Raw genomic sequence first — 121,896 nt, forward strand, 5'->3', positions numbered from 1 at the left:
CAGGGGGACATAGAGAAGAGGTGTGGGACAGGGAGCCAGAAAACGGGATGCTGCAAACAAGAGAGGGACGGGGAGCCGGACAACTGTGTAGACAAAGGAGAGTGGAGAGACTGCTCAAAAAAACAGAGAGAGAGAGGGAGGAATAAATGAGAGAGACAGGGAGCAGGAGAGGGAGGCAGAAAAGACCAGCAGGACAACAGGACAGAGAAAGATAAGGGACAGGGAAAAATTCTACAGTGATAGGGGAAAAGAAACATAGGCAAGAAATAAAAGATAGAAAGAGGGAGCCAGATAGAGGTAGACGTGGAAAGAAAATTTCAAAAAGCGACAGGGTACAAGAAACATAGACAAGAACTAACAAATAGGGACAGGGAGATAGAAGAAGGGAGATAGAGAAAGAAAGTGTAAAAAGTGACAGGGTACAGGACAGAGAGGCAAGAATTAAGAATTAGAGACAGGGAGATGGACAGAGGGAGATGTAGAAGGAAACTTGTGAAAGTGACAGGATACAAGAATCATAGACAAGAATTAAAAAATAGGTACACGGAGCTGCATAGAGGGAGACGTAGGAAGAAAATTTGAAAAGCCACGAGGTACAAGAAATACAAGCAAGAAATTAAAATTAGGTCAGGGACACCGAGAGGGAAAGGTAGCAAGAAAATTTAAAAAGCGACTGCGTTCAAGAAACATATTGTCTTGGTTTCAGCTGGGATAGAGTTAATTTTCTTCTTAGTAGCTGGTACAGTGCTAAGTAGTGCTTATCTTAAGGATTTTCAGTTTCCCGTGCTCTGCCAGCAAGCAGGTGCACAAGAAGCTGGGAGGGAGCATGGCCAGGACAGCTGACCTGAACTAGCCAAAGGGCTATTCCATACCATAGAATGTCATGCCCAGTATAGAAATGGGGGGGAGTTGGCCAGGAGGGGCGGATCGCTGCTTGGGCATCAGTCAGCAGGTGGTGAGCATTATGCATCACTTGTCTTTTCTTTTTTTGTTGTTGTTATATTCCTTTTCATTACAATTATTATTATTAGTTAGTATTATATTTTATTTTACTTTAGTTATTAAACTGTTTTTATCTTAACCCATGAGTTTTACCTTTTTTTCTGGTCCTCCTCTCTATCCCACAGGAAGGGGGAAGCAGCTGCGTGATGCTTAGTTGCTGGCTGGGGTTAAACCACGACACAGATGCAAAAATTTAAAAAATAGGGATGGAGAGGTAGAAGAAAAGTTTCAAAAGCGATGGGGTACAAGAAACATAGGCACGAATTAAAAAATAGTGACAGGGAGCCTGACAGAAGGAAACTGTGGTGAGTTGACCTTGGCTGGCTGCTGGGTACCCACCAAAGCCGCTCTATCACTCCCCCTCCTCAACAAGATGGGGGGAGAAAATACAAAGACAAAGCTTGTGGGTCGAGATAAGGACAAAGACAACACTCACCAATTACTGTCATAGGCAAAACAGACTTCACTTGGGAAAATTAATTTAATGTATTGTCAATCAAAATCAGAGTAGGATAATGAGAAATAAGAACAAATCTGAAAAACACCTTCCCCTGCCCCTCTCTGTTTTCCTGGGCTCATCTTCACTCCTGACTTCTCCACCTCCTCCCCTGAGCAGCGCAGGGGGACAGGGAGCAGGGATTGCAGTCAGTTCATCACATGTTGTCTCTGCCACTCCTCCTCCTCACACTCTTCTTCTGCTCCAGTGTGGGGTCCCTCCCATGGGGCCACAGGTCCTGCCAGCAAGCCTGCTCCAGCATGGGCTCCTCTCCGTGGGGCCACAGCTGCTGCCAGGAGTGTGCACAAGCACAGGCTCTCCATGGGGTCACAGCTTCCTTCAGGCACATCCCCCTGCTCCAGCATGGGGTCCTCCACAGGCTGCAGGTGGATCTCTGCTCCACCATGGACCTCCATGGGCTGCAGGGGGACAGCCTGCCTCACCATGGTCTTCCCCACAGGCTGCAGGGGAATCTCTGCCTTGGTGCCTGGAGCACCCCCTCCTCCTCCTTCACTGACCTTGGTGTCTGCAGGGCTGTTTCACACTCACATTTTCTCTGTCACAGCTTCTGCGCAGCATTTTTTAGCCCTTCTTAAATATGTCATCACAGAGGTGCTACCAGCATTGCTGATGGGCTCAGCTTTGACCAGCAGCGGATCTGTCTTGGAGCTGGCTGGGACTGGCTGTGCCCAACATGGGGGCAACTCCTGGTGTCTTCTCACAGAAGCCACCCCTGCAGCCCCTGCCTCCACCCCCAGCTAACAAAACTTTGCCACTTAATACAACAGCGATCGGCTGCAGGGCAGAGAGGGGGGGTTTGAAAAATAGGGAAAGGGAGCCACAGAGAGAGAGGCAGAGGGAAAAAAATATAGCAATGGGCTACAGGACAGAGAACCAGACAGCCTGCTTGCAGCCAGAGAGAGAAGTATGTGAAACAACTCTGCAGACACCAAGGTCAGTGAAGAAGGAGGGGGAGGAGGTGCTCCAGGCACTGGAGCAGAGCCCCCAGCACAGCCCCACCTGCCGTAGTGCGGCTCTGGGCAGCCCCCGCCACGTCCCCGCCGCCTGCCTCTGGCTCCAGGCAGCCCCTCCGCCCAGCACCAGGCAGCCCTCGCTGCTGGCTCCGACACGGCATGGCACCCCCATGCCTCCGACACAGACCCCACCGGCACCACCACCCTACTCAGGGCTTTCCCCGACACCCACCGGTCAATCGTGCAGCCCTGCTCACCTTCTCCGTCAGTGCAGCCGCAGCCACAGCCCGGCAACACTCAGCAACCGCTCCGCTCTTCCCTTGGCTCGCACCAGCCCCTCCACCAGCAGCCACCCCTTTACAGGGAGGGGCCGTCACCATCAGCCTCACTGCCTGCACCGGGGACTCCAGCCCCGGCCCACAGCTGGAGCCCAGCACAAACAGGGGGCCATCACCCAACGCCCACAGCGCATCACCTCCTCCCCTGGGCTCCATCGCAGCCCGGTGCAAAGGAAGAGCAAACGCAGCCAGAAGAGCAAAGGAGACAGCGAGCGTTTATTCAGTCATGCATGTACCAAGTCCTGGGAGCGAGTCTGCTCCAGGGCTCAGGGCCCCCAGCGCTCCCCCTGCCCCTGGGACACCTCAGCAGTCGTTTCCGGAGCTGCGCTTGTCAGTCCAGTGGGCAACGGATAGTCGGTCGGTCGGCTCCTGGAGCGATGGGCTGCTGGGCAGAGGCGGAGGCTGCCAAAAATGAGAAGCAGGGCGCAGGACACTAGAAGAGAGGAGAAAAGTGGCAGCCAGCTGGACAGCGGGGGTGTAGCGAGAAAGCATGAGGCAGGGAACGCGACACAGATGGAGAAAGGAGCAGCAGGGAGAGAGGAAGAGAGGCAGCAGAAAGAGGGAGAGGGAGCAGGACAGAGACCAACAAAGAAGGACGGGGAGCGGGATGGAGATGCAGAAAAAAACTAGGATGGACAGCACAACAGAAAGGGAGGAAAAAAGAACAGGGGCAGGGAGCCGGCCCGAGAGAGATGGAGAAAGACAAAAAAAGCAACAAAGAACAGGGCAGAGAGGGAAGAATGAAACAACAGGGACAGTGAGCCGGGACAGCAAAGGATGGAGAGAAGGGGTGGCGGGGGGAACAACACAAAACAAACCACATAATTCTTCCTTCTGCCTTGTAGTTAAGAAATAGGGACAGGGAGCCAGAAAAAAAAAAGAGAGCTGGAGAGCAAAAAGAATAGCAATGCATACAGAAAGAAGAGGGGCAGAATTCTAAAATAGGGTAATCGGGGAGCCAGAGACAGTGAGATGGAGAAAGGACAAAAGCAACGGGCTACAGGGCGGAGAGGGAAGAATTAATGAATAGGGACAGAGAGCCGGCGAGAGAGACGGAGAAAGGCAAAAGATCACACAGGCTATGGGGCAGAGAGGGAGGAATTAAAAAACCAGGGACAGGGAGCCAGACAGAGACATGGAGAAAGAAAGGAAAAAAAGCAGCGATGGGCTCCAAGATGGATGGGGAGGAAATAAAAAAATAGCAGCAGGGAGCCAGACAAAGAGAGATGGAAAAAGACAAACAAATAGCCTGGGGCTACACGACAGAGAATGTGGAATTAAAACATAGAGAGAGGGAGCCGGACAGAGAGACAGACCAGGGGAAAAATCCAGAGAGGCTATGGGGGGCAGAGGGAGGAATTAAAAACTGAGGACAGGGAGGTGAACAGAGAGAGACGAAGATCGCAGGGAGTAGCGGTGGGTGCAGGAAGAAGAGGTAGGAATTAATAAATGGGGGCAGTGAGATGAACAGAGAGGGACGGAGAAAGGCACAAATAGCAGCAGGGTACAGGGCAGAGACGAAGAATTAAAAAATGGGGGCAGTGAGACGGACATAGAGAGATGGAAAAGAAAAAAGCCATGGGCTACGTGGCGGAGAGGGAGGAATTAAAAAACAGGGATGGGAAGCAAGAAGGAGCAAGATGGAGAACGGGGGGAGGGGACACCCGAGGGGCAACGGGACAGGGAGGGAGGAATTAAAAGTGAGGGATGGGGAGCTGGGAAAGGAGAGGCAGAGAAAGAAACAGAATCGCAACGTGCTACAGGGCCAAGAAGGGAGAAACTGAGGGACAGGGAGCTGGACAGGGAGAGCCAGAGAAAGAAAAAATACCAACAGGCTACAGAACAGAGAGGGAGGAATGAAAAAATAAGGATCTGGAGCTGGGCAGAGAGAGAAGGAGACATGAGAAATAGCCAGGGGCAACAGGGTAGAGAGAGGGGAGGAAGGAAAAAACGGGGATCCAGAGCCGGACAGAGAGACAGCAAAAGAAAATTATAGCGATGGGCTACAGGGAGGAGAGGGAGGAATGAAAAGATAGGGACGAGAAGCCAGACACCGAGCGATGCATATAGAAAGTATGGCAACAGCTAGAGAGCAGAGAGGGAGGAATTAAAACATAGGGACAGGGAGCCAGAGAGGGGGAGGGAGACAGATAAAGACGGGGGAAAACCAGAAAGCCAGGCTACAGGGAAGAGAAGGAGGAATTAAAAAATTGGGATCCAGAGCTGGACAGAGAGACGGAGAAAAAAGTAAAATCGCCATGGACTAAAGGGCCCAGAAGGAAGAAGATGAAAAAACTGGGAGCGGGAGATGGCCAGAGAGAGACAGAGAAAGCAAAAACCGTGATGGGCTCCAAGACAGAGAGGGAGGAATTTCAAAAAGGAAGGGGCCGGGAGCTGTACAGAGAGAGACGGAGAAAGGGAAGAGAGCGACGGGCCGCAGGGCAGTGAGGGAAGAATTAAAAAGTAGGGACAGGGAGCTGGGCTGAGAGCGATGGACAAAGGAAAAAAAAAACCTGTGACAGGCTACAGGGCAGAGAGGGAGCGATTAAAGACTCGGGACAGGAAGCAGGACAGAGAATGGAAAAATAGCAACAGGCCGCAGGGCAGAGAGGGAGGAATTAAAAAATGGGGACAGGGAGCCGGACAGCGAGAGATGAAGAAAGACAAATAATAGCATTGGGCTACAGGGCCGAGAGGGAGAAACTGAAAAATAGGGACAAAGAGCCAGAAAAAGGAGAGACAAAGAAAGAACAAATTGCAATAGGCCACAGGACAAAGAAGGAGGAATTAAAAAAACTGGGACTGGGAGCAATCCACAGAGGGACACTGGGGAAAAAAAATTTAACGCATACAGGGCAGAGAGGAAGGAATTAAAAAAAATAAGTAAAGACAGGGAGAGGGAGCCAGGCAGAGAGCGACGGAGAAAGGGGGGGAGGGGGAAACTGCGATAGGCTAGAGAACAGAGAGGGAGCAACTAAAGGCTCAGGACAGGGAACGGGACAGAGAACAGAAAAATAGCAACGGGCAGCAGGGCAGAGATGGAGGAATTAAAAAAAAAATAGGTAAAGACACAGACAGGGAGCCAGACGGAGAGAGACAGAAAGAAAAAACAGCGATGGGCTACAAGACAGGTAGGGAGGAATTAAAAATTCCTGGCAAGGAGCCAGACAGGGAGAGACAGCGAAAGAAATGAAATCGCAACGTGGCACAGGACCGAGAAGGACGAAATTGAAAAACAAGGCCTGGGAACTGGAAAGAGAGAGCCAGAGAAAGAAAAAACTACCAATGGGCTCTAGGGCAGAGAGGAAGGAATGAAAAAACAGGGCTGGGAAGCCAGAGAGAGAGAAAGAGAGAAATAAGAGGGGCAAAGCAACAGGCCACAGGGTACAGAGGGAGGAAGTAAAAGCAAGGGGCCGCGAACTGGACAAAGAGAGGCGGAGAAAGAGACCTTCAGAAGTGACGGGATACAGGGCAGAGAGAGAGGAATTTAAAAAAATCCGGCTCTTGAGCTGGACCAAGAGAGATGGAGAAAATAAAAAATGGTGACGGGTAACAGGGCAGAGAGGGAGGAATTAAAAACCAACGACAGGGAGCTGGACAGAGAGACTGAGAAGGGAAAATGTCCCGACAGGCTTCCAGAGAGAGGGGGAGGAATTAAAAATTAGAGACAGGGAGTCGGACAGAGAGAGATGGAGAAAGGGAAAAAAACTGCAGGAGGCTACCAGGTAAAGAAGGAGAGTTTAAAAATCGGGACAGTGAGACGGACAGAGAGGGAGGGACATAGGAAAGAAGCGATGGGCGACGTGGCAGAGAGGGTGGAATGAAGAAAGAGGGACAGGGAGCTAGACAAACCGAGACGGGGAAAGAAAAATATAGCGATGGTCTAGGGGCAGAGAGGGAAGACTTAGAAAAAACAGGGACAGGGAGCAAGACAGTGAGATGGAGAAAGGAAAAAATAGCAACAGGCAACAGGACAGAGAGGGAGTTCAAAATGAGGGGCAGGGAGCAGGATAAAGGGAGACGGAGAAAGAAAGAGACTCGTGATGTGCTACAGAGCCGAGAAGGAAGACCTTGAACAGGGACAGGGAGCTGGGCAGAGAGAGCCAGAGACAGCAAAAATACCAATGGGCTACAGGACAAAGAGGGAGGAATGTGAAAATAGTGGCCAGGAGCCGGACAGAGAGAGACGGAGAAGGATAAAATAGCCACAGGCTACAGGGCTGAGACAGGGAGGACCTAAAAGATGGGGACAGGGAGCTGCTCAGAGCGACATGGAGAAAGGAGGTACAGGGGAGCAAAAAAAAAAAATTGCAGCAGCGTGGGGAAGAGAGGGGTACAGGGGAGGGGCAGGGAGGGACCAGGATGCAGAAGAGGGGAGACAGGGCCCCGAGGGCCCGGGACTCACCGCAGCTCTCACTGCTCTTGGCGCTGCTGGGAGAATTTGCCAGTTCAGACGCTTCTTTCTCCTTCTCTCCTCCCCTCCTCTTCTGTAACTCCGGTCGCTTGGCTGTCCTCCACCTAAGAGAATACGCGGGCGTCTTACGAAATGAGGCTTCCTGGACATGTAGCCTCACTCACTCACGCACTACGCGGCCGTACCGCGCCGTTGGTGATACATACAGACCCTGTGGTGCACGCTGGCGGTCTGACCTGCCGAGAACTACAAAGGGGGATCCTTCCTCACCCGGAGAGACAGGCTCTCTCTTGCCTGTAGCGGGAGGCAGCTCCTGGCCAGATGGCCTTTGATTTCTTCTTCTTTACCTTTAATCTGGCCTCTCCAGCTTCAGCTGCGGCAGCACCCGTCCACAGGCAGTAAGTGCTCCAGCCATCCCTTTTTGCCCCCATGCTGCGAGGAGAGTGAGGCCAGGCAGAGACAACCCACTCAAGCCTGAGGTGGGTGCAGTAAACGGTATCCCCAGGGGAGAAACAGACAACTGCATCCTCAGCACGGCCTCTGGGAGAGGGAAAGAAGAAGCAGTGACCATTATTACCATAGCACGCCCCTGGCCGGAGCCCCTCTTTCTGCAGGGGCTTCTGGAGATGCATCGAGGGGCAGCTTGCTGCCTTCACGACAGGGCTTGGGGGCAGCCTGGGGCTACGGGACAGGCTTCAGGGGAGGCGCTGGAGCTGGGGGCAGCTGCGTGGGGCGAGCGGGGCCGGGGGAGGCTCAGGGGGAGCTCTGGAGAGTTGGGGAGGTGCCCGGTGTCTGTGCCTGGGGGTGCCCGCCTCCTTCCCCTCTTCCCTCCTGTCAGCTCCCGGGTAACTCCCTGGGGCTGCCCTGTCCCGGCTCGCCTCCAGCACACCGGGAGCCTGCCGCAGCGGGCAGTTTGAAGCTTCCCCTCCCGCCGCCAGCGGGCAGAAGACACCCCTGCACCCACCACAGCGGCTCGCTCACCTCACCGGCGGCCCTGTCCCTCACCCGACGCCGGGACCGAAGCCCAGCGCGCCGCCATGCTGCTCCCGGGAACCGCGCATGCGCCGGCTGCCGACGGCGCGCCGGAGGGGCCAGACCCGGCGCGCGAACGCCGGGCTGCAGTACCGCGCTGCGGCCACCGGGCGGCAGCAGCAGCGAGCGCCCAGCGGGCGGCGCTCGCCCCGGGGCGGCACCGGCGCTGCAGTGCCGCGCTTTGCGCGCTGAGCGCCCGCAGAAACCGCGGACGTGGGGCGGAAGCGGCGTTTCCTTACCGGGAGGCAGCAACGAGCGCGGCGGCATCACCTCGCAGGCACTGCAGCATCGCATTGCCGTTACCGGCAGATGTTAGTGTGGAGCACGGGGCCGCCACCGCGCATGCGCGGCTCCCGAGCTGCAGTACTCAATTTTGGTCACCAGGAGGCAGCAGCGAGGGCGGCAATGTGCGCCACTGCGCATGCGCGGCTCCAGAGCTGCAGTACCCAATTTTGGTCGCCCGGCGGCAGCAGCGAGCGCTGCAAAGCGTGCCAACGCGCATGTGCGGCTCCCCAGCTGCAGTACCCAATTTTAATCACCGGGCGGCAGCAGCGAGTACGGCAGAGCGCGCCATTGCGCATGCGCGGGTCCCCAGCTGCAGTACCCCCTTTTGGTCGCCGGGAGGCGGCAGCGAGCGCTGGAAAGCGCGCCATTGCGCATGTGCTGCTCCCGAGCTGCAGTACCAAAATTTGGTCGCCTGGTGGCAGCAGCGAGCGCTGCAAAGCGCGCCACCGCGCATGCGCGGCTCCCGGGCTGCAGTACCGCCCGTCGCCGCCGGGCGGCAGCACGCGCTCACCTTTCCCGTCCCCAGCATCGGCCGGGTGAGACACGAGCGGTGCCTCAGCCCAGCGTGCGCCGTCCGGAGACCACAACTGCTCACTGGGGCTGCAGGGCTTACATTTCTCTGCCCTTTTCCCCCTCGCAGCCCAGGCTGTAACATTCATTGCCTCTTGTACCAAAAAGCGTCCCAGGGGCTCAAGCATTTCGGTCCTTGGCGTCCGACTGCTTTAAAAGTCGGGTGGTTGTTTCCGTTCGTGCCTCCCACCCCATTACCCCAGAGTCAGCCCCAGGGATTGCTGTATCGGTCTGCGTGTGGCATCAGGGGTGTGGGAGCGACAGCAGCGAGCCAACAGATGCTGGTGAGAGAGTTAAAAAAAATAAGGCAACACAGATGACATCCTGAAGGCAGGAGAGAAGAGACTGAAAGCTGCTCTGTGTGACAGGGGCAGCTATGTTCAGCAGGAAACAGCGCATTGGAGCAGCAAGTGGCTGATATGCACAAGTGATACGCTGGTGATCCTTGGGCTTTGTTGTGTTGTTCGCACCTTTCCTCACCTCTGTGCTATCAGTACTCTGCTCTCCTAATCCTGCATACACACAAGGCTTCCTGCGCAGGCCTTGTCACTTAGATAAGAGACACTGCACAATGTTACTTGTCACCCTGCCCTCCACCATGCAAAGTAATTAGACATGAAGCAGGGAAAGCAAAGAGGCATATTGGTATATTAGGTGTCCTTAGCAGATGACCGTAGAGCTCTGGAGGTTCCATCTTTGCTCTGTACAGGAGCGTAGCTCTGCACTCCTTGCTGCTCCTGCCCGCAAGCATCACAGTTGCACTTTGCTGCCTGCAATGCACAATACTTGGCAGGCTGGATGGGCTGTTCTGCCAATGCATCAGGTGAGCAGCTCAGCTCTTTTGGCTGCCTAATTCACCTCCTTAAAACAAACACTTCAACACTCGCTTTCTTTAATTCAGACCCCTCTAAATATCTCCTGGCCTGCAAGCCATTTTCAGCTAGCAACACACCTGAAATACAGTGCAGGCAAAAACTGAGCTGTCATCTTGCTTTGATGTCAAATGTCTTTTGTAACTTGAACTCCTGATTGATTTGGCATCAAGAGTGCAAGGCAAGAAATATGCCTCTACTGGAACAAGCAAGACACTTGCCAAATAGCTGTACACAGCAATACATGGCTGCCTGTGACCGACACCTTTTCTATTAAAACCAGAGCACGGTTCCCTTGTGAAGAGCCATTGGCAGTGCAAAACGTACCTCAGCTTTCCCTGCACTGGGTCCCCAAAGAACAGCGTCTTAGTCTGACTGCAGCGTGCAGCAGCCTGTTGTCATCTCAGCCCCTTGCCCTTGAGAAAGCGGCTGCCTGTAGCAGCGGCAGAACCACTGCTGCCCAAGGGGAAAGGAATGATTTCGTGTAAAGCTCTCCAGGCTGCCTGCGCTCTGTGCAGAGTCAATGACCTCAACACAGGGCCAAGCTAACAACCCGAGAAGGAATCAGAGGATTTAGCAGTTTCTGCAACAACCATACTTCCCAGCCTAGCTAGACAGAGTAAGAGGTGAGAGAAAGGGGCCTGCTGGGTCCCTCGAGAGGCAGAATTGCTTTAGATTGTGCCATGGCGGTTTCGCTCATTGTCTTTGGCAGAGTTACTTCCCAGAGGCTGGGAGACAGGTATGCTTGCACAGCCTGAGTACTGCTGCTTACAGAGCAAAAGGCACTATAAAGCAGCAGTGAACAAGAAGGATGGCCTATCAAGATGGTAGGAATAACATGGAGAGCCTAAAGCATTAGCCAGGCAGGGCTTGCAACTAACCTTGTGTCATGGCTTAATCCCAGCAGGCAACGAAGCACCGCACAACCTCTCCACTCACTCCCCCGCCAGTGGGATGGGGGACAGCATCAGAACGGCAAAAGTGAGAAATAAAAACATAAAAACAGTTTAATAATTTAAAAGAAATAATAACAACAACAATAATAAATTCTAAGGAAAAGAAGAAAAAAAAAGAGAAAAAGAAAACCCAAGAAAGAAAAGTGATACAAATGAAAACAATTGCTCACCACCACCTGACCAATGCCCAGCCAGTCCTCGAGCAGCACCCCCCCACCAACGTCCCCCCCACTTCTATTGCTGAGCATGACATCACACGGTCTGGAATATCCCTTTGGGCAGCTGGGGTCAGCTGTCCCAGCTGTGTCCCCTCCCAGCTCCTTGTGCCCCCCAGCCTGCTCGCTGTCGGGGCAGGGCGAGGAGCTGCACAGCCCCTGACGCCGTGCAAGTGCTGCTCAGCAATAGCTAACACATCCCTGTGTTACCAACACTGTTTTCAGCACAAATGAAAAACATAGGAGGAGGGAGAGTGGGGTGGGAGTGGGGTGCAGGGAAGGGGGGGGGTGTTGGAGTTTGGGTGGGAGGCAATGGGCAGGTTGGGGGTGCAGGCAGAACCCCAGGGGTCCGGAGGCAGACGGGTTGTGGGGCAGCAGTGCAGAATATGGGGTGATGGGGGGGAGCGGTGGCACAAGATGGGAGGGCAAGGGATCCCTGTTGCATGTCATAGCGAAAACTCGCAGGGGGGCAAACCCTTGCAGGAGGGGAACAGACACCGGGGGGGCAGGGGGGAGATGGACACGGGGCGGGGGGAGGGAGGGGAAGAGACAGCCACCAGGGCGGGGGGGTGTACGTGTGGGTAGAAAGGTGCATGGGGGAACATGCATGGGGATGACCTACACCAGGGGGTCCACCTGGGATAATCCACAGCAGATAACTCACCTGGGATGACCCGCAACAGATAATCCACACCAGGATGACGCCCAGCAATGCTCCTCAAACTGCTGGTGTTTCACCCCAAATTTTCCCCAAATTGGGGGGTTTTTTGCTTTTCCATAATATAAAAGTAGGGCTTTTTTGCTTTTCCAAAATATTCAATTTAGGCTGTTTTTTGGCACTTTTCCACAACATAGAAATTGGTGATTTTTGCTTTTGGTTTTGTGCCTGAAAATGGGGGGTGGTTTTTTTTTGCTTTCTGGCTGCACAAATCCAGGCAGATTTGGCTTTCTTGGGAGTCCCAAATTGTTTTTTTTTATCCTGCAGACCTAGAATGAGGGCTTTGGGGGTGTTTTTGTGCTGTGGCAGCAGCTCCCGCTCCGTGTGTGCAGCCCACAGGGGAAAGTCCCCATTTGGGTGAATCGGCCCCAGATCTGGATGGGAAAAGGGGGAAAAAGAGAAGGGGGGAGGGCCAACTTTTGAAAGTGCTTTTATATCATCAATAGAGAGATATTTAGAGGGGGGAGTCAAGTTGTTAAATCCTTCCTATAAATAAAATTCAGGAAGATTTTTAAAATTTTAAAAACCTTATATATTATGGACATTTACACTGATGTATATATTATACATATATACATATTTAGGGAATATATATGTTTTATATATATTATTGTCGTGGTTTAACCCCAGTCAGCAGCTAAGCACCGTGCAGCCGCTCCCTCACTCCCCCCCTACTCCCAGTGGGATGGGGAGGAGAATCGGGAAAGAAGGTAAAACTCATGCGTTGAGATAAGAACGGTTTAATAACTAAAGTAAAATATAATCTAACAATAGTAATAATGAAACATAATAATAATAGTAATGAAAAGGAATATAACAAAAAAAAGAATGAGGGGGGAAGGAAAAAAAACCCAGTGATGCACAATGCAATTGCTCACCACCTGCTGACCGATGCCAGAGCCGCGATCCGCGTCTCCCGGCCAACTCCCCCCAGTTTATATACTGGGCATGATGTTCCATGGTATGGAATATCCCTTGGGCTAGTTCAGGTCAGCTGTCCTGGCTGTGCTCCCTCCCAGCTTCTTGCACACCTGCTTGCTGGCAGAGCATGGGAAACTGAAAAGTCCTTGGCTTAAGATAAGCGCTACTCAGCAACAACTAAAACATCAGAGTGTTATCAACATCATTCTCACACTAAATCCAAAACACAGCACTGTACCAGCTACTAAGAAGAAAATTAACTCTATCCCAGCCGAAACCAGGACACTTATTATTTCCACTTACATCTATTTAGACATATACATATTTAAAGTTTCATTTATGATAGAAAAACTAGTGAGATAAAAGATCCCTCATATGGCTTTACTTTTGGGGGGCGGGGAGCAAATCCCCAGTGCTGCAATACATAAGGCTACCAAAAAGGACTGGCAGATTTGCTAATGCTTTTGGCTGTACTGAAGCACGCAGAGGAACATGTTTTTATGATATCTCAACTGTTACAACTGAGAACCCAAAGACCAGCGATGCCATCAACTCTAGGAAGATGTGCTGTGCTTGGGTCTTTGGAAGGAAGTAGACTTTTTTCTTTTTTTTTTTTTTTTTTTTTAAGAGAGTGAAATGTCTTGTGGCTAACAACTTCTACTGCCAAGTACATCATCTTGGATGATCCACTCTGATAGGAAGTCCATAAAATGAAACTTCTTTGAATGAGAAAGATTTCCATTTTGGAAAATCTCTTTCCAACTGAAGTCAAAATTACACACTGTAGGTTAAAGAAAAAGGACATTATCAAAGCAATAACTCACCAAAACCACCTCAGGACTCACTGTCACTAGTTACAAGGCTGCTAATGCTTCTTGGGAAAGCCTGGAAAACATGTGGAAGCGATGCCGATTTGTCCATTGTCTCTTCTTTGACCTTGATTGCTTTTAGTACAGATGCTAGTATCTCAGTAAGGTTTTCGAGTACTACTATAAAATATCTTAAAAACTTATTTACTGAAAAAGCATAAAGCTTTTATGAAAACAAAGTCTGTTTCTTCTGAACATCTTAACTCTTATGAACAGTTTCTTTCCTCTTTTATTACAAAATTATTTTCACAGTATCATTTAATAGTAAGCGCATAGAAACAGAAGATTATGCTTTCAGGAACAGAGAATAAATGGAGGGAAGTAAGCTTTGCATAGGCGTAACATGCTCCAGAACAGACCTTATTTTTAGTATTTGTGTTAAAATATTCCATATTAAAAAATATAGAAGGACAGCTGCCACATTCTTAATGTTAACTTTAAAGTCCATACTACAAGTACCTTAGCAAAAATGCAGACACACACCATAGACGTACCTTGTACTTGCAGACCACTATGGATTCTTTCCATCTGTCTTGTACTTTCACAGCAGAAGAAAGGGCGACTACAGTGAAGTGGTGGGAGTTGACATCCAGCTGAGAGGGGAAAAAACCTTTAGCATAAAGCTGGGTAGGAATCTAAAGCTTCATTTTTTTGCGAAGGTTTGTGAAGACAGTACAACTGAGCGGAGGAAAACATATTCTGCATCATCTTTGGTACAGTTGTTGATACAGGCCACTGGAGCTTTTGCATTTTTTGGACAATCGTGCCTTTTTTTTTACTCATTGGCAGCTTTAGTTTCTCTAGAACTCACTTTCCCAGATATATGCAGATGACAGAGACAGATATCTACATGCAGTTTCTCAAGCCTAAGTATAGTCAAGATTTCTTCACCCTATGTGTCCCAAGTTGAACATTTTTATTAAAGAGCACAGCAACACATCTGTCCTTGTAAACTGCCTCGTTGCAAAAAAGGAATGATTTTTTTCCAGGCCGTTTCTCCAAACAGTCAAGATCTTTTAAAACTGCAGTTGTGCCACCAAACCTGCTTAGGGTCCCTCCCAGCTTTTGACTGTCCTTAGGTTTAAGGGGCACACGCTCTAGTCCACCTTCCAACAGCAAAAATACATAACAGTCTCAGACCCAGAGCACAACCCTACAGATGTCCACACACACCTTGCTGTTCTGATGAGGAGCCACTGCGCCTCCCTGCTAGCACAGCTGCACAGCAAGATTAGTTTCACCTACACCGTGAGTTACTGAAATCAGTGAATATAGCTTCTGAAGCTTTAAACTGAAAATTGTATCTTGACACTTCGCCAGAGTAGAAATGATCCGTAACTAGAACTCTACAAAAATGCAGTAATACAAATTGCAAATCCACTGCAGCAACAGCTTCAGAAACATTTAGACCAGGAACAAGGAAGAAAAATAAGCCAGCTTCATCTCATGCACAGGAAAGCAGCAGACAGAGAAAAAGGTCAGCATTCAGAGCCCTTAGAAAAAACAGGCATTCTCCTTCCACTCCTAAACCCATGTTAGGTTTAAATATTGCAGCGCTACTATGGCAATACTGAGAGTAGGGAACAACAGCCCTGCCACTGGAGATGCTATTAACTGATGCTATTTACATAGCAGGACACATAGACAGAGGGACATGTTTTTCCACACACAACCCCAAATTTCCTGCAAATTTATGTTTACCAAAAACAGCCATTTGGAACATACTGCCAAACAACATTTGGCAATAAAATTTTGATGTGTTTGACACACAAATTTTTGTTAATTTGCTATTTGCTTCCTGTTGTTGCTCCTTCAGAAATTCTACTTGTAGCCAAGTTCTTCACTACTGGTTCAAGCACCTACCTTCCTTGTATTACCAGCACATTTACACAGGCAAGTAACTTAATTGCTCTTCTAAAACTATCCCAATGAAAATTACAGCTGTGAAAGAGAAGTAAAGGAGAGGTCAGGCAGCAAAAGAGCTCTGCACGCTGGCACCAGTCAACACTGCACTCTTTAAAAACCAACCAAACAAACAACAACAAAACCAAACCACGACCTTGTATCTTTTTTTCTTTTGGAGCTTATCCCTGTCTCAGCATATTGTCTTGTCAGAGCATGAAGTGCAGATGATCTGTATCCTGATGACATTTGCATGTGATGAATACATGTTCAGAAGTAGTCCAGATCTGCGAGACTGGTGTCATTTTTATGGTTTTAATAATCATAACTCAATTTTATTGACTTACGCATTTGTGAGGAAACTAATTAACTTTTAAACATAGCCTCTGCTTGGGGAAAAAAATGTGTTAGAGAGTGAAAAAAAATTATGACTCAGAGCTCCCAACCATGAGGGAGTGGTGGGGCAAGTAATGAAAGTGAAGACCAACAGCAGCAACATTAAGTGAAATTTGGCTTTAATTCTGATCATGTACTTAAGCGACTCTCCAAGTCTATATGTCGATCCTATGAATGACTAGTCCTTTTTTGGAAGGACAAACTTTTTTACTTAAAAGTCCTAGATTGAAGACTCCACTGAACAGAATGGGGATTGAGCCACAGGACAACACGCCATCAACACTCTAATGACAAAAAAAAAAAAAATCAAATAAGAAACAAGTTTAAATATCAGTTTCCATCATGTTTCATTCATTACATTTCTACTGGCATCTAGGTGCTCAAAAATTAACTATAATGACACCACATATTACTAAAAATTTATACATAAAAAAATAAAAGGCTATTTCCAACTTGCCCATAAAATCAGTATGAACAAACAGAAGAGAAACACTGGACCCTAAAGAAGGTAACAAGCAACTCTTAATTTATTGTAGATGAAAGTTCATTCTTTTATCTGAAACAAAAACATTCCTAACTACCAACGGACCAATTCAGGAACAGGGCATGTTTTCATGCTTGTTTTCAACAAGCAATTTTTCATCAGCTTTTCTGCACTGGCAGCAAATTTGCCTTTTCTGTGGGTTTAATGTGGAATATCTGTAGTGCTCTTGAACTAGCAAATGTTTCTCCCTGCTCCCCCAGCCCCATACATGCTAATATTCCAACAAGTGGAATAAACCATGCAGGATTTTCTTCACATGATGCAGAAAGTGACACTGGGAAAAGAGGAGGCAAAAACCAAACCTGTTTATCCCACCCAGCCCATGGTGAAAAGACAGGGGAGCGTTCTGCCAGGGGGCTGTGTGGGGCCAGGCCGTGCACCCCAGGAGCTCCGACCAGCCGGTTTCTCTCCCCTTTGCCAGGTACCAAGGACACGACGATGTCTCGTGCTGCCACCTGGCCCGTACCCCCCAGGAGAGCCAGGGGACCCCCACCTCACTTCTACCCTCGGGAGAGACCCTCCGCGCAGAGAGGCGTGTGGCATGGATTTAGTCCCCGAGGGAAGAGGCCGGGCTCCCCGCCGGCAGAAGGACGACTCGCCTCCCTGCTGCCCGGAGCTCCTTGCTGGGGACAGCCCTGCCGGCGCCCGGCCGCTCTTCAGCCGTGCTGGGAGCGCAGCCCAGCCGATGGATGCTCCAGGGAACAGACACTCCAGCTAACTGCAGCTCCTGCTCATTACAGCTGCAGGTAATTTTGGCTCTGGCTAATGCATGCTCCAGACAGTGGACACCCCGTCTTGTTCCAGCTCCTGCTTGCTACAGCTCTGGCTAACTGAAGGTTCAGCTCTGCACTGAAGTTCCCATTGATTTCAGCTCTTTCTCCTTCCAAGCACCAGCTATTCGCAACAGTCTGGGCTTTTGATAAGGTCGCAAATCAATCGCTGTCAAAACTTGAGTATTAGGATTAAACATCATAGCTGTACATTGTATAAATATTAATTAGTTTGTATTATTAAATAGTTAATAACTATTTTAAGCAGCGTACAAAGAAGAGCTGGACTCGAAGAGGGCATGTGGAGCCTGAAAAGCACCTTTCCTCCCAGAGACCATCTCAGACATTGAGTTTGGCCTGGTGCATGCCAGCCTCCCAAACTTCGGGGTCCAACGCGACCAGACCCCCACCTCCGGGGAGGGTCCATGCAGCCTGCCCATCCCCTGCTTTCCCCCACAGCCCCCAGTGCCCTCCCACCCACCTGCAAAACCAGCCAAACTGGCTTCTGCTTTTGGCCCCCAAACCAGCTCACTTAGTGCCCATTTCTGAGCCCCAAAACCCAGCTGCTGAGCCTGTTCTCAAGTCCCAAAAATGCAGGACTGGACCTCTGTTTCTGAGCCCAAAGCCACACAACTCAGTCTGTTTCTGAGCCCCGAAATCAGGCACATGAGCCTGTTTTCAAGCCCCAGGAACAGAACACTTGGTCTCTGTTTCTGGCCCCTAAAACAGCTGACCCTGTCTGCTCTCTGACCCCCTTTGCAGTCCCCATGTGAGATGCTAAGGGGTGGGGGGAGCGTAGCCAGCCCACAGCCCTGCACCCCCAGGGCCCCACGTGCCATTTTGGGGAGTGCCTGGGGACTGCAGAGGGCCCGGCCCCACATCTCTGGGGCAGCACCAGCACAGGCAGGGCGTCGCTTTATTATTGCCATTTCAGGCTTTATTTTGCCGGCATCATCAGCACCGCAACCCAACCCCCCCAGGCCACAGGACCCCCGCGGGGAGCCGTGCTCAGCCACCCTCCCTCCAAGCCAAGTGCAGCCCGGTCCCCCTCCAAGAACCCCCAGCAGCAGCAGCCAGGGCCCTTCCCCACCCATGCGGGTACCGGGGACCCCCCTGCCACCGCAGGAGCCCCCCAGGCGCTGCTGTGTGACCCACGCTGAGAGTGGCAGAGGCTGCCCGGCCCCCGCGAGGAGCAGCTGGGGCCGGGATGAGGCTGCCCCTGCTCCCCCCGGCCGGACACGGGCTCGGCCCCAAAACCCCCCAACGACCCCGGGGCAGCGTTCGTCCCAGGGCCGCTTCCGCACCCACCAGCCTCGGGAGGGCAGAGCCCGGACCCGCCCGGGAAGGCTCCGGCCAGGGGATCCCACATCCGTGACCTGCCGTGCCTCACCTGCCCCAGCACGGCTCCCGCTACCGCACAGCCCAGAGCGGAACGAAATGCAGCAGCCGGACCAGCCGCCGCCACTGCCGCTCTTCTGGGCCCCCACAGGCGCCCTGCCCCACCCTGCCCGGTCCTGGCCCCGCCCCACCCATATTTCATACAGTGATGGGGAGCAGGATGGAGGACTAGAAAGACAAAAGTAAGATAAGGGAGAAGACTGAGGAGCAGAGAAAGAAAAATAGAAAGAAAAGGTCAGAAAGGTAGAAGAATCAAGAAAAAAAGGGACGAGAAGCCCTGTAGAGAGATGGAGCAAGAAAACGTTGGGTTGGTGAGCAGGACAGAGGGATAGAGCGATGGGGTGAAAAAGGAAAGGAAGAAGAAAGGCGGGACAAGGATGGGGACAGGACACACAGACAGAGAGAAAAAAAGGACAGGGAATGGGACAAAGGGATTGAGAAATGAAGAAAGAGTCAGACCCGTACAAAGAGACCAAGAAGGAAAAATAAAAAAAAACAGCAATGGGCTAGAGGACAGAGACAGAGGAAGAGAAAAGCTCCTGTGCACAGCCAGTAAGTGCTCTGCCTGTCCCTTTTCGCCCCCACACTACGAGGAGAGCAAGGCCAGGCACAGTTAATCCACGCAAGCCTGAGATGGGTGCAGTCAACGGCATCCCCAGGGGAGAAACAGACAACTGCATCCTCAGCACAGCCCCTGGGAGAGAGAAAGAAGCAGCAGCAACCGTTATTACCGTAGCTCGCCCCTGGCCGAATCCCCTCCTTCCACAGGGGCTTCTAGAGACGCCGCTCTTTTCCCGCATCGCTGCGAGTAGCACCCGCGTTAAGAGAGAATCGAGGGCATTCGAGGGGCAGCTTGCCGCCTTCACGACAGGGCTTGGGGGCAGCCTGGGGATACGGGACAGGCTTCAGGGGAGGCGCTGGAGCTGGGGGCAGCTGCGTAGGGCGAGCGGGGCTGAGGGAGGCTCGGGGGAGCTCTGGTGAGTTGGGGAGGCGCCCGGCGCCTGCGCCTCGGGGGTGTCCGTATCAGCTCTCGGGTAACTCCCTGGGGCTGCTCTCACCCAACTGCCCTCCAGCACACCGGGAGCCTGCCGCAGCGGGCAGCTTGAAGCTTCCCGTCCCGCCACCCCCGGGCGGGCAGGAGACACCCCCGCACCCGCCGAAGGGGCTCACTCACCTCACCGGTGGCCCCGGCCCTCACCCGCTGCCGGGTCCCTCTCCCGGCGCGCCGCCATGCTGCTCCACGGCACCGCGCATGCGCCGGCTGCCGACGGCGCGCCGGAGGGGCCAGACCCGGCGCGCGAACGCCGGGCTGCAGTACCGCGCTGCGGCCACGAGCGCCCGGCGGGCGGCGCTTGCCCGGGGGCGGCACCGGCGCTGCGGCGCCGCGCTTTGCGCGCCGAGCGCCCGTCGACACCGCGCACGTGGGGCGGCGGCGGCGGCGGCGTTTCCTTACCGGGAGGCAGCAACGAGCGCGGCGGCATCACCTCGCAGGCACTGCAGCATCGCATTGCCGTTACCGACGGACGGCAACGTGGAGCACGGGGGCGCCTCCACGCATCCGCGCCGCCCACCTGCAGTACCGCATTTCGTTCGGCAGCAGCGAGCGCGGCGGCGCGCGCCACCGCGCATGGGCGGTGTGCCAGCTGTAGTACCACGATTCGGACGCCGGGCGGCGCGCCACCGCGCATGCGCTCGCGAGGCGCGGCCGCAGCGGTCTGTGGGGAACGAGCGCACCGGGAAGCCCGCAGAAAAACACACGAAACCGGCAACGCAAACGCACCTCGTGCCGCGCCGCGGGGGCCGCGGCGGTAGCGAGGACTGCGCCACGCCGGAGGCGCCCGAGAGCAACGCGGCTGCCCGGCAGCCAAGTCCGCAAAAACTACACCTCCCGGCATGCCCCGGGGAACCAACATGGCCGACCGGGAGTCTCGTGTCCCAGGACTACAGCTCCAGGCCCGCCGCGAGCGGCAGCCTTCCCTGCTCTCTGACCCTGCGGGGACGCCGTTGCCCACCGCTGCCCACGCACCCGGAAGCCCCGCCGGCCCCCCAGGGCAGCGCCGCGCTCGGGGCCCCTACGCTCCCCCCGGGACACCTCGGCAGTCTTTCCTGGAGCCGCGCTCGTCGGTCGGGCAGGGAGTGGTCAGTCGGTCGGTCGGCTCCTGGAGCGATGGGCTGCAGGCCCCCTTTCTGGGGCACAGAAAGGCAAAGGAGGGCCCTGGGGCAAACCGAAAGGAAAAAAGCTGATGGTGAGACCACCAAAAAGCACCCAGAAAACGGTGGGAGGGGAGAACGCTAAACGGAGAACCTTGTTGCCCACTGCAGGATAAACACAGGGCCCTGAGGCTCACCGGAAGGCACATGGAGGGCTCGGGGGCAACCCAAAATGTGAATTGAGGGTTCTGGGGCACACTAGAATGCAAACAGGGGCCACAGGGTGCCTCAAAGTGTCCTCAAAATCTGAGGACATCAGAAAGCAAACCGGGGGATCCGATGGTGCACCTAGATGAAAAAGATGGTTTCTGCAGGGCAAGTGCAAGGCCTTGGGGTGTACGGAAGGGCAAGTGGAAGACCGTAAGGCATGCATCTGTACGGCTTTATGACCAGTCTGCTTGGGAATAAGTCACCGTGTAAGACTCTGTGTGTGCGTCTGTCTTTCCCTTCCACCTTGTTGGGATTGTTCCCACCACTATCCTCACCTTCATTATTGAACTTCTCTTGCAAGGATGGCATGTAAGCTGAGACTTTTTAGTAACCGACTTTAATTTACTTGCCTTGCCAGATGTGCAGTGGCTGCTGGGGGAGGGGGGGGGGGGGGAGTCTGAAAAAGTCCTGGGCATTACCAGGAGGGATATGGACGACAGGACAAGAAGCTCCAGAAAACCTTGGTGAATCCACATCCTCAGTACTGTATGCTGTCACATTCTCTGCACCTTATGAAGGACAAAGTTTTGAGTTGGAAAGGTACAAAGCTATGATCTTGTATAAGGTGAGCCTAAATAGGCTGCAGTTTCTAACATCCCTAACACTGGAGGATACGAGAGGCTTGGACAAGACTTACGTGCTCCTCCTAAACAGCATCTCCTGTTGCTGCTGTTAGGGATGGAATACTGGTATAGACTACAACGATCGCTCCAGCCCAGTAGGACGCTTTGTATGTTCTCAGGACGTGGTACAGAGAAGAATGCAATGGAAAAGTGATTATGTTTTAATTACTTTGACAGGCTCTGTCGTGTAGACCATTCTGCTGAATCAGTTTCTTTGTATCGTAGTTAGACCTCTTTCTCCACTGAAACAGTAAATGCCAATCCCAGTAGCTGAAACCCTGAAATGATTAGGAATGCCATAATTAGATTGCAGAGGAAAACATATCTGTAAATTTTTGAGTCTCTAAACACAGTATAGCTCAGAAATAAAGATCAAAATTTTATTTCCATGTTGGTAATAAAAATAATTCCATGACTTCTGTAAACCATTGCATAAACGCTATAGTGTAGAAAAGTTTTAACAAGTGTTAACAATTTTAAACAGTTCACTACAAGTAAATGAGTATGCATTATAAATAATATGTTTTGTATTAAGAACAATTTCATTCACAAAATCATTTCTGTCTGTACACTCAAAACATTAACGGCTTCCATAAATTAAATGAGTAAAAATTCTGTATTTATTTAGGGTCTGATGATGACCACAGTTACACAAGCATAGTGTGACAGTAATAATATTACTACCTATATTTAATACTAGGATACTCTGAATGGCAATATAGAACAAAACAAGTATGTCTTTAATAATCTGCTATTCCAAGAAGACTAATAATAAGCCTATAACATGCAGCTTGGGATCTATCTGTAATTAGCATACTTCCGGTTAAATTACAGCTCCTAACTGTAAAAACCCTGAGAAATCACAATTTTAATCTATTATTCCCCAGGCTAAAATAATCGTGACAACATAATGGCATTCACATTAAAAGTTATATTCTTACATAAATTAACACAAAACTTTGTCAAATACCAAAATGAATCTTGAAAATCTATTTAGTTTGCTTTTATGTGTTTTGTGAATTCAGCAAATTACTGTACTGCAGTCTCACTAAAATATTTTAATGTATCCAGTTTCTAGATAGCGTATATAGTACAAGGACAAATACTTAAAAAGGTCAGGTTTCAGTTCTGACTTCTTCCAAATAGTCATCTCTAGTCAACTGCATATATTTTATTATCCTCCATTTTAAAGTACTGGTGTAAAAGTACATATTTATTTGTATTTGCAGTTGACTTGCTTTAATAAGATACAGAAAACTTTGCTTGTAACTCTTCACAAAAAGAATTTTGTGAAGAACAACTGTATTATTTTCATATGACTGCTATGTATGATGATATATGGTTCAAGTGATTACCTAAGGATTCATCTATAATTATAGCAAGCTGCCTAGTCTGAAAAGTTCACACATAGGTATGCTTCTTTTGTATGTGTTTTTTCCTTCTCCACAAAATGGTTTGTTGATAGTTTTTAAATGTGTCTGTAATTCAGCACCAAAGAAACTTACAGGGAACACCTGCAAAATTTTCAGTACTGATACTACTATAGGATACACATTATTATTTTCAAGATTCATCATTGTAAAACACAAAACATACAACTTTAAAAAGCAACAGACTAAACATTAGTTCATTTCCTCTGAAAATACAGCACATATAAACTATGAATGTCAATGTGATGATTCACACTGCAAGTGCTGTTTACATTCCTTTTTTGTTGGTGTCGCGAGATTAGGAAAATCGCCTGTTACTACCAAAAAAAAAGGGACCAAAAAATAGCCCTAGGACATAGGCAAATGCACTAAAATACACATGAAGAACTATAAACTTTGACAAGACAGCACAAAACCACGCTTCCGTATCTTGTGGGTAACAAATGCCACATAGCCGCATATGGGCAACGCAATGTGGCCTAAGCTGGTTTCTTCTAAAATACCAAAGCAAAAATTTTCCCTAAGATATTTCTAAATGTTTTTGTGAGCACAATGGTTGCAGAATGCTGTTCCACACTAGATAATATAGTAAACTAGTGTCCAAAATAACTGCTTGTTTGAAAAATATATAACATAATTTCAAACTATAACTACACATTATTCTTGGATTTGCTCACTGTTTAAAAAAAAAAAAACAAACCCTTACATAACTAAGTTTGCTTTAGTCCAAAATGCTGTTAAGGTTCAAAAATCAGTCTTTGTCATAGACTGCACAGATGCAAAAAATACATTAATACCTACAGCGAAACTTGGTGATCCAAGTTCCTTTTTTTAAAAGTCCAAAGCTGGCTACACCTTTTAAAACAGCAATATCTTATTTTAGGACAGAAGAGTGTGTTTGAAAATGCAAATACAGTCCAATTTTATACTTTTCTCAGCACAAACATTTTAGAGAAACTTTGTTAAAGTCAACAAAATCACATTATTAAACCCAACTTTGGTCTTTAAAGTGATCTTCAGACAAAATTTTGAAACAGAAGCAAGAAGAAATGTATTTAATATTTTATCCTACTTCTCCCTTCCCAAAAGGTCTCCAACGTTCCTGCAGATCGACGTGTCTTAGGAACGCAGTGACAAATCTGTACGTTTAGTTCTCACAGAAAATGTGTAATGATTTTTTGCTAACTCAAGCCTTTGTACAAAGAACGCTAAAACCCAAAGGAGATAGTGATTTCAGTACTATTGGCTTGGGCCCTTTATTTAATGCTGACACAGTTCTAAAAGCTCTATTTTGACAATAAAAATTTTAGTATACATCTTGTTTTAGCATGACTGAACTTTAAGTAGATTAACTCTTTGCTGCCTGTGTGAACTCACTTTCTGTACTGAATACAGTAAGACAGAGATAATGAATCATGTAACAGTAATAGGTCATGTCAATCTAAGTTGTACTAGTGTCACACCTGAATTTAACAGAAAAAGGAGTAATGCAGGCAATTATTCCATGTAAGAAAAGTAAAAATATACAGTGTTAACATGCAGTAATTAATTAACTTCTCCTGAACTGCATGTTCCCAACTACCAGGATGAAGTAAGGATATTACCACCTTTTAAAAGAATCCCTGTGTCAAAGTGCCACTGCCTGATTATATACTTAAATAATTTTGTATTTCCTTTCAAACATGCATTACTTCATTACTGAAAAAAGTGTATTTTTAAATATTTATAAAAGCAAGAGATGTATTGTAGTTATTGTCAAATTGTTCAATACAAAATTAAGCAATAGAAATTATTTGCAAAATTCTTTTTTTATGTCTTCTGCCATTTTATAGGATATTAGGCATAGGCACTTGGTAATATTATATATATCGTATCTGCTCCTGATGAGTACCACACAGGTTAGGAGATGTACAAAAACTTTAAGACTACAAACATCCAAACTGAGGGAAATATGCAAATGCACAGTTGTTTACTAAAACTGATCTGTTTCACAAAATTGAAAACATGTCTTGGAATATGAAAGCGTATGTGCCTCACTGTTTTTGTCTCCGCTGGTACATTTATAAATACTACAGTATGCAGTTAACTTATAAATTGTAAAAAAACTAGATAAGTTGTCATTTCTATGTAATCATACTGTGATTTAACAGTAAAACCATGTGAAATATTTTAAATTCACAGTACACATATAAGACGTCATATTATTGCATATTAAAAAATAAACATAAGACCTAGAAAGCAGCTTGAAGCAATTTACAACATATCTTCTAACAAAACACAATAATTAAAAAGTGCTTTTACATTAATCAGAGTTTTTGAAACATCCAAGTAAACATAGTGTTAGACCGATTCCAAAATACTGGCTCTGGCATTCCACACACAACAGACATGGCGAGGGGACCATTTGTACTGTTGAGTGTGTAGTTACTGTATCTATGTATCCATCTTCTGTTAATGAAAATAACAGGTATAAACAATTCATTCAGGCATTATGGTAAGATTTATACAAAGTGATTACAGTGCAAATGAACCTAAGTAGCTTGTGCACTAGGAATGTAAGTGGAAGTCAGAACAGGCTGCAGTGGGATTGGGGGGGAATGAAAGAACCTCAAGACTATAGAATCTCATCAAATGACTGAAGTTGATATGTAAAGGTGAGCAAGCCTTATTCTCTATCTTAAAGCAACTAAGTTTCTCACATCAAAATGGAAATCAGTCTAGCACTATTAAATGGATTAATTATGAGTGATACAATTCTTATACAAAATACAAAAACATAAAATTATTTAATTCATGAACATGATACGAGTACTATGCCTGTATGTTACCACAGATTTTTTTTTTGCTTGCAGCAGGGACATTCTTCTTGTGCAGCTGCACAGTGATCACAAAGTACATAATGTTGACATGGATTCAGGATAATGCTACGATCACCTTCCTGACATACGACACACTTCTTTGACTGAAGCTGAAAAATCACCTACAAAAAGATTATTGCACTCAGTAAAAACGATTCCAAAATATACAGTTGTGTTCTAGCAGCTTTACACTTAGCTGTCCCGAATAAGCTTCTAATGTAACAACACACAGGACAATGTTTTTGTATGACAGATAGCTGAATTGAGAGTCATAAGATCAGAGCACGCGCAACCTTTAAAGTAGCAGCTGGAGGAGTATAGGTGATTCTAGAAAGGAAATTATCTAGGATTGATCCTCTGGACTGAAATTTTCCTGCATAATTGGGATGAGTGATGCAAACAAGCAAAAACAAAAAAAAGAGGAAATAAGCCTTTTTCATTGTCATATACTCCCTCATTTTGCCATTTCAAACCACTGTTACATTTTCTCATGCCATGGGAGATGTTTGCATTAGGACAAAATGGAAGCATCCCAAATGTGCGATACTTTGAATAAAGCTACTGATACAGACTTAAGGGAGGATGTTACAACTGCAAATAAATGTCTCCATGAGATAAGGCATATCAACCCTATTAAGGAAGAAGAAGAACTGAAAACCATCTAAAAGCCATGTTAATTTTTGAAGAGCAAGACATGGTTTGGACTAAGAGAAGAAACCAGAACGCTGTGTGTGGCACTGCCTAAGACAGCAACTTTCTCCTGGAAGGAAGAGCTAGGTGAGAAGAGGCCACAGTGGTAAAGGAAACCTGAGAAACTGAGGAGCTGGAAAGGGTGATAATGGTTCTGATCACTCCAGCCTGGCCGAGATGACTTCCATTCCAGGATGTAACGACTTTTTTGGTAAGAAATCCCAAGACTCTTTTGCTCCTCTTTAAAATCCCTTAGGAGAAAAACAATAGTGCTCCCTGATCCAATCCAGAATCCTGTAAATGTACTTGATAACAGGAGCCTGGTAACTAGCAAGTCTCGTCCTCATCCACCTACTTTATTGACAAAGACTTAAATTATGTTTTAAACTCTTCTAAAGAGAGCCTGGCTTTTTTTTCAAGGCTGTAGTTCATACTAATACAGATGGCACTGGACAGGAGGTGCACTGAGACAGAGAAGACACTGCTGAACTCAAACGGGTACTAGAGTATGGCAGGCTGTCCCAGTAGTGAAAGGAAACATTTTTTTTTGTCTGGACAGTCCCATCACAGTCAAAACAAAACAGCAAGAATTGGTGTCATATGTGGCATCACTGCCCTTTGAGATTGCAGGGGAGAAAGCAATGTGAAACCAAGTTGTGCCCAGCAAGGTTTGAAGTATGGTGCCTGGAGCAGTGCATGGTCATTATTATCTTCCTTGATATGCTCAGAGAAGTGGCACCTGATATTCCCAGCTTTGAGAGCCCTGAGAAATGCCCTCAATTTGGCAGCGAAAGAGCATCCTAAATTTTGGCAGAAACTGAGTCTGGATTTGAGAGAAGGTGAATTACAGCAATATGCCACTAAGGTGATTAAGGGACTGAAGCATCTGACATACAAGGAGAGGCTAAAAGAGCTGGGATTGTTTAGCCTTGAGACGAGATGGCATCTTACTGATGTGTATAAATACCTGATGGGAGGGAGTAAAACAGATAGGGACAGACTCTTCTCAGTGGTATCCAGTGAAAGAAGAGGCAACGGGCACAAATTAAAATACAGAAAATTCCACATAGACATAAGAAAAAACTTTTCTTACTGTGAGGATGGTCAAACATTGGAAAAGGTTGCCCACAGAGGTGGTGGACTCTCCATCCTTGGAGATACTCAAAACACTACCAGGCAAGGCCCTGAGCAACCTGCTTGAGTTGACCCAGCTTTGAGCAGGGGGTTGGACTGGATGATCTCCAGAGGTCCCTTCTAATGTCAATGATTCTATGCTCCAAGTCTGTACTGCCCTCTCTGACTACACAAACTCCTAGCAGGGAACCTCACCACCTACCTTCTAAACAAGTGAAAAGCATGTAATAATTTTCATTTATTTAGGGCAACTATTTTTATTTATTTAGGTAGTGCCAAAAATGTTAGGGGTAAAAGCTGGCTTTAAATCTTTCTTTTAATCACACCAAGAATTCTTGTGAATCACTTGTAATTTGTTCTGATAGCTAATCAAAAACTTAGAAGAATCCCTTAGGTTGAGAAATCTGAACCATCCTCTATTCCAGAAAAGAAAGACTTAACGCTGAGAGCAATGTTGCTCTTTGAAATGAAACCTGGCATAAATGTCATTGAAGGTTATTGAGCTGCCAGTTTCAGTTAATCAAAAATAGTTATGCAGATGAAGAAACTCACCTCATCTATTGTTTCTAAATCTAAGTGCAGCCGATTTTGTAAGGAACGAAGCTTTGGCAAGGATATCTTTTCTATATCTCCATAGTTTTTCATATAAGGTAATGTAGTAGATAGACAAGCAGCTAATTGCGCCTTCAGCTTTTTTAATTTATTTTCCACTTCCTCCTTCTTCTGAAGAGCGAGTTGTTTGTCCGCATCTGCGATGTTAGCACGTTCTTTTGCTTCTTGAGCCTCTTTCTGCCATGCATCACATGCCTGGGAGAAAGAGATTTCCAGAATATAAAAAATAATTTTTTAAAATTAACAACAGAAGAGCAAATTCAAAAGCCTTCAAAGATGCAGGTAATCTCTGATTTTAGACATAACAATACATTTACTGTCAATTTAACACTTCTCCCTACTTATCCTACCTTCTAATTAACAACTCTTCTTGTTTTGTCTTAATGTAATTTTTAGGTATGTCACTGTTACTTGTCTGTAAACAGCCAGAAGACTTTTTGGAGCTCTATAAATGGAACACATTTTAAATGTTAAATTCATAATTTAATGTCAAAAGACTTCAAAAACTATCAAAATTTAGTACAGCTACTTAGCTACTGCTTGTCACAGAGAGAACAACATGAGGGGAAGAAAAGGACTACAGAAAATGCACTAGACTGGCAGTTATCAACAACCTCAGTTTGACTGCTGAGATGGCTGGATACTGTCCAGGTACACTATACAACCGCAGCTGCTGGCAAGCCTCTACTTTTTTTGCGTGCTTACCATCTGAAAGAGGTATGGGAGGGAATGTATGTCTTTAGTTACTTAAACATCAAGATACATTGCTGTTCAGCCCTATCCTGAATATGTGTAAGTGTCCCTGTCTAGAAAGGCAGATCAACGTTCAGAAAATGAATTGCTCTTTAAAAAGCTCAGTTTCCTTTATGCCGCTAGCTCATTTTGAGGATAGAAAAAACATTCCTTTGACAGATTGTAATAAAACTCTGGGTCCAAGGATAAGAAGATATGTAAAAAGGAAAAGTAGGAGCTGCTTGTTTGTTAAAAAATATACATATCATTTAATATTCCCATAAATGAGCGTACCTGTTTTACTGGTTGCCAAGATTCTTCCCATTGTTTTAGTTTTCTCTTGGCATCATCAAGTTCCTGTCTAACTCGAGTTAGTTCGTTCCCACTGGTGTTTGAACTTATTGAGGGGGTAGTGCCACTGCTTAGTACTGGGGATGGACTAGGAGAGAAACTCCCAGTTACAAAGTCCCAAATGCTCCCTGTAACACCATTTAAACCTATTAAAAAAAGGCAGAAAAAATAATCATTCTGCACACACTGCTGCAAAATGTTTCACATGCAGAACAAAATAGATGTGCCAGATACGCAAAATTCATACTTCTATCTGCAAGACTCATAACATTATTTCACTACCTTCAGAAATGTGACAGTCTGGAAAATGTTTACAGTATTTAGAGCAATTCAGGAGACTTACCACATGGTTTTTTTCTTGCTGCTTTTAATAAAAGACAGTACAGTCCACAAAAGGAGAAGGAAGGGTGGGAATTCATTTATATACAAAAAGCTTTGCTCCTAGCAGCTCATACATCATTTTAAGTCTTCCTCTTTCTCTGTTTCATATTTTCCTTTAGCAAAATGCTGCAGCTAAAATGCATTCCTGCTGCCTGTATGCCAACTGCTGTATTTTCCCCCTTTCAAACGCCTCTGTAAATATCCCCTCTTCCAAGAATTCTTTTTTTCCCTTCACTAGGAACGGAACTTCACTCCTTGAACTTTCTCCCATATACCACATATAACTCCATTATCAGTAGTGTTACCAATTACAACAGCTAGGCTTTATTGTCCAGATTAAGTCATAAGAAACGTGCAAAGCCTTGAACTGAACATTTCTTACCTGCCATTGAGTTCCCTCTTACAATACACAAAGTGCAGCCTTCAACTTACCTAAAGAGTTGTGAGAAGAGGCTGAGGTGCCTAACATACTATGTTCTGTCTTCAAAGGCTGAGGCTGCTGGTGGTGAGGAGCCGTAGTAGATGAAACAAAAGACTGAGACAGCGATTGTGAAAGAGAACTGAGTGGAGAGGTTGAAAGGGATGATGATGAATGTAAAGATGAGGAACGAACAAGAGAACCTGGAATACTGACAGGTGCTGAACTCCCCAGTAATCTTTGACCTATGTATGCGGGGGGGGGGGGGGGGGGGGGGGGGGGGGAGAAAAAGAAAAAAAAAAGATTTGTTCCAAAGCAGTACACAGCGCTCTGTATTTTTCTGAAAAATTTATCAAATGTAAATGAAATTCTATATTCAAATACCTTCCATTAAAAAAGAAAACTTTATTTATCTCCTATTGCAAAAATATTTTTTAAATTGAACACTTGAAAGTAGTTTTCCAAGTGCCTGAAAACACAATTTGTAGCTTTACACAGCAGTGGCCTCATCTGCAGCTACAAAGAAAGAGAAAACACTTCAGATCAAGTTATTTGACTTACTCATTTTTACAGCCAACAACTAATGCAAGTGGAGAAACTGACTGAAACTTAAAGGATTAATAAAAATTCGTGGTTTATTTTATATATAAACTAAAGTTAAGCAAGTGAGACTACATACCTTGAAAATCATACACAGCAGCACAATCAGACATAGCTCAATTTCTTTCCTCTACATACTTTTGCTTTTGTTCAGTAGATTTTAAATGTCAAATGTACTTAACTCTCTATGAAAACTGAGTTTGAAACAATGTAAAAATTAATAATAATTTAGTCAAACAAATGCGTTGTTCATAATTTCCCAAAATGATGATAATAATAAAAAATAGGTATTAAAAAAAATGATGTTCAGTCATGTAATTACTTAAAAAAACATGCACAGATACAGTGCATTTTCCTGGTCAGGAAACAATTCAATAGTTACTGTGAAGATTTTATTCATCAATATGTTTGAATAGCAACTAAAAATGACATCACCTTTTCTTTAAAAAAAATATAGCAGTCAAATGATTATACTTAAAGTAAGGGTCATGATTCTAGTTTTCTGCTTTTGCTTAAAACAGGTGAATTCGTGTCATCAGAGAAAACACATCATTCCTGTTAGAAGTATTTAAAAACAAAAAGACAGGGATGCTCATTATAAGCCACATTGCCACAATGTCTTTAAAAAAAAAAAAATCTTGAAATAGTCAGCAAACGTTACCACAGTCAGCCTCATGACCAACTATATGAGGAAGATCCACGACAGACATATAACCACAGACGTACATAATATACCAGACAATAAACGTACACTGCTCTTCCTTTGCAAGAGGAGCAAGGAAGCAACAGTATAAAGGGAGTTTAGTTAAAAAATCTGGCCAAGTAAGAATTCCCTTAAAAATCAAGAGCCAAAGTAAAGCCCCCAAAGAAACACTGTATGAAATGGTAGCAGAAGAACCACCTCTTTTCTGGTTCTTAACGTAGTCTTCAAATCCAGTTGAATTTTGGCAAATACAATCTGCCTGCATGTCTTGAGTTTATGGGGCGAGGTCTTGGCGGCAGGGGGGTCGGGCTGCAGGGGTGGCCAGGAGAGGCCAGGGGCTGCCCCGTGCCGGACACAGCTGGTTCCAGCGGACCCGCTGCAGGACACAGCTGCGCCCTTCAGCCACACTGGTGGTGTCTCTGGGAGAACATATTTAAGAAAGGGCAAAAAAATGCCACACAGGCAGAGGAGGAGGGAACAAAAGGTGTGACAAACAGCCCTGCGAACACCAAGGTCAGGAAAGAAGGAAGGGGAGGAGGTGCTGCAGTCACCAGAGCAGAGGTTTCCCTGGAGCAGAGATTCCCCTGCAGCCCATGGAAGGTTTGGAAGAGACAATGGTGGAGCAGGTATTTCCCTGCACCCTGTGGAAGAGACTACGGTACAAGCAGGAATTTCCCTGCAGCCTGTGGAAAGGACCAGCTCGGAGCAGGTGGATATTGCCTGAAGGAACCACAGCCTGTAGAGAGCCCATCCTGGTGCAGGTTCTCCTGACAGGAACAGCAGCCCGTGGAGAGGACCCACACTGGAGCAGGGACAAGTGTGAGGAGGAAGGAGCAGCAGAGAGGAACAGTTATGAACTGACCGCTACTCCCCATTCCCCATCCCCCTACGTCGCTCGGGATGGGATGGGAGAGGTAGAAGAGCTGGGAATGAAGTCGAGCATGGGAAAAAGTTGGTGGGGCTTCTTTTAGTTTTTCTCTTTGTTTCTCACCATCCAACTCAATTGGCAATAAATTAATTTTCCCCAAATCAAGTCTGTTTTGCCTGTGACAGCAACTGGTAAGTGATCTCCCTGTCTTTATCTTGACCCACGAGCTTTTTCATCTTATTTTCTCCCCCTGTCCTGTTGAGGAGAGGGAATGAGAGAGCAGCTGGATGGGTGTCTGGCTACCACCCAAGGTCAACCTATTACACCGCATGAACTATCCTCCACATACAAATAAAATTGGTTACAGTATTTCCTTCCTGTTCCATACTTCATGGTACTTCCAATGAAGCATAATCATTCCTGCAGCATAGAACAAGGCAGTAAATGAAATACCAGTCAAACAAACTATAGCATCAGGAGAACTGTTGAGCCTGACATCACTAGCAGAGAAATAAATTTGAAATTGCACACATTATCAGTTTCTTTCCAGGTCGGTATGAAGGGGAATATCATGAACAATAATGGAAAACATTAATAGATAACATAAAAACTGTTCTGGTGAAGGAACAACCTGTTAGCATCATCACTGGACAGAAAATTGAAGTCAATCGACCAAAATAAATATAAAGCCCTAAAACCTCTGAAGATACTCTCACTAATTGATGAGAATCTACGTAAAACTAGATGACTAGCTATTGAGACTGTAACATTTGGGGTCATTCTGTATGGATCCCCTAATAACCTGAAGTATACAGGTACCACAAATACAGCCTCTAGTAACAAAGAACTGCCTTGGGAGAAAACACAGTCAAGGTGGGAGGGGCACCAGAGCTTGTAGCACTGTTGTCAAGATCTCAGAAATTAATATTTGGTAATAATAAGAAACCTCCTAATCACTGCGATCCAGCACTGGTTTCTTCTAGCTTTTGCTATCAGTAATGAAGCCACTGCTACAATCTGCCTAGATCTACGTGATGCCAAAACATCAACACCACCAAATGTGAATTGTAAACTGCCTCCCCACATGCTCTGCTCAGATCTGAAGACAGAAGCATCTCACCAGTCACTTTATGTGAGGCATCTTCTGCCCACCTTCAAATAAGCAAGCTGATGAAGTGAAAAAGTCCATTTCAAACCAAGTGACTTTCCTGAATTCTCTGTTTGCTCTGAAGCTTCATGTATCCACACACTACTGGGGTGATAAAATTAGTGATCTTGCCTACAACTGTCCCCTTTCACTGCAAAGGAAGCACTTGGAGGAGGAAAAGTTTGAAGCAGAATCTCTCTGGACATCTGTGTTATTTCTGAAAAGAAGCAACTTGTAAGATATGCTTTCCTGAGGGCACCTGACGTTCACTTGGGTCAAAATGATTTCCATGCCTTACGACAAAGTCTTGAATCTGTAATACTTGGGTACTGTCCTACCCACTGCAGTCCCAGTGACAGCTTACATGTTCCAACAACATCAAATATATCTGTATATTTGTTCAAGCCAGTGGGCTAAAGATATAATTATCTTAAAGGAAGAAAAATTTGCATAATGTATAGAGACACTAAGTGCAAGCTTTTCTTCTTGGAGCAACAGTCAACAATAATAAACTAGGGTGTAGCTATAGTTGGTTTACCCTTTGCGTCTAGAGCCACAGGGCAAGAAGGATGTGGGAGGAACACGTTTGCCATCCAAGAACACAGTTTTGTTTGCGCAAGTGGAAGCTTAACACAGATGCACAACCAACGTAATAATCACCGTAGACCTCCTTCAAAGAATGCTAGCAAAACAGATATCAGAAAATAAATGGAAGTATTATAAAAACATGTCTGTTCTCTTGCTCTATGACTCTCAAAGGAATATGATAACAAAATTATAGTTCCTCAGTTTTCACTTCCTATTTTTCTATTTTTTTCTCTTGATTATTTTCCCTTTTCTACTTTCACAAAGAAAAGGCGGCATTTTAATTTCTTGATGTTCCCCCGCTTCATCCTTCCTCCCTGCTGTCTCTTCCCTGCACTGCTCTCCTTTGCTGTGTCTTCCTCTCCTCTCCTTTCCCAGAAGAGGCCAAATGGCTGAATACTTCCCAACAGACCTTCAACTAAATTGCTCCTTCCAGGTTAGATTCATAGAAAGATTAAGTCCCTAACTTGCAAGTATTAAAGTCCTAAAGGTTGCTAGCTCCTTCTCCTCAAGAATTGTCCCCACTCCCCCTCTCAGCCACCACCTAACCATGGAAGTACTTGATGGTCCCCACAGCACATACTGCCTGCTGTCAGACATTTGCAGCACTCAACATGCAGGCAGTCAAGCTCAAGCATAATGCCTTCCTGTAAATGCAAGTAAGTCCCTCCATCAACTATTATGCCCATGGGCCCAAGTCATTAAGTATGTTAAAAAAAACCCCAAAACGTTTAATAGACTGATCCCTTGCAAAATACAGACAGGATGATAGCAGTGCAATCCCTTTACACCACGAAGTTAAACAGCTGGAACAAAACTGAGGACTTTTTTCTTCAAAGTCTTTGCTGTCTGTAACTATTTTGATGAGTAAAAGTTTAGAAAGGTAAGAAAGAAAGATATTTTAAATGAGTATAATTTTACAAATTGGACCTCTTACTTGCTAATCCAAGGTCACTGCCTTCTTGATCTTCTAATTCTCTATCTATGGATGCGACGTTCACATCACTAAAATGCAAATCTAAAGCAGAACCTGTTAAACAAAACATTGTATCAATGAATTATCCTTGAATTATCCATAAAACTACCATGATGACTGAAATGAGGAAACTTTATTTGGCTATTTTTGTTAGTGCTTCCATCATAGAACCTTTCGCATCTAGGTCATGATCTTAAGCATACTACAGACACACAGTGAAGGATATCCTCTGTATTTTCTAAAAGGGAAAACTTTCATATATAAGCTATTACAGCTCTTTAAGCCGGTGAGATGAACAGAGGACAATGGAGAGGTGGCTATCTATCTGGGTTTTCAATAAATCTGTGTCACCTGTTATGCTTAGATGTACACCAACAGAAAAAGAGGAAAAATAAAATTTGAACACCTAGGTAAATATATTTTTTATTATTATTGAATAAAACCAGGTATTATATCTGAGGAAAGGCACTGTAAATGCTCCTTACAACAGCTAGCCCTTGGGGTAACTGAGTTACATATCAGAGCATACAGATGTAAGGAATGTCAGAATATTCAAATGAAAATGTGCAATATTTAAAAATAAAAAATCAATATTTCATTTAGACTCAACAGTTAGACTGCCTTTCACTTTAAGGCTTATGTCGGTCTAAAATTTCTCTGGCCAATGTAATGAAAAAGTTCTTATCAGTATACTTCTTATTAGGTCCGCTGCTTCTAAAGTGTTAGAAGATGGATTTTTTTTTTTCCCTTCTTCCTCTTAACTTCTTTTCTGCACAGAAAGGGGTGTAATTAAGGAATTTATCCCTTTGTACCTATACTTTAACTAATGTTGAACAACTGCACAGTCAGGAAGACAGGAGAGAAGTCTGCATAAATACTGATTTTACAGGTAGGAAAGTGACTATCCCAGTCACTGTGGTCAGTGATAGTGATCACCTTTGTAAAGAATTTCTAGATTTTATGCTGAAAATCGTTATTAAAAACTGGCACAAAGCCTAAATGAGTTGAAAAGGAACAAACAGAAATAAAAGACACACTGGCTTGTGTAAAAGTTTCCAGAAGATCCAAAAGGGGTCTCTTGATCCCTTTGGAATTAGACTGATTCCTCTCATAGCCTAGTCCGAAACATTAGGCACTGTAAACTGCAGACAATCTTTGGCAGAAGTACAAGACAGTTGTAAAAGTACTAAAAGTCAGAAATTGAAAGGACCATTTGGATCATTAACACACAATCAGTGCAGCGTTATTATGTATAGGCATTTTCTAATGTTGACTAGGCTATATAACAGACTCCATAGTCTCGGAGCTCCAGATAATACATAAAGAGAGTTACTGACCTAGAAGCAGGATCCATAGAACAGTGCTCAGCAGGAAGGTGCCTAAGCTGTCCAGAACAAAATACCAGCCAAGAGATAAAGTTCACATACTACACAATGACGCTCACGACAAAGATACCTGAGAGTTCACATGGCTCTTTGTGAAGAGTTACTAGCCTGGGTCTCAAAAGCAACACAACTTTATTAGTATGGAGTTGTGCCCAAACAATAATCCTTATCTTTCAGCAGTACTGATAAAGCAGCTTGGTGTCCAACAGTCAGAGGGAGGAAGCTCCCTCTGCATCATCATTTTGGCCTGAAAGGATATGCCCTAGCTTTTCAAAGTTTTCCAGCAATAACCTTCTCTTGGAGACAGGTGCCTAAGCCAGTCCTTCTATACAATACAGTAAGGAGGGGAGAGATGGCCTCCTTTTATTTGATGACTCAAGGCTTACAGTGGCCACAAGTGCTGTGTGAAACCCAGATTAAAAGTCCCTCTTCCATACGAGGTTTTGGATCCCCATTGCTGCACTGTGCCTTCCCTACCTTAGTCTTTTATATAGGTAAGGACCTTTCATCTGCAACACTGCAGCATGCCTTTCACCCAACTGCTCTGGTAGTGCCTTCCAGAGTCTCTGGGGCAGTATGTTTCCTTTCTTGTTCTCATGCTCACCATCTTGTTACGCTCACCATCTGGCACCCGCCAACCCTCAGAGCATTGCTATGGTAGGTTCTCATGGGAAGTGACTGCCACTTGTGTGAGAATCGCATTTCCTTTCTCCTCTTCTCCTACTCCTGATTGTAGCTTTTGATTTACATTAGAGGGACTCCATATCATCTTCGGACACAGTTCAACAACCAATTAGCATGCAACACCATCCACTGACCAAAGCGTGCTCCAATTAACACTAATAACATCATAAGCAGGAAGAGCCCATAAGGAGTTTGGGACGGTGTCCTGGTTTCGGCTGGGACAGAGTTAACTCTCTTCTTAGTAGCTGGTACAGTGCTGTGTTTTGGATTTAGTGTGAGAATGATGTTGATAACACCCTGATGTTTTAGTTGTTGCTAAGTAGCGCTTATCTTAAGCCAAGGACTTTTCAGTTTCCCATGCTCTGCCAGCAAGCAGGTGTGCAAGAAGCTGGGAGGGAGCATAGCCAGGACAGCTGACCCGAACTAGCCAAAGGGGTATTCCATACCATGGAACGTCATGCCCAGTATATAAACAGGGGGAGTTGGCCGGGAGGCGCGGATTGCGGCTCGGGAACTAACTGGGCATTGGTCAGCGGGTGGTGAGCAACTGCATTGTGCATCACCGGGTTTTTCCTTCCCCCCCCCCCTTCCTTTTTTTGTTGCATTCCTTTCCATTACTATTATTATTATATTTCATTATTACCATTGTTAGTATTATATTTTACTTTAGTTATTAAACTGTTCTTATCTCAACCCACGAGTTTTACTTTTTTTTTCCTTTGCTTTCCTCCTCCTCACCCCACTGGGAGGGGGAGGGGGAAGCGGCTGCGTGGTGCTTAGTTGCTGACTGGGGTTAAACCACAACAGACGGTCTGGATGAAAAACTATAGTTAATACAGTTAATATGGGAAAAGTATTATGTGGGAGAGAACCAGCCACTGCACTGGAGAGGATGCCCAAGAGAGGATGCTCATCTGCCCTGCCTGTCACTTCTTTTCCCACCCAACCGCTGGGACAGTTTTCTCTTTCCCTTTTTTCTCTCTCTCTTTTCTTATGTTTCTATATTTATATGGAAATAATTTTCACCATTATGTGCCATCAGCTATGCAACCCACTAATAAATCTTCACACATGTGAACCTGTCTCAACATCCTTTGTGCAAAAACGCCATACACCAGTGAGAGCAAACCTCTCATCACTATGCTGCAGGATATTCTGGGAGAGATCCCTCTCACTTTCACCAAGTGAAGCTGTTCCACTTTCAAAAAATTCAAAATTCTCTCAATCATGAAAAGAGACGCTTTAAAATCCCATCATTAGCACCGTCATTATCTTTAAAAGGGAAACAAACTTTTTTTTTCAAGCTCTTGCAATTCCCCACATCACCCAGATGTTATTAATATTTGAAGTTATTTGCAGCATCTGGCTCAGTATGTTGCTACACAAGTACAACAAGCAGGAACAAAATGCAATGAGGCTGGCAAATCACACTGCTCAAATAGTAGATCAAATCTAAGCCTGCACCCTTACTAAATCACTAACCTCTCATGTTCTCCTCATGTGAGGCCTTAACTCATTCTGCCACACTTGTCCTCCCCTACCACAAAAAGCACTGACATGTCTCCTTACTGTTTATTATCTAGATTTTCGAAGCTTAATTTCTTATACCTTCCAGCTCTCTCAGGTTCCACCTCACATGGCGGAAAGTCAGGGGAGTGCAGGGAGAGAACACAGCATCTTAAGATCACAACGTATATGGGAAACAAGGAGAGACAGCAATTTTCCTTGAATGGCAAGTCTCCCAGACAGGCAAAATCCCCATGTTTGAGTATCCAAGAGAAGGCAAGGAAGCAACCAAAACATTCCCGGGGGAGGTCCACTCAGACCCACCACAGACAACAGGGTGGAGTATCAGGCTGGCAGATGTCCCCTAATGTTAAGGTCCCACCTTCTCCCTACCACCACGTGAGTCATTTCCCGTCACTGCTGCCCATTCCCTATTTATTCCTCTCCAAATCTGTCTCCTTTGACACTTTGCTTATGTAGTTTCTCTATTCTCTCAATTTTTTTTTTTTTTTTAATTTTTCAGGAAGACTTCAAACACCCTGCAGCTTTTATGTTCTCAGATTATGCTTCTTTCTTTTTTTTACCAGAACAAAACCAGACAACTCAACCAACCTCCCTTGACTCTGACAGGAGTAGACTGCAACAATATACCTTCTTCCACTCCATCATTCCTCAGTTTTCAACATATTGTCCAAGCCTCAATGCTAAATACTACTTCTATCTGATCGGTATGCTTGTTCCCAACTCCCCTGCACCCTTCTTCTCCCCAGCTCTTGGAGACTGTTACTCAGGGAACAGACACTGAGGGCTTGGAGCTCACCGTGAGATCAAGATAAAGGGCCACAGAAAGAGCTACAGACCCCACTGTCTGACAAAGCTTCCTCAGTCTTTGCTAATGTGACTCTCCTGCATTTCCCCTAATTCTTTATCCAAACCCATTCATCCCCTTTTCCCATAATCACCTAGCCCCTTCCCTTGCTGCAACTCTTTTTCTATCCCTTTTTTTAATGATTCTTCAATCCACCACTTCCTACAAGAACACTAGGTATTTATTTTCTGTTCTACGATAACGTCTTAATTTTCTGCTCTATTCAGATTATGTGCAGCACTTTATTTTCAATGCCATCCTGTATATCTATGAAGCAGAACTCTGGAAAAAGAATTTATATATATATGAAATTCTTTTAAGGAAAAAAACCAAAATCTACGCAGTTACCATAAAGTATACTAACTTATACATACATGAGACATGTATTTTATGATTCATATTCTGTTAACAAACATAGCATACTGAAAACTGGTTTAGAAAAACATCCATAGGCAGCAGAGGCATATGCTCAATAATATAACCACACTGGGACATGGGAAACATAGCATATCACTGTTTAAACAACTTTGCACCAGTTGTTCAGTATATCACGATTTAAAAATTATACTGAATTAGCACCACATCTAGTATACTGAAATTAGACTATGGTTTTTATTGTTATATGAGTTGTTACAGCCAACTAGCCCCTACTTACTCCAGAAGCAATGTTTATCTTGACAAAAATGTGATTTAATTCCATAGTATATCTTAAAATATTAACCGTAAGCCAATGAAATTATATTACTTGCTGTCCTGGTTTCAGGACACTTGCATAGAATAAAAACTAAAATTCTGCTCATTCTAATTCTGAAATTTACAAATAATTTAAAATTTATTTTTTGTTCTAACACACAGATCATCAAACAAACCTTTAAGGAAAGCAAGCTATACACTTGTGAGACTGCAGAAAAAGATCCATCATTTAATATTCTGCATAGATTTCTTTCCTAAAAAAATTTAAAGAGTGAATGCCTAACTTACCATGCTGAAGTGCTGACTCACTGTCTGCAGTCTCCTGGTCGCTGCTACACATCGATTTAAACACAGAAAGCTTCAAGTACACCAGCTAATCACAGCAACTCCCTGATCATGTGACTTACACCACTGAATGTGAAATACAGCATCTTTCAAATCACAACATTCCCTGCCACAGCCTCCTGAATAAACCCCATTTAGTGTAAAAGTGCCACAAATTTCAACGAGTTTGTGGATAACACTAAATTAAGGGGAGCAGCTGATACAGTCAATGGCAGGACTGCCATTTAGAGGGATCTCAAAAGGCTGGAGAACTGGACTGATGGAAACCTCATGAAGTTCAACAAAGGCAAATACAATAATGCTGCACCTGGGACAGAATAATCCCTTGCAACAGTACAGGCTGGGGGCCAAATGATCAGAAAGCAGCATTGCAGAAAAAAATCTAGGAATTCTGATGAACGACACATTCAGCAGGTTCTGTGGCAATAAAAGCTAACAGCATATTGGCCTGCATTAGCAAAAGTGTAGCCAGCAGGTTGGGGGAAGTGATTATTCCTCTCTATCCAGCACCTGTGAGACCACAGCAGGACTACCATGACCAGTTTTGAAGTTCCCAGTGTCTAATTATTATTGAAATATTTATCTCCTTTTATCATTTTCCACATAAACAGCCTAGCTGATTGGAAGCATGGGAAAGCCTCTGGGCTAAAGACAAAAATTTTGGAAGTGGGTATTTCCCAGAATCTGTCTTGTGCACCTAGAAAGCAAGGGCTGCTCCTCTTTGGGCCTTTCAGATCTGGTCCACATAGCGTGAACAAAAAATTTTGTCCTTGAACATACAAATAACCAGACTGGAGAATATGCAGTAAGCCAAAGAAAAATCTCCCATTTTCATGTGAATATGGTAAGATCTGTAATTGCACCTGCTATGGTAACATTAAAAAAAAAAAAAAAAATCAAATCTCATCAGCCCACCAACAAAAGTTGAGGAGACAGTAATTCTACCTCTAGCAACACAGTGAGTTGCATTACAAAGACTTTACACATTTTTTTAAATCACTGGCCAATACCAATGCCAAAATTCAAGTTTAAATGTTCCATTCACTCATTCCTACACTCACATTGGAGACCTTGTGAAAAATAATGATTTTGGGCAAAAACATTTAAATTAAATTTCAGATATTGCTTTTAATTACATATAATAAAGCAGGTGTGTACAACATTACTGTCTTTACCAATAAGCTCTTTGAACCTACGCTGAAACAAGAACTTGAATAATGCAACAAAACACGTACAATCGGAGATCAAAACATGTACAATCGGAGATTAAATGTTAAGACTTACCTATTACTGATTCAACTGTGTTACTGCCAGAATAGAATGGGAGAGCTTTGGCACTGATAGCAGAGACAGTTGTAGGAGATGAACTATCTGATCCAACACTGGAGGCCAGACTAGAAGTTATACTTGAAGCAAGTGGGTTAACCGCTGAAAAAACACTGAGATGGTTCTGTTAAAAAAACGCAAACAACATATGTATACACACACAAACACACTTACACAGATGTATGTACAAACATATAAAATAAAGAGAATGTATTTTTAAAAGTAGTTATTTTAATTCAAACAGAAAGAAATCCAGAAGAACAGAATTCCAGAAGACTAGATTAGGATAATTTTCCTTATCATTTACCAGCAAGTGCATTTCTCCAATGTGGCTGGACATCACTACCACACGAGGGAATTCTGCTTTCAGAAAAAAGGTATTTAAATACTTGCAAATAAGCTCTACAAACATAATTAGTTAGCTGAAGTCTGATGCTCCTTTTCAAAAGGAAAATATCTATTGAGGAATTGTACCATTTCGTTATGCATTTGTACACAAATTATATTCTGGTTTGGGTTTTTTTTTGATCTGCAAATTTTCTCATTTAATCTAAATGCAATTGGTGCATAAACTGCTCTTTGGTTTAGCTAGTTGAGAAACATGACTGCACTGCACACACGTATCACATTATACAATGACCTGTACGTGTGCTACTTCTTTCTAGCTGAACATTTTTTTCATACAAGTCACGTATTTAAATTATAAAATGTAAGAAATGCAAACAATATGTAACCATGTAACATTCTAAACTGGAAAATAACTTCACAAAGTCTACAGGGACTTGGTGCAGAGTTTCCAGTATATTAATTCCTTTTATTGTTTATTGTTTATTTATTCCCTCCAATCTTTTCGTTAATAAACACAACATTTAACTGTGACTGAATCAATCCACACATCCTCTCATTGCCTTCTGTGTGACAAGCAGTGACAGTGCAGTATCTACTCTCCTGACTTCTACCAATACCACAGAAAATTTCTATTTCAAAGCTAGATATAGTGCAAGATTGAGGCCAATAATGACCATGAGAATGAATAATTTTTTCTTTAAAAATGGGCACAAACTGAAATACAGAAAGTTTCACCTAGACACAAAAAATTTTTTACTGCGATGGTGGCCAAACACTGGAACACGTTGCCCAAAGAGGCTGTGGAGTCTTCATTTTTGGAGATATTCAAAACACTACTAGACAAGGCACTGAGCAACCTGCTCTAGCTGACCTCACTTTGACAAGGGGACATATCGACTATGGACCTCCAGAGAATCATAGAATGGTTTGGGTTGGAAGGGACCTTTAAAGATCATCTAGTCCAACCCCCCTGCCGTGGGCAGGGACACCTTCCACTAGATCAGATTGCTTGAAATGATGCTCAAAGCCCCACCCAACTCGACCTTGAACATTTCCAGGGATGGGGCATCCACAACTTCTCTGGGCAACCTGTTCCAGTGTCACACCACCCTCATAGTAAAGAATTTCATCGTTATATCCAATCTAAATCTACCCTCTTTCAGTTTAAAAACATTGCCCCGTGCCCTGTCACTACGGGCCCTGGTAAAAAGTCTTCCTCCGTCTTTCTTATAAGCCCCTTTTAAGTATTGGAAGGCCGCAATAACATGTCCCCGGAGCCTTCTCTTCTCCAGGCTGAACAACCCCAACTCTCTCACCCTTTCTCCATAGCAGAGGTGTTCCAGCCCTCAGACCATTTTTGTGTCCCTCCTCTGGACCCACTCTAACAGGTCCATGTCCTTCCAGCACTGGGAACCCCAGAGCTGGACGCAGTGCTCCAGGTGGGGTCTCACAAGAGCGGAGTAGAGGGGGAGAATCACCTCCCTCAGCCTGCTGGCCACGCTTCTTTGGATGCAGCCCCGGATAATTGGCTTTCTGGGCTGCAAGTGTACGTTGCTGGCTCATATCCAGTTATTCACCCACCAGTATCCCCAAGTCCTTCTCTGCAGCGCTGCTCTCAATCCATTCATCACCCAGTCTGTACTGATACTGGGGACTGTCCCGACCCTGGTGCAGGACCTTGTGCTCAGACTTGTTGAACTTCAAGAGGTCCCTTTCAAGCTCAACTATTCTATGATTCTGTGATATGCTTTTCCAAACTTTGTTCCAATATTGTAATTTACACTGAATTCACAACACATTCTCTAATATCCCAATGCAACATGTTAAATGGAACATTTCTTTGCTGCTTTCTGTTTTCATAAATGTTTGAGCCGAAAAAAAAAGTAATCTCTGAACTGGCAATACATATTAAACCATAAAGAACAGCTGTATAATTTAAAAAGTAAAATGAAGAAATGACAAGGCATGGGATTCTTAGGTTATAAGCTTGATCATGATCCCTGTCATTGGAGAAATACAGTATCAAAGTCAACACAAGTAGGAGAGGCAATACAGGATTTTTGTATTACTGAAAAATTATCAGACTCAAAATATATCCCCTTTTGGCCTGCCCCATCTTAAGTTGAGGCCTCTTGGTGAGAGGGAAATGAAGAAATTTCACACACCCACACAAAGCTGATGGATTTCTTCAGTTAGTTCTCTTTCTCCCCAACATAAACACCTACATCTACTAGACTATTTAGTCTCTTTTTCCTCCCTAACATATTTACAAACAGCAAGCTTCTTGTCCCACCCTATACCTACAGACAGATGCACTCGTGCAGCTCAAAGATTCCTTTCCTTCTTCTGTTTTGACAGACCAAGACTGACCCTATCTGTGACTTCAAAACTCCATTCTGGGGGATATCTAAACAGAACGGAGACAAAATAAACAGAAACGAGACAGGATAGAAAGGTTATTAAAAAAAGATGTCAACAGCTTTATAATTACATAGCAGAATTTCATACATTCTGCACTATTTAAATGGAGATTAAATAACACTTTTTTTAAAAAGAAGAGAATTAAAATAACTTGCTAAGTATTCTTAAGATCACTGGATAATAGGAAAATTCAGGTTGGAAGGAACTTCAGGAGGTCATCTAGTCCAACCTCCTGAGCTAGGTCAGCTATGAAGTCAGATCAGGTTACTCAGTATTTTAGCCAGTCTGGTCTTGAGAACCTCCAAGGATGGAGACTGCACAACCACACTCAGCAACCACTGCTTGACTCTCCCCATAGTGAAAAAATTTTTCTTATACTCAGTCTTAGCTTCTTGTTTCAACTTATGCCTGTTGCCTCTTGTCCACCCACTGTACACCACTGTGAACAGGCTGGCTCCATCTTCTTGACGACCTCCTCACAGGTATTGGAAGGCTGCTACTAGGTCCTCCTGAAGCCTTCTTTTCTCCAGGCTACACAAGCTCTGCTTCCTCAGCCTCTCCTCGCAGGGCAAGTGCTCCAGTCCCCTGACCATCCTGGTAGCCATGTGCTAAACTTGCACTAGTTTACTGATGTAATCCCAGTACTGTGAGCCCGAAACTGGATGCTGTATTCTAGATGTGGTCTAACAAGTGCTAAGGAGAAGGGTAACCCCTTCCGTTGATCTGCTTCATGCTCCTGTTAATACAACGTGGGATAATGTCAGGCCTTCTTTGCTGCCAGAGCACACTGTTGGCTCACATCCAGCTTGCTGTCTACAAAGACCCTCAGGTCCTTTTCTGCAGCGCTGCTTCCCAGACAGTTAGTTCTTGTTCTCAGCCTATACTGTTGCAAGAAGTTCTTGCTTCTCAGGTGCAGGACTTGCACTTGTTCTTAATGAATTTCATAAAGATCATGTTGGCCTGTTCCTCTAGTCTGTCTATGTCTCTCTGAATGGCAGCCCAGCCCTATTGACTGGTCCCACCAATTTCATGTCATCTGCAAACTCAATTCCCCCATCAGGTTGTTAATAAAGATGTTAAACTGGGTATATCCTATTTACTCTGTTACAAACATTAATAGTGGTAGAAAGTCATGTAAAAACTACTTTTTAGGGCAAATCACAAAAAATTAAAAGAGTTTCCAAGGCTGCCACACTCACTAATTATAAACGTGTAGGGGAAAAAACCCAATGTATACTTTTAAGCTGGTTCATGTGCTATCACTCTCCTATACAGAACTCAGAGGATCCACCTCTATCTTGTGTTTTCTCTCCTTATTTATTCTGCACCACTCCTCCTGCTTTTTAAATGTAAGATACATTTTAATCCTCCGCTTTAGATTATACACTCCTGTGTGGCTGCATGAATGGCAAATGGTAAAACTTCTGTTCTCATTTATCTTGATCATTGTCACTAATAAAGCATCAGGGTTCTTGTTCTAGCAGTGCAAAGCTGGCAGTTTTAAGCTCCTTTGCATATATAGAATGACCCCTAACACCTGATGGACTTAGCTTCATGACAGGTCAAAGCTATGCCCTCTTCCCTGTCACTTTAACTATTTTTCTAGTTTTGAGCATCTGATGCTCGAACAATTGTATCATCATCTTCCTTCTGGCCTTCCTTAAATTTTATCAATCCATCCCCAAATCAAGTTAATCCAAAATTTCACTGTGAAAACTCTGCCATGGAATCACTATAATCAAAAGCATCCCCAAATTGCCTCATATTCTTCTCATCCCTGGTACTCCCTGCAGCACACATCTACTGTACATTTTCACAGAATCTAGAGCCGGCTGTCCAGGACCACGTCCAGATGGCTTCTGCATAACTTCAAGGAGAGAGACTCCACAACCTCTCTGGGCAACCTGTTCCAATGCTCAGTCTCACACACACAGTAAAAAAAGTATTTCCATATGTTTAGACGGAACCTCCTATGTTTCAGTTTGTGCCCATTGCCTCTTGTCCTGTCACTGGGCACAAAGTTTCCTTAGACTATGTTGTAAAGCACCACAGAACTTTGATACTGCATTAATAAATTATCAAAAAGGGCAAAATATTTACAGCGTTTAGCTTTTGTCAATACCTGCTTGTTGTCCTGTTCATTTATTTTCTGCTGTTTCTCAGCTGTGAAGCTTCGATGTTTTGCCTGAAAGAAGAAAAATCTCTGTAATACATGAACTTAATGAGTCATTGCTGTAAAATATATTATTAGTTTATGAAGGGTCAGTGGCATCTCTGTAATGATATATCTTCAACAGGCTGACTTCATTTCCCTTGCTGCAGTCCCATATGGAGAATTAATTTTTAATGATCACAGAGTAGATCTACATGGAAAAGGAACAGCAGTTGCAATTGTTCCACTTATATGCATAACTGAGCACATGCAAGTTATTTCTGGTCCAAAAATCGAGTAGCCATGTTAGCATGATGCTGTGACAGAAATAACATGTCCCAAATGCTCACTAGCTGGGGAATACTTCTCCAAGAGGCTGGTGAGATAGAAGCCTGAAGTAGCCAAAAGTTTGAGTGGAACTGCCTAGATTTTCCCTTAAAGTGATCATACTACAAATAACAACAACAAAAAAACCCACAAAACCAAAACCAAATTCAAATATAAGGGCAGATTTTCTTTGAACACCATTTTATAATACGGTAACTTTTGAAACAAGTTAAACAAACTTAAATAAAACAGAATTCTAAGCAATTTCTCTTTGCCCACTGTGTTCTTGCAGAGCAGGATCAAAGGATCTCTGTTCTTTTCAGGCCAGTAATTTTCAGTGACTTCCTGAATTGCAGTCAACTCTGCAAGATGCCCTCTGTCTCCTTAGGAAAAAATGGTTCTTTCTGCTGCCTTTGAGGAGTCTTGTTGTGTCTGTTCCTTGTTTCCTTTGGGAGATTCCTAATCTGTCTTGTAGTGAAAGCTCCCTAGAGGTAACAACTCTCCTCCTCTTTATATGCCTCCCACCACTCTAGACACTTTATCAATTGCAAAGTCCATCACTGCTTTCTCTCTAGACAGGTTCAATGTGGCCACTAAAAGGCAAGTACATGATGTTTTTGCTGCTGAGACACATTCTTTGTAGCAGTACATTACTCACTAATTATGACCAAAACAGCAAAATAGATCTTCACCAATGGTTACATCATTTCTCAATTATTGCTGCCTCATGCCCAGAGAGCAGCCATTTGATACTGTAACTGCCTTGTTTCCATGACATTTGATCAATGATCACTTGATCCCTATATTGGGAGATGGAAATCTTCACTGTCACAATGACCAGCTCTCTAACCTACAGTTTGTCTGAACATCTATATGTAAGAAAGCAATCCTGCCTGGAGAACTTTACTCTAGAGTAATGATCTTGCCATCACCTACAAGAAGTTATCATTTACAAAAACGACTTTCCTTCCTTTCATTCTGTTTCCGTCTTTTACTTCTGCACTTCTCTGTGCATCTCAGGTTATAGAACTCAATTCTGACAAGTCAGAGGTTTGCAAGAAGGCTGATCAGCTTGGCTGCAGCTTATTTAAATGTGCCATTGGAGCTCCTTTTTTTAAACAGTTCCTTTCTGACAATTTAAAAGTGTAACCAGTATTATAATAGAGCAAGAAAAAGTTTGGGCTTTCAGCTTTTTTCTCGCAGGCCAACAGAGCTGTTTCATATCCCTGAAAAATATCAGTCTTCCCTTCTCCCAACTGTCTCTAGCATTGCCTGTTTTCTCCCCAGCTCCCGACTAAAGGATTCTAACTCCTCACCAACTTCAATTTCAACCGCTCTCTCATTGCTAATGCTACAGATCTTTCTCTCTTCAAGAGGCCTGTTATATTTTATCATCTATGTCTGTCTCAGCAATAAACATGTCCCAGGAGAGAGGCAGCTGCAGGTGGGAGAAGAAAGAGACTGAAATTAATCAAAGACTGGAACTCATAAATAGTACCAACGGCCAGAAATTAATGCATCTTTTCACTATCAATTTTCAACAGTAATTAAAACTGAATCCTACCAAGTCTAGCTATGATTTTTTTCCCATTGTTATCTTGCTCTGTTCTTGGCAACATGGGCTCAAAATGACAATCACAACGTTTCTGCAAAGTTAGAATTCATTGCATGTCACCTGAGCTGCAGTGACTGTTTGGATGAGTGTTCTTGGCCCGTGACAACTGTAAAGTAATTTGATGCAGTTTAGCTCACTAAAGAAGAGGGTTCCAAATTCTGTGTCCTAAATTACCAAAAATCAGTGCTGATACACGAGGCAGACAACATTTTCTGCTGAATCTAATTTAACTTAAGGTTGCATTTGTACTTCTAGACCCCTATTATTCACATACCTGATCTTCTCGTTCAAAGCCTGGTGCTTTCGGATAGCTAGATGTTGGTGATGTGCTAGACTCAGAACACAAAACGCCATTTGCTAATGATCTCTGTCTGCAAAGAGGTCCAAGGGGTGATAAAGAACTACTGCTACCAGAACTTGATGTTACAGTTGGACTTGAAGAACAGGAAATCTGTAGAAGACAGAAAACAGTGTCTAATATACTCAATATTTTTTTATGTTTACAGCTACAGTCTCCCTCTGTAACACAATCAGTTGAAATTATAAATTAATTTCAGTCTTATGTAAATACAACACTAACTTTGGTTTATTTGTATGTATTTTTGGTATTAGCTTAAAAAAGTAGCAGATGACAAAAGTAACATAGAGCTATTGTAAATACACAGACTTCAAAAGGAGATGCATTTTTACACACCAGAGTATAGCCTTGTTTGGTCCCTACGCACAAAATGAATCACAGGTGGAGATTACTTAATGGATATTAATTTACAATAAAGGAATACTTGCTTTCTGACAACCCTGATTTCCATTCATTCATATATTTTTTAATTTACAGTTTAATGCAAGCATTATACAACATTTCACTCTTTTAAATGAACTCATGCGGATAAAGGCAAGCAGTTCAAAAAGAAAGAGACATGTAGAATCTTGGCAAAAAGTATCTCAATGCTTGTTTGTAAATCCCAAAAGGTTGTTTTCTGAAATTCTTAAATATTAAAATGTTTATTGATTAATAAATTAACATTTTAGTATATAAAAAAATTACTGATGTCCTGGTTTCGGCTGGGATAGAGTTAATTTTCCTCTTAGTAGCTGGTACAGTGCTGTGTTTTGGATTTAGTGTGAGAATGATGTTGATAACACTCTGATGTTTTAGTTGTTGCTAAGTAGCGCTTATCTTAAGCCAAGGACTTTTCAGTTTCCCATGCTCTGCCAGCAAGCAGGTGTGCAAGAAGCTGGGAGGGAGCATGGCCAGGGCAGCTGACCCGAACTAGCCAAAGGGATATTCCATACCATGGAACGTCATGCCCCGTATATAAACAGGGAGGGTTGGCCAGGAGGCGTGGATCGCTGCTGGGGCATCGGTCAGCGGGTGGTGAGCAATTGCATTGTGCATCACTTGTCTTTTCTTGGGTGTTATTTCTTTTTTTGTTATATTCCTTTTCATTACAATTATTATTATTATTCTTAGTTAGTAGTGTATTATATTTTACTTTAGTTATTAAACTGTTCTTATCTGAACCCATGAGTTTTACTTTTTTTTCCTCCTCCTCCCCACCCCCCTAGGAGGGGAGAAGGGGAAGCAGCTGCATGGTGCTGAGTTGCTGGCTGGGGTTAAACCACGACAACTGAATTTACAATTTTTAGTTCTGCTGTACATTTTCCAGAGAGTTTTAAACTTCTAAAGTAAAAGGCTTAAGCTGAAGGTACAATCTGTAAGTAGGTCTGGACAATTTTTTTGCTAAAAGTACAATTCTGATCAACCTGAAATTTATGAACTCAGGTGCCAGCATCCTACAATAATATGTTTGAGTGGAATTGTGGGCATTGCTTGTTTCTACATTTTTTAAGTAAACTGTTCCATTTTCTTAAACTAGATTTATAGCTAGACTCACAAAGGCAGTATGGGAATAGTTGCATCCTATATCTATACCTAACAGCCCAGTGGTGAGAACACTCAGTGATGATACACATTTCAATCCCTTCTGTGCTTGTTTCGGAACAGAATCTGCCAGCCCTCAAGGGAACTAAACTAGTCAATACAATAATGGAGTGAAATTCTGCCAAAGTTGTTTTGGTTTGTTTAAATACAAAATACACACTGAACCAGACAGAGTAAACAAGAATAACTATATAGTTTACTGTTAAACTCTCAATTTAGTGTTAACCCTAACCCTTAATTTTACTCTACGCTCCAAAGAATGTGAAAGTATTTTAAGCAAATCAGGATTTTAACAGGAGACACCTCTCTCCCCAGAATAGTATAACCTCAGAATGTCCCTCTTGAGCAGCAGGAACTTCAGATTCAAATTCCTGTAAATCAGGTAGAGGACAGACATGAACCTAGATGATGTCTTAACCCTGGACAGAAAAAAACCACCTCCAACAAATGTAAGGCCTATACTCACTGAAGATTATTACCTATGCATTCACTCACTCCTATCCCTACAGAAAATCTCCTGTCACAAACCTTATCTGTGTGGAGTTCTGTAATTAGATTGCTTCTGAAATCCAAAGACAGCTTCTCTACCCAACAGTCTGAAATGTACATACATCCTGAGAGCTGACAGAAGTAGAAGAGTGGGCACCACAGCAAAAATAATTAAATTGATAGCCAAGGTTTACTCAGACAAAATTCCTTCTGAAGTCAAAGGCTGAAGAATTCAAGTTTTGACCACAAGCTTGTTATAACATGCAATGTTTCTCTTTCTGTTACCATTTACTCTAAATCCAAAACTGAGGGTTGCCCCTGTGCATGGCGATGCTAAGTTTGCACAGTTTTTCAGCTCTAAAATACTGAAATCCTTTCTTTATGCTAGAGAGAAAAAGAAAATAAAAGGATGCTGCCAGGAAAAAAACCATTGCTCTTAAGTGAAATTAAAAAAATAATTTTTTTTGGTCAATAAAAACATGCTAAGGTATTCAGTTCCATATCAAAAGATTTTGAAAACTTTTCATGAATAACATAGTTACATCTTGTAAGTACACTTAAAAACATACTTCTGGTAGCACAAGGCTGCTTAATGCAGCAGACAAATACGTAAGATAAAATGACTAGACAGCGAAGGCAGACTAACACCCGAAGTAAGATACTAATTCAGATAGGATACTGACTCAATTTAAGGATGAGTTCCCTAATCTGCACAGAATGTTTCTCAGAAGCATATTTCATGTCCACTCTTTCAGCTAGGCAGGCAACAGAGATTACTTTACCGACACAGGAAGATGTACATTATGGTTGCTCCTCTACAATGTGACCTAATGAAGATCAGGGGAAGAGGCACGAAGGAAGATAGCCACTATGGATTACTTGTCCTGGAGGGCTACCTGCAGACAACAGAGCCGTAAGTGGGGAATGATGCCCTTGTTCACCCAGAAGTACTGGGCTTGAGGTACAGAGTTACTGGTCAAGATCGGATGACACCAGGTATGTAGACCATTAGATAAGACCAAAAAGTGCCACTCATGATCCTTCTGGTTACAATAGGTATCAATGGTGGCATTAACATATATATATAGCTATAAGCATTAAGAGCTTACAATACAATTTTGTGTAGTTTTGCTCTGAAAAACTAAACTAAACTAAAACAATCACTCAACTCCCTAAGATGCAGGCAGCATTATCTGATTACATTAATGTTTAGGCTTTTGGTCTTAATCTCTGAAGAGTCCACCAGGATGACAATAGACAGAGATAGCCTCTACTCTGTCTTTTGTATTTTTCAGAAAAGAAAAGTTAGTTAAGTTTTAATAACTGGATTAAACAGTACCATAAATTTTGTGTGACTCAACTTGCAAAGAAAACACAAAGAACTCATGCAAATAAAGCAGGAAAAGAAAATGGGTCATGTAATATCCACAGTCAGTTAAATACACAAGCAAGAAACAAAAATTTCAAACCTAGTCTGAATTTACAAGGCAACAACATAGAAAAATCACTCTTTTTGGTCTGAAGTTATTATTTAGAATTTATTCCTCCTGGCAGAAAAGGACCTGGGGGTGTTGGTTGACAGCCAGCTGAATATAGCCAGCAGGGTGCCCAGGTGGCCAAGAAGGCCAATGGCATCCTGGCTTGTATCAGAAATAGTGTGGCCAGCAGGACAAGGGCAGTGATCGTCCTCCTGTACTCAGCACTGGTAAGGCCGCACCTCGAATACTGTGTTCAGTTTTGGGCCCCTCACTACAAGACAGACACTGAGGTGCTGGAGCGCATCCAAAGAAGAGCAACGAAGCTGGTGAAGGGTCTAGAGAACAAGTTCTATGAGGAGTGGCTGAGGGAACTGGAGTTGTTTAGTCTGGAGAAAAGAAGGCTGAGGGGAGATCTTATCACTCTCTACAACTACCTGAAAGGAGGTTGTAGTGGGGTGGGTGTCGGTCTCTTTTCTCAAGTAACAAGTGATAGGATGAGAGAAAATGGCCTCAAGTTGCGCCAGGGGAGGTTTAGATTGGATATTAGGAAAAATTTCTTCACTGAAAGTGTTATCAAGCATTGGAACAGGCTGCCCAGGGAGGTGGTTGAGTCACCATCCCTGGAGGTATTCAAAAGATGTGTGGATATGGCACTTAGGGACATAGTTTAGTGGTGGACTTGGCAGTGTTAGGTTTATGGTTGGACTCGACGATCTTAAAGGTCCTTTCCAACCTAAACGATTCTATGATTCTATCTCCTGTCTGCCCCTATACTGTATGTTTATCCCCCTAATAAGAACATAAGAAATGCCCTGTTGGGTTAGACCCAGACTAATATCCTGTTACCAAAAGAGGCAAGAGGAGATGATATTTAGGGAGAATACCTGATCCTGGTCGTTATCTATAGTCATCAAAGATAATTCTTAAGCAGAGAAAGTAAATGGGAGGATTTTTCAGACCACCTCCCTTCCCTCTGTGAGAAACTCCTCCAGGTCTGGTGAAGATGATCTGGCCCAAAATGTCAGCACTGATCAGGACCCTCTTCCTTTTTGCCCAGGCTTGTAAGAAGCATCTCCTCTATGACTCAAGGCTAGGTGGACTCCACAGAGAAACCACGATAGGTTACACTGCCACTCACGTGACAAGAAATAATTTATTCTCAAATATTTATTTATCCTTTATGGCCTGCTACAGTATACCCGCAAGACCACTGCTCCTGTTATCTCTCATCTCTCATGCTCTTTGCACAGAGTAAGATACAAAGAAGGTCTGAGAAATGTCAAGAAACCTATCACTAGAAACAGACATACAACTTAGTGCAGTATTGACACCAAGGTGGTGAGCTAACATGTATTTTGTATCAAGAGGGACTTGTGATTCACAGTTAACATGAAGTCAAATGTCAGTACTAACATAAAATGAGTTTGATATTAGTATTAGAGACAAAAAGAGTGCAAGAGGGGGAAGGAAAACTACCAATGCTTACTTTTTGTTCCTTTATGCTGCAGAAGTTACATTTTGGTATCAGTGTTGGCATGAACAGCAATGTCCTCAGCACTACTGACACTAGGAAAATCTCTTGCCAATTTTTAGTATTAATTGGGGTTCTTTTTAGGCTTTTTCTTCTGTGTTAAGACAGAAGCACAAACAACAGAAGCTAGAAGTCATACAGTTGCCTCAACTCTGGAGGAAGCCTTCAACATGATCTTTGGAAACTGCTCTAAAAATGTAACTTAAGATTTGCAGCATTTGATTTTCTGAGCGTGGGATAAAGAGGCCCAACAGATTTAAGTACTCTTCAGGAATGCGTCCCTCCTAAAAATGGAAATCTGCTGTGCTGTGTAGTCAAAGACATAAGCACAGGAAGGACACAGTTCAACCCCTAAGGATTTAGAGTCTACTTTAATTAAAGACCAGTACTTGGTGACATTCCTTACTTCACAGAGGCTCAGCTGTAAATCTTCAGAGATTCATTTTTAAGCTTAACTAAACACTGCAGTTGGATATATTTCAGATTACCTCTCCCTTTCACAGAGGTTACAAAAGAACAACTTTTTCAATTTTGCATGTTTGCTCAAGGCAATAAGACACCTGAATATTTCTGACACACCACAAGTCAAAAGATGCCAAGCTTGCCTTAACAAGGGTCACATCCTCATAATGTTGTAACCACACAGACTCTGGCCTCTTAGATTCTTACAAAGAAATCATTTGCCACTATTCTTCACTGCAGCTGAATTGCTTAGAACAGGAGCGTGTAGAACAAGTGATACATTCTTTCCCTTGGTTCTTACCTATTCTAGGCCTTTGCTTACAGATGAACTTCTACAAAGAAAATGAGGAAACATATACCTATAAAACTAGTTATATATATTTCCTACAAAAGTAGCAGCTTCTTGAGTTTCTTGATTTGCATTATATTTTGTGGCTTTAAATGTACTGTTATATTGCCTACATTTGTGGGGGGTGGAGGGGAAGATGACAGGAAGAGGAAACATGTAGGTATTTTTAATTAAGCTGTAAAACCAATTTTGCTCTCAAGTAACTTATTTCCTTCCTACGTCCCTCACTGTCTCAGAACACTAATTCCACAGTAAAGGAAGCATGATTCATCACCTCTGTTCAGACTGAGATTATACACACGTAATCAAACTCAGTTGCATTATCACAGCTTAATAAACTATTATTTACCAAATGAGTGTGGTAACTGATTATGTGCACACGCTCAAGCCATCTTAGTTATGAAGTAAAACAGACAACTTGAGGCTTAATGAAGGCAGTAGAATGTTAGCACTGAGTCTGCAATCAGGATGAGCTATGAAGGCACCCAATCTTTACCGCAACTGAGCTGACAAGCACTGACTTCTTAACTGTCCTAACTCAAACATGTGATCAAGTACTTTTACACATCTTTGATAAACTTGATAAAACAAAGATGGTGCTGGTTATACTGTCTTCATCCATTGTGATCAACATATATCCTATGTATTTGATAAATGCAATTAATCTTTGATGTATCTCCTATTTCACCTCCTGAATAAACAGCAAGTGCCACAAACTTGAACAATATTTACAGACAAATTTTATCATACAGCTAGGCCTTTGCTCTGTATCATCACCTAACTTAGGTACATTGCAGTTGGGTGTCAGTAACAAAGAGACCTGATGTATGGAGAAGATCAGCAGTATAATCCTAAAGCGTGAGCTGAGCGTGTTTTAAGGAGAGGTGATAAGATTCTTGACATTTTTTGGCTGAAAAGCTGCTCAAAAGAATATGCATTTTGTATTGATATAATAACACTAATCAACCAGCTAGAGAAAGCATATAAAACAGCAACTATGACTATGGTTGCACGCACTGAGACAGCCTAGTTAATCAAACTCTCGTGAAACTATGAGAAAAACAAACATAGGAGAAGACCATTTGGGTATGTTAAATTGCAATCAATTTGCAGGATATAAATGAGAACAGTTGAAATGAAGGGATGAAATTCAGGTGAGGCAGAAGCTTATGACTGAGAATGATGCATATGTATGGGATGCAGAGGACTGCATGCCAGAGAGATTATTTTGGCAAAGGTGACTGAGGAAAGGGGTAGATAGCAAAAGTGACTGAGGAAAAGGGTGCATAGCATATTGGATGATGAAACATTACATAGCTGAAGATTCATGGAAGGACATGCAAGGAGTAATGGAAATATGAGTAAACGTGAAGAAGTGGTAACATAACCAACTTCATTACCCAAGTAGGGCATCAAAGTTTAAATGGTGCAAGCAATGTATGTGAAACATGGATCAAGCTATTTCAAGACTTGTACGCACAGAAATATTCAAGAAACCTAGTCTACTATCATTTCCCACAACCAAGGAGTTCAGATACATGAATTTTACCAGTGCAACAGAAGAAACGATATGGAAGACCCTCTTAAAGTTAAATAAAGAGTGAAAGAAAAGAAATTTATATCATAAAAAACCAGAGCAGTAGGAGAATGAGTAAAAAGGAGTGTTCCTTCTGGCAATTAGATGACACTGAACAGAGCACAAAAGAGTAGTAATGGTTAAGAACAAGCATAAGAGCTGAAAGTAAAAGTTGCTGGTGTAAATGCAGCTTCTAAAGAAGACACATAGGACTGGGAAAAGGATGAGTGAATTTGTTGCTACAATGCATACAACGACTCCGAATCTTACTTAAGGCACTTCACAGCTCTGATGCAATATGAGAAAAAAATGGGTATGCTAAGAAAGCCAATCTAGGACTTGCTAGAGCAATACAACAAAAAGAAAGAGGTGATGGCAAGTGTGGAGAAACAAGTAGTACTAACTGAAATGAAAAATTACAATCAAGGGAAACACTGTGCCACACTGGGTAAACTGCATTGTGGAGGTTAAGTACATTTAGATGATACAACTCGTGGAGTATAAAGCAAAGGGAACTGCAAAGACAGACTGGAGAAAAATAGTACTATCATAGATCAGGTGAAGGGACTGACAAAAGTATAATGTTAGAGGCTTCAAACCAGAAGGCAGAACATGGAGGTAAAGAAAGATAGATGTAGAAGGTCTCCATGGAAACTGAACTCACACTTACCAAAAAAGGCTGAAGAGTAGATTATTTCCTGACTGAAATGTTAAGGAAAGATACAGCAGAGGAATGACTGATGACAGTCCAACTGTCAAGGCAACTTAGATGAAGACATAAGAATGCAGTATAGGTGAGATAAGAAGGTATATATTTAAAAGTTATACAGCCTCCCTCACTATCAACCTGGATCATACAGAATCTTAATGGACTCATTCTTCCAATAACATTTATAGATAGGGCAATAGTATTACCACATTCTAGAAATGGGGACCTAAGCAACTTGCTCACAGTCAAAGAGGAATTTTACGATCGAGCAGAGAACTGAGTTTAGGTCTCTCAAGTACTACATCATCCTTTTCCTCTAGAAGCAAATAAAACAGTAGTATACTCTCCCAGCATACTATAACGGGATATGTGAAAGAAGTTTTGGAAGATGAATAGGGAGATTTTGTTTTGAAGACACAAAGGAAGAGAGGCATAGAAAGTCTAATTTCATCATGATAAAAACCACTAAAATTAAGTTTACTCAGGGCCAGTGTCTGACAGTGATAAGAACGAAGATGAAGGTGGGGACAGAAAGACAGCGTATTGGAACAGAGAGAAAAAACACAAACCACAAATGTAAATAAGTTGCTGGGATACGGAAAATGGGGGGAGGGAGGAAAACAGACTGACTAAATACTGAAATTAAGCAGTTTACAGCAGATGGAGAAGGTGAAAACAAGCAAGCAACGAAACTCAAGAATTAAACATGGAAAAACAGAAGACCAACCTGCTAATGAAAAATCAGGAACTGAATATTCAAAAAACCAGACAATGGAAGTGCATCAAACAATGCTGCAGGTAAGTAGTCAAGTGAAAGAAAGACAGAACACTTTGCCAGACATCAGAAAAAAGGTGGCCACTTGCAATAAAACTTCAAGTAGGAAGTACAGGGAAGGGAGTAGGGTTAACTTTTCCATTTTTACACTTAAACAGTAGTACAGGCAGAGACTCACTGAGCACAGAATGGAAAATGTAAACAATGTTCATCAGATTCCTAATGACCAACAGAAAAATGCATGTATATGGAAGAAGATTCCCCATAGCTGGAAGGCATGTTAGAATAGTTAGTGTTTTCAGCTGTAGCTAAATCATTCATGAAAGGCTCAGAAGCTTCTGGGAGAAGAGATGCTTTTATGAGTCTCTCCTGAAAGCTTCAGAACCTTAGCAACAACAAAATTAGCTTCCTAAATAAAAAGGCAGACCCTCTCGCAGAACCTTTCATATACGGAAGCAGACTTCTGCACTGGGAACCTAAGATAAAATGTAGGCATATTGGTATCTTTATTCTCAATCTACAGGACAGCAATATGAAGCTACATGAAAGAAACCCAGGAGTTTTAACAACTGCACTATTTATTGGCAATTCCTTTTAAGCATTATTTAAAATATGTCCTTTTATCTGGTTTCTAACCAAACAGTATAAATCAACAGTGCTGGAAAGCTAGAAGTGAAAATTCTGGGAATAAATGTGTAAGTAGTTATGACTCTGCACTGCAAACGAGTTAAGAAAAACAGAAGTCAGGAGAGAACAAGAGAGATACCACTATTTTCATATATTATTTTGCAACAAACATAAAACTTAACAAAAGGATCTATTCCAACTGATACCAAAAGGAAGATAATAAAAGCTCTGCAATATATCTTTCTCCTTCCTCTCCTTCATCCTTAAGTGATAAAACTTGCTAATATAAACTACATTTATCACCTTCTAATCAAACACCTCTCTACTACCAAACATACTGCATGTACTGCACCACTGTAAGAAGCTTTAAATATAAAGCATGTTCAGGCAGGACATCAATTCATGTCCTGCCTCTCCTCCATCCTTAACTGATAAAATTTGCTAACAGAAACTACATTTATCACCTTCTAATCAAACACCTCTCTACTACCAAACATACTGCATGTACTGCACCACTGTGAGAAGCTTTAAATATAAAGCATGTTCAGGCAGGACATCAATTCATTCCTAATGTTAACAAATTAGGGCAGAGAAGAGGGCTGGGATCAGGCAAGATCTTCCATGAATGAAACCTTTCCTATAGAAAAAAGAGACATATGTAAATTAAGCTGTCCTGTAGCTGTATATTTAATTAACAATGATGTTCCTCACTGTAGCATTCAAAATATTGCATCTAAAGACAAAAAACAAGAACAGAAAACACAAATAATACATAGTTAAATCTGGTGCCAAGGGCAGACATTTCATTTAGGCTTACAGTACCAGTTAAATATTACTGCCTGACATTTACTATAGCTGTGGTTTTTTTCTCTTTTGCTGAAGTACAAAGAAATAAAAAACAGATGTTTAAGAGGTAAAATAAACATTGTATATTGGCACAGTGATTATTATTAGTAACTTTTCCAGAATTATTTACACTTACATTTCCAGACTGCCCACTGCTATTTGTAATGCTGTCTGTGGAGTTAAGACTGCTGCTCCATTCATTTGCAATTCCTATGCTGTCTGTTGAAAACAGGTGAGCGCCTGGCTTTGATTGACAACCAGTTTGCAGTATGACTACATTCATGGTGTCCTCTGTTGAAGGAATCCCCAACAAATTACACACAGATTTGATACTTAGCTGTGTGAATTTAACAATTACATACCTAGTACCAAACACAGCACCTGTCACATGGAAACATCAATCACACACAAGAAATCTCTCTCTTTTTCTTTAAATATAAGCATAAAGGCAAGGTAAGAATAATATAATTCACCATTATGTATTTGTGGCTACTAACAAATGTGATACTCTTATTTACTTGCTCCATCTAAAACTGGTGGGAGGTAGGTCAAAATTCATATATTTAAAGTATTCTAGATTTTGCTTTATTTTCCAGAATCTCTATCATACCAGGGTTTAAAGACAACATTTTTAGAACTCCTGACTGGAAAGGTAACAATGGCATCATAATTATAGGGTTCTTTGTTTTCTTTTTCCAGTCTAGAACCAACTGACTTAATCATAAAACAATTTGAAGAGAATATGGGACTTGTACTATTCAACTTAAAAAGGAACAATAACCTTTGAGAAAGTTCATTATTAACTTATACGTAAATTGTGACCAATGACTGTTAATTTTCATACCAGAAAATTCAACTCAAGGTGACTGAACAATTACTTCGCAATTCCCCAAAGGCTACTTTGTTAAACTGTTAAACATCTTAGATATTTGATTCTTTAAATGTGCAGTATATTAAGGAGATTCAGACTTCTAGTTTTACAGGCAAATAATGAGTTAACAAAAAATGTTTACTTTAGTAAGCAATTACAGTTAATAACATTCCTCACCTCATAATCCATGCACACAAGACATCAAAGTAAGGAAGTCAGGACTGAAAACAAAATCTCGTAATAAATTCTACAGGTATGGTAAGATTTTTTTCATCTCTAGCCACTAGTGCATTTCTGAAGGGGTAATAATAAACTGCAGTTAAAAATCAAATTTAAACATTTCTCCCTACTAGAAACAATAAGTAGCTCTGATAGAGTGTACGAAAGTACAAGCCATAGTAGGAAACAAAATAAGTATGACATATGTAGACACCTCTCTTCAGTGGAGACAGCATAGCTGAGGATTATTTCTAATGATGTGGGGGGTTTCTATCTAGCATTTGATTTATCACAACTCCGCGGCCTTCTTACTATACGGTCCAATGCTTTACCACATATTTCCACTATTGTATAAATTACAAAAATAGGGACATGGCTCACAAAAGAGAAAGGAAAAAGCTACTAGTAAGTACCACTATACACGCAAGTCCAGTCCAGCCACACCCAAAAAAAAAGAAAAGGAAAAAGAAACCATAGGGATTGCAAAGATTATGTTACTAGACCCCTGCTGTTCCTCCTACAGAGTGAGAGTGCAAAGAACAGTTGGGAAGATAGGAACAGATGCGCTGACTTTTTGTCATTTACTCTCACTTTCACTACATATCATCTCACTGTATAGCTGCTTGCCCACAGCAAGTCCAGTCAGCCATCTTTTGTCCAGTCAACCCTCACATGTCCAGTCAACCCTCACACTGTCACAGGAAAAGCACTATCTGATTCATGCTCTCTTAAATCTTCATTAGCTTTTTTTCCCTGACACAACCATATACTCGTCCAATGTTCTATAAATGAGTGTAAGTAGTCATACCACCCTAGAAGGGCAGTATAAGACTGCTTTCCAAACATTTCAAAGAGAAATGATCTCTCCTTTCTCTTTCCAGGGTATTTAGGGAGAATAGCGTGATTAGTTCTTGCTATTCTGCTTATTGATAGTAAGTCAAACAGACACATTAAATTCAGAATGTGTGCTTCTACATCATTCCAATTTCTTCGCAGAGTGAACATCATAGTTTGTGGCTAGCTGCACAAAAGTTACAAAATTCTACAGTGTAAGCCTCCCCCTAGTCTAACCATATTTTCTCAAAGACCTTTAGCAGTTGTAGGAGGTTGCAACTGACAGAAAAGCAACACGCACGTGGTGGCCTATCTCACGGCAATCACTGAAGCTCATGGAGATTAGGATAGAGCCCTCAAAAAGAACTTCAACTATCTAATGCCAATGCAGTGGTGCTTCAGGGATTATGTATCAGTAGCCTAGGATGTTGTGTAGAAATAGGGTTGTACTCTTTACGAGATACAACTTTTTCACCTATATAGCCTCCTTAGAATTTGCACTAACAAGACTTGGGTATTATGAATATAAGAGTTACCATGATCAGGCTAGGTCTGGCCTGGGGAATTCCATCTTTCATGAAGTCAGAAGTAAGTTTTTTCATTATTGCAACCTTGGCACCAATAGAAGAGAACAGTCTTTGACGAACAATCTGAAGGCAAATGCCTTCAGTAACAGAGCTGTTATACAGGAGATGTGTTCTTTGAAGTGTTTCCAAATTCTTGCCAGCAGAATTTCAGTCTGCCCATGTTTCCGTTTAAAAAAAAATCTATTTTTTGTTAAGGTGCCAGTTGTAGTCAGGCAGCCAGTGGACAAATGAGTGCCACAGAGAGGTGTTCGTTATTTTAAGAGAGTCCGTTACTGAAGTGTCCCAACATACCCTAGCTACTCTCTGTTTTGCAAAGGGTGCCAGGGAGATATGTCAGATCCCACTACTTCTCTACTTTTCAGGATCAGGTGCCCTCCCCCCTGTCATCACAAAGTGTCTTTGGGACTACACTGGACCTAGGGCTTCAGCCAGTGGGGGAAAAAAAACAATGAGTGACATTTATAAGACAATACTGTCTGCAGCCAGGGCCTCAAGGGAAAAGCAGTCTTGGAGGAATAGTAGTATTCCTCATGATCGTCACAAAGGAGGGAAAAAAGGGAAAAAAATGGTCAGCTGGTTCTGAGGAAGACACTGAAGGAAGACCGGGAACGCTATTATAGAGAACGTGTGCTTCCACAAATTATTTCACATAGAATGATAAAAATTGCTGAGATACATGTATGAATGGTGGGAAATCTTCCTCTACTCGTTCCACATAGCTAGGGCTTCACTGAAGTTAGGTGGAGAACACTCATAATTTGTGATTCAAAGAGATCCATGAACCAAGAGTTTCATGCTTTTCATACTGATGAAAAGATCTACAGCTCTGAAACCATTCTCTCCCCCTTCCCTAATATGGAAGGGACAGAAACCATTTTATTCTACAGACATAGGAGGCAGAATGTCAGAGCTGCTGAACTAAGCTTAAAGCTGTTGCCAACAACAGAAAGGCGCTCTTGCTGATAGTAACTGAACATCTAACTTCTGATGGACTATTCAGACTACCAGAGACGGGGGGTGGGTACTGTTGCAAGATTTCAAGTTCATTTGTTGAGATTTCCTGCTTACACAGTCTTCATTCCAGATGATGCAAGCCAAAGAGTTCCAGAGCATGCTGGCTGAGCCATGTAAGTCTCTTCTGATGGACATAAAATTCTGTCTAATGCAACTATGTGGAGAAAATTAAGCTGCTGCATCTCAATTAGGACTGCTAACATGTTCAAAGTCTCAGGAATTCTCTCAGAGTTCTGGAGATTTTTAAAGAGTACAAGAATTCATCCTACAGAGTAGAAGAAAGAACAGGGCTGGGGGAGAAGGATTAGCAACAGATTAGAAAGACATCCCTTAGGGAGAATAACATCAGCAAATTGTTAAGTTTGGACTTTCCTTCAGCCCTCTATCTTTAGCCTGGGCAATGCTCAACTTTTCCTTGGAGATGGAAATCTTGTTTATTGTCAATGAGAGCTTCCTGTGAGAATGATTCCTCTCATAGGAATCAAGCATCAACTGGACTGTTAAAGACACTAATGATCAAGACACACAGAAGTAGGTCGTGATGGGGTCTCAAAAGAACTCCAATCTCCAAAAGCTCTGCTGAACTTATCCTGTACTCTCCATGCTGGAGAGGCAAGAAGGGAGGCAGCATTCAGTATGGTCTAAGGAAGAAAACAGAGAAAACGTAGTCTTCTCCCACAGGAGTTTTGCAGCATGTCACAATTATACCATGCTGCATGTATGCAGTGAATTTGTTTAAATCATACTCTTTCACCTGTTTCAGGAAAGAAAAAACTTATATCAGATAAACAGAACAGTAAATCCAGTGCCATAAATTACTTCTGTAACAAAATGTGTATTTTCAGACTTTCCTGAATCAAAGAAGTGCTTGCCAACACTGGCAAACAGTGAAGGACTTGATTTAGGAGATAGCCCCAACAGCACAAAAGCAAAGGCAGTGAGCTACTTTTGACGTGAAGAAACAGTCAATACTGACTTCATTGCCATAATGTTTTGAAGAATTGCTAGGTCTTAGAGTAATGGGCTTCTTGAAATAAATACAGGAGGTTCTTTATCCTTCCTCCTCTCTGAGTAACAAAAGCATGGAAAAGTAAAATCGATCACCCCACAGAAGTTAAAAACCAAGTTGACCATACCACAGATTCTCAGAAACAAGAGCTGTGGGCAGCAAGAATGACTCTATTCACTGAACGTCTTTTAGGTAAGCAAGTGACACGATAAATGGTTGTACAGAACATCACATTTGCCTAGACAGGTTAGACAGAGAGAGGAGACTGCCATTACTTATCATTAGAGAATCGTAAGATAAATACTACTGAATTGCAGAAATTTGGAGCTTTCCAAAATTGGTAGGGTCTCTCATCCCTCCTTCCAGCTCTAGAAGCAGAAGGCAAAAAGTAAGATAGGAGCAGACCTTTTTTTTTTTCTTTTTGAAAAATAAATATGAGGTTTTACTGATTACATAATCAAGCAAAAACTACATAATCAAAAAAGAAAAGATTTATCACCTATAAGTTACATAGAAATGCTTCAAGTTCTGCCTTGCATCACTACTGAAAAGAAGGCATGAATAGTTGTTGCAGCAACTGCGTGCTTCACATTCTGGAGTGCAGGGAGAGTGTAGGGATAACCTACGTTGATACTACTATTAAAAAGAATCTGATGATGCATACCCAGAATTAATCTGGGTAGATGCATACCGAAGAACTGAGTGCTCTCTTGGAAAAAAATGGTCCCTCTTCTCTTTTTCTGTATGTAACAGTTTGAGTGCAGTGAAGATGTAAGTGGGCGATGGAGGAAAGAGGACAGCTGACATAATTTTCTCTGTGTTCTTTTTCAGTTTAGCTAAGGCCCTAGTTCTGCAAATACTTGCAAGGATGTTTAACTTCTACCTGAGAAGTTTACTATAGGTTTCAATAGGACAGCTAATATATTTTGAAAAGTCAAGCGTGTGTGTAGAAAATTGTCAGATCAACCTCAAAAAGTTACAGGGACAAGCTGCATTTGTAAAGAAAAGCACCTCCTGTTTTACTGCTGATGCAAATTTGATGCAAATGCAGCAAGCTCCCACAGCAATATACGGTATTAGAAAACATGGAATAAATTTCTAAAAACAAGTAACATCAAATGCCATTTATGCATTAAAATTAATGATGTTAAGTCACTTCTGTTACTGACGCTTAGAAATGATGGTTCACTTTTATGAACACTGATAGAAAATTACAGCTCTCTTACTTACTTTCAACATGTGCAAACGCACAAAATGGACCACGTGGGCAGTAACCTGTTTGGCGCATGTCATTGCACTTTGTAGATTTATATATCTAAACAAAACAGAAGGGTGGTTAACCTAAACATATTTGTTACGACACATTTGTTAATGACAAAATAGTTAGAAAATTTTAAAACCTTTAAATGAAAAATTCTGAATATTTACTAACAATATATATTACACAGTTTTCTCAGAAAACCCAGTTCTTATGAGCATTTTTAAAAATCAAATAGAAGAGCAGAATTTTAAGAAAAGCAAACCTGAGGTAAGAGAATCTTAACCTTCTTCTGTACAATAATAAATAGTAAGTAACAATAATATTTTAGAAAAGCAATGTTTAAACTGCTTTGATTTTCCATGTTGTATAGAAACAAGTCAAACAAGCTGAAAAAAACCCCCAGTATGTTTTTTTCAACACAGTTCCTTCGTTAGGACACCTCTACTATTCAAATCATCCTAACATTCAAATGTCTTTCTCTAACCTGATTGGGTGCATGAGAACTGAAGTAATACTGACTGTTCATGACAGTAATGATTATATAAGTTGCTAGTAAGATCCAGATTCAGTTTATTACTCTACCAGGATCTTGACGATCTTTGGATCTCACAAGGCTGGGAGGAGGGGCTGACATACTATCATATTAGAACAATATTAAGAACCTATTTAAAAGCACATAGATTCTTTAGAAAATTAATTCTGGTGATTTGCAAGTCTGTAGCAAATAGCAGAGGGATCTTTTTGGTTCCCCAAACCTTGGTACTGTGGTCTTTGGCTTTCAGTGTCAGTTGAGTGATTCACGGCTCAATAAGTAATAATTCTTAGTTCAGAATGCCACTTCTTTGGCACTTTTGCATATGCTGTGTAAAAAAACGTTTACCTTGGACTCCCGCCTTAGAGCAAACATGAAAAATGAAACTATGTATTAAAAAAAAATCAACAACTACTTCTGTAAGCTCTTTATTTTAGAGCTATTTTAAGCATCTTAATTTCCCTCTCATAAGTGATTTTGAATTGAGGCTGAAAATTTAGTTCCTATATTCACTACTAGTTCATGCATAACCCAAAGATCATCCAAGAAACTATAGTAAAATGCTAAATCACAAAATTATTACTGATGCTTATCACACTACAAATAATTTATTTTTCCTTGAACACTGAAAAAGCAACAAAACATCCATGCTGTAGACAAATATTCACCCAAATGACACACGTAACAAACAAAACAGTGGGACTGATCTTTCCACCAATTTCACTGGGAGCTATCACAGACATCGCAAAAAACGAAGGAGCCATTTGTGGATACCAACACCCGAACTAGGAAATGAAGCGGGACCCATCTCCTTTCTTTCCTGTTCTCTGTTTATTGGTTAAATATAAAACCCCAATGCTGTATTACACGATGCTAATGATGCATAAGGAAAAAATGAGAAGAGCTGACTTCCGAATCGTTTCAACAAAAGATGTAATCGGAAGTTCAGTCTTAGTTTGAGGTCCTAGCCAAAAAATAGCCTTCCTGATCCTATGAGCTACCCAGATGGTGTGGAGTGCCTTCTGGTAAATACTACAGATACAAGAAGTGATAATATAGATAATACCAAAATACTATCGGGGCAGAGCTCACACCTCAAAGACTGATTCTGGAGATGACCACGTCATCTACACATACCGATATTACAAGACAGACAGCAAACTCAAAGAACTAAATCATTACAGAAGACTAACTTCCCAGCTATAGACAAGAACATGGTTGCTATCTTTTAACAGCAGAATCAAGCTATTCCTGAATGTGATAATCAAGAGGTTTCTTCAAAAAATAGTCACTGAGCCAAGAGGCAATGACAATATTCTTTATTTGAATTTGGTGAAGAACAAGTACATGAAAACATCCAAAAAGAGAAGATAACGTTGGATAAAGTGAGTATTAATTCAACTTAAATTAAAGGACGTAAAAAAGTAAGGCTGAACTAATGTTATTGACATCAAATAAGTAGATTGAGGAATGAAGGCAACTGATTACCACTATTAAATAGACTGAATTTCATTATGAACTGAATGAGTGCTTTGAATCCTCAAGTCAGAGGTACAAAAGCTGCACGGAATTTCCATTCTAACCACATAATTGGATCAAAGTCAGAGCTGGAGCAAAGGAGAGAAAGGATCACAGGGTATGATGTTGAATGAAAACTCCTCTTCCAGTGCAGGCACGTTGCTAGTTTCTGTGAAATTAAATACTAGACTTAAAATTAGATGAGGTGATAACACTATCCTCATCAAACTGCCTTGATTATCAGTAGGAATTATGTTCAACACTACAACAAAGGCAGCACAGCTAATGGAAACAAGCAGACAAAGACTGAGGTGACTACAGCTGATGTGGAAGCAAATCACCATCAGTTCAGGAAGAGGAAGTGAATTAGGCAATTGTTGCATCAGGATTTTTAAAAAACTGGCAAATAAGACAGATGCAGTTAGCAAGTACTTTTAATAAGCCACTTTTAAAGCCACCACATCAGAAGCAGCACATATAACTGAAGTATATTAAGTATAGCTCACATATGTTTGAGAAGAGCAAAAACAGCTGATTCAGGCCACTAATTATTCTGTCTGTCACCATTTAGATTAAAGACAGAAAGAAATGGGATAAAATCAAAAGTACATTTGGCAAAGGCACCTCATGGTAGACTCACCATATAACTTTGATAAATCAAAGGTCCTTCTCTAGAATGGAAATGCGAGCATTCTAGTAAGGACTTCAATATAGGATGTTGTAAGATTCATTAATTACGATAATGAAGAACATGATTCTTATGTAACATTTTATATATCTGCTGATAAATTGACTAATGGAGAGATAACAACGGATGGTATGAAAGAGGAAGGCAGCAGACAAAATTAGTAGCAGAACTCAAGGCTCAGCCTTGTGACTTATTTTAGCACTTTCATTCACGGCATTGTCATAAATAAAAGTATGGTAGCAATACTAAGCATGAAGACACCTTTACTACAGAAAAGGGCTGGAATATGATGCAGAAGAAATTAGATGATCTGAAATAAATCTGGACTGTAAAATCTCTAGTAATCAGGACAGTGAAATTCTGGAGCAGCACCTGAAGAGTAGAGACAGCTGCCACCTATTTAGTATAAAGATGTAGCTGGTCAACTTATGATAGGGAATGTATGATACGAAGCTTGCAACAATTCTGGAGTCAGTATTCTAAGAATTCCTTTCCCAGTATGGTCTTGAGATGCCTTCAATAATCTTCATAATTGGAAGAGAAATTAGCAATTGCTTGAATGCTCTTTGCTTATACCTAAGTATTGAACTTTCTAATGCAAGAAATTACATCCTGCTGTGAATTCTTCACGTCCATTCAAAGGTCCCAAAATGAAAACAGATATCCAATGTTGTACAGGCAGCTTCTAGCATAACATGTCTTTTCAGTATCATGTTTGTTTCCATTAACTGGCACTTTTAATATTTTCATCGTGTCAGATAAGAATTAAATCTCAGCAGATTGCATGGCACTGCTCTCTTCCCTAGTATTTCACTGTTACGCTCAAGCATCCAACAAAGTTACAATGACTTTGCCTACAGAGGAATCTAAAATCGCCCTTTTCTGGAGTGTCTTACTTCAGCCACCAGGAGAGTTTTCTGCTCTCTCCACCTCCTCCTGACCTACTCACTTTCTCTTAATTATTTGTAATAAAGCTTTTTAACTATACTTAAAATAGAAATTTGTCCCAAGTTACTGAGTGGCAATTACTACTGTGACTTCATTACCAACCCAAGAAGTTAGGTAAAAAAGAGAACACATTTATTTATGCCCAAATCCAGAGGATATTGATTAATTTTTCATAAGCAGTACAATAAAAATGCCTATCAGTGAAAACCACAGCAGTACAAATAACTATTTCTTAGCAAATTTTGTTTTGCTTAAGCAAATACCTCAACGACTGGAAGTGTTGAATGAAATGTCACGTTTTTTCATAAATAATATCTTTAATCGATCATCTAACCATAATAAATTTGAGATTGCTAAAAATAAGTAGAAACGTAGTTCTTACCTCAGGATGAAACTGCTGCTCTGTACGAGAATGACAATATTGACAGCTATCCCCACTTTCACACCTTGAAGGTTCACCCCATTCATCTGCATGTTTTACATTGGGGCAAGGAGTGGACCTAGAAGAAAGTGATATCCAGAGCATGTTTGTATCTACTTCCTAGCAGAAGTCTCAAACAATTTCCCACTAAATCTCACAATCTTAGATTCTGGGACTTATAAAGTTGCAAATTCTGAGAGACTCTGACTTTTTGGAAATTCTTTGACAGAAGGATGAGCTAGTAGGACTCTATCTATCTTCTGTCTAATGACATTTATTCACAGTCCTGAGACTGTCAAGCAAAGCCCATCAATTCTAAACCTTGTATCACTGCATGAAAAAACACCAAAAACAATGAAGAAACCACAGTGTATGAGAATGATGTAAAATGATGTAATGATGAATGATGTAGGGATGAAAAGTAAAAGAGGAGATGCATTAAATTTTGGTCCTAAAAATATTGCTCAGAAGTGGAAAATTATAGAACAAAACCAGAAAAAAAGACAGAAATTATAGTTGATCTTTTCATAACAAAAAACGTTTGATCTAGTGATTCCAATTTTTGCTAAGAATTATAGAAATTGTTTTCATTATTCACAAGAAAGAAGGATATTTCCATTACAGCTTCATAGTTTTTGTCTTCAGAACTGTCTGATCATTCTGAACAGATGCTTTTCTTCCCCAAAAAACTTTTAGCAAGGCTATTGGGAAAGATGTGGTTTTATTCCATTAGGAATATCCAATTGCATTATAGAAGAACCCAAACAGATCAGTCCATTAACAACTGTGTGACTGACCAAAAAGTCTATTCTTAATATGTATTTATGTACCTGTATTTGAATTTTCTGGGATTTCGTCTTCTATCTCGACTATTGTGATAGTGTGGACATGCGTAACCCTGGCGGCAGAGTCTGGGTGGCTTGGTACATTGTTCTGTCTTGTAGCCAGCTAATACAAAATTCGTATCTGTAAACAGGTCAACAATTAAGAGAAATAAACAACTAATTTCTGCATTCAGAGTGTCCTTAGTGAGCTTAGGTATCACACTGGTTTTTGTAAAAAAAATTATGATTCACAGACCCCTCCATTCTTATAAACTTAGACTGACTCCTGCATTTTTTTAAATAAAAGTCTAACACGCAATCTTCATTGCTTTTATCTTCAATAGCAATATTACAATAAAGTACACAAATAAAGCACTAGCAATCTATTGGTAGAGAAACTATCTGGAAATTCTCATTATATACCTTTAACGTTTTGAAAATTAATACCTGAAAATACATTATTCATTTTAGTAAGACAAACAGTAAAAAATTATACTATTTTATATCTGGATTTCTCTTAAGTTTAGTGTTGACAGTCCTTATTTCACCGAAACTGCTTTCATGTTAAGGCATGTTAAGGCTGTCCAGTAAAATCTTCCTGGACAAATTCTAGAGCCTCTTCTCTACCTTTGCCTCTGTCTCTACATCTTTGGTTCCAGGAAGGAGGAACTAGGAGATGACAAACAAGGTTCTGTCTAGAAACAGAAAAATTCAGAAAAACAATGGAGCAAGTAAATAAATTAGAAGGTACAATTTAGCTAATGGCAAGCATGGGTTCGTGAAGAGTAAATCATGTCAAACCAATGTAACTTCTTCCTAAGGTGGGAAAATGGATGTAGGTAAACCAGAAGCAGCCAATGTCATATATCTTGACTTCAGCAAACCTTTTAGCTTGAGATGTTCTCAGAAATGAACTGCACAATACTACAAGACTCCTGTAGGATTTGTGGAAAACTAGCTGAATAAACATTCTCAGAGTCATTACTGATGTACTTTCAAATAGCAAAGATTATTAATCAGAGTATCACACGGAATCTATTCTTTGTTCAGTCCTTTTCAATAGTTTTATTAAAGGCTTAGGAAAATAAGGCTGAAATCACTAGTTGGATGATTTTCAATACCCAGAAACTATGTGCAATCTCACCATATTTACAGGGATTGACAGAAGCCATACAACATTATATAACACAGACCTGTGACAATGCAAGGAATGCAATAAAAGGGCTTTTAGTTGGTCAATTTTGCTGTCTTTTTATGTCAAACATCCAATATTTTTTGATGGAGAGCTGACAATTAAGCTCTACACATTATTAGTACTTAAATGGTTGGAACTCACCCTATAGTAGGTTTAAAAAATATAGAGGGGACAAGTATCATACAATTATCTCCCCTTGAATTCCTTAGAGACAGCATCTTTATGTCACCTCTTCCTGTGTTACTGTCCCCACATGAATTTTGTGGAAGTAATTGTACCTGGCAGTCTTTTCTAAAGTAAAATTTGGGCAAGACCTCTAACAATATCTGATTGATACTAACATCTTCGGCTACATAATAAGCAAGTCTAAACCAAGAACATGAGAACCAACTTTGAAAGCCTTAAGAAAACTAGGGCAATTGGATTTACTTTAAGAGATCTAATATAACGCTTTCAAGACATTCTTGTATTTTAATATTCTGCTCCAATTTTCTGTTTAATATTCTGCTTCATTCCTGTTAGTCAAGCTTAGCAAAGAATAACGGTCCATGAACTAGTCTATTAATGACTCCAGAAATGAAGACTCTAATCATTACTACTACTTAGCACAAGACAGAGCGCCTACTGACTTTTAAGAACATTTATTCAATTGACACAGATAAGTGACACTTGTATCAAGTAAACTGAAAAAGTCCTATTAAATGTTTTCAAACCAAAACATTTTCAAAATGCAATCTGAATATAAATGTGACAGACAGTACAACTTGTTCACAAATATCCATATTACTTATATAAACCAATTTTTTACTCTGTTAAAAAAGGCTTTTGAAATTCTCCCAGATGAAGACCCAGGATGCACAAATTGGACCAAACACCAATAAACAAACAGAGGAAGGAGACAGGGTAACGTTACCCTGCCATCTTGGATCTTCACTAAGGATCTTCTCAATCATTGCCTGGCTTGCTAAAATTCCTGGCTGCAGATCTGGAATGCCTTCACCGCATCCTAGCTGCCCATTCTGTAAGGTTTCCTGTGCCTGAAGTTCTCTGGAATGGGGAAAAGAAAATAACACTGCTAAACTGTATAGCTCCAGTAACCCTATCTGTCGCAGGTATAATCCTGTCCAAGTCTATCAAAGTTCTGTCATTTAATCCAGCTCTTAACAAGCCTAATTTGTAAAAAAAATTAAATTGACTGTATTTCAAATCATTACGTGTGCTGAAGCTGGCAAACAATTGTAAGGAATAACCGTGTCATACAAATCAAAGAGAACACATGAAGGAATGCTGGCATTATCTACACAGGCAATGTTTGTACCAGCAATGCCCATCTGTACCTCTGTATGCTGGTGTGCTGACATTCTGAATATGCTATTAATTTCTGATATTCCACTGCCACATAGGACATGGCAGAATTAAAAAAGATATAGAAAGGGCAATAAGGGTGATCAGAAATACAGAACTCCTCCTCTGTGAGGGAGAATTAAATACCATAAGACTCTTTGCCTTGGAAAACTTATGACTGAAGGAAGGTACAAAATATAGCTATTGAATACTACATCATATAAAAGTAGCCAAAGTACTTTTGGCTCACTGTAAGATTTTGCAAGAAAAGTTTGTCAAGACATTCGGGAGACCTAGTAACAAATAACAATCATCATGAGGAAATGGAATCTCTCCTGCAAGAATTTACAACTGTTTTGCAAGTAAGCAACCACAAGCTTGCTGAAAGATCACAATGACTACTACCAAACTAAAAGGTATTGTATTAGTGGTATGAAACCCCTACCAAAAATCTGAGACAAATTTTATTACACCATTTTAGCAAAATTAAGCTGTCTAGAGAGTCAACAATAGCAAATCAGTACAAAAGATTAAAAAAAAAAAAAAAAGATACTAAAGCATAATTATATTAGGCAGACTTCGAAGCAATGGAGAAAGAAGGTGAGGAATCAAATACCAGAGGTGGATCTATAGTACTCTATGAGAATCAAAGGCCTCTACCTTCAGCTGGCACTTTCTCTAGACACAAATATTCAAGGAGCTTACCTCCTATACCAAAATAGTCCTACTCAGGATCTCTGAAGAGGAGTTTGAAAGGTGTGATCGTTTATAATGTAACTAGTTATTATATCATTTACATATCATTTCAAGAACTTCCCAGACCCCAAGTATCCTCCAAGAAAGAAAATCTCAAAAGGAAAGGAAGAAAAGACAGACCCAAAGCCAAGTCTAAAACCTTTCAAACAGTTAAAATATTTCCTTTACAGATTCAGAAAAGGTGCAGGCAATGAGAAGGAAAACAGATAGTTTTTCTTTAAGGTGGATATGTAGAAAAACAAGGCTATTAAGGGGAATAAAGTTAACATCTGCATCAGTGATTCTACTGTTATGTCTCTGCTCTTTACCTAAAATGAAGAAATCCTAATATCTGTGTCCATCATACAGCAAAAAGACCACCAAAGAAAAAATAAGACCCAATTGTTTGGACTTCCTTATGAATGCTGGATGCCTGAAATCAGGAGGAGCAATGGGACACGATTGTTTTTCACAAACACCAAAGAAGTTTGAGGCAGCCTACTTGTAGGTTCAAGCCGTTAAACATAGACTCCTACCACAAATGTCTTCAGCTCCTCCTGATGCTCTATACGTAGTCGATCACCAATGAACAATCATGTAACACATTAAAAGACATTTAGAGAATGGAGCTTGGTTTCAGTCTTGCTATACATTGCTTCCTCATTCTAATACAATACAAAAGATTACAAAGATACTAAGCATTCTGTATTCAGACTGATGTAGCATCATGCTGCGTATGCTAAATAAGGAAAGTTAAAAAGAGGAAAAAGAAAATGGACAGATGTCTTGCAGAAGAAGCATCAGCTAGCTAACTGAAGAAAGTCTTCTGGAAAGAAAAGCTAGATATAACTAAACAGTATGTGACCAGGCAATGCAGCAGTGAATTCTGTGGCAAAATATGAATTTAAATAATTATGAAATTACTGAAAAGGCACTAACTTTACTAAAATTATTGTGAAGGGAGAGTTATCATCTCCCAACAGATGGTTGGGAATAAGGGTGTCGTTGCCGGGACATAGTTGCCGGCTGGGGTCAAACCACGACAAAGGGATAACAAAGGTAAGAATGTAAGATAGCAGCCATACCAGCTCAGATCAAAGGTTCATCTAGCCTGGAATCCTGTCTCCAACAGTGGCCAATAGCAGATGCCTAGGGAAGAGTATAAGAATAGGGCAAGCGTATAGTGATACTTCCCCAGAATGCTCTTCCAGTGTCCAGTAAGAGATACTTGTAAGATACAGTAAGAGAATACCAAGGCTTCAAAGCTCTCTAGGAATCGGTATCCTTTCCTATTGAGTATACACAGACCACTTTCTGTAGCAAGAGCTCCCCTTCCACCCATTTATAATACCTCCCAACAACATGCTTATCTCCCAGCTTTGGCCACAGCTAAAACTCATACCTACCACTACCCTGATTCACAAAGCATCTTCTTTCGACAGTAACTTGATTATACATTAGAAAGGCAGAAAATAATGATCTCTTATACATGAAAAAATAAAACATAATTAAAAAAACCGCAACGTCAGGAGGCAAAATGTCAAACATACAAGCTGAGAACCTGAAAGATGGCTTAACAAAATCATAAATGTGCGAATGTAAAAACCACATGCAAATTTACAAGGCATAAATGACAAAAGGCAGAGTATCTGGTCTTTTAGCAGTCGTAAGAATTGCTCTTGAAATTGCAAGTTACAAAACCTTAGTATTTGTATTTCCCAGTGTGCTTCTATCTGCTATCAAGATGCACAGTGAATTGTACTCTTACGTTTACAGTTACAGAAGCAAGTATACTTTTCATGCAAAGCATACTGCATTTTCTGGTATGTGGTGACAACAGACATGTGGTATTTCCTGCTAATTACGCTGAGGAATTTGAAACAAGACTACCTTATATCATATACTGGTGGTCTAAGGTCATGTGGACCATGAGCAAAGGCACAGTGAATTCCGTTCTTCACACAGTGACCCCGGGCATCTGTTTCATGAATGCATGTTCCAGTCTTGTAATATCTGAGATGATACTTCCTTTCTGTATCCCCTGTTGTTCGATGCAGGTAAGGGCAACTACATAATAGAAAGAGGAAAGTTAGAGCATTGCTTTGAGTTTTGTTTTTAATAATTTAATTTTGAATTATGCTATATCTCTTATTAACTTATAACAGGTAACTTTGCAGGATTCTTCAAACAAAAATTGTCCCAAACAAACCGCCATCACAGATTAGCTTCAAAATGAAAAACATTAATCTATTTCTTAGTCTCTGCTAAAGTTATAAGAATTTATAGCAGGCTGGCTCACAAAGATATTATTAATAAATCTAGTAAGCACCCCTGTAAGCAACAACATCATCTGAGCTAAGGAATGACATCTTCCGTACTGATACAAGCTCAAATAATTTCTACACTAAGAGGTACAAGAATTTTTTTTTTTTTTAATGTTATCATCTAAAATCAAGGGGTACTTGAAGCATGGTGATGTTTTTCCTGCCTGTTCTTCATAGACATGGAACGTATTGAACAATCTCAGGGGAAATCTAAAATGACTCTTCTATTAAAAGGAAGAGAACAATTTTTACATATGAGCCAGCAATGTGCACTCGCAGCCCAGAAAGCCAATCGCATCCTGGGCTGCATCAAAAGAAGTGTGGCCAGCGGGTCAAGGGAGGGGATTCTGCCCCTCTACTCTGCTCTCATGAGACCCCACCTGGAGTACTGTGTTCAGCTCTGGGGCCCCCAGCGTAAGAAAGACATGGACCTGCTCGAGCAGGTCCAGAGGAGGGCCATGAAGATGATCAGGGGGCTGGAGCACCTCTCCTATGAGGACAGGCTGAGAGAGTTGAGGTTGTTCAGCCTGGAGAAGGGAAGGCTCCAGGAAGACCTTATAGCAGCCTGCCAGTACTTAAAAGGGGCCTACAGGAAAGATGGAGAGGGACTGTTTATCAGGGAGTGTAGTGATAGGACAAGGCATAATGGTTTTAAACTGAAAGAGGATAGATTTAGATTAGATTTTAGGAAGACATTCTTTACTGTGAGGGTGATGAGGCACTGGCACAGGTTGCCCAGAGAAGCTGTGGATGCCCCCTCCCTGGCAGTGTTCAAGGCCGGGTTGGATGGGGCTTTGAGCAATCTGATCTAGTGGAAGGTGTCCCTGCCCATGGCAGGGTGGTTGGAACTAGGTGATCTTTAAGGTCTCTTCCAACCCAAACCATTCTGTGATTCTATGATTCTACATCAGCAATACATCTTTGTACATATACTAACCATTTTTCAGACACAACTATGTGAGTTACGGTCTGTACTTTAAAATGGCTAGCATCATGTATGGATTATAATTCCAACTACCAGTAGTAAACAAATTTAATTGGCTTAAACAAATTTATGCTGGTTTAAGCTTTATTTACTATATTCTAAAAAGGTTATTTAGAAACTAGACTAAACAAATGCAATTGTTCGCAAACACAAGTCTGGCATTTATATATTTACATCAAAATCATATTTTTCCTGCTGTGCTAAACACCTGCAGCTTGTGCTGACTTCCAGGAATTGATACTCTTTATGATTTCTGAGAATCAAGTTGCTTCCTTGTAGGAATTTAAAACCAGCATTCTGTTAAACAAGATAAATGGGCTGCAGCTAGTCATTTGTACCTATCTCTTTAAATCCCAACAGAATTAATTAGTGGGAAGACTAGGTATACCAAATTCAGTGGTACATCTCATTTTGTCAGTGTAAAACGGAGCACAGTCTATACTCAGGATCTGAACGTAGTTCTTTCACACTTCTTGGCTCTACATGGAAAGACAGACAGGATACAATCTTTGTTGGACCCATTATAGCGCCTCAGCTGTACTTTGTGAGAAATTCTTTGTGATGTGTGAATAACACTGACACAGTCCTGTTCTGCTAGAATTGCTACTGATATGGAAAAATGAGAAAAACCACAAGAGTCAATCAGATACTTTTGCCAGCACTAGTCCTGTACAGAACTCTAAGCAAGAGGAAATGCAATCTGAGGCTATATTTTTGTTATTGCTAACTGTCCCACCACTAGCAGAATCTTTGCAGGGGTCAAATGTTTCCATTTTCCCAGCGGACTGTTCATTACAAACTCTGATCTTTCACTCATATATGCACACCTCACAAAGATGAGAATACTCTGTCATATTCTTATGCATAATGTTCACGCCTCCATTTTCATCTACTTAAGTTTGCTCGTTCCTGTTGGAAACAAGAATTAAATGTCTTATCCCCCATGCAAGAAGTGTACAGGTGTTTACATCTCATTGCTTGTCTCTAAGTCCATGGTTCCTTATCAGAGGGCAAACATTTTTGCTTAAATATCTGCAGTTTTTCCCTAGCGAAATCGCCTTATCAGTGGAGGTCCCCCCCAAAAAAGCTAAAGACTTCAATTATTTTTAAATTACTGTTTAAAAAAAAAGATAATTCAATGGAATATAGACATAGTTTGTCAGACAAGCTAGGCACAACTTGTTGTATGCAATGTGAGAGAGGAAGAAATACTCAGGTCACAATTTTTCCCACAAAAAGACAACATGGATTCCAAAAACAAGCTGGGAAAGAAATATAAACTGTGTCACAAGACTCTTACTTCTGCTAAATTAAACCTAGGTTTGTTTGCCCTAAGACTCAATACTTGTGCCATCAATAGCTAAAGAAATCTGAATTTTATTGAAAACACAGCTTTCCTACTGCACATTTTGCTACCTGCCTAAAGAGTCCCATAACAGGTGAAGTCCTCCTCCAGCAACTAATGGAATGCTCTAATGAGGCTATCCAGTGTGACTAGACAGGTTGTTATCTGAATTTTGTTTAAGACTTGTAAAGAACTAGATAAGGGCTCGTTCTAAAAGTGACTCAGGGAGACTAAACAGCATGCAAACCACAAAGAGCAAAAACGATGGCATTAATTTTGCACGTGTATGTTTTACATAAAAATGTGTTATTCATACAATACCACAATAATACATATGCTATTAACCCCAGACATCTTGATCAGCTGCAGTTCATCATAGGATCATTAGCCAGAAAGGCAAAAAACTGTAATAAAAGCAGCTTTTAGATGGTAGATGGTACTTATTCACACATAGTATCAAACTAAGCCAATGCACTGAAATATGCATAGAACAGATGTTCTACTAACCTTTAATGAATTAGAGGGATGTTAGATCTTACCTTCACTTCATTAATGAAATATTTTAATGGAGCATAAACCATCGTAATACACAGCTTTAAACAAGACTAGTATTTTGATTTAAAATGGTTGATTTTAATTGTCACTGGATTACACGGCTGCAAACTGTTGAACTTGTTCATGTACCATAGTTTGGTACTAAGGCTGTTCAGACATCACTTAATCCTTAGGAATAAAGTTTTTATTAAAAAAAAAAAAAAAAAAGTTGTTCCCAGGCAGAATAACAAATCTGTTTTATGGCCCATATTTCTACAGCCATCTCCCAACTTAAAATAACTGTACTGAATCCTAACTTAATAATCGTGAATCAGTAAAGAATGTTGCTCTGTATTTTTAAGTTCTATTGGAGTCTACACACAACATTTAACTATTGAAATCAGCTTTGTTTTCTGCATCCAGATCTCACAAAGTAAACCTGTCATTACATTATTCAAAGTAAGTAGATGTATATACCATGAAACAGAACATACATTCAGAAAAACTTCAAAGGTTAACTGATTACTGAAATGTTATTTCCTTTTCACACTCTTCTTAATTCACATCATAAACATTCCAAAGATATCCTTTAAGAATAAACAGTTCCAGTTTAAAGGGTAACGCTAGATGTTCTTAAGTGTATGGAAACAACTACATAGTTCTACTTCCGTTCAACCTTGCGGCACTGACATATTTTTTCCTATGATTACTTCAAGTGCTCTCCTGTGGTAGGCTTCTGTAATTCATTTACTCTTAGAGCAGTCTTACATTACAGATACTAACATATACAAAATAATCTTGTCTTTTTGAATCTGACATTAGTTGACTACAATGGTTGAAAAACACATCAGATTAAAAAAAAAGTATCACTTCTATCCTCACTTGTGAAACTGGGAGGAACACTATTCACTGCTCAAAATATATGCCTCTAACTCTGCAAGTAATCTAGTCTTTCTCACAGGCCCTTCCTTAGAACAGATTGTTTTAATTTGCTACCCTTAGAAAAGCCCTTTTCTAAACAGCTTTAAAATTTTGGGCTTCCTTTCATTCCAAGTTGAACTTTGGAAAGAAATATCAGAGTCAAGCCTGGGTGAAACCAACAATTTCTACTTTAACTCTCTTGAAAGTATGTTCCTCAGAATAATTACGGGTGTCATCAGTCTACCTTTCTTGCTAGTTCTCTTATCAACTCACAAACTGCGTTAACCTAACTGTGTATTCAGATGAGCAGAACAGAGAAACAGAGACATAGATAAAAGCCAAAGAAGTACCAATATGTTGTCACAGATAGCTTAAAACAAAGGTGTCCTGGCACTACAGTTTATAACCTATTTCTGTAAGAATTTGAAGTTGCTCCGAACAAAAGGCTAAATTTTAGGCAGAAGACAAAACAGGGTCAGAAAAATACTCTTTTGCTGAGTTCTGAAACAGGAATGCTGCCACACTCTAAGCATTTCCTCAGAAGTGTTGGTGTTTTCCTCCATTTTTTTCTCCTGCCACTACAGACATGCTCTGGCATTGTCTATCTTTAAGGAAGTTACCCTTGACTTCTCTTGCCTTTCCAAACTATTTGCCCTGTATGCCTTTTCTCTTCTACCTTAACTTCAATCAGCTATCAATTTACAATAGCTGACTGCCATTTCTAGCCACCAGTTCTCAGGATCAGATTTAAAATAAGGGCTCCACAGTTCAGCTGAAACTTCTCTCACAAATGTCTCCAATAATCTCACCTTATAACTGAGTCAAAAAAACCAGACTCCCATTTTCTCTACTCACATCTATGCTCATTTTCTTAATTTACTGTCTGCTTTACTTAATTTTTCTCCACTTGAAACATTGTTCTCCTTTGTTTATGGGAATTCAGCTACGTTCACATTTTCCTCTCAATCCCTCCTGCAGCATATCTTCCAACTTCAACATCCTCTTATGCCTCTGGTGAAGGGTCTAACAGGACTCCAACCTTGGTCCCTGCTCTTATCCTTCTACATGTGGGCAATTTCACTGCAAAACACAAACTTGAAAACCACCACCTCTTTGCTGATAACTTCTAAACCTATCCATTTAATTCAAACTGTAAGCACAACATGCTAAAACAGAGGTATGAATCTCACTACTGGTCTTATTTCTGGCAAGTCCTCTGCACTTCCATGATGCCAGACAATATAATCACCCTGATTGTCATTTAGGCTCCTAACCAGGGAGTAATCTTCAGCAACTGTAGGGGACAATCTTTCCAATCCAATTGCAGCAAAGAGGTTTCTATCTCACATCTCAGTCATTGAAACATCTCCTTATTTGCTTCTAACAGTTCAATCTTGCCCAGCTAATACCCTTTTAAAACACTGCTTCCTTTTTCCTCCTTTAGAAGCACTATCTATCACTCAATAATGAAAGGTCAATTTTTGTCCCCAACCAATCCATGACATGAGCATCCATTATCCTTATTTGTTGATCTTCAGAGAACTGCCCATGCTGCCCCAGGATTGGCAGGAGTGCTTTACAAACACCTGAAAAGGTAATTAATTATTCTCTTTTAAATCATCCCTCAGAGACATTTTTTGCTGTTTATATTGCTTAGGCATGGTACTCAATATTGTCACGCTGCCTAGTGCATTTTTGTTGTTTACCTTCTCTTCTCTCTGTCATTTAGTTTGTAAAGCCTCTGGGAAAAATCCACCTGTTTCTTCTGTGACTACAGCCTGTAACACAAAAGATACCTGATCCGCGACAAGTGCTGCTATACCGTACGGTAACCAAAATAACTAATCTTCAATTTTTAAAACAGGTGACCAGCATAACTACGTATTTCCTGGCTGTTTTCCTGCAATTTTTTTTTGTCAGAAGTCCTTCCTTGCTTCCATCACTGCAGATTAAGGTAGCTCCTCTGACATATGACCGCAATATACCCAGCTCCTCTATATATGCCTGCCTGCCATAATGTACCATTTGCTCATTCTCATCTCCACAAATGTTCTACCCCTCCCCAAGTTCACTGAAGACCCTCTGTAGCCTTTCTGTAGAAGAGACACATGCCCATGGAAATGCAAACGCTAACGGGCTAGCCAGACAACTAACAGCGAGTTCCTTCCTTTGCTTTTTCTGACTGGAAGCATCACAAAACAGTCATTCTCCTCTACTACCTATCAATCTGCAGAAAACTTAAGATAAGTTTAACATCTTGAAGCCACCTCTATACAGTATGGTTTGCACCTACTGGTCAATTTCAAAGTTGTCAGGAGAAAAAGGAAGCACAACTGAGAAAAAAAAAAAGATGCAGCAACAATACTAGCACAAAGGTGCAGGAACAATGCTAGCAGAAAACCAGTTTCTTATGTTATGCTTTAAAGATCGTCACAATGCAAAATAATAGTTCTAACTCTATGATAGCCTAAAGAATACATGCTTATATAAAAGTATATGTGCCAAAAACTGACAAATCACTTATAGAAATCTGTTTTCAAATAAAATGCAGCAGGATTCTACCGGTCATTTTCACTAAGGAGAAATTAGCATCTTTCCTTAATGTCATTGATAATACTAGAAACACCTAGGACTGAAAGAAATCACTTACTCATCTCCATCTGGGCAGATTCCTGTAGTCTCATCATATTTTGTACAATAAACATCTGGACTGTAGTTAAAAGTCCCATCACGCCTTCGTATAGGTCTACGACGACGCTGATTTAGGAAATGCCAATGAAAACAGGTAAATGGTCTGTGCTGGGTACACTTGTGCTGCAAAAATAGGGGGCACTGCTCTGTCCTAAATTCCTTTAGATACCTAAAAAAATTAAACTGTGTTACAAGTTTATCTTATTGGAGGCACATTTTTACAGTATTAACAGGGCACTCGACAATTCAGTGCACATAGCCCGTGAAAAATTGTACAAATGTACCTGCATACAGTTTTAGTTCCTATGCACAATTTACTGTTTAGCTGTTGAATACAAGTGACTTCATTTTTTGACAGATGCATTACTAATAAAATACAGTGGAATACCTGACAAATTATACTATGTTTTGTAACTAAACTAAAATCAAATAAATACATTAATTTTAAAAGCACAGTATTTAGAACATTGTCCTAAGTAACCACCAAACAGAAATTATAAATCCAACAAGCTACTTGAATGAGCATTCATATTGCTTGCTACCATACAAAATAGTCCTACAAAGGCTACTTTAGCTAAATACCACATCTAATTTAAACATTACTCCTTAATCACAACATTCCCAGAATGTGGACACACTATATAGAAAGCTAGAGGGTTAAAAGAGCTTTATGAAAGTTATTAGGGGCTATGAGAGGACTTCAGCAAACTTATTTTAGCGACTGTTATGTTTGTGTTCAGACAGCCTGGGGTCTTTGAAGGTTACTTAGGTGCTAGTAAGACAGACCTTCATTAGCATGCAGGGCATAGAAGCTAGTTAGGAAGTCTGATACTTCTTTCCACAGGGTATCAAGATCATGCCAGACTGGGCACTACTGTGGCATTTGTCAAAGGATGCAAGACAGCACTTCTTCCTGTCTCAGTTCATATATCTATTAGCCAATTTAGCAAGTTCATTACATTGCTAAAGTTACGGAGTATTTGCAGAGGAAGGGGTATATGGGGGCTTTGCAGAAGAATCCTTAGAGTTCCCAGAGGTCTCTAAAAGGGTGCAGGATGTGTAACAGGCTACAGGGGAATTGAAGATACAGGGAAAGGAAAGGATTAGAAAGAGGAATAAAGGGCAGCTTTTTGTTCTTAGTTGCTTAAATTGGTACATGGGGGATGTAATGACACAGAGTTATGAAGCATGTCTTTAAGTTTAGAGAAGAATCTCTAAACTATCCAGGATTGGGGGGGGGGGGGGGGGGGAGAATAGAATTTTTGGGCGTTAAGGGCTGTAGGACGGGCTGTACCAGTATCTAGGTAAGTGGCTACATTCTTGTGGTCTTTCTGAGAGTGCTAGAAACGTGACATTGTGGAAGTGATGATATGGGGGATGGGAGTGAAGGAATGCCACAATTAAGTGATAAATTATCCTGCATTTGTGGGGAGCACATGGTCCTACATGAGATGGGCTGTCAGTAGTGCTAGAGGGCTGCAGGGACTTTATAGACCATATCAGAAGGAAACGGATAGGCTTGCAGAGAGGATAGCAAGCACATGGGAGCTGTCTTTCAGTACGGGAAGGTCTGCAAATGTTGTCACGGAAACGTCCGGAGGACTCAAGCTGAGGCTGGCTACGCAACGCTTAGAAGTGGAAGGACTGTTGTCACAGCTTGGGGAGGGCGGTCTCGGAGTGCGAGAGCATGCTGCGGGGCTCGGGATGCCGGAGGATGCTGGCGGGTCACAGTGCGGACCAGAGAGGCACGGCCGCGGGAGCAGAGGCAAGGCGCGGAGAACCGCCACAGGCGCGCTGCAGCCAGCCGTGCCCGGGCCGCCCCTATCTGGCCGGCACAGAACGCGACTGCCTTCCCGCGGCGCCGGGAGCAGGAAAAGGAGTGCGGCGGAGGCCGGCCGGGGCCAGGCAGTCTCCTCACAGACCTGCCGCCAGTGCAGGAGGCCGCGCGGAGCAGGCCTGGCACACGACCGGGGCCTCCGCCTCGGGTCCTGAGGCCCTCCCCGCGCGGCGTCGGGGCCCAGGGAGCAGGGCGCCTCCGGGACGCGGTACCTACGTATAATGCGTCGGCTGCTCGGTCTGCGGGGACCCACCGGACCCGCCGCCCCGCGACACCGCTTTCGAAACCGACGGCATCTTCCCCGGCGGCCAGCACAGCGCAGGCGCATCCCCGTCCTGCCGGCCCCGCCCCCTGCAACGCGACCCCGCCGGCCCCGCCCCACGGGCGCGCGCCCCGGGCGCCTGCCCGCGGCCCCGCGCAGCCCGCGCGCCCTCGGTGCGCGGCGCAGGCCGGTCCGCCGCCAGCACTCCGGCGCAGCCCCGGGCGGGCGGGCGGGCGTTCGTGGGCACGGTGCACCCGCAGGAAGCGTCCGACCACGCAGCCTGCGCCCGCCGACGCCTTGGAGAAGGCGAGTTTCGGAAAGAGCGCGCAGAGCTGCCTCGGCGAGCTCCAGCTGATGGCCTCACGCTCTGCGCTTCTAACAACACAATGCTGCAGACAAACAGCTTGCAAGTTTTCCAACACCTTAAAAGCAAGAGACTATGAGGATAGTTCTACAGGTAGAGATTCTTTATTAAACACCTATCACGTCACCTGAAAATAAGGCACACATGAAGGGTCAGCTTGTTATTTCCTTAAACAAAGCAGTACGTTGCTGGGTTTATTGTTTTAACAGAACACGGAGAAAGAAAGCCAGTCAGAGAAACAGGCATTACACCTTAGGTCAATATAAATAAAATCCAGGATCACACTTTTATTTGCCAGGATGCCCCCATGCGTGTATCTCACTTGCAACATTCTACTGTAGAAGTTGAATCCCAAGACAAATTAAACCTTATGACAGCACCAAACCAACTGTACTCATTTACTAGGCATCATCTGGTTAAACTACAGGGACCCTACGGCAAAATCAAAAGCCACAGTGGTGCATGTTGTTCAGAGACTAATCAGCAGTACTGGACAAACATGATGCCAAGTCAGTTTTCTCTGTAGCTCCAGCCTGTCTTACTAGCTGCTGCCACATTGAGGTTTTTGTTTTGGGTTTTGTTTTGGTTTTGTTTTTAATTAGGAATTCTAATGGCACAAAAACAGTTTTGCATTTTTACATCTGAAAGCTTAACAAAAATGCCTGTAACTTTGAAGAGAACTAAGTTGTATTAGTAGCTTAGATTCTTCCTCTCCAAGAAAAGTCTCCAGAGTGTGCAAGCTTGAATATCTATGAATTTGTAGGAAAAACTAGACACTACGTTGTTCAATGAAACTAGGGGTTTCCTCCCCAATATAATGCAAGCCAATCACTTCGATTCCCTGCAAAAACCTCTCCTACCAGTAATGTAAATCAGGCATGCCTAAAAAGTTCTAGTCCGGAAAGCAAACACCGACTATGCATTAAGGGTTGAAGAAGGTAATTTCTACGTTATTTAGTAGAATTACCAAAAAAATCAAAACACAAAGAATCACATATTAATCACACACTTACAGTTGTCTTCACTTTAAGTTGAACATACTCTGTGACTAGCAAAATGTCAAATGAAGGTCACCTTCAGCAGCAATTTTACAGACTTACGGCTTCGACATTTTAATACATTGTGCATCTAAGAAAAATGATCCATGGAAAAGAGATGGGTTGTGTAAAACGTATCTTCAAATGCAAGCTGATTTGCAATACATCCTGTTCATCCCTACTGTGCAACGCAGGAAGAAACTACTCCTTGCGCTACCAGTGTAAATTACTCAGCTAAGACCAGCACAGAAAGCAGCCGCGATACATGAAGGAATCAAGCCTGGAAGATAAGGCTGCCGCCAGGCTGGAAAAACAAGTTTTCCCGTTGAAGTCTCAGTACAGTTTTTAACCAGGTGAATGCCAGCAAACTTTTGGCAGCTCCTTCGCTGCAGCCGCACTCCCGTCCTCATTTCTCCTTCTGCGGTCGCAAGGGAACATCGCTTTTTTGGGCCCCGTCTAGAGAGTCCACGACCTGACCGGAGAAAACCGCTTCCAGCCGCTCATCAATCTCCGTTTTTTCCCTGAACACGCACCACAGCAACAGCCCAGCGCACAGCAGGCTGACAGGCAGCACCTTCACCCACGGCCTCTCGTGGTCGCTCCCCATAGACCGGCTGACGCTCCACGCCCGCGGGCTGGCCTTGCTGGCGGAGAAGGGGATGGCCCCCCCGCCCTCCGGATCCGCGCCCGCCGCGCCCTCCGGGCCCCGCCGCCGCGCCAGCCACCGCCGCGGCCCGGCCAGGCGCAGGCAGCGCCGCGCCCTGCAAAGACACACGCGTCAGCGGCGCGGAGCCGCGCGGCCCGCGGCCCCGGCCCCGCGCCCGCCGCCTCACCGCCAGCGGCCCAGCGCGCCGCTCATCCCGCCGCGCCGCCCGCACCCGCTCCTCCCCGCGCCGCCCGGAAGCGGAAGCGCGGGCGCGCCGGCAGGGGGCCGCAGGGGGCCGGCGGCAGGGGGCCGCGGGCCGCAGGCTGCCGCCGGGTGCCGGGCGGCCTGCCCGGGCCGAGCGGGCGGCGAGGCGGGCGCTCGGCGGCCGCCGAAAGGACGGCGGCCTGGGCGGCCTGGGCGCTGGCCGCCCGGCGGGCTCACGAACCGGACGGCAGGAGGAGGCAGAGCGACCGGGACGGCGTTCTCGGCCTCCGCCGACTCCTACAGTGACGTTTCCACAGCTTGTGTTGGAAAAGTCCGTTTTATTCCATGCTACATACAGAGAATGGCCACGTGTTCCCTTAACACAACTCTTCTTCTGTGGCAATTTGGTGGTTTCATAGCACCTTTCCGTCAGATCCTGAACAGCTTCTATTTTATCCACCCGCTATCCAAAGATGGCATCAACCTCTGAGCACAGGTGGGTGGAGTGATGTGTTACGCGCTGCTGTGGCAGAAAATGTTTCTTTTTCTGCTAAAGTCTGCACAGAAAACATTTCAGCATACAGATGAAATAACATGTTCTTAATACTGTACTTACTACCTTTCATACAACATCTTACAGCACTGGTTTTGAACTATTTTGTATTTACACCACCAGTTACCACGCTCCATCAAAGAATATAACAAAGCTGGGACTGGAGACACAGAATCCGTAAACCTATGCCAAATACTGGCCCTAACAAAGAAGTTTTACAAATGTTCTCAGAAACTAGCCAACTGTTCTCAGTAATGGCGAGCCCTCACTCCATTATGTTCCCTTTGCTTTAGGGCAGAAATTCACGAAGTCAAGAATACTCGCAGAAGGTAAATCATCTTAGTGCCACGATACACGTTCAACTTGCCTGACATTCCGTATGAACTTGCTGCTTACCACCCAAGTTTCTTCATACAGTGGCATTCCAGATTCCTGTATCGCCACGCAGGTGCTCATCATCCTTTGATCCATTAAAAACAGTTGTCACCGCAGTTGCCAGTTTGTGACTTCCACGTTCAACACTGGTGTTTCCAGCTGTAATATTTAGTTTAAGACATCAGCTATTTCTGCTTTTAAACACCAAAGCATTTTTGTCACAGAATTTACTAAATAATTTTGAAATAGGTCATCTACAGTAAGCTGTGAATTCTGCTTTTGATTATACAGTTCTAATCTGCAATGATTAAATGAACTACCAAACAGGCAGAAATACTGTGCAAGTTACATAGTTAATAGTTTAAACATGCAGATAAAATGTTTTACGAAAATTCTAATATGATGAGTTTTCCCTAGAAAAGAAAGTCACCAATTTAAAAAAAACAGAAGAAAGTTTCTCAAAAACAAAAAGAAAAAATTAAGTATGTCGCTAATTTTAAGCTAATTTAATTAGCTCAAAGGTTCATGGTTTTCTTGAGGTGCCAATTCTGAACATAAAAGGTGTAAATATATATTCAGGGAAATTAAATCCTCCTTGGACGAATAGTTCATGTAATAATGGGCACGATGGACTGGAAGGAAGGGCGGGGGGCACAAAAAAACCCCAACAACAACAAAACCAAAAAACAACTTGTCTGGAATTAATCCAGATAAGCCTTGCTTCTTCATAGCCAGCACCAAACAGTCTTTCCTTCTAAGAAGTGCATGTGATGTGGTACTTAACTAACAGAAATCAGAGAGACGGAAAAAAGGTGACTAAGAAAGGATAAAAACAATTCAAACAGGTACAGAGAACATTTCAAGTGTTCTTGAAGAAGTCAGGCCTTGTGGCTGACTACACAGAAAGTGGAGTTACTTAAAAGATGCTTATGTGCTACGAATGCTGTAACACCGATTTCCTTTGGCACCTTCAGTACTGGAGACAAACTTCAATTAAACAGCAGTCAAAATTTTTCTATAAACCTAAAATTTCAAGTCATCAACAGATTTGGGGGGGCAAAATAAGTCCTCTTGCACAAGAATCAAGACCTAAGTGCTTATTAAAAACTTTGTCTACTGAATTTTACCTCCATATATGACAGATTATTTAATCCTTGCTGTAACTGAAAACAACATTGGGGTATTCACATTCTGAATAGACAATAATGAAAAAGAATGATACTAAAAAACTCACCAAAATTTCCTTTGTATGCAATACCGTGCTGACTTAATAAATCTTTAAGTTTTTTTATTTCTTTAGAAAGTTGCTTGTATTCCTAAGAAAGAAAATACATTTAAAATGGCTCACCTACTCTCCAAATGCATACATAAAATGGGAGTTTATAAAAAGTAATGGGTCTGTGCACAGCTGTTACAGCTTTTGACTTAAAAGATCTTAAACTGCTTATTCCAAGAACAAGGTGCAAATTTTATAAAGATATATTTCTATGTTGCCAAAACATAAGCCAGCTTTTTCCAAGCCTGAGAGGAAAAATTAGGATGCTTTCTGCAACTATTTTGGATCTATCCTCTAAATAGCATTTTATCATAGCACAAAATTGCATTAATAAAATAAGGCTGGTCCTGTAGCAAACTTATTTTATATCATAATGCTACAGTCTGGAAATTTGTCACCTCCTCAACTCTTGACCTAGTAACTTCATGGTCTCGCTTTCAGCAGTTTCTGTTAACTTATGGAGCCAGGGATTGCTTAGTACTTTTGAGACTCAAACCACATATCTGAAATCTCGAAGAAGCCTCAATTTTTTATTGTGTTTTGGTTTTTACACGAATCACGAAAGAGCAAAAGATTAACTATTTAAGATTCTGTGGTTGCCAAAACAGCCAACTTTACGTCAATTAAGCTATAATGAAGTCAGAAAAAGAAGTACAAACTATTAAATACTGTATTGGTAACTACTGGCGGGGGGGAGGTGAATATTCCAGCTCTTAACAGTACCACATCAAAATGGTGATCTTTATGTAAGTATATTCAGCTTAACCACAGTCTATTTCGTTATATTCAGGAATTACTACGTGGTGTTTTCTTTGCTACATTTTCAAATAAAATGACAACAGCAGCTGCTTCTGTGCATTATAATGAATTAACTCCCTTCCATGCTCTTTTTTTGATGTTCAGCTTGGACTCTTCAGGGTGAGCACACCGTCTACCTCCATTTTCCCCATTTCAATTATGTTGCAGAAGGACTGTTCACACACATGAAAGCCATTCAGAAATGGACACAGCATAGATCATTCTGCCTTTTGCTTGTGTAACAGCCAACGCATTCTGACACAAGTCTGGGTAATTACCCACAGAGGGAAATGTCAACATGCCCAAGGCTGGTTACACATTTATTTTCACTAGTAATTCCTTCCTATTTCCAGACTGATATTCCCTAGAAAGAGTACTTACAAGGTGTTCATAACCCAAGCGCCTACACTAATTCCTACATACCTCCTCATCTTCTTACTGGGCATTCAGTTGGGCTGGTTTGTTTTTGACTTAAGAGCTAGAATAAAGATACCAAATCATTCTGTGTGCAGACTGTTACATATTGAAATCAGAAAAGATAATTCCATGAACAGATTTCAGCTGAACCCAAAGAGTATTTACATAAGGCTGTCACACTGTCATACAGTAAAAAGGTGGCAATTTAATTCTACATTGTAAATATTACGCTCTATACCTTACTGCACTTCTCCACTGTTTCAAATTCCAGACTTATTTTCTTACTCTGTTTCTCAACTTCCTTTTCTTCTGTTGCTTTTAGAAGTCCTGCTTCCTCAAAAATCTCTTTCAGTATTTTTTTGTATCCCTAAAAAAGAAAGTTTCCAAAAGACAATAGATCAATCCACCTGACTCTCATCTCTGCTTGTAATTTGCACTGGCCATTCCAATTCCTCAAGCTTCACTGTAGAAAACATGACAATTACCGGTTGATATAGCAGTTACAGAGCACAAAAATTACTGTTTGCCAACTGCAGAATATACGCATCCGTTCCAAAAGAAGAAACTGCAGAAGCCAGGTTTGGCTATTTGACAGTAATCGTTTACCAGATAGAGTTGGAAGAAATCAACAAACCTGGTCAGTTATTAGTTCGTCATACAGAAGCTGCTCTGCTTCATCCCACTTCCTTTGTAGTGCTTCAGTCAGAGTTGGATAAACTGAAAAATGGAAGTCAGACCATGTAAAAACCAACAGCACTGGTCTGCATTAGTTTAATGCTCCTCTAGTATCATGCAAGCGTTTTGTTTTAAGAACTCATTGTTTCTATACAGTACATAGTCTCTACTGATTTCAAGAGTTGGGGTTAAACTTAAATTCCGCTTCACACATTTTAAGTTTCTGGAGAATGCCACCGACCAAAAATTCTTCTCTTATTTCCAGCTAGAAGGCCTGATGTTTCTTTGTTGAATGTAATTCTAACTGAGCTCTCCCTTTTTGTAATGTAAGTAAATGGGCAGATACTACAGGGCTGATTCCTACGACTAGCCCAAGCAAAAAGCAAAAAAATCACTCACTGGGTCTATACTAGCAACGACAATTTATTTGAGAAATACCTATGTGTTATAATGATTGGGATTTAAAATACACATTATACGTTACATTTAATACTCATTTATATCAAGTTACAAACTCAACCTAAAAACTTACACTCTGAGGTTGGCGTAATATGCCAGCTGCTACACACACAAATGATTTTCTAAATCTTACCTAAAAGAGAGTGAGGATGGCACACGAGAGGAGTCTCAAATGTCAGAGAGTAAACACAAGTGCTCGGCTCAGACACATAAGCCAACTTATTGCTCTTTCCACAAACAAGATGAACCTAAACATCAGTAAAAACAAAGATGAGCAAAACACCTCCACATAAAACAGAACCAGCATTGATGATCCATTTGCTGTCTTCCAATGCTAGCAGATGCATTTCTGTACACACTGTCATGTCAAAGCTTCCAGTGCTGTCACCCACAGAAAAAGAATCATAGCAAGCACACCTTCAAATTATTTTATCAAATGTGAAAATTGCTTCCTCTCATGGGAAATGATCCCCCACCTATCATTGTTCCTTGGACTCCCAAGCACTGTGTTTCCAGCAAGAATGAGAGTAAAAAGGAGGGTGAATAGGACACCCTTTATAACCTCATCTGACGCAAGCATAATTCGCTTAACAAATTTTAGTTCTGACCAATGTGCTAAATAAAGAGAACAATACACATCTAGCCTGTAGAAATTTGTTGTCATTTTTAAACTTGCAGCACCAGTATTTTCTGTCTGTTCAAAACTAAATGCCAGTGAAAGATTTGAATCACAGTATCAAAGGTCATACAAGAATAGTAATTCTTTCTGCAGCCCCTATGGGAGATAAGTATGTTAACAAGGCACCTCCATTACAGTACAAAATATTTTCACCTTGGCCAAGATATTTTGTCCTTTATCCCATCTTCACATCAGTTATTATTCCAACTATATATCCCACTCTCTTAAGTACTGTATTGTCACCCATCATTGTAATAGCTAAGCATTTTCTACACGAAAAGCAGCCTGTTGTGAACTATACAGCATCTTTAACTCTTCTTCACGATAGCGATCTACGTCACCAGGGAATGTGAGGTTTAATTCATTATATTTGTAAAACTGTCTAACACACTGAAATGGGAGGTGGAAAAACATCAATGAATAAAAGGATAAAGGACGTGTGCAAATCGTGCCACACATTGGGCAAGTCTCAGAGACCCTTCCTTACCCTTCTAGTTGAATAGTTACTTGGCACAGAGACTGTTTGTATGTGAAAAGGAACATTTTAACCACTCCGCAAAATAAGAGTTTTTACTTTTTCTTTAACATGTACTCACACCAGAATCTGCTTCTCTTGAGTTGGTTCCTCTGCCACTCCCATATATTTAATTCCTTCCTTAATTCTCCTTGCATGCCCTCTACTCTTGTTTTAACACCTCACTAAGCTTCTCAGCATGCTGTTGTTAACTGCCTAATTCTTTTCCCTCCTTTTTCCTGGATGTTCTTAGCACAATAGGCTGGCATCTTGAATTCAACAAATAGCTCTTTTTCTTTATTTTTCCTGACGCAAATTACAAAGCAATGTATGTTTCTACAGTAGTGATAATACCAGAATATTCCACTCTATCAAGGAAAAAAAAGAGTTAAAAGTAACCAATGAGAATACATAAGTAAACTTCTTCAAAATTTTATCCTGATTTTAGCTTCCCTCCTCCATCCATTCACCTAGCTCCTTCATCTTTATGTTTTCTACCACATCTTAAATGATGACTTCTTCACGGTAGGAACGTTTCAGTCTGTAGAGTGTCACGAGTGTGTGTAGAGAGTCATGCTGTCTCAATGAGCACAGTCTAGGTTATTATACCTTTGTCTGTCTGCTCTTAGTTTCACATGAGTCTCCTTCCCTCATCCACATTCCAACAAATGTGTTGTTGTCAATTTCCCATTCATGCCAGATTCTGAAAAAACAGGACATCATTTTATTTTAAGTTACTGGAAAGAAAAAGGTGAACACTCAGGAAGAGAAACGGGAATACCCTTTCACCATGTTCAATTTAACTATATACTTCATTTTTGTTGTCTTAGTATTTCCATTTCTTACAGCCAAGGCCTTATAAACAGTGTAGTTTGATATCCAGGCTGCTATATAGGGTACATCAACATTAGTTTCAGAGCACAGTTTTCGATCAGCTTTCAGTTTGCCAACCATTTGCACTTACAAATCTGTGTTTAAATCCAATAAAATACAGCTTATAGGTCAATCCCACAACAAATTCCATGATGCTAAGTACCCTGTCCAACTGTGAGAGCAACTACAATAACTAGTCTCTACTTCTGCTAGTCCTAAAGCCAAAGATACTCTCAGCATCTTGATGTACCCTTTTCCTCTCATATTGGCTCACTAATTATTGTGCACATAGGAAAAAAAAGAGACATCTATATACAAAATATTTAGAAAGGCAGTAACTTTAAAGCAGTGCTCTGGTTTATAATTAAATTTATTTTAGGTCTTATGATTTGGATACTCCGGGGTCTTTGAATACTTTGGGATACTTTTTTGGGTCTACATTGAGTCTTTTATTACCTTTTATTAAATATGTTTAACACAACCACTAGGCATAAAGCACTCATTTCATTTTGTAAGGTTATATTCAGCTCAAAATGAAAATACTTAACAGACACGAAATCTTTGTTAATGTAAGCTGTAGTTATACATTATTGAATTTCTCACATGAACATATCACACCTGCAGTTGGCACTGGTCATTAATCACCCTCCAGCTAAAACAGGTTAATATTTATCAACCAAAGAAATCTGAATTTTTTCAAGACGGGGTATTTTTACGCGTAACGCCTTGGGAACTACAATGACCTAAGCTGACCAATAAAAGAATCTTAATTTTAAAACTGCCTCCTTTTTGACAATCTACAAAATGGTCTGCTAACAACATAAGTAAAACTTAAAGGTCTAAAAGCCTCACCCTAAAATCCCACTATAGGCATTCCATCGAAAAGTCTGCTCATGCTGAGTGACATTATGGAAAGGACAAAACTCATACTTGTACCTTAAAAGAAAAAAAAAAAAGAAAAAAAAAAGAAAAAGAAAATAAGAAATGTTTCAGACTGAAATAAAAAACTAGTTCGTTCCTAATAAATATATAGAATCAAATATCCAAATCCATTACTCACGTGGATTCCACAAAACTGAAACACTTGCCAGCAAGCCTAAAGAGATGTGCAGGGCCTAAAAACACCACAAAATGACATCAAGGAAGAATAACGTTTTGGTTAAATTTAAGCAAGTTACTGCGGTGACAAAACTGCAAGGAGTACGTGACAAATTTAGTCTTCTGCTGTACCTAAGGAAATTTGTATCTTCCATATGGATTACTGTAAGTTCTCACTAGTGCTATATTGGTTTGCACCATGATCTTTAACATTTTTCATCTTCAATACTCAGTGAAATAGATAAGCCTCTTTCTATGACAGAAATAAGAAACCTGTATACAAACAAATATTTGGAGGCCAGATCCATAAAAGGAATCATCAGTGCAGATCTTGCCAAAATCTAACACTGAAATCACCAGAAGCCTTGCTTGGCACCTGCTTGTCCCCAAAGTCATCCAAACTCCTCAAGTTTATACTAGTAAAGCCCATTTGCTCAGAACGTCGACAGTGCTGCATATTTAAGTTTCACTGAGATTCTCGAACTAGATCTTCCTTTTCACAGTTTGCCTTCACGGTCTGATCCAGTTAGTATTCAACAAGATAAACTTTTTACTGTCAGGTCAGCAGTTACAATTCTCCTCCTGTAGAACTGACCGTTCCAGCCCTGCTGTCAAAGGAATCCAAGACAGGTAACTTGTCATTCAAAAAAGGGCCAGAAGTTCTGAACTATGTGCTACAGGGGTATTTCAGTGTCCCTTGTTTACAGTAATTTTGCATGGAATGCTTAAATATTTGTGAGGAAAGCAGAAGAAAAGAGTTCACAAAGCCCCATCCTGGTTTCTAATTCCCCACTGCCAGGATTGCCTATGTACTTTTTCCAAAGATCTAGACAAGCAATCCTAGAAACAAAGATCAGACCACCAGAATCATGCCCTCCGGAACACCCTAACCACTGGGATACAGGCAGGTTATCTTTCCCGTGTGATTTTTCTGACACTGTGATCTTGCATTTCATTCTACAGATTATCATAGGCTTGGCCAAAGGGTTTGCCCCTCTACCACATGCAATCTGTGCCTTAGTGATTAGGATGCTCTCCCCACAGAGGAAGAAAAGCAAATTTGAGTGTCCCTGAGGAATGCATTAAACTCATGCCTCCACTTCCTGGGCAGATGCTCTAAAAGAGAAATTACAGGAACGATTACCCCAACTGTCTTGTAAAAGAAATGAACGAGTAAGGTTTCCATGCTAAAGAAATGACTGTGCAAGACAGGGTTCCATGCCCTAGATTCCAGTTCCATAGACACTCCCAATTTTTGGCTACACATAAGTTCCCACATCCAGGAAAGAAGGATTTCCAGCATACTGTCCTTTTAATTTTTTTCCTGCTATTTTTGGCATCTTTCCATTCAGCATTCTAACCACTACTAATCCCATTTCTAACTATTTCACTTTTCACGTGTAGTACATGCAGAATTTATACATTGATTTGGGTTTCTAAAACATGACAGAAGACGTTAAGCATAATCACGTTCAATGTCGCCATACCAAAATGCCTTTACTGAATCTGAAAAAGGTTTAAGTCTGTGCCTAAGGTTAGCAGAGAGACAAGGGTTATTTCCTTTTGCTGACTGTTTGCATTCAGTGTTTATTTTATCTACTCTCCTCCATATATGGTCTAGAATTTTTTAGATTCCTGTTTGTTTTGCTAAAGTGGTGGATTTATGTTGCAGCACCCAGGCTTTGTGTGTGAAACTGAGCCTCTGAGACTTGTTCGAAGACTACTCTTAGGACTTTTTTTAAAACGATTATTGAGTGTTAAGTACTATCAGATGATGGGATGACTTTTATATGACAATCTCAAGGATGTCGGCGATTGTTTCAAGAAGAAAAAAGTTTTTAGTAAGGATCAGAAGGATCTGTGACTGGCTCAAAAAACACAGAGTAACACATATGGATAGCACTGTGACAAAAGTAGTCCAAACAGCACTGGGACATGGAACACCAAAGAGGTTAATGTAGGTTTTAGCCCTTCAGAAGCACAATTAAATATATTTGCCCATGTGTATTTTCCATGATGCTCATAAAATGACAAATAAAATTAGTCTTTGTCTGCATAAAGTCAAGGTAGACTATTTTGCAAATGACTGTCACTAAACGATGAAAACCGTACAAAAAAGGCAACGCTTGCATATACCTGATATTGCAGACGGGGACGTCTTTGGCTGCAGCCTATTTGTCTGAGGCAAGAATGGGTTATTCAACCTTTCAAAAGAAGGAAAGTTAAACGTTTCAGACTGAGCTACGCACCTGGCTGTGGTTACGTCCTCCCCTACCTGAGCGTCCCAACACCGACGGCCACGCACGACGCGCGGGGAGCCGCGGCCCCGCCCGCGCAGTCGGCAGAGGCGCCCCGGCCCGGCCGGGCCCGCCCTTCCCCGGAGGAAGGACCGGGCCGGAGCGGCCGGAGCGGCGGGGAAACCCGAGCCCGGGGCGGGGGGTCGCGGGGCGCGGCGAGCGGGCGGCCACGTACCCGAACGTGTTCGGCTCCTCCACAACCTTCATCTTCCCCGCCGAGGCGAAGAGACCTGCCGAGCAGAGAGCAGTTGGCCGCGGCGGGCGGGCGGACCGACGGACCGACCCACCGACGCCCCCGCTCGCCCCCCGCGCTCACCCAGCGCCGCGCCCAGCGCCGCCAGCAGCAGCCGGGCGGCCGCCATCGCCTCTTCCGCTGGAAACGGAAGGACGCGGCGCCACGGGGCGGCCGCTCCGCCCCGGCGCGGGGCCATGGAGCGCGGGGCCATGGAGCGCGGCGCCACGGAGCGCGGCCGGCGCGCTGCCCCGCGGAGGGGCGGCCGGCGCGGCGCTCGCAGCCTCGACACCTTCGCGGCGGAAGCGGAGGCGGCGCTGAGAGGTGCGGGAGCGGTGCCGCGGGCTCCGGGCCGGGCGGGGCGGCGGGGGCCTGCCCGGGGGCCGGGCGGGACCGCGGGGGCCTGCCCGGGGGCCTGCCGGGCGGCCGCTGGGCACTGATGCGCGCCTGCTGTTTTCAGCTTGCCTGGAGGGCGAGGGGGCCGCGGAGGGAGGAGCCCCGGAGGCGAAGTTCCCGTGCCCTCTTGCCATGTGGGAGCTCGGACACTGCGATCCCAAGAAATGCACCGGGAGGAAACTGGCCCGAAAAGGGCTGCTCCGAACCCTGCGCCTCCGCCAGAGATTCCCAGGCCTCGTCCTCAGTCCGCTGGCTACCGATTATGTCTCTCCGGCTGACAGGTAAGCCCCCGGTGGGGCCCGCACCCAGGTGATCTCGCTGCCTCTTTGCAAAGCCCGCGGAGGCGCCGGCTGTGAGGAAGAGCACTTGGTTCAAATGCTGTAGTGATGGTATATTAGGGAGAACATTTTAACCGCTGATTCATGGCCAAAACTGTGCTACAGAGTACGTCTGACCTTGTTGTTACATTACATCGATGCATGAACATGAGAAATAGAGCCATTTGATTAAATCAGGTTAACGTTTTTGCACAGCTCGTATCAGGTGAAAAAAGCATCTGTAGGTCCCGATGAGAAATCAAAGTATGTGGTTTGTAGGTTAATTTGTTCAGAATCACGGGCCTATAGCTACTGTGTCTTTTATGATTCTGTATTCAAGTCCTTCGGCTAGGCAACACAGTGCATTAACTAGAAAACTTACTTGGGGGAAACGTGGAGAATTTTCTTCAAATGTTCCTGCAGAATTTTTATAAAGATGTATCTACTCAGAGAAAGGATTAGTCTTTAGAAGCTAGCAGAGAACCTAAATCTGAACTTTGGTATACTTCTAAGAATGTGAACATTACTGTTAACCACACTCTTCTGTCACATTTTTAAACCTAGATTTTTTCACTTTCAGTTTGAAACGTATGGATAAACCTTTTTTGTCACATGCATGTTCAAAGGAAAAGCATGTTACTATTCTTTCTCATTGCATCTGTATTTTAGACCATTGTAAAACGTATACTTTTTGATTGACAAAAGGGGGGGTTGTATGCAAATTTGTTGCCAATATAAAGTGGCAATTCTAATTCTCACCTTAACTTATTTTATCAATTCAATGATAACAATTTTTCAAATACAGTGACGTTTCTTTTTTCAGGCATGTCATTGCTCAGAGTGGAATTGCAGTCATAGATTGCTCATGGGCCAAATTAGAAGAAACTCCCTTTAAGAGAATGAGAGGAAGTCATCTCCGGCTGCTGCCCTACTTGGTGGCTGCGAATCCTGTCAACTATGGTCGGCCATGCAAGCTGTCCTGCGTGGAAGCTTTTGCTGCAGCTTTTTGCATTGTTGGTAGGCTGTAATGTGTCTGATGTGAAATACGTTACCAGCAATTCTTACATCCTTAATAAATGAGAAGAGATGATCTGCGATAGAATAAACTGTAATGCTGTCCCGCTGGTCATCACGTTGTTGAGTTTGGCATCAGATTGTCTAGCTTTCTTCCAAGTACTTGTATCTGGTAGCATCGAGGTATCTGTGGGGTGTTCATGTCAGCTACTGAACAGGACACATAAACTGATGATCCTGGTTTTGTCAAGATGGCACTTAATGTTAGAAAAACTGTTAAAAAAAGCCAGAGAAGACAGAGCGTGAATCCTTAGGCACCTTTGTCTTAATGAGAGGTAAGAGCTGTCTTAATAGGGTGGGTTCTGGTTAAGAGCAAAAGAAATTGCCCCCTCTTGCGATGTTTTGCAAACTCATCACAGAACTTTCTTGACAGTTAAAGAGACATGCTCCACTATACTGCAGACAAATCTTACCGTCTGAAAATATTGTATGTACAACTGCTGTCTTACTGAAGGGCTGTGGGAGCTAGAGCTTGAATCATTCATTACCTGTACAAAATATTTTTATATAACACTCACGAAAAGACTATGAACTTTTCTTGGATTCAGTTAGATATTTCAAGTTAAACTGAAATTTGAAAAGATTTTTAATGTTTTTAAAAGTCTGAATCCCTGAACACTGAAAAAATGCTGGCAAACATCTCACTATTGTAGTGATACGTAGGTACGTACTGAACTTAGGAACCTGTAAGCTGAGTGAAATCTCACACTGAAAAAGAAAACTGATCATTTATTTTCTGTTTTAGGATTCCCAGACCTAGCCACCATTCTTCTAAGGAAATTTAAATGGGGTAAGGCATTTATTGACTTGAACAAAAGTCTCTTGGAAAAATATGCAGCCTGTCATTGCCAGGAAGAAGTGCTGAGAGTTGAAAAGGACTTCTTAGCCAGTGTCCAAGAAACAAAAGATGAAGAAATAGGTAAGAAAAAACGCAGACACACCACACACCCCTTTTCCTACCTAATTTCCTTACAATCTTTTCCTTTAATCTCATGAAAATATTGGCAAGGTAGAAGAGCTTTGTTAAGATATGTTGTTCTGTCTTTATACCGTGCATTCTTCTTATAAGCAGGTTTGCCTATTTTTTTCAACTCAAAAAGATGAAAACAACTAAAGCAATTTAATGCATATAGTAGTGTATTCACAGCTGAACTGTGGAGCAGCTACCCTGATTAAATTAAGGATATTGGAGAACTAAGGACTAAAAAGAAAATATGATGCTTCCTCATTTTATTTACAGATGTTAAAAGCAGAGTATGAGTAAAAAGACTAGTAATTCAGGAGGACTATAAGAGAAATATAGGCATACAGTCTGACAGCAAGTTAGTTATACATAAACCTAAGAAAGACCTTTAATGGACATGTTTATATAGCCCCTAATCAAGATGTCTAAAATCAGACCTATAAAGACAATGAAAATAGCTTATAATAAGTACAGTAGTTTATTCCCAAATTCTTCCAGTAACTTACTGGTATCCCAGTATTTCAGGCTATATTAACAGGTGAGTGCTTGGTCTCATTCAAGACAGCACAAAAAAAGCCAAATCAAATGATCAAGAACACATGAAGAGAGATGCTCCTAATTAATGTCTTCCTTTCACAGTGGTTAAGTCCCATAAAAATAGGCCAGGGGATCGTGCTGTAAGGAGTTGGTAGACAGCCTTTAGTTTCTCTGACCAGTGATCTCTTTGCCACGATGTGCTAGGCTGAATTAAATCATCCTGTTGTTTGGTGGAAGCCTAACTACTGTTACATTAAGCTGAAGAAAGTTCTTAAGGGCAACACTACTATGCCAAATAAAGTGTACTTCCACCCGCAATCCTATGTATTTTCTGGATGGACTGTAGTACCAAAGCTGTCGTGCCTTGTTTGACTTTTCTGAGGTAACAGTTCTCCCCAGCTGTGTAAGCCAAAGTAAATCGAGCCCTGCCCTTACTCAGCAAGAGCTAAACCTGGACAGCTATACTTCACGTCTCAGTAGACATGAACTAAACCATTCTGAGAACATCCATGTTTTCTTACCAAAAGCCTTAGAAACCTATGTGTACAGTCTGACTACCCCTAAAGAGCTACTGAACCCCTGGGGGGGCGGGGACGAAGGGCATGGAAAAGAGTGGAAAGACTGGGGGGGGGGGGGCAGGACCTGGCAGTTGTTTCTCACCTCCCCTGGTGTCTGACCAAACGACTATGGTAAACTTATCAGAAAGCTGAACCAGACTTCCTATGCCTTCCCCTCCCTGCCAATAATCTTCTCTTAAAATCAGAATTAAGGCAGACCATTAAAATATGCCCTCATCATCAGTGTGTGTGTTTTTTCCTTCTTTTTCCAGATCCATTTGATGTTGACTCAGGAAAAGAATTTTCTAATCCCAACAGACCAATCAATTCCCCAGGGTAATGAAATTTAATTTAAATACTGTTTTTCTTATTATAAGTTGTTTTGCTTTTATAATCCTGAAAAATGTTTCCAGACTAGCACAAAGTAATGAAGAATCTGAGGAGGACAGCGTGAGCACTCCAGATGATGCTACTGAAAGCAGTGATGAGAGCAGTCCAGAAGATCATGGTACTGTAAAGTTGCTGCAACAACAGCCAATAAATCAACTATTTCAAAAGTAAAAAAAAAAAACCCACACAAACCCAAAACCAACAAAAACCCCAACAATCCCAAAGAGTTGTAACATCTTGTATAAAGAAATTTGCTTGTGAATAGTTAACAGTGTGGCTTGTTCACCTGTAACTCGGTGCTTAGCAAATGCCTTCCTTTAGGCGAACCTCAGACTAGATGTGGGTTTATAGGTCCATTTATGCACATAAAGGCTTTAGGTTATTTAATTTTCAGATAATTGTTTATGGAATGCTAATTGTTATGTAAAGAGGCTGAAGCTTAGTTACAAGTTAAAAAAAACTGTATTCTAATCAATGTGTCTGGAAAGTGGTTTATAGGGATTATTTTTACCTAATAGTACATTAAGTAAACCCTTCTAACTTCTGGGCTATATTACAACTGGAAAACATGACTAAGTTATTGCCCTGTTCAGAGTACCTACCACATAGGAGCCTCTGACTTTCTGCAGACTTGAACCTGCCATATGTATTTCAACTACTTCATCTAGTTCAGGGTAAACTGACTACCTAAGCTTAAAAGGAAAAAAAATGCTTCCTGGAATTGTTTTAACATCTCCATATGTCTTTTCAGTAACTTTACATGCTTTTTTTTTTTTTTTTTAATTTACTCTGATAGACACTCCTGAGCAACATAAAAATGTTTTGGCACTTTATATTCAGAACTGTACCATAAAATTTCAGGTAACAGGTTCAGCAATGCTATCTGCCTGCATTCTCATTACTTGAAGCGGCACTCTACCAAGTCAGAAATACACAGTCTGGCCCTTCAAGATAAGAGTCAGAGACTCTCATCAGCGCTAGTATCTTAGTTCACTTTTCCACATGCCTGCCAGTTTGTATAGCGAAAGTGCAGCTGTTGGCAGCTGTTTTCTGTACATTTAAATAGAATGCTCTTTTGAGTTTCCAGCACCCAAGTGGAACTTACTTAAACCTAAACTTCAGCAACCCTTCAGTAGAAGTGGAGATACTGAGGACAATTCATAGTGTTACCTTCATGTATACAAGTTCTTCAAGTCACAGCAAGATTTTCACCTCTTAACCCTCTTCTACTGGAGAGATTAAATGCTAGCCCTACTGGAGCTAGAACTGGGGAGTCACAGCAGCAGTTTTAGTGGTACAAATATTCCATTTCCCTTTAAAAAGAAAAAAAGAAGCCCAAGTAAATGAATTTGACAGGGAATCTTTAACTCAGTTCCTCAATTACTCACTTTCCTACCCCAAGCATATGAAGTCTTTCCCAAATCAGCTGTTGTAACAAGGATTTCTAGATAGTGACAAGGAAGCAATCCTACACAAACAATTTTTAAAGGACTGAGAATAACGTGAGGGTGTTAGCTATTCTAATTTGAGGGAATGCTTTTATGTTATAAAGCTATCGTAATCAAATGCAGACAAGCAGAACAGATCTGAGAACAGAGCTGTATCACACTTAGAATAACTTAAGTCTCTAGCAGTAGCCATTTTTTAATAACAAGCATTGAAGAAGCTACAGCTCAGGTGGAACAAAGCTTTTCACACTTCATTTGTTTTGCAGAATGATTTTGACTAAAATACAATTAAAAAAAGCAGTGAAAGTTTAATAGAGGGCATATCAGCTTGACATACATGAAAATAACTTACATAATTTAACTGATTTCCTTTACAGAAGGAAACTGTAATTGCATAGAGCACGTCCTTTTCCTAAAAGCTATATACATTGACATATGGAAGAAGGCACAGAAGTATTTCTGATAAACAAGTACCATTTAAAATCCCCAGTTGCTGTAGGTCCCCTTGCATTCCTTGGACAGCTTCTATTGTTCATATCAGTCTAATGCTTGTGTTACGGTCACACCAGTATGTTGATCCCTTTATGCACAGTAAGCAATTGGTCTCTAGCTAGTCAGAATTCTGTAAGCTGTTTCAGGAACTGATCAAAGTTGAATAGCTGCAGTTACCACTCAGGGCCCAAAGAAGGGCCACGTTCATGTTGGGGGTGGGCAGGGAAAAGAAATGAAGGCAACATCTAAACAAAAGGTAAGTGCAGCATCACAGGCCTTAAAAACAGGACTTGCACTGAATTGTGTTCGGAGCCATTTAAATGGCAGTCTTTTAATCATTTTAATGAAGATAAAAGAAACAAAGCCCTTTATATAAACAGTTTATTTACTCTAAACAGCAACACAGACAGAACGCCATATAAACACAAAGGAAGTGATGCAGAATAAGGATGCTGGCTGACTTTGGATCTCAGAGGCTCGTAAGCAATAACAACCTAGTTTCTGAAAGATAGAAAAACAAATTCAGGGAGGGAAGGGGGTGGAGGGCATGATTTTTTTTTTCATACAGCCAGCTAGAGGCTAAATATAGTTCTAACATTTTAAAGCATGCCTGCATCAGATAGCAAAGTAACTAGAGATACTAGTGAATTTATAGAAGTATAAAAGTTTATAATTTTACAGCAGTTGAAATACTGACATCAATATTAAAATAAAAGCAAGTTTTACATAACAATCAAAAATACAAAAGACTGAAGGAAGAGACCCTGTATGAAAAAACTGGGGGCAATTCAGCAAATTTAGAACTGTATACAAGTGGCAAATATGGAAAATGGCACACATACAACCCCCTCCCCTAAGGTGATATTAATTGTACATAGCAACATTAGATTTTGCAAAAGTTTTGTAAACAAGTTCTTGCCCAGCCAGTCCCTTCCTTTTTAAGATGCTGCATGACAGATGCTTATGATGGTGCAAACTTCTTGGCTTGTGCTCGAACCCTCTTTTCATATTCCACTCTGTTTTGGCTGAATAGAAGAGAGAGAAAGAGTAATTACAGCTTGAGAAATCAGAGGCCATATTATAGAGCTATTGTTGTTCTATTTCTCTTCAATATGAAACTAAGTCATTGCTGAAGGCAAAACCATTAGATAGGAATTCACTGAACACTACAATATATTAAAGGCTTTTCTGGACCATTACTCTGATAATTTCCTTTGGAGGGAAGTAAGGTATTGTTTAACTAGTTACTTCCCAAACTTCATCTGTTGTCAAACCATTGTACCGTCTGACTTCATACCATACCAGCATCTATAAACAGGTTTGTGCCTGCTCCTTCTCAAGGCCAGTTGTACCTTACATGCAAGCATTCTTACTCATCTGAACGTAAGTTTTCCACTCCCCATGTTAAGACCTGAGGTCATTAACAATAAATTCCAGTATCCTAACAGCACAAAGTGGTTGATGAGAGCAGTTCACTAACGGTGGACTTCATATGATTTTAAAGTATCATCTTTACTGCTTTGGGGGGAAGAGCGGAAGCGCTCTTTAAGAAACGGGAAAACGATAACGGTATGGTAGTTTCAGCCTTTATCTCTGCAGACCCTGACTCACACCATTAGGTTTATCCTAACCTTCAGTTGAAAAAAAAGCTAGCTCAATATTTTGAAAAAACACTATAGTTCACTAAGTCTAGCATACTTGCTACAGATTGATTAAACAAGCAAGTACTACTTCAGGGAACTATGACCAGTCATTAAGCCTCAGACTCAACACATAAAAGGGCAAGTTCCTTGTTTTCTATTCTTGGGCCAACAAGGGATGGTAGTAGCTTAGTAAAGCATCCATTTACATTCAGCACCATATTTTGTATTAGCTGTCAGAAGTGTCAGTCAAGAGCTAAACAAAAATTTGTTACCATTACTCTTGTGCCAAAGGTAGTTTACAGTGACTAGATTTTGCAGACAGCTTTGCAGTAAACTTAACTTACTTTCAGCTATGAAGGCTTGCTGCAGTAAAAAAAAAAAAAAAAAGAGGCAGCAAATTATATCCTCAGAAGTTGACAGTTTGAGGGGAAGAAGAAATGAAGCCAATTTTGGTCACATCCAATGAACAATTACCAGCAAACAGACTGAAAATTACCCTATTTCTTCTCATAAACAAATTTACAAATTTTATTCTAAAATTTTTCTTTAAGTTATATTGCATTGTCACATGAGACCACAACCTAGCTGTTAAGTCTCACACCCTCAGAATCCACACCAAAGAATGCCTGCCGTAGTAGACTCTGCATGCCTACAGCAGAAAGGAGGAAGTAGGTTAGCACATGAGGAGTGCTAAAGTTACAGAGCGACGGTACCAAAGCAATCCTGAGAATGAGAACAAGTATTCTTGTTCAAGTATTTTGGATACAAAGTTTATTCTTGAAGTTTAACAACTTGACTAAAAGACATCTATTTAAACAACACTGCATCTTCCCTAGTATTTATCAACTATGCCAAATTACAGCCGCATACACAATCCTGCTCTGTGGAGCTTCTATCAGTTACTCATTACGTAGCAAGAGAGATACTCTCAGACTGCAGAAATATAGTAACCCATCTGAAGTACTATGCATGTCCAAAAGACATGACGAGCATAAATGGCAGACTATATATATGTGAAGTAACAAAAAACGTGTAATAGTTTATTCTCAATAGATCTTTTTTTTCTAAAGCACTTACAATAAAGGAGAAACAAGACTTGCAAAGACTATGTTTGTACATACATGCGTGTGGGAAGTGATAAATAAAACACACAGACTATTTATACAAGTATATTATCCCTGCCCCATATTCCCTCAGAGTGGCTTTAAAAAAAAAAAAAAAAAAAAAAAAAAAAACAACCAACCAAAAAAACCCCAAACCCAACAAAACAGTGGGGAGGCCTGCCTCATCATTACTGGCTCCCAAAGGTGCTGCCTACAACTGTGGCCACCTAACTGTCCTCCATATGCACTCAGTCCCACCAAGTCTTCAGTAGATACTTAAAAAATAACATTGAGTGAAGCCTTAAATTAAATCCAAGATGCACTACCCATCCCTGTGTTTCCTTTTCACTAGGATCCTATAACAGACATTTTTGACATAGCTTGCATGTGAAGTCTCATAAAACGCCATTTTTCAAACTTGGCACTCTCCTGGAGACTTGTTCTTCTGTCCAGAACAGTAACTCCACATTTTCATCTTGGTCGTTATTTCAATAGTTGTCAGTGCCAAAAGCATTTGTTTAAAGTGTTTTGCTCCCCTAAAGATTATAAATCAGCCATCCATTTTTAATGGTGGGAAAATTTTAAGATTAAGCCTAAAAAAAAAAAAGAGTACTTTTCAGCTCACAAATGATCACCTTTCCTAACCAATGCAAACTTCATTCTGCTAAAGCTTGTAGCTTTCTGTACTTTTTAACCTATTCTTTTGGAAGGCCTAGTTTTTAAAAAATGCTGCATATTTCCTACAGCAATCACAGAAGCTCTCTTCTATCGTTCAGGCACAAGTGCTTCTAGGTACACCCACTACTGGACAGAAGTTACTCCTATACTGATGAATGGGACTTGTCACCTAATTCAGTCTCCTCTATCACTGGTCTCATGAAATCATTATGCCTCATCACTACTACTCAGTTAGCCTTTAGGGGAAAGGATTCTATGTTGGGCTAGAACCAGGATGAGAGTCACGGTCTAACTGAAGGAGTCTTCACACTTTATTGCTGTGCGATGCTATTAAAAGCTCCGCTATCCTATTAACCATGAAGTTACTGTTTTGTTCAAGTTCAGCACAAGCTAGGCATCTCCACAGGATACAGCCATGAAGGTAAGAAAATTCCCCGATCATTCCTAAAAACATTTGCATGTAATACTATAAGTAACAGACAGCTGTAGGCAATACCACAGCTTTCAAGCTGATACGCAAAGACACTTACCAGTAAATTGTGTAAGCCTCTGCTTGAGCTGGGTCTTGAATATTTGGTTCATTTAGAAGTTCTTGTATTCCTAACAAGATCTGTGGAAGAAGGAATAGAACAGGCATGGATATTATTAAGAGACATTCAATTAAAAAACCCTTAGAAACCAACTGTGAACATCTTATATTCACATCAGATAAGCAAGCAAAGGAAATAAAAGGGCTAAGAATATGTCTAAGTACAATTAATGACCTGTTTAATTGTGATTGCTGGCCTCCAGTCCTTATCCTCCTCTAAGATGGAGAGACACACTGTGCCTGAAGGATACACGTTTGGGTGGAATAATGGTGGTTCAAATTTACCTGATGAAGAAAAGAGAATTACTTGCATGTAGTGCTAAGACTAAGATCAGAGAGTTGGTTTAGATCAGTGGAAAAAAAACCACACTGGCCAAAGGCACGCCCACCACTATCCCCCCCCCCCCCCCCGCCCCGCCCCCCAAAAACCAAACCCCCGCACAGATTTCTGGCGCTATTAATACTGGTTTTCTTCTTGGCTCAGCCTGCACCTAAAGCAGGAACTCCATCACATTTGTGGTATCAATCCAGGTAATGTAACACTGTCATTCTGACCAGTAATCTTTTGGTTTAGGAATGGAAACTGACAAAATAGTTTGTAGTAACTTTGTCATAAAGACCTTTTTAAACCAATCCTGTCTTTACAGCCTCACATACTACTATATAAAGGAAAGATACTGTGCTTCACTCATCTCTTCTCTCCTCACTTTAAAATACTGAAAGTTCCATACAAAGAAGATCAAGTTTCTAGCATTTTTTTCAGTTTCACTTTATGTATAATCCAGATGCACTGAACAAGAGGAAGCAAGTTTAAGTTGCAAGACTGACTGAAGGAGTAGGTTTGTGCAGCTCTCCTTCTGCCACTCAATCTACATTCTGGCAGTTCTTTAATCTTTACAAGACTTAAATGCAACAGCCACCATCTTGAGTAATGTAATGAACACTTGTTTAGCAATATATGAAATATCTACATGTTAGTGCAGTTTTCTAATCCATCTGACATCACAAGTAAGTCTTGCTTATGAGCTGCTCAATGAAGTTCAGTAGGAACTCAGAAGCTGCATTGGTAAGAAGTCTTACCAGTCACATATACGTCTTATTTTAAGGCATGACAGTTCATTTAACACTTGCAGGATGTGCTAGCTGGTATTTCTCAAGATATTCAGGTTAAATATTTTCTAGTTAAAAGACATGTTTCCTGTTGTGTCACATGTATTTAGGTGGTAAAAAACACAAGGAGTAGCCAAGATAACCAATACAGCTGAAACACTAAAATGGAATGAGAAATGAACCGCTGTCAAAAGAGCCATTTCTAATCCCTGTCACTGATTAGAGATGGTAGCCAATTGAAGAACCAAGAAACTAGGCAAGGCAATAGATACTTTCAGGTTTCTGAAGTAGGTAAGTTTGAGATGGGATAAGGAAAATTCAAAAACTTAACAAGGAAACCAGGTATCTGAAGATATCTGTTGTACATAGTATCAGAAAAAGAATAGATCCATGTTTTAGAGCAGGTTGATGAAAAGGTTAAAGTTGATGGAACTTTTTTTTTTTTAATTACTTTTTTTAAGTTCTTGCCTTCCGAATTCTTCGCTTATAAGACCAACCTAACAGTAAGAACACACAAAGGGATTTGGTCTAACCATGCCTATTAGTTTCCAAAGAGCGCTGATCAAGTAGTGAACACTTCAAGTGGTGCTTTTGTCAAATTTTGAGGAAACCCATACAGCAATCCCCCTCCCCTCCCAATTTTCTTATATTGAGCACTTAACTCATTTCATCACAACTTTCTAAACGCAAAGTGGTGGGTGGGGAAAAAAAGAAAAAAGCAACTTTCCTTTAAAAAAAAAAAATCTGTAAGTAATAACCATTCATAGAACCTCATGGACTAGCTTAACATTCTTCTAATAAACCTGTGGTTTTTGGTCATTTTACTTACATTTTGGGGGCGAAGAAGGGTAGTCATCCTTGAAAAGCATCCGTAGTTTAAATAAGCCTCCTTCCCATGGTGTCTATAAAAAGTTAAGGTAGAGTTTAGATTACAGCAAGGAAAAGTCAAACTTGTGGAAAAAAGCTGATCAAGAATACAGTTTCTCAGGCAAAGCACAAGACATCCTTCTGCTACACAGTAGAAAATAGCTGTCCTAACACTGTAGCGTGCTGTCTAGACTGAGACAAGTTGTCCTACCTATATAAGGAGTTGAAAGAAAACCCTGCTTTTCCACTTCATTACAGCTAGTCAGTGTTGCCGAGTCATCAATAGTTGCGATCATCGCCAATAATTCCATATACAAGTAAAATTTTCATAGCACACAGAAGAACAGAATATTTCTAAAGTTTTACATGATACACACACAATGAGGAAGGGGCCATTATACCCCACTTAAAATAAGTCTGAGAAGATAGGATATGGATACACCCCTTAAGTACATGGATGTAAATTGCTTCTATTTTGCCTCATGAGAATGTGGCTAAGAAAACCACAAGTGAACAAAAAAATTTCAACAGTACTGTAGTACTGCTACAGTTAATATGAGGTTCACTAGTCTAAACTAACCCTGTCTGCACTTGGTAGCACATCGTCTCACAGATTCCATCTTTTTGTGTAACAGAAATTCTAAGAAGCTTTTTATCCCCATCAGAAACTGGGAAGAGCATTGACAAGAGCAGCTCCTATGCTATAGGAGCAGACCAAATAAGACAGCACTACTCAAAAGGGTCATATAAACATGGAAAAACATCTAGCAAAGGACAAAAACCCTGTCTCAAATATATACTTCCTTGTCATCTTACTTAGAAATAAGGAAAAAAGCCCATCTTCTGACAAACTGATTTCAGGTAAGAAGTGTAGAAATACAGAAAAGTTTATTATATATGTAAAATTCAGACCACTTCTCTGTAACTTGCCCTTGCTATGGAAACACTGCAATGAAAGTGTTGGGTTCATTCTTTAAAACAAACGGGAGTAAAGATGGTCTCACATCTTATCAGCATAAATGATCAAATCTTATCCCCAGGGACAGACAGGTATGTTTGAAGACCACCTTAGGAGGAAATCCCTAATTCTTTCCTACCTGAATTATGTGATTTTTAGCAGAAGGAAAAAGAAAAAATGAAAAAAAAAACAAAACCCACAAAAAACCCCTCACCCCAAAAAAGAAAAAGCACTCCATTGTCATTGGTATTTATTGTGCAAAGTCTCAAGCTAGACTAGGAAAAAAATGTGCTACGGAATATTAAGATAACCATGTTTTAAAAAGCAAATGAGTTTGATTACATTTGCTATAGTGTATTTAAAGAACTTGTTCTGAACAGATGTAGTCAGTTGTCAACAACTAGAAATATCTATTCTCCATACCTGCTCAGAGACAAACTTGTCTGTTTTTAGAAGAGAGGAGCCTTTTGATAGAATAAACTTCTCCTATTTTGTTTGCTTTCATTCATAGGGGAAGACAAATAGCTTTTAATAATTTCTTCAAGTAGAACACCAGAACAGTCAACGAAAAGTTTTTACTGTCTTTCTGATAGAGCAACATACCTTATGGATGAAAGATAGCAGACACTCAAAAGCCTTACTAAGATAATAGTATGACAGCAGTATCATCAAGATCGTATTGCGTTACTGGACAGGTTGCAGATGTTCTTCGAGTCAAATTTAGGTAGTTAACAAGTGATTTGCTGTCAAAAAAGTGAATGGAGATATCCAGCCCAGGACTAACATCACTTTCCTTCAATTTTTGATCTGGCTGACAAGAAAGCATTTTGGTGGTTTCAATTACTCATCTGTCTCAAGGGAAGCAGCTGCAGTACAGCATGCCTCCAAACATAAAGGCAACAGAGAGCAACTGATTGGTCTGGTAGAGATGAGCAAGGCATGCTGCTTCTTGTTAAAGAGACAGCATTTTTACTCGAGTAAAAACCCTGATTTTTTAAATAAATCTCTACCAGGAATCACACGAGCATAACTGATCTTTTCCTGGTGTGATGTGTTTTCTAGGAGAAGGTAGCTTTAAAGGTCTTGGGTTTTGGTGGTTTACAAAACTTTAAAGCAGTAGCATGAAGATTTCGTACAGCATGAAGATTTTACGTCAAGTATTTAAAGGTGACATCTTGGTAAGGTACATAACTGGCTATTATGAGGGATAATCTTGTTTTGGCAGAAGACTAGGAGATGAGTTTTTCCTTACACTGTTAAATTATTTTTAGGTGCTTCTTTAAGAACCAACTTGAGCTGTGCAGACAACTACCAAAGTACTGAGCTAAGTTATAACCATAACAGCAATGCCATGTTCAGCATTAAAGTGAGGCAGTGGTACAGAATCTGCAGGTTTTGCCTACACACTTTGTCTTCTGAGAATCTAAGAAACAAGATCTTAAGGGGACTTAAGCAAGTTGACAAGAGGCAGTAGAACAGGCCAAGCAACAAAAGAAGTCCCACATCCAATGCAAAACACTAAAGACCCAAGAGAATGAAAACCACCAAGTAATTAATAGTATTATCTCAGAAGAAAACAACTGCATCCAATGAATTCAAGAATAATCTCTACATGCTAGGTAACATCTTGAAAAATAGAAACAAGATTCTGCTCAGAATGAGATGTTATAATGGCAGCGTACAAAATCAAAGACGTTTCATGCATTAATGATTATTTCCACTTGAAAGTTTGCATTTGTCCTATCCCCTAGAACCAAATAAAGAAAAATAAACAATTCTGGTCTCTACAAACTTTTTCCTTTTCCTTGTTATTTTAAGGAAAGGGACACAGAAGCACAAGTGAAATCAGATAAAAAGAAACAATGTTAGAGAGTTCTATTCTTCTTTCCCTAATACAAAACCAGAAAATTCTATGAAATGGAAGGCATTGAGATTCCACATTGATAACGCAGAATTATTTTCCATGAAATCCACGAAGTTAAAAACAGTGCTACAGCACTTCTCTAGGACTGAAGGGTCTCACTATTTTGTGGAGAAAAAAGGTACTGGCAGTTAACCAGCAGAGGCAACATTGTGGTAGTATTAATTTTCAAGCTTTAGGGCTTAAACCAGCATTTAGTAAGAACAGAAGTCACAATAAACCCTGTCATGAAGCAAGGACAATCTCAAGTTTGCTCAATGCAGGATTCTTACACACTCCTCTGAAAACTTTTACTCTTAAGGTAGTCAGTGCCAACAGCTGAACAGGCTCATGGTGTATTTTGTCCAATATCATTCTTAGCCCACTCCACCTGGATTCTGAAATAGCAGCAGGATCCAAGCATTTCTATTAAACTACATGTAAGTTATACTCTCAGATGTCAGTGTAATGTATGAGCAGGTTTATGTTACTTTTCACCGTGAGATGTTAGGACAACAGTAAGTCTTACCCCTTTCTTTCCTGGAATAGCACACTCCCAGTTCATTAGATTCATTGTGCCATCTGGATTTTTTGTAGGTACTGCTACAAATCCCTGAATTAAGGCAAAAAGCCAAAGGGTGAGGATTTCAGAAGATGTACTTAGAATACTTCATGACATACTTTACACAGTTATTTCTTTTTGCACTACATAGTTTTAAGCAGCTTTTTTATTTAAAAATTTAATTAAAAAAAAAAAATCACATCATGGTAAAGGGGAAAAAAAAAAAATCATCATCAGAACACCGAAATAACTGCAGTCAGAAATTTGACAGTTCTCATACTTACAAATGGATGATCTTTTCTCCAGGCTTTTCTCTCCTGTGCAAGTCTGCTAAGAGCTATGCCAGACATATTCAGAGTCCCTCTAAAACAAAAATAATTGCTTTTAGTGTAAACTTACTTATAGCGTAAACAACACATTAGATTATTTGTTTATAAGCACTGCTCACTCAGGAAATATTTTGGCCTCTGATTTTCACTACTATAGCCAAGACACACATTTTTGCACACCCTGCTGAAGCTAACATCAGGAATAACATCAAGTTTCCCCATGTCAAGAACCTCTTAGTTACTGGACCTGACCTACAAAATACTATCCCCACCTTGTGTTTTATGTTTGAACCACATCTTAGAAATGACTTTGACAGTAGCTTGACAACAGAAACACTATTAGTAATGGGAAAAGTGCTCAGACTTCCTACTTGTGCGACTGATAAACACATATCTATCTCCTTACTACACCACAAAAGGTATGGCTTTCTTCTGTAGGCAAACACCTGTACTGCTCCTGTTTCTGGCAAACAGGAATAAGAAATGGTTTTTTTAGACTGCAAATTCCCATTGAAAGCCAGTATTCTACACAAAAGCAACACGGGCACAGAACTTAACAAAATCACCTCAGTTTTGCAGTGATGCCACTATACAACTTCTAGACAGCAGCAGGAACAGACAAAATACAGAACTGAGCTAAGGAAGAGCCAGTGGCCCACTCACTCAACAAAGCAGGTTTTCAATTCCAATATAAACTGAATGATCTTTCTGCACCTTCACTGCCTTAGTAACAGCCAAGCATGGTGACTGAGACTGCAGAAGAAATACATATAGCACAGGTCACTACTGCATATGACGCAAGAACAGTTCTAGACACGATGGTTGCAACAGAGTGGTGCTTTCAAATTCAGAGGAGGATTCTCCATTCACCCAGAACAGTAGTCAAAGCCAGAGTTTATTTTTCATTGTCAAACTGTATCTAAACTCAGGGTTTCATTAGCCACGTGGTCAAAACAAACTCCAATGAAGGTTTTTAATCCTCCTCCCTACTGCACTTCTACCCATTTTAAGAGCTGATAACTGGGCAGCTAGAGAAGTCAGGCCAATTTGTTCTCAACTCCACAGGTAGCTAACAAGCCTTTATGACAGCCAGGAGAGTAGAATTCTTCCACTAAACAAGCTCATAGAATTCATGAAAGGAGTGTTACCACTCTATTAAAACAAACATTTAAACACTGGTTAAGAATTATGCAAAATTTGCATTCTATTAATATGTAGATTACTTGTAACAATATTGCAGTCTTCTACTACTACAACCATATGAATTGTAGCTCACAAAGATGCTTGTTTTAAAAATCTCACACATTCATGCTATGCCCTTTAGCATGATGTTCATGCTGAAAAGATTTACCAGGCACTGACCTATTCCGTGTAAGATATGTAGATATGTTCACCTGCTATACCTTTAAAGGGTTAGAAGACAGCACGCTTCCAATTTAAGTATTTACACATCAGAAGTGGCTTAGCAGTGCAGACAGCTTAACTAAAAGTCTTTAAAAGCACCAGATTAAGAGTTTTATGCAGTTCCTAGGACAGTTAGTATTTCAAATCCCTCCTTCTAACTTTTTTTTCAAAGTCAGTTTTGCATGGATGACCATAATCCATAATTTCAACTTCAAACTAGCAATTAAATTCATGTCAGATAAAGCTTTCTAAAAGGGACCATTAACACTCAGTAAACATGCACACAAAAAAATCCTGTATTCAGTCCAATATTCCTGTAGTACTCCCAACACAAGCATCTGTATCTTGGTTATCTCAGAAGATTTGCAGGACTTAGTCAACACACACTGTACGTACCACTTCAGATTTTAGTCTGTTCACACGCAGGAGATGTGGAGCCACTGAAAAAATACCATCAGAACAAAAAGACTCTCCCTTAACCAAATTATACAGGGAGTAATTTTAAATATTTTGTGAGCCCATGCCCTTGCAACAGATGTAAATGAACTACTGAATATACGGGAGAATTCCAGTTGTGCTGTTAGTACCTGGTGGTCCACTGTAATAATACTAACTTTCCCGTAATAATTTGAGAAAATTATTTCTGCTTATAAACCATTCAAACATTCTTAGATAGTTTAGTAACTCAGCTACCTTTTCTGCCAAGAAACATATTACAGGATGCTTTCAAATACATGAATTATATTTCCTGTGGCTAACAGCCAATTAATTACATGCACCTCAAGGGAAATGTCAACTTCTCAGAGGGCATATAAACAACGTATGTCCTACAGAACATCGCCAATCAAGTAACTTTTCAACAGGGAAAAAAACCAAGTTTTCAGGCTCTGTATCCTGCTTGCTTTTGCAACTGGTTATGCACTATACTGTGCCCTAGTAAATTAAAGATTTTCTTATGTTCTATAAATACCTTTTCAAATCTTGAGGCATTTGACTTAGTTAAGCACTGATAGACTACATCCAAAATTCCAGTGTAGATGAGACACCACAGGCTTCATGTATATGGTCTCCACAGGCTTCAGTTACCCTGACAAGGGCAGACAAGCATCTAAAACCTCATCACAAACTACTACCAAGTAGAGATTAGAGACAAAGGAATCTGAAAGCCGACTTCAAAAATTAAGATCCCATTAGGTAGGCATCCCCTCAAAAGCAAATCAATCTAGTAACAAACTGCCAATATATACTCTCTAGCAGCTCTTCAGTAAAGGATTTAACTTTAGTTCTGCTGGAGCTTGAGATAGAACAGAGATTGATCATCTCAGTATATATTTTGGTCTCAGAAATTATGGAGTAGCAGGAAGGAGTGAGGTACTAAGTGGGTATTAAGCCTGCAGATATGATATTCTCACTGCTACTTTTATCTTCTTCAATAATTTATGTGCATGGTTTGTTTGGTTGGGTTTTTTTTCCTCTCCTGCCTTTGGAATAGTAGTTTGCCCAAATATCTGTACGTTAAGTTTAGCTCTTGTAAGCTTTTGAAATACCTCACAAATGCAAGATATCTCTATTAGCCTGAAAGAGTTAAAATAAAAAAAAAAAACCCACCCAAACAAACCACAAACACCAGAGACACCACCAAAACCACACAAACAAACAAAACACCCCAAAACCCCCAGTTCTTAGGGTTCTGATTTTTTTTTTTTAAATATCACATCTGCTTTGTTTTCTTCACCTGAGAAATCTACTGCTAATGAACAGAACTGAAGTCCCAACACATTTATGCACTACATCACTGGAAAGAACAGAAACTTTTGCACCGGAGGAAGTATATCAACCCTGCCTTGCAGGGGCCACACAAGCCTAAGAGACCAGTCTTCACATTTTGTTTTAATCCTCCCAAACACACCCTGGCATTAAGAGGTAGCAACATCCCTTTTACTGCTATCAACTCGTTAGAAAATCAACAGAAACTTCCAAATTTACTCAGTAGCTTGCCTCTGCTGCTGCTACTACTACCTACTTTGGAAAAAAGGACAGAACAAAACCAATGCACTCATCATAGGCACAAACTTTGTGTTCCATTACAGATCACCTTACCCATCTATACCCTCTGATGGCAGGGAGAAGGGAACCTACTTCCAAACACAAAAAGCAAGTCTTGCAAAGAAGCGTTCCCGTGCCACAGGAACAGCAATCACACCCACAATTCTGACCCATGACAAGTCTCTAAATACATCAACAACATGCTCTTCAAGTCTCAAGAACTTTCAATAGCTCTTATTAATTCCAAACAGCAAGAAAAAAAAAAAATCGTTAAGTTGCGAGCCTCACATCTTCACTTTGCAGGTTAAATACCGACACAGGAAGAAGTTATCAGTTGGAGTAGTTTGCCCCAAAACTATACCAACTTCGCTATTCAGAAAGGTGGAGAAAGGCAAGGGCTGAGGTTTAATCAAAGCACGCTAACTCTGGACTGGAACAGAAAGCCTCCTCCCGCCTGCAGCATGAAAAAGGTAGCAGAGGCGGTACTAGCCGAACGGCTACCACCGTCGCAAGGAAAACAACAAAAGGAGCCGCGCGGCAATAGGTCTCGGTGCCCGACCGGCCAAGTAACTTCGCCCGGGGCAGCCGCGACAGGGCCGAGCACCGCCTGCCTCCGCCGAAGGCCGCTGGTCTCTCGGGCCCCGCGAAGGGGCCGGGGCCAGCGCCCGAGGCCTGCACAGGGCTCCCCGGCGCCCGCCCGCTGGCTCCTGGGCAAGTCCTCGTCGGGGCGGGGACCGCTTCGCGCAGGCCCGGTGCGACCCAGACCTCCCCGGCGAACTCGGCCCGCGGCGACCGAGACCTGCGGGGGCGGGCCGCGGGAGGCGCGGAGCCCGCCTCAGGCGGGCGGCGATGCGCCGGCGGGCCCAGCCGCGCGGCCGCGGCAGGAGCCCCCAGGCCCGCACGCCCCGCCGCTGCCCGTCCCTTCGCGCCCCAGGCGGCGAGCGCCAGCCCAGGCCCCCCCCACCCCCCCCCGCCTCTCCCAAGGCCCGGGGCCGCCTGCGCGCCGCGCCAGGCCCCGCCGTCCCAGGGCCCTCGCCCGGCCAGGCCTCACCGTGATCGGCCGCAGCACCCGCGCGTGTCCCGGATTGAAGCGGCAGCGAGTGACCCGGATGTTCCCGGCTCGGCTCCCCCCCTTTGTCTCTGGTCCGGAGTTTCCCTCCCTCTTTCCTCGGTGCGCAGCGCGGCAGCGCCGTCTGTCCCTCGGCCCGACCCGTCCGTGCCGCCGCGCCGGCGCGGTATGACCCCGAGCGCGATCCGTCCGCCACGCTTTACGCATCCTCGCGAGACAGGACCCAGAGGCGACCAGAACAATGCCTGAGCGCGCAGCGCAGGCAGGCGCCCCAGCAGGGCTCTCCCGAGCCCGATCACGTCCTCGTGCCCCTCGGCTCCCGCCAGCCCCCGTCGAGAAACCGCGTGCATTTTTACCTCGGGCGCTGAGAGAGTCACCCGCGCCCTGAACACGTCCGCTCCCTCGCAGGGCGCTAGCGCGGGTCTCGCGGGCCGCGCCTGCCCCGGGACGCGCTCGAGCCTGGCCGAACCCCACCCACTGTCCCCAGCCGGGCCTCTGATTGGAGGATGGGGGCTCTGCCCCTGGCGGGGCTTTCGCAGATGATGGGCAGGCGGGCGAGCCTGTCAGAGGGAGCGGGGGGGGTGGGGCCAAGCGAGGGCGGGGCCTGCCGCGGCTGCGCCTGCGGCAGCGGAGCGGGCCGCGTCCCGCGTCCCGCGTCCCGCCGCCGGAGGGGCCTGCCCGCCGGTGCGGCCGCAGTCGCCGTCGCCCGGTTCCTCGCCGCGGCGGGGCGGCAGGAAGCTCGGGGCTGGTTGAGGAGCCGCAGCGGAGGACTGCTGCTGCCGGCCGTGCCATAAGCTTCCCTCCTGACCGCCGGCCTGGGGCGGTCCCCGAGTCCGCGGGGCGCTGGGAAGCGCAGAGACCGACTGTGACTTCCTCTGGTGCAGTCTTTAGTTGTGTGCTTGGCCCAAACCTGCTTTTGTTTTACCTAATTTTTAAGAGGCAGCATGCTTCGTGCTCTGTGGTTTTTGTTTCCCATTGGGTTTTTTTGTGGGGTTTTGTGTTTTGTTTGTTTTTGGTTTCCAAGAATGCATTTTTAGTGGCATATAGGGTATGAATCACATTCTGTTCTCATCTTTGACTTATTTTTCTAATTTTAATGAAACATGAGAAATTTCAGTCCTGAAACCTCCGCTTAGCCATGCCTTGCACTGGTTTGTGTTTGTTAATGTTTCTTGAACTATGTTCTATGTAGTATTAAAGTTCAAAATGGTTTCTCTTCTTGGGAACTTTAGAATTAACTATTTCAATAAATAATCACTTAGATTTGAATTGGCCCTAATCAAAATACGTGCTGAAGTTAGGAACCTTGTAGCCCAACATCCCACCTAGTGAGCAGGCACCTGCAACAGCGATTCATCTTGGCACAGGAGAACGCCTACTGGAGGAATTCTGTTTCTTCATAACCCCAGGCAACTGGGACTCAGTTACAACTGGCACCTAAAGCTGGCAGAATGAATCTAGGCATTGCCGGACGTTTTTGTTTATACTTTGTTCTATTTGGCTTTGAAAAGTCCCACTTAAAATTTTGTTAGTCTTTTTGCTTTTTGTATCACTTCAAACATGATGTACACAATATGGAGTTTAAACTGTCTTTAAGAAAATGAAAGGCTGTTGCACAGGGTAAGGCAATAATCTACGATTCGTGTCCATAACGGAGGGGGCAAGATGTCATCAGTTTAAACTACAGTAAGAAAAATGGAGGTGAGGTATTAAAAAAATCCTTCTGCTGGCAAAGATACTGCAACACTAGGCTGCCTAATGGGGAGAGCATGGGTATGGAGTCTTCATCACTTGGGGCTTTAAAGGTAAGTTAGACAACACGGGTTTTAATTGTAGCTGCTCCTGCTTTTAGCCAAGGGGACGAGCTGAGTGGTCTGTTACAGCTCTTTTCAGGCTTTTTTTCCCCCTGAACAATTCATATTCCTGTTTAAATTTATTTTGGTTTTGACTCCTACAGAAAGGATGGAGAAGGCGAGTATTCTTTCTGGTTTTTATCTCTCTAGGCTGGTCTCAAGAAAACCATTGAGCTGTCAAAGCCACGGGTATTGCCTGACATAGCAAGATCTTTGTTTTAATCTCAAAAGTGTGTCAACTAGCTAATGTTTTTAAGAGACCTCATTGCCAGCAGAGGTGGAGAAGGACGAACTGCTTCCAAAGCTTCCACAGACCTATTTGCAACAGCTATACATCATCAAAGAAACCTCTCGTTCCAGGATGGGTCTGAGTTTGTGCTTGGAATCGCACATCTACCAGGTGTAGACAAAGAGTTGAAATTGACTTTTCAGTCTTTGGATTCACCTCCACTGGTGAAGACTGGCCTTAGGCTTGAATTCCTCCCATGCAGATGGGCAGTTTCAACATCTTCCTATTGCAGTGAGAAATATGAAAAGTGACGTATCACAGATATGTTTAAGAATGCAAAATAATGATTGCACCTTCATATAAACAAACCACGTCCTTGGACCACTTGCCCTATCCTCATCAAGTCCTCATTTAGCTTCTCTCCATAAATGAGTTATTTAACAGTAATTATGTTCTCTTGGAATCAACAGTTCCTGTTCACATTTGTGCTTTAGCCAATTACGTATCGCAAGGATGTAAAATGGGATACCTGCCTTCCTGTGGGCCCTCACTCCTGCCCAGCTTTCTCTTTTCCTAATGCACGGATACCTATGGCAGCATCTGCCTTAATTTCTTTGTTCCTTTTAACTAGTAAGTGCTGGAGAAGAGATGGAGGACAGTTAGCAGCTGTGTGTACAGAAAACATCCCGACAGCCACAAATGACTTGGGGAAAGAGGAGAGTTTCAAAGATGTTAATGAAAACACCAGTTGCAGGCTGATTCACTAAGCAGTTACTGGCTGCCATCTCAGTAGCATGTTACTTGGTGAAAATATATTTGGAATGCCTGGTGGTGTCTTTGCACTAATTTGGAATAGAGACTTTCAGCAGGGCTGTTAAAGTGCAACAGCGGCTGTGCCAAATCAGACTAAAGATCGCTCTGGCCAAGAAATCTTTTGCCAGTAGCAAATGCCCACAGTAGAACCAGGACAAACATGTACTGCCCTGTATACCTTTCCCAGTGACTCCAGTGACATTACCAAAAGCAGTGGGTTTTAGGGGAAACCGTTACCACACCGCTCACAGGATTTCTCTCATGAAATTGTGCAGATCGCAGTCTCGGAGAACATCACATAAATATGGACCATGTGTTTATGACTGCCAGGCAAGACTTCAGCACACTGAAAGACGAATTTGCAGGGTCATTTTCATCTTTGTGAAGTGCAACTTCCTCTTGAAAGGAAAGCTAGCTCCAAATAAACTCTAAATGTTATTTCCTACTATAATGATCAGCAACAGTCATAGTAAACACAAAGGAAAATACCTTCATTTCCCAGTGGATATATATCTGAAGAAACATGACTTTTTTGTGACAGAGTCTTTGGGGCAGCAGCAAAGGATGTGTCTCCTTTACAAAGGAAAAAGTATTACCGTTCTGAATCACTGCACAAAAATGCAACTCCATCTTATATCTGAAGAGCTAAACTAGGAATATCAGTGATATTACACTGTTAATGTCAACATTAATGGGCTTAGAAAAGAAAGATTTAAGACATCAGACTTTAAAAGGGAAAAACCAGGTTTATTTCATGCAGTTTACAATATGCTAGTGTTATGAAAAGGAGGTTAAAAAAATACCCACACACATTTTAATTGTATGTTTGTTTTAAAAATTATGGTTAACTGTAACCATCTTCAAATGATTTGGGAAGCCCTACCAGATTTTTATCCAGGGAAATTCCATGGATTCAGTTTCTTGTCTATGTCTGTGCTAAGAGTTTTGGCTAATGCAAAAACATTAAGACCAGATCAAAACTCAAACTTTGCTGCAGTAAGAACACTTCAGAGATAATGAATTGGCACAAAATAAAGTGTTATTGCTAATCCACTATCCAGGAAATAACATGTTGCAAGTATGGGCACTTGGATATTAACACAAACAGCTGATGCACAACTAATTTTGAGATCAGTGATTTGGGGGAAAAGGGAAAAAAACCCCATCTGTTGAATTGGGTAGGTGGGCCTAGAAAGTCCATAGGAAATAGATTTTTCAAAGCTAGGCTCAGATGAGGCTCAGGACAGAAGCAGGCGGAAATAGTTGCCATTTGGTACTCCTTCAGTCTGGTGATCTTCTTTCAGTTCCAGGTAGACAGGTTGGCAACATTTCTCCTACAGTGCCTTGGCACTTGCTTCATCCTAGCAAGTACACATAAGCCAAGTTAAGTTTGAGTCAAGTTGTGCATAAGCTTTTGGAAAATCTTCAAAAGGAGCAAGAATCATGTACATAAATACATTAACTCTTACATTTCAGATGACCAGGCCTGGAAATCTCAACAGGTGTTAAGTCAGCTC

At 42.0% G+C, this 121,896-nt stretch overlaps 5 protein-coding genes and 3 long non-coding RNA genes across 17 annotated transcripts; 2 read left to right on the forward strand and 6 right to left on the reverse strand.

Moving 5' to 3' along the window:
- Positions 1-3,005: 3,005 nt before the first annotated feature.
- LOC127022283 (uncharacterized) lies at positions 3,006-19,871 on the reverse strand. Its single transcript, XR_007767327.1, has 4 exons — positions 19,847-19,871; positions 7,431-7,764; positions 7,216-7,328; positions 3,006-3,243 (listed from the first exon to the last, which is right to left on the reverse strand). It is a non-coding gene; the product is annotated as an uncharacterized LOC127022283 (long non-coding RNA).
- Positions 12,528-14,925, reverse strand: LOC127022284 (uncharacterized). 2 transcript variants are annotated; one of them, XR_007767329.1, is made up of 3 exons: positions 14,157-14,925; positions 13,618-13,678; positions 12,528-12,910 (listed from the first exon to the last, which is right to left on the reverse strand). It is a non-coding gene; the product is annotated as an uncharacterized LOC127022284 (long non-coding RNA). The 2 variants fall into 2 exon arrangements; XR_007767328.1 differs by having other exon boundaries at positions 12,528-12,928.
- Positions 19,872-21,909: 2,038 nt separating the features above from the next.
- Positions 21,910-84,588, reverse strand: UNKL (unk like zinc finger). Of its 3 annotated transcripts, XM_050905791.1 has the most exons (16): positions 84,509-84,588; positions 82,415-82,624; positions 75,546-75,722; positions 72,490-72,623; positions 70,388-70,523; positions 69,519-69,636; positions 65,420-65,504; positions 59,792-59,874; positions 46,900-46,962; positions 41,967-42,132; positions 35,163-35,255; positions 30,337-30,567; positions 29,467-29,669; positions 28,381-28,635; positions 25,975-26,126; positions 21,910-21,994 (listed from the first exon to the last, which is right to left on the reverse strand). In XM_050905791.1, exons 1-16 carry the CDS (start codon positions 84,586-84,588, stop codon positions 21,922-21,924), a joined length of 2,259 nt encoding a protein of 752 aa, XP_050761748.1. In that variant the 3' UTR covers positions 21,910-21,921. The 3 variants fall into 3 exon arrangements, with proteins under 3 accessions (XP_050761748.1, XP_050761747.1, XP_050761749.1); XM_050905790.1 differs by lacking the exon at positions 21,910-21,994 and having other exon boundaries at positions 23,079-26,126; positions 59,792-59,961; XM_050905792.1 differs by lacking the exons at positions 21,910-21,994; positions 35,163-35,255; positions 84,509-84,588 and adding an exon at positions 49,146-49,322 and having other exon boundaries at positions 23,079-26,126; positions 59,792-59,961; positions 75,546-75,696; positions 82,415-82,539.
- A 412-nt stretch (positions 84,589-85,000) lies between these two features.
- On the reverse strand, positions 85,001-86,814 carry LOC127022290 (protein CCSMST1). The gene is made up of 2 exons (XM_050905803.1): positions 86,789-86,814; positions 85,001-86,716 (listed from the first exon to the last, which is right to left on the reverse strand). The coding sequence occupies exons 1-2, from the start codon at positions 86,812-86,814 to the stop codon at positions 86,362-86,364; spliced, it is 381 nt and encodes a 126-aa protein (XP_050761760.1). The 3' UTR covers positions 85,001-86,361.
- A 424-nt stretch (positions 86,815-87,238) lies between these two features.
- Positions 87,239-89,853, forward strand: LOC127022291 (uncharacterized). Its single transcript, XR_007767330.1, has 2 exons — positions 87,239-87,301; positions 87,652-89,853. It is a non-coding gene; the product is annotated as an uncharacterized LOC127022291 (long non-coding RNA).
- Positions 87,369-97,181, reverse strand: GNPTG (N-acetylglucosamine-1-phosphate transferase subunit gamma). The gene is made up of 11 exons (XM_050905793.1): positions 97,136-97,181; positions 96,995-97,049; positions 96,659-96,726; positions 94,485-94,539; positions 94,277-94,360; positions 93,161-93,254; positions 91,492-91,606; positions 90,859-90,941; positions 90,463-90,591; positions 88,968-89,049; positions 87,369-87,892 (listed from the first exon to the last, which is right to left on the reverse strand). Exons 1-11 carry the CDS (start codon positions 97,179-97,181, stop codon positions 87,768-87,770), a joined length of 936 nt encoding a protein of 311 aa, XP_050761750.1. The 3' UTR covers positions 87,369-87,767.
- On the forward strand, positions 97,076-103,544 carry TSR3 (TSR3 ribosome maturation factor). The gene is made up of 6 exons (XM_050905794.1): positions 97,076-97,375; positions 97,512-97,728; positions 98,588-98,781; positions 99,584-99,757; positions 101,169-101,232; positions 101,310-103,544. Exons 1-6 carry the CDS (start codon positions 97,249-97,251, stop codon positions 101,455-101,457), a joined length of 924 nt encoding a protein of 307 aa, XP_050761751.1. The 5' UTR covers positions 97,076-97,248; the 3' UTR covers positions 101,458-103,544.
- A 330-nt stretch (positions 103,545-103,874) lies between these two features.
- On the reverse strand, positions 103,875-117,896 carry UBE2I (ubiquitin conjugating enzyme E2 I). Of its 7 annotated transcripts, XM_050905799.1 has the most exons (9): positions 116,840-116,940; positions 115,340-115,456; positions 114,766-114,809; positions 112,921-112,999; positions 112,604-112,687; positions 109,179-109,251; positions 107,415-107,524; positions 107,181-107,260; positions 103,875-104,251 (listed from the first exon to the last, which is right to left on the reverse strand). In XM_050905799.1, exons 4-9 carry the CDS (start codon positions 112,984-112,986, stop codon positions 104,188-104,190), a joined length of 477 nt encoding a protein of 158 aa, XP_050761756.1. In that variant the 5' UTR covers positions 112,987-112,999; positions 114,766-114,809; positions 115,340-115,456; positions 116,840-116,940; the 3' UTR covers positions 103,875-104,187. The 7 variants fall into 7 exon arrangements, with proteins under 7 accessions (XP_050761756.1, XP_050761753.1, XP_050761755.1 ...); XM_050905796.1 differs by lacking the exon at positions 114,766-114,809 and having other exon boundaries at positions 116,840-116,939; XM_050905800.1 differs by lacking the exons at positions 103,875-104,251; positions 114,766-114,809 and adding an exon at positions 105,160-105,232 and having other exon boundaries at positions 116,840-116,976.
- Positions 117,897-121,896: the final 4,000 nt, after the last annotated feature.

The sequence above is a fragment of the Gymnogyps californianus genome, chromosome 15 (assembly GCF_018139145.2).
Source record: "Gymnogyps californianus isolate 813 chromosome 15, ASM1813914v2, whole genome shotgun sequence".
In the NCBI taxonomy this organism is placed as follows: Eukaryota; Metazoa; Chordata; class Aves; order Accipitriformes; family Cathartidae; genus Gymnogyps; species Gymnogyps californianus.

What these genes read in the sequence shown, in the direction of transcription:
- TSR3 (XM_050905794.1), top strand. Translation starts at nt 97,249, where the DNA reads ATGGAGCGCGGGGCCATGGAGCGCGGCGCCACGGAGCGCGGCCGGCGC. An exon ending in TGCAGCTTTTTGCATTGTTG is followed by an intron (nt 98,782 to 99,583) that starts GTAGGCTGTAAT and finishes TTTCTGTTTTAG; the next exon opens with GATTCCCAGACCTAGCCACC. An exon ending in AGACCAATCAATTCCCCAGG is followed by an intron (nt 101,233 to 101,309) that starts GTAATGAAATTT and finishes AAATGTTTCCAG; the next exon opens with ACTAGCACAAAGTAATGAAG.
- GNPTG (XM_050905793.1), bottom strand. Translation starts at nt 97,181, where the DNA reads ATGGCGGCCGCCCGGCTGCTGCTGGCGGCGCTGGGCGCGGCGCTGG. An exon ending in ACGAACTAATAACTGACCAG is followed by an intron (nt 90,592 to 90,858) that starts GTTTGTTGATTT and finishes TTTCTTTTTTAG; the next exon opens with GGATACAAAAAAATACTGAA. An exon ending in TGCATACAAAGGAAATTTTG is followed by an intron (nt 87,893 to 88,967) that starts GTGAGTTTTTTA and finishes TAAATATTACAG; the next exon opens with CTGGAAACACCAGTGTTGAA.
- UBE2I (XM_050905796.1), bottom strand. Translation starts at nt 115,359, where the DNA reads ATGCCTCAAGATTTGAAAAG. An exon ending in ATGCCTCAAGATTTGAAAAG is followed by an intron (nt 113,000 to 115,339) that starts GTATTTATAGAA and finishes TTTTTGTTTTAG; the next exon opens with AGGGACTCTGAATATGTCTG. An exon ending in CTATTCCAGGAAAGAAAGGG is followed by an intron (nt 109,252 to 112,603) that starts GTAAGACTTACT and finishes AACTTTTTATAG; the next exon opens with ACACCATGGGAAGGAGGCTT.
- UNKL (XM_050905790.1), bottom strand. Translation starts at nt 84,588, where the DNA reads ATGCCGTCGGTTTCGAAAGCGGTGTCGCGGGGCGGCGGGTCCGGTGGG. An exon ending in CCACCAGTATATGATATAAG is followed by an intron (nt 72,624 to 75,545) that starts GTAGTCTTGTTT and finishes TCCCCATTCCAG; the next exon opens with AGAACTTCAGGCACAGGAAA. An exon ending in AGCAGCAGTTTCATCCTGAG is followed by an intron (nt 65,505 to 69,518) that starts GTAAGAACTACG and finishes TGTTTTGTTTAG; the next exon opens with ATATATAAATCTACAAAGTG.
- LOC127022290 (XM_050905803.1), bottom strand. Translation starts at nt 86,814, where the DNA reads ATGAGCGGCGCGCTGGGCCGCTGGCG. An exon ending in GGCGCGCTGGGCCGCTGGCG is followed by an intron (nt 86,717 to 86,788) that starts GTGAGGCGGCGG and finishes GTGTCTTTGCAG; the next exon opens with GGCGCGGCGCTGCCTGCGCC.